Source organism: Budorcas taxicolor, chromosome 5, assembly GCF_023091745.1.
Source record: "Budorcas taxicolor isolate Tak-1 chromosome 5, Takin1.1, whole genome shotgun sequence".
In the NCBI taxonomy this organism is placed as follows: Eukaryota; Metazoa; Chordata; class Mammalia; order Artiodactyla; family Bovidae; genus Budorcas; species Budorcas taxicolor.
Genome location: NC_068914.1, coordinates 1,860,456 through 2,004,634, shown reverse-complemented (window position 1 = coordinate 2,004,634; position 144,179 = coordinate 1,860,456). Strand labels below are relative to the sequence as shown.

Genomic DNA, 144,179 nt, shown 5'->3' with positions numbered 1-144,179 from the left:
CAAGACTCCATGTCAGCAAACTAAGGTCCTGTATGGCTAGCAACATGGCCCCCCCAAAATAGGAAAAAAAAAATGTGCCTAGGCTATTAGGGGCTCAAATCCAATTCTAAATATTTCCAAAATTATATCTCCTCTCAAATCCCATCCTGATTCTCATCTGTTATATCCAAGTTCATGGAGATTCCTGTCCCTTATATTGCTTACTTATTTGTAATCGTAAACCTTTATTTTTTTTATTATTTTCTTATTGAAGTATACTTGATTTACAGTAGTATATTAGTTTCAGGTGTACAGCATAAGGATTCAGTATTTTACAGATTTGATTATACCCCATTTAAAGTTATTAAATCCTGTGGACAGAGAAGCCTGGTAGCTGCAGTCCATGGGGTCACTAGGAGTCTGACATGACTGAGTGACTTCACTTTCACTTTCCACTTTCATGCATTGGGGAAGGAAATGGCAACCCACTCCAGTGTTCTTGCCTGGAGAATCCCAGGGACAGGGGAGCCTGGTGAGCTGCCGTCTCTGGGGTTACACAGAGTCGAAGACGACTGAAGTGACTTAGCAGCATCAGCAAAGTTACTACAAGATAATGGTTACGATATACCATTACACTTATGTACTGATATTTTGCACATAACAGTTCATCTCTCTGAATTCTGTGCCCCTGTTTGCCCCTCCCCCCCTCCTCTGTGGCGACCACTAGTTTGCTTCCTGTATCCTTGAGTCTGTGTCTGTTTGCACATGCGTTTCCTTGGATTATTTCTGAGATTCACATGAATGATGTCATGGAGTGTTTGTCTCTGTCTGACTCATTTCACTAAGCACAGTATTCTCTGGACCCATTCGTGTTACTGCAAATGGGAGAGTCCCTTCTTTTTCTGGCTGAGTATTACTTCGTTATGTAGGTATATACCACATTTTCTTTATCCGTTCATCTGCTGACGGGCATTTGGGCTGCTTCCATGTGTTGGCTACTGTAAATGGTGCTGCTCGAACATTGGGGTGCATGTGTGTGGTTTTTTTTTTTCAAATTAGTGTTTTCATTTTTTTCAAATATATTCCTAGGAGTGGAATTGCCATATCATATGATAACTCTATTTTTAGTTTTTTGAGGAACCTCTATACTATTTGCCACTGTGAAAGCACCGATTTACATTTCCACCAACAATACATTTGGAAAGGGTTCCCTTTTCTCCACATCCAGGTCAACAATTTGTTGTTTGTACGCTTTATATTCTGACAGGTGGGCGGTGACAGCTTACTGTGGTTTTGATTCGCTCATACTGATTAAAGCAATGCCCAGATCTCACCACACAGAACGGAAGATGTCCTGCACTAGAATTACTAGCATTGAGCCCCCACTCCTGAGGTCTAGGGAGGACACTGAGAACTATCCATAACATTCCAGGAGAAGTGAAAGTGGTTCTAGATTCATTACATTTTATATTTATTGTACAATGAACGTACCTATGTTGAGATGAACTTTGAAGAAATGGCCTCCTTTTCTCTCCAGTTAACCTTACTCTGTTTGATCAACCCAGACACCATCATCCTTACTGCTTAGTAAGCTCCCTTTCTTTCCCTCAGGCCCAGGCACTCTGTTCTACCAAGCCCAAACTCACATCCCATCACAAGATCTAATCCTTTATTGCTTTCCTAGTCATCTTTGTTTGCCTTTATGTCCCTTCCCATTTGCTACACTACTGGAAAAGAAAAATAAAAAGTAAATAAAGATATTTCCTTATCTGGTTTGCTCAGAAGTCAGAAGAAGGAGAGACTGATGTAGATAAATAATGATAATATTTAAGGTAGGTAAACATGAAGTTGTGTGTTTATTTCTCCCAAATCAGCTGTACAATGATGGGATGGTATTGACAAATATTAGGCAATGAGACTTGCCCATATTGACAAATATTAGGCAATGAGACTTGTCCTTTCTTCCCACCCTCCTCTACTTTCTGATATCCGTCCATTGAGAGGGGGATGTTTCTTGTGGTAATTCAGAAAAAAGTGACTCAGCATTCAACTTTTACTTTCAAAACAGATTTTCACAACTCATGGCAGAGACAACAGCTTTAGGAGAAAAAGGCTTTGGGGGCATTAATACATTCAGTTCTTAGCCTGAACACTGATGCTGCTGCTGCTGCTGCTAAGTCGCGTCAGTCGTGTCCGACTCTGTGCGACCCCATAGACGGCAGCCCACCAGGCTCCCCCGTCCCTGGGGTTCTCCAGGCAAGAACCCTGGAGTGGGTTGCCATGTCCTTCTCCAATGCATAAAAGGAAAAGTGAAAGTGAAGTCGCTCAGTCGTCTCCGACTCTGAGCGACTCCATAGACTGCAGCCCACCAGGCTCCTCTGTCCATGGGATTTCCCAGGCGACAACACTGGAGTGGGGTGGCATGCCCTCCTCCAGGGGACCTTCCCCACCCAAGGAAGATTTCTTGCATCTGCTGGAATTGGCAGGTGGAGTCTTCACCACTGAGCCACTTGGGAAACCAACGGAGCCCCCAAAACAGAGACCCCCCTGGGAGGGCCCTGGGGTCGGGGAGGGAGAGCTGCACTCACTTCTCAGGGGCCCAGGGAGAGCAGAGGAGGTGTCGGAGCATCCCCATGGGATGGCGCTCGGCCAGCCCCGGGGCCCAGCACAAGTGTGCTGCCTGCTCGGCTCCGGAGCACGGGAGGCGCAAGTCGCAGAGCGCCCCGCGCCCCCCCACCAGAGGCCCCCGGGCAGGCAGAGCGCCCCGTGCCCCCCGAGAGGCCCCCGGGGCAGGCAGAGCACCCCGTGCCCCCCGAGAGGCCCCCGGGCAGGCAGAGTGCCCCGTGCCCCAAGGCTCCCGGGCAGGCAGAGCGCCCCGTGCCCCCCGAGAGGCCCCCAGGGCAGGCAGAGCGCCCCGTGCCCCCCGAGAGGCCCCCGGGCAGGCAGAGCACCCCGTCCCCCAAGGCTCCTGGGCAGGCAGAGCGCCCCGTGCCCCCCGAGAGGCCCCCAGGCAGGCAGAGCGCCCCGTCCCCCAAGGCTCCTGGGCAGGCAGAGCGCCCCGTGCCCCCCGAGAGGCCCCCGGGCAGGCAGAGCACCCCGTCCCCCAAGGCTCCTGGGCAGGCAGAGCGCCCCGTGCCCCCCGAGAGGCCCCCGGGCAGGCAGAGTGCCCCGTCCCCCAAGGCTCCTGGGCAGGCAGAGCGCCCCGTGCCCCCCGAGAGGCCCCCGGGCAGGCAGAGCGCCCCGTCTCCCCAGGCTCCTGGGCAGGCAGAGCGCCCCGTGCCCCCCGAGAGGCCCCCAGGCAGGCAGAGCGCCCCGTCCCCCAAGGCTCCTGGGCAGGCAGAGCGCCCCGTGCCCCCCGAGAGGCCCCCAGGCAGGCAGAGCGCCCCGTCCCCCAAGGCTCCTGGGCAGGCAGAGCGCCCCGTGCCCCCCGAGAGGCCACCGGTGGGGCGCGAGCCTTGTGCTGAGGACAAGCAGAACTCTGAGTGTGCAGAGAAATACTTTTGGGAACCTTTCCAGATGGGTTTTCCTGTTCCGTGAGTCCTGTTGCCTAGAGTCCTTTCACCTGCTGAGTCCGGGAAGAGGTGGGTACCACCTGGGACAAAGGGGTTGTTGTGCTGCTTTGGGCCTCAACACTGGCTTCTATTTTGGGTTCCTACCAAGACAATGATTTTGAAGACCAGGCCTGAGTCAGAAAGAGATTGAGTTTCTTAAGATTAGACTAGAATATGTCTAGCTTATGTCTAGAACATGTCTATGTCCCACATAATTAAGAAGGACTCCCTTTCGGTCTTTGTAGGGTAATGGAAACGTACATTTTTATGATGATGATGGCTGCATGACTCGGCACAGTTGTCAAAACTAACCCAATTAGAAATGCAAAATAGATAAATTTTCACTGTATACAAATTATACCCCAAAACTTATTCTAAGCAAGACACAGGATGCTGGAAATTTTCCAGCTCCCAGTGGTGAGGACGTTGTGCTTTTGGTGTCTGCAAGCTATGCAGCACTGTCCAAAAAAGGATACAATATGCTGAGACCAGTGAATGAAAGTTAATGAAGGACAGAACGTTACACCATCTCAAAATTGCTTATTAATTACAAAAGGAAAAATAGTGATTTTTCAATGCATACTAAGTAATACCTCTTAAACCGAGTTTTCAAAGTTAATTGCCAATGATGGGGTAAATAAGCTTCCTGCCACAATGCCCTAGGACATTCTTTTGTGGAATTCCTGCCAAAAATGCACAATGTAATTTAATCACAAGGAAATATGAGACAAATCTATTCTACAAAACAGCTGGCCCCTACTCCTCAAATACCAAGGCCGTGAAAGATGAAGAAAGGTCGAGGAGTTGTTTCAGATTAAAGGCAACTAAAAAAATAAGAAACAGGGTAAAATCTTTGATCCTGGGCTTGAATCGGGAATATTGAGACAAGTACTAAAGTTCAAAAATGGACTGTGGATTAGCCAACTTTTTTTGCCAATGTTAAGTTTCCTGATTTTGATAAATATACTGAAGTTATACTAAATAAAATTGCCCTTGTTCTCAGGAAATTCACACAAGCATTCATAGGTAAAGGGGCACGATAGGCAAATTACTCTCAGATTACTAAAAAACTGTGTAGAAAGAGACAGAGAGAAGAAATGATAACACAAATGGGATGAAACGCTTACAGTTAGGGTGAATACCGGTGAAGGGTAATCAAGACTTTTTTCTTTTTTTTTTACTTTACAGTATTGTATTGGTTTTGCCATACATCAACATGAATCTGCCACGGGTGCACACATGTTCCCCATCCTGAAACCCCCTCCCACCTCCCTCCCCATACCATCCCTCTGGGTCATCCCAGTGCACCAGCCCCCAGCATCCTGTATCCCGCATCTGATCAAGACTTTTTAGGGAAGCTCTTCTATAACTTTTCTGTAAATGTGAAACTATGTCAAAACAGAAAATTTTTAAAAATGTCGTCTCCATCATCAATAAGCACATGAAAAGATGCTCATCATCATTAGTCATTAGGGACTAATGACTAATCAAAACCACAGCGAGATATTTCCTATCGTGCAGGATGCGTAAATCAAAAAGACAGAAGTTAACACTTGTTGTTAAGAACGTGGAAAAGCTGGGACCCTCACACGTATCCTGTGGGAACGTAAAATGGTGTAGCTTCTTTGGAAAACAGTTTAACAGTTCCTGCAAGTCTTCAGCATAGAGTCATTACATGAGGTAGAAATACTGCTCCTAGGTATACACCCAGAATAACTGAAAATAGATACTCAAACAAATGCTTCTGCACACACGCTCACAGCAGTTTTAGTCTCAATAGTCAAAAAGCAGGAGCAATGTCCATCAGCTGTTGAATGGGTAAAAAAGATGTGGCATACCCATTCAATAACATAGAATCAGGCGATAAAAAGGGAGATAGTGCTGATGCACGTGACAAGGCTGGGTTTCAAACGCTGCCCCCTGAAAGAAACCAGTTGCAAAAGGCAGGTATCATGTAACCCCATTTATGTGAAGTGTCTAGAGCAAGCAAAAGTCACAAGACAGGAAGTAGATCAATGGTTTCTAGGGGGTGGGAGATCGGAGGACAGAGGAATGGTAGCCACGGGGCTTGTCTTCGAGTATTCTAATATTCTACATAGTTCTGAAATTGATTTTGGTAATAGTTAGACAACTCTGTGCATATACTGCTGCTGCTGCTGCTAAGTCGCTTCAGTCGTGTCTGACTGTGCAACCCTACAGGTGGCAGCCCACCAGGCTTCCCCGTCCCTGGGATTCTCTAAGCAAGAATACTGGAGTGGGTTGCCATGTCCTTCTCCAATGCATGAAAGTGAAAAGTCAACTAAAACCCAGTATATTGTACAGTTTAAAAAGGTGAATTTTGTGGGTTTTGAACTATATCTCAATAAAGTTTTTATTAAGAATTAATTCTACCAAGGAATAAAAAGACAGCTAAGACAACATGATTAAACGGAAATGCATGCTCTGTTCTTGACTAGAAACAGAGAAGATGTTAATTCTTCCTGTTGACTCGTAAATCTATTTTTAAAATATTCACAGGATATTTTTGGTACTCAGTTCAGTTCAGTTCAGTTCAGTCGCTCAGTCGTGTCCGACTCTTTGCGACCCCATGAATCACAGCACGCCAGGCCCTCTGTCCATCACCAGCTCCTGGAGTTCACTCAGACTCACGTCCATTGAGTGAGTGATGCCATCCAGCCATCTCATCCTCTGTCGTCCCCTTCTCCTCCTGCCCCCAGTCCCTCCCAGCATCAGAGTCTTTTCCAATGAGTCAACCCTTCACATGAGGTGGCCAAAGTACTGGAGTTTCAGCTTTAGCATTCTAATGTTCACTTAGGAAAAGAATCAAGCAACAGTAGTTCAAATAATTCTGAAAAAGAATAAGAATAATAATAGATTTAAATGGGATTAAAAAAAAAACTCGAAGTCTTAAACACCTGGAACCTCTTGAAACTTTCAGAAAACTAACTGGCAAGTTCTAAAAACCATGCAATGACAAGTATCTGCAAGATGAAGGAAAGAGCCAAGAAGGAAACATCATGCCCCTTTTTCTGTCTCTCTTAACAAGAGTCCCAGCTACTTATCTGTGGGATGTGGGCGGTCAGGATGCTGAAAGCCTCATGAGTAAGAGTGAGAAAGACGTTAAGACGTGGAGATATTCTAATATCACAAATGTTTGTTCCTATGACCTGCTTCTGCTTCACCATGAGGTTAGTGATCTTTATGAGGCCAGTGATACTTTCCAAGCCTTTGTGAACCTAATATTCTGATATTCTCTTAGTTACTGAAGACCTTAAAAGATGATGACTGCTAAGAAGGTATCCTAGTAAGGTAACTATCAGGGTCATGATAACTACCCTTAGCAAAGGGCCCACAATGTATTGGAATCATTCAAATACATCATGTCAACCTCACAACAGATCTATAAGCCAAATATCACTATCCTTATGTTACAGGTGAAGAAACAAATTCTCAGAAAGATTAGGTAGCTGGCTCATGGTGATATAGCTAGTGAGGCGGGAGACTTAACCACCGAGCTCTACCACCCAGAAGCAAAAATGTATGACCAGCACTGTTGTTTATTTAACCAGAATCATGTTGCAATTAGTTTGAATGTGTGGTTTTAGGGCGTAAGAGACACCTGGCAAAGCCTTTAGATCTCAATTTTGTGCAGTTAGTTCAGAGTCAGACCATAAAAGCTTGACTGTGCTTATATTCCATGCTGGTGCCTCCTGGGATCTCTGTCAGCAATGAATGCCAGAAACATTCTTGAACTGGAGATGGGTTTCCATCAACAACTGGAGAATAGTCTAATTGTCACAGAGTTTTCTGGGATACCGACCCGTCGAGCACCAGGTTTCCAGGAGAGAGTATTTCTGCGGTATTTCTAGGCAGGGTAACTCTTAATGGTTGTGTGGTTAATGCACCAGGGGACTGGCCCATGACCACTGAGGAGCAGAGAATGACCGAGTCCATGACTGGAACAAACAATGGCCAGTGGTGGAGAAGGCGACGGCGCCCACTCCAGTGCTCTTGCCTGGAGAAACCCATGGACGGAGGGGCCTGGTGGGCTGCAGTCCATGGGGTCGCTAAGAGTCCCATATGACTGAGCAACTTCACTTTCACGCATTGGAGAAGGAAATGGCAACCCACTCCAGTGTTCTTGCCTGGAGAATCCCAGGGACGGGGAAGCCTGGTGGGCTGCCGTCTATGGGGTCGCACAGTCGGACACGACTGAAATGACTTAGCAGCAGCAGCAGCAGCAGTGGTACCGGCTAACGTAGAATGTGATTTCGCCAATTGCCTGATCTTGGAGGAGACAAGTGATTGTGGGCGGGCAGGTCTTTCTGGGGAAAAGCTGCCCTTCCTTGTACTCTGAATAAAGACAGGGAGAGGCATCTGGTGGGCTTTGCTGAGAGTTCAGTTCTCCAAAAGCAGCTGCATAGATGGAGTTTGAGGTGTGTGATATTTAATAGAGTTCAACATCTATGAAGGGAAGGAGACGAAAGCAGATGGGCAGAGACTGCCAAGCCTCCGCCTACCTGGGGGTGCCACAGAGCAACTGTGCCATCAGTGTCCACTTCAAACCAGAATGGTCAGGGCTTTGGACTCTACTTCACCTCACTGCTGGATGAGGCTGCCCCAGGAAGGCAGCAGCCGGGGTGATCCAAGGGCACTCTGGAAGACCAGGGACCTCGAAACAGCTGACAGCTGGAGGCCATCGATAGACCACACTCCCTGAAGCTGGGCAGCAAGTTCTTCCTTTATGGGGGTGGGGGAGTCTGTGGTCAGTGACTTTTTCTTAAATGTCGTTGCAGCAGATGCTATCGATGCTTGTTCCACATCCCTTCAGCCCACGCTTGAGTTCATCTGTAGCCGTGGCGGATTCTTCCTGTGCAGGCTCACAGCTTCTACTTTCTGCTGTTAGGGTCAGTTAACTCTCAGCTACAGACAACACACACACACACACACACACACACACACACACACCCCACACACCACATGAAAGAAAAGTATTGTGTTTTCAGATGTCAGATTCTGAGAAATTTGGAGGCCAGAATTTGCCACAGAGCTTTGAATTCAAGGAATGGACTGGCATTGTTGAAAGAAACTGACTCATTCGAGAGAAGAATTTGGACCTGCATTTCTCGTGAACAAAATTCCATTATTTTATAGCCATAACCTATCTGGATTGTGACACGTAGGGGCTGGCATGTTCCCAGTTTTTCAGTCGCAGTATTAGCTTTGGGGCTTTTTGGGATTTCTTATCTGAGAAAGTTACTTCTTATCAAATTACCCATGAAATACATTGGGCAAACAGGATTTGATGAAAGAAGAAGGAACTTCTTTAGATGCATTGGATGTTTATATTTTAGCTTTAAATCATGGCATGTACATACTGGTTCTTCATTAAATAATCATCAGCTCACTGTTGTCAAAGTTCAGATTAACAATGGAAAGAGTTTCTTTGTAAAGAAAAACAGCTCTGCTGGTTTCCTGCTATAGGGCAAGTTATCCTGCTGCTGGTTAAGGCCCCACAGAGATCTATACCCAACTTTGACCCTCCTAGTGTCATTCTTAAGATGTTAGGCCAGGGTCTTCAACTGAAAATCAGAAAAAGCTAAGTGAAATACATGATCAGTTTCATACTTATCCCAAAAGGGATTCTAAACAAAGCTTGAATGAGAGTCATACAATTAAGCTGATTGAATAGAATTAGCAAATCAAGACAAGGAAATAAGGCCAAAGAATTCATGGGAGTAAAAGGGCCATTGTAGCAACAATTAGAACTTGGGCTGGAGGTTCTTGGTTTCTAGGAAGGCAGCAACAAGAAAAAAAGCAAGTTACATAATTCTTCTCAGAAAGAGAGAAGCATTCTCGATTCTTAACAGTTTTCATCCTGGATTTCTAACATTTTTAAATAACAAAAAATTTTTTGACGTTTTTAATTAAATTTTTATAAAATAGGGGCTTCCCTGGTGGCTCGGTGGTAAAGAATCCGTCTGCGAATACAGGAGACGAGGGTTGAGTCTCTGGTCTGGGAAGGTCACACATGCAGCTAAGCTTGTTGCCACAGCTACAGGAGTTGCGTGCCCTAGAGCTCGGGCTGCACAGCAAGAGCGGCCACTGCAGCAGAAGAGTAACACCGCAGCGAGAGAGTAGCCCCCCGCCCCCGCCACAACTAGAGAAAAGTCAGCGCATCAGCAAAGACCCAGTACAACCCAAAGTGATACAAAGGTACATGAAACGTGTTCTTTAGGGACTCCTTGAAATCCCTTAAAAAATTTATAAAATAAATTTCTCATGTGGAACTTTATGGTGGTCCATCATATCCAACTCTACAGCCTCATGGACTATAGCCTGCCGGGCACCTCTGCGCGTGGAATTTTCCAGGCGACAGTACTGCAGTGGGCCACCATGCCCTCCTCCAGGGATCTTTCCAACCCAGGGATCGAACCCTCTTCTCTTGCATGTCCTGCCTTAGCAGGTGGACTCTTGACCACTAGCGCCACCTGGGAAGGCTTTACACGGCACATACTAATTGATTTCATTTGTATAACACTTTTTGCAGCACAGAAGTGAATCCTGCATAATATCTGCAGTTCTTACAGGGGAAAGAATATGGGTTTTAGTTTTAGGAAGACCTGTGTTTAAATCCCCCCAACTCTGTTCACTATTTGGGGGATCCAGAGAAATTGTTTAATCTCTCAGAAAATAGAGATGATGGAATCTTTATCACAAGTTTGTTGTGAGGATAACATAAAATAAAATGCAAAGCTGACAGTGTCTGCATGTGAGAGAGGCTGTTTACTCTCCTTGCGTCGCATGTGCTCTTCCTCATTCCTTCTTCCCCACCCGGTGTATCAGTCAGACTTCTGCTGGGAGAAGGGCTCCGCGTACAGGTGGGGTACAGGAGGGGGTGCTCCCAGAGGCTGCCAGGAGCAGGGCGGCTTTCTAACCCCTGGGGGTGGGAACCATTACCAGAAGCTGTATCCGTGGGAGACGGACCCCAACAGAAGCCTTTTCTAAAGGAATACAGCTAAGGCAGGGAAGGAGCCTAGGTCGTAATTTAAAGTCTCTGGTCTGTTTTGAGTTAGTTTTTTCGGTCTGTCCCATGAGGCATGCAGGATCCTAGCTGCCTGACCAGGGACCGGACCCTGGCCCCTGAAGTGGAGGCACAGAGCCCTACTCACTGGACAGCCGGATGGGTTGATTTTGGTATAAAGTTCCACCTCATTCTTTGCATATGGATGTTCAGTTTTCCTAATACCAAATGGTAGTTTTCCCAATGCCACAAGACTGCTCTTTCCTCACTGAATTGCTTTGACAGTCTTGTTAAAGATCATCTGACCATATATATGAGGACTCATTTCCAGGCTCTCTGCTCTGTTGGTCTATACATTTGTCCTTATGCCAACCTCATAGTACCTTGATTACCTCATGGATTTGTAGTAAGTTATGAAATCAACAGGTGTGAATCTTCCAACTTCGTTCTTCTTTTTCAAGATTGCTTTGCCTTTGTGGGGTCCCTTGAGAGTCCATACGAATCTTAGGGTGGGTTTTTCTATTTCTAAATTGCAGATTGCAAAAAAGTCTTTGCAGTTTTCATAGGCGTTGCATTGAGTCTGTAGATTGCTTTGGGCAGCATTGTTATCTGAACAATATTAAGATAGTATTAGTCCTTCAGTCTATAACATAGGCTATATTTCCATCTATTTATGTCTTCTCTAATTTCTTTCAACAGTTTTGTGTAGTGTTTACTGTAGAAGTCTTTCGCCATTTTTTTGAGTACAAGACTTTAATTAAATTTATTTTGAAGTATTTTATTCTATTTGATATTGTTATAAATGGAATTGTTTTATTAATTTCTTTGGTATTGCTCATTGTTAGTATATAAAAATGCAATTAGTTTATGTGAGTGCATCTTCTGTCCTGACACTTTGCTGAATTTGTTTATCATCTCTGACAGATATTTTGTACAATACTTAGGGATTTCTACTATAGAGAAGGAAAACATTTTCCGTTAACTCTATTAAAGTTCGTTGCTGGGTTTGAAATAAACTAACAAAAACGGATTAATCAGAGAAAGACCTGTACAAATTCATTCAGTATAAGTTTTATGAGATACAAGACACTTTACAAGGAAATAAACGACCAAAGAAATAGGACTGAGTATATTTATACCTGGAAATAGAGGAAACAGTGGCTGACTTTATTTTGGGGGGGGGGGGGCTCCAAAATCACTGCAGATGGTGACTGCAGCCATGAAATTAAAAGACGTTTGCTCCTTGGAAGAAAAGTTAAACCAACCTAGACAGCATATTAAAAAGCAGAGACATTACTTTGCCAACAAAGGTCTGTCTAGTCAAGGCTGTGGTTTTTCCAGTAGTCATGTATGGATGTGAAAGTTGGACTGTGAAGAAAGCTGAGCACTGAAGAACTGATGCTTTTGAACTGTGGTGCTGGAGAAGACTCTTGAGAGTCCCTTGGACTGCAAGGAGATCCAACCAGCCCATCCTAAAGTATATTAGTCCTGAATATTCACTGGAAGGACTGATGCTGAAGCTGAAACTCCTGTACTTTGGTCACCTGATGTGAAGAACTGCCTCACTGAAAAAGACCCTGATGGTGGGAAAGATTGAAGGCAGGAAGAGAAGGGGATGACAGAGGATGAGATGGCTGGATGGTGTCACCGACTCAATGGACATGAGTTTGAGTAACTTCTGGGAGTTGAAGCATCACCACTGTTTGCTCCGGGAGCAAACAGCATCACCACTTTGTAACATACAATAATTCAGTTAAATAGTCCAAGAATCCATCATTGCTTAGTTGTTAAGAACCAGCCACCTGGAGCCATACGGTCTGGATTCAAGTACAGACTCTATTACTCATGAGCTGGGTGACCTTGAAACAATTATCTCCCTTTCCTGTGTCTCTGTTTCTTCACCCTAAAATGGGGAGTGGTGCAGACAGGCCTACACGCCCCAGGCCAGGACACCCCACAAAAGGGCTGGCTAATGCTCTCCAGACGAGCCAAGCCCACGGAAGGAAGCCAACGAGGGCAAGACCGAGGCACCACTCTAGACTAAGGGCGACCAAGAGGCATAACAGCTGAACGCAGTGTGAGGTGTGGGGTGGGCGCTGGGGCAGGAAAAGGCATCAGAGGGACAGGTAGTAATTGGCTGTATGAATATAACAACTCCCTCCTCCCCCTGGAGAGAGAATTCTGAGGCGTGTGTTTGAAGGATCTTCCAAAGATTCCCTGCAGGAGTAGGCTCCAGCCACTCACCGTGGTAGCTTGATGTCTAAGCTTCCCTTTGTTGGCAGCCGCCGTGCATCCTCTGTTTGCTCACTCCCTGCCTCGTGTTCACTCTGCCTTTGCGATAAACTGCCGGCTCTGAAGTCCTTCTCTCAAGGTCAGCTTCTAAGGGACCTGAAACTAGGGTACTTCTTTCCATCAAAACAGAGCACAATGATAGCTGGAATTAATCTATGCTATTAGAAGTCTGAGTGGAGCTGGATGGGGACAGAGGAGGGGCTCCTGGGGTGTCTGCAGTGGTCTGTTTATTGATCTAAGTACCGGCTCTGTGGCTTTGTTCCATTTGTGAAAGTTCGTTGAGCTCTGTAGCTACAATAGGTGTGCGTTTCTAAAGGTACATTATAATCCAAATAATTCTGTTACTTTTGGCAGAGTGTTTTTTGTTTTTACAGTAAAGAAATGATTTTAAAAGTCTTATTTACTGGCTTCGCAGTGAAAACAGGGATAATATGTTTATATCACCTAAAACAACAAATCATTTTTATAATTTTTTTTCTGGTTCACATATGGTCAGAAAAGAAGAAGCAGCAAAGACCAGAAGGATGGGAACTTGGACCCAGATGGCAAAAGAGAAGATGAGAAAAAGAAGATGAAGATGGCATAGTATCCACAGATCAAGGAAGCAAGAGATAACAATAAAAGTTATTTAAACAGATGTTTTTAATCTCCAGAGGGTCCAAATAGGTCACAAAGATTCCTCTCCAGGAAGACAAATAAAATATAATGTCACTTATGTGTGGAATAGGAAAACAAAAACAAACCCAAACAAGCAAACAAACTTCCTCCTCAAAATGAACTCGTACCTATTCAGAACACATTGGTGGTTCCCAGCGGTGGAGGGTGGAGGGGTGTGAGAGGTGGGTGAAGGAAGTCAAAGGGTACAAGCTTCCAGTTATAAAATAAAGAAGTCATGGAAGTGTAATTTACAGCATGGTGACTACAATTAATAATACTTATTTTATATTTGAAAGTTTCCAAGAGTAAATCTTATCATAAAAGTACTCATCACCAGGAAAAAAATCTGTAACTATGTTTGGTGATGCCGATTAAGTGGACCTACTGTGGTGATCATTTTTCAAAATATACAAATATAAAATCATTATGCCGTACACCCAAAACTAAATCTATGTTGATTATATCTCAAAAATTCTTTAAAAAAACACTCTTCTCCAAAGCTTAGACACACAGACATTCATAAGATGACCTTGAATTCTTAGATTCAGCAGAGAAAAGTCCCTAAAATCGTTTCCTGTTTTCAATAAAGAAAAATTTATTTGAAGAGAAGCTGCAGTCAGTCAGTCCCAGTTTATAAGGAAGCACATCTCGTTCCAAAGCATCATGTTACCACCCTGTGGCTTTTTGCCAGAGGACTCAAGATTTACAGGCAAGGCAGAGAGGATGTCTTCCACTGCACTTGCCGGGTGGTTGAAGCATTAAGCCCAAGCCTCAGAGGAGAGTCCTCAACATTGCTGCAGATTATAATGAAAGCCAAGGACAGAGCTACCTGAACCTGCTGCTCTATGAATTTTATTTTATTGGATTGAGCAACAGTATTCACAACAAAAACAAGTAGATTATATTATCATGAGATTTGGAATTATTTATCAGTTACTCCTTTAAAATATTCCTTATAGATATCAACCCTCTTATTTTTAAAAACAGGAGATTCCAGATCGACTTACATAAACTAAATTGAATTATTTAGTGTACTGACACTAAAACATCATTTCAAGTTAAAATGTCACAGCATGGGCATGCGAACACACTCACACACACACACTCACACTCACACACTCACACACACTCACACACACACACTCACACACACATTCACACACACTCACACACAGTCACACACACACTCACACACACACTCACATACACTCACTCACACACACACTCACACACACTCACACACTCACTCACACACACTCACACACACACTCACACACTCACACACACTCACATACACACTCACACTCACACACATGCGCACACACACACTCATACAGTCACACACACACTCACACACACACACACACTCTCACACATACTCACACACACACTCACACACACACACACAGTCACACACACACTCACACACACACTGTCACACACACACTCCCACACATACACTCACTCACACACACACACTCACACACACTCACACACACTCACACATACACACACACTCTCACACACTCATACACACACACACTCACACTCACACACACACTCACACACACACACTCACACATACACTCGCAAAGCCACAGACCTACTGTGAGCTGAGGTCTGCTCTCTACCTCCCTAAGTGAAAAGCAAAACTTTTGCTGAGATTTTTTAAAAAAAATGTATTAATATTTTAGGGATTTAAGATTATGCAATAAAAAGTCTGAAAATCACTCATCTGCAGGCCCTATCCTTATACACGATAAAACAGATATAAGAATTAAACCTCTGGGGTCACGCCTGAGCTTGAAATCATGAGGGAGTGCTTGCGAGTACAGACACAAACAACGAGGTCCCCCAAGAAAGAGACTGGTAGGGAGCCAGGAGAGAGGACAAGGCCTCAGGCAGCCTGAGCTTACACCCACAAAGAGATTCTGCTGAATTCTGAGTCAGGTGGGAGAATTCTAAACCAGAAAATTAGTGTGCAGTCAAGAAGTGCCAGTATCAGAGGAAGCCACTGAGCAGATGAAAGATCTTATACATGATCAATAGATTATTAAACCAAATTCACTCAGTGTCCTAGCACCATAAAGAAAAACAAACTTGTGGAACCTTGTGTTAGATAATTTGGAGTAAGTTTCCACTGTTAACTCAAGTTCAACTTATGGTTCTTTATGAGCCATAGCCTATTATTCTGCGCATTTAAGAAAGTTATGTTATTTGTCAACTATTATTTCTGTAGGCATCTTTTATTTCTCCTATTTACCCAACTGTTTTATTAAGCCAGGTGTTGAACAGGTCTGCAAAAATGTAAGCCAATGCACTCTCTGACTAAATTGTTTTTGTGAATATATAATTAATTTTTCATGAAAATCTGTAATTTATGCTGATATGCAATGGATTTACTATTGTTATAATAAATTAATAATTTAAAAAAGCAAAATAAAACCGAAGAATTATGAAAAAGAACCAATTAGAAATGTTGATAATTTAAGCCCAAATTATTGAAAAGAAAAAAGTCAAATTTTATTCTGAATAACAGAACAAACAAAGTGTAAGTTAGCCAGCTGGGGATTAAGCTGAGAGGGTCTTACCGAGTAGTACAAAGAAGAAAGGAAAATGAGGAAGCTAGGAGACATAAAGAACAGATAAGGGCATTTTAGCTTTCATTTAGGAATTCCAGAGGGAGAGAATAGAGAGAAGGAGGAGAAATTACATAATCAACGGCTAAGTGTTCCCCAGAAGTGAAGAAAGCTATGAAATTTCAGCACATCAAAATAAAGGGAAAAAAGCTAAAAGTTACCATAACAGAAAGATGGTTTGAAGAAATAAGGATCAGATTTTCATTGTCAATTTCATTAGCAGCACTATATACAAGAAGACACTGAGGCAATACTTGCAACGAGCTACTGAAAAGTCACTGTCATTTTAGAATTCTACACTCAGATAGTATCACCTAAAAGCACAGGTGAAAAGGCATATTTTAAGCATTCAGCATCTAAGAAAGTTCAGCACCAGCAGATTCTCACTGAAACAAGTACTTAAGGTGTACACCTACACAGGAGAAAGATTGAGAATCCAGAAGAAAAAGCAGGATGAAAAAAGTAATCTCAACCACTTCATCAGCTATTCCTATAGTTTAAGACTAAGTTAGTACTGATTACCAAAAATGTTTAAAAGAACAATCTAGAATTAGAATTCTGGATGATATCAATGGAGGATTTGGGGAGAAGGGAAACAGCAGAAGGAAGTGAAAATGTCCTGTTTGGGAAGAGTATATACATAGTGATTAACTTTAGCTTTTCTTAGGCAAGTATAACTTTCTGTGTGGATATAAAAAATTGAGTAAAAAATAGCAATGGAATATATAAATTTCACACCAGCAGAGGAAAAAAATGGAACAAAGAAAATTTAATCAACCCAACAGAAATCAGGAATGGGGAGAAAAAAGAAACAAAAGGAGACCACAGGAAATAGCAAACACAAAGTAAGATAACACGGTTAAATTCAAACAAATGATTGACTGTAATAAGAAAAAAACATTTAACGTGAATTAAAAAAATGGGAGATTTGTGGAAAAAACCATTTGAGGAAAATGAAAATTGCCAATAAGCTAAGGACAAGATGCTCAATCTCCCCAGTTATGAAGGAAATACAAATATATGGCACCGAGATGCCATTTTTTTACTGATCAGATTGGAAGTATTTTAATTCTGATCATAGCACACGTTAGTACAGTCACACCCTCACAGACCACCATTGGAGGTGTTGTTTGGCACAAGTTGGAGAACAATTTAGCATATCTATTAAAATCAAAATATTTGCATATGGGTGCAAGGAAACACAGCCAAGGATGTCTAGCAGCTTGCCTTGTAACAGTGAGCTATTAGAAAGAAACTAAGTGAGTGAGGCAACGACTAAATAAGCCATAGCATGTTCTTACTGCAGAATACTTCACAGTACTTAAAAAGAATAATTTAGCTTCTGATAATATGGATAGGTATATTGTGAATATTTAATAATATGCAGAATGAAAGGTACAAAATTCATGTACATATGTGCAGGCATGCATACTTAGTCACGTTTGACTTTTTGTGACCCTTTGGACTGTATTCCACCAGGCTCCTGGGATTTTCCAGGCAAGAATACTGGAGTGGTGTGCCATTTCCTCCTCCAGGGGAATCCTTTTAATCCGGGGATTGAACCCAAGTTTCCTGGGTTCCCTGAGTTGCAGGAGGATTCTTTACTACTGAGCCACCAGGGTAGCAGTTTCCATGTGTAGAACCACATAAATAAATACTGTATGTATAGATCAGATAGATATGTAGACACATATACATAGACACCTAGAAAAAGCTCTGAAAACAACAACATCAGACTCAGAGTCAAGGTCATCTCTAAGGGATGAGCTGAGATGGAGAGTGGGGTGAGTGGTACATGTTGGCTTGTAGGGAGAGTTTGGAGTGGGGTACATACGAAGGCTTTAGTCTTCTTTGTAAAGTCTGATTTTACTTTCAAAGTCTGATTATTTGCTGAGTGAGTTTGATTACAGTTCTTTTCCTTCTGGACACGCTTGCCTTTGCACAGACGGCAGATCTGCTAACCTAGACCAGCTATGCATTCAGGGAATGGGCTGTGTAGGCACAAGTGGTTTACCAACCTTTGCACAACAGGATGCATGATCTCTTTCTTCTCCCTCCCTTCTACCCCACGGTACTCACCAGACGCTGGAATCTTAAGGAAGGAGAGGCGTCCGCCATATTCAGCTGTGGACTAAGGATGGGAGCACCCACTCTTGAATATGCAGGTTACTAGCACCTTGCTAAGCGAAGCTATGTGTGTGTGTGTATGTCTGTGTTTGCATGTGTGTGTGTGTGTGTATGGGAAAGTCATCTTTTATATAAGCAGGTGGGAAAAATTATACTTCAGATAAGGTTTCAGTGACATAATGAAACCAACCCAATAGTTTCTAGACTATTAAAGCTATTCTGTGACCTCTCGAGCTATCCACTTTCCGAGCTCTAACATATAAATAATATCAAGAAAAAGGGAAATCCTCTCCACTTGAGCAGTGAGAAGCTGGAAACACACTCAGAACAACTCTTTGTGTCACTAATTAGTATCAGGCTTATGCATTTTGCTACTTTAAATTTGTCCCTTATTTCCAATCAACTGCTTATAAATCCTTCTGTTTGGCAACCTGGAAAATTTAATTAGAGCTCTTCTCAAATGATGCTGTTGTAGAAATAAAATACTTATGAGAACATTAAATTCAAATTTCATACTGCAAAGTCTAAAGTATCTCCTCTCTACCCCCACAGCCCTCAGAACTTTATCCATATTCTGAAACCCCAGTATTAAGTCATAATTTTCAGAATCTATTTGGAATTTACATTTTGAATTTTTACAGTGTTGCTAATTGTATTGTACTGATAGCTTACGGTGAATGATGTCGGATTCTTGATCTCCGAAGAAGATTTAGCTTCGGGACCGGGGACCAGGCTTGCTCACTCAAGAGCTTTAATGTAGCAGAGTTTTATTAAAGTATAACAAGGGACAGAGAAAGCTTCTGACATAGACATTAAGAAGGGGGCAGAGGCAGTGCCCCACTCACTGGCCTTGTCAAGGCCTTCGATACTTTTACCAGGCCCACTCCCACAATATACATCTTAAATTAACAAGGTCTATGGGGTCGCACAGAGTCTGAAGGGACTCAGCAGCAGCAGCAGCAGCAGCAGCAGCAGCCGCAGCAGAGCTAACAATAGAAAGGTCTTATCAGACCCACCCCCACAACACATGTCTTAAGATAAGGAGACTAGTCAGAAAACCTCAAGGAGAAACACGTCCTCAAGTAAGACACATTGTTATATGGACTAAGACAAAACAATGTGGAAGAAAATGTTTGTACTTTTCGCCTGGAGAGCCTCAGGCTCCTTTCTCCTTCTCAAGGGCTCCGGACCCCTTTCTCCTCCTTGGGGGCCCTGGACTTCTTATCAACCCACCTAGGAACTGACTCTCTCTTTCTCTCCTTTGAAGTTCCTAATGCAGTGGTTACGGGTTACTTAATTGACTAGTCTCAAAGTTCCTGGTGTATAAACATCATTAACGCCTGATTCCCTGAACTTGCATTGGCTCAGTGCCTGGGACAATGACTGGGCAGATCCCTCTCTTTCTCCCCTGTGGTCCAGTGAGCTTCAGGGAAACTGTGGGGAGTCCTGCTATGTCTGGGCCTCCCTAAAGCCAACAGTTCAAGAGAGGGCTGCTTCAGTTTCTAAGCCTAAGCAATTTTCTTCCACTACCATCCAAAGGGTTTGACCCTAATACATTGCACTCCCACCGAAGACCCTCTACATAAATTGTAGGCCCCAGTTCCTGGCTTCCATGGGAGCCTCCCAAAGCAAGACTTGGCCTCTTTCCTCCATGACAACCTTTCTTAGTGACTTTTCATATGGCACAGAGACACACTGGCTGACAGGGTTGGCCATGGAGCTGTACTGCTCACCAGGGAATTCAGCCTGGCTCTTTATTCCAACACTCTTTGGTTTGAGGAGTCTGGGCATCACCTGCGAGCTTGTCAGAAATGCAGTGTCTCAGGCCCCATCTCGTACTTGTTCATTTAGAATCCGCATTTTAGCAAGATCCCTGTGGAGACACCTCAGGACAGAAAATCAGATTAACTCAGAGAAACTCAGATTAAGGTTCTGGGTCTGAGATCTCCCCTGATACACTTGACTTCACAAATACCCCTACAGGAAACTCTTCTAGGATTTTCACTGGTTGACAGTTTTAATCATGTAAGGATAGCAAGAGGGTCACCCGCATGGTAGGTAGATTTATGTGAATTTTCACGCATGGTTATTACAGTACAAGATCTCTTTATTTATTTATTTTTTTTTTTATGATTTCAGTTTTATTTTTTATTTTTTTTTTTAATTTTTTTTTAATTTTAAAATCTTTAATTCTTACATGTGTTCCCAAACATGAACCCCCCTCCCACCTCCCTCCCCATAACATCTCTGTGGGTCATCCCCATGCACCAGCCCCAAGCATGCTGTATCCTGCGTCAGACATAGACTAGCGATTCAATTCTTACATGATAGTATACATGATAGAATGCCATTCTCCCATATCATCCCACCCTCTCCCTCTCCCTCTGAGTCCAAAAGTCCGTTATAGACAGCTGCGTCTTTTTCCTGTCTTGCATACAGGGTCGTCATTGCCATCTTTCTAAATTCCATATATATGTGTTAGTATACTGTATTGGTGTTTTTCTTTCTGGCTTACTTCACTCTGTATAATCGGCTCCAGTTTCGTCCATCTCATCAGAACTGATTCAAATGAATTCTTTTTAACGGCTGAGTAATACTCCATTGTGTATATGTACCACACCTTTCTTATCCATTCATCTGCTGATGGACATCTAGGTTGTTTCCATGTCCTGGCTATTATAAACAGTGCTGCGATGAACATTGGGGTACATGTGTCTCTTTCAATTCTGGTTTCCTCGGTGTGTATGCCCAGCAGTGGGATTGCTGGGTCATAAGGGAGTTCTATTTGCAATTTTTTAAGGAATCTCCACACTGTTCTCCATAGTGGCTGTACTAGTTTGCATTCCCACCAACAGTGTAGGAGGGTTCCCTTTTCTCCACACCCTCTCCAGCATTTATTGCTTGCAGATTTTTGGATCGCAGCCATTCTGACTGGTGTGAAGTGGTACCTCATTGTGGTTTTGATTTGCATTTCTCTGATAATGAGTGATGTTGAGCATCTTTTCATGTGTTTGTTAGCCATCCGTATGTCTTCTTTGGAGATGTGTCTATTTAGTTCTTTGGCCCATTTTTTGATTGGGTCATTTATTTTTCTGGAATTGAGCTGTATAAGTTGCTTGTATATTTTTGAGATTAGTTGTTTGTCAGTTGCTTCATTTGCTATTATTTTCTCCCATTCAGAAGGCTGTCTTTTCACCTTGCTGATATTTTCCTTTGTTGTGCAGAAGCTTTTAATTTTAATTAGATCCCATTTGTTTATTTTTGCTTTTATTTCCAGAATTCTGGGGGGTGGATCATAGAGGATCCTGCTGTGATTTATGTCGGAGAGTGTTTTGCCTATGTTCTCCTCTAGGAGTTTTATAGTTTCTGGTCTTACATTTAGATCTTTAATCCATTTTGAGTTTATTTTTGTGTGTGGTGTTAGAAAGTGATCTAGTTTCATTCTTTTACAAGTGGTTGACCAGTTTTCCCAGCACCACTTGTTAAAGAGATTGTCTTTACTCCATTGTATATTCTTGCCTCCTTTGTCAAAGATAAGGTGTCCATATGTGTGTGGATTTATCTCTGGGCTTTCTATTTTGTTCCATTGATCTATATGTCTGTCTTTGTGCCAGTACCATACTGTTTTGATGACTGTGGCTTTGTAGTAGAGCCTGAAGTCAGGCAAGTTGATTCCTCCAGTTCCATTCTTCTTTCTCAAGATTGCTTTGGCAATTCGAGGTTTTTTGTATTTCCATACAAATCTTGAAATTATTTGTTCTAGTTCTGTGAAAAATATGGCTGGTAGCTTGATAGGGATTGCATTGAATTTGTAAATTGCTTTTGGTAGTATACTCATTTTCACTATATTGATTCTTCCGATCCATGAACACGGTATATTTCTCCATCTATTAGTGTCCTCTTTGATTTCTTTCATCAGTGTTTTATAGCTGGTTCTTTGAAAGGATAAATAAAATTGACAAACCATTAGCCAGACTCATCAAGAAGCAAAGAGAGAAAAATCAAATCAATAAAATTAGAAATGAAAATGGAGAGATCACAACAGACAACACAGAAATACAAAGGATCATAAGAGACTACTATCAGCAGTTGTATACCAATAAAATGGACAACATGGAAGAAATGGACAAATTCTTAGAAAAGTACAATTTTCCAAAACTGAACCAGGAAGAAATAGAAAATCTTAACAGACCCATCACAAGCACGGAAATTGAAACTGTAATCAGAAATCTTCCAGGAAACAAAAGCCCAGGTCCAGACGGCTTCACAGCTGAATTCTACCAAAAATTTCGAGAAGAGCTAACACCTATCCTACTCAAACTCTTCCAGAAAATTGCAGAGGAAGGTAAACTTCCAAACTCATTCTATGAGGCCACCATCACTCTAATACCAAAACCTGACAAAGATGTCACAAAAAAAGAAAACTACAGGCCAATATCACTGATGAACATAGATGCAAAAATCCTCAACAAAATTCTAGCAATCAGAATCCAACAACACATTAAAAAGATCATACACCATGACCAAGTGGGCTTTATCCCAGGGATGCAAGGATTCTTCAATATCCGCAAATCAATCAATGTAATTCACCACATTAACAAACTGAAAAATAAAAACCATATGATTATCTCAATAGATGCAGAGAAGGCCTTTGACAAAATTCAACATCCATTTATGATAAAAACTCTCCAGAAAGCAGGAATAGAAGGAACATACCTCAACATAATAAAAGCTATATATGACAAACCCACAGCAAACATTATCCTCAATGGTGAAAAATTGAAAGCATTTCCCCTAAAGTCAGGAACAAGACAAGGGTGTCCACTTTCACCGCTACTATTCAACATAGTTCTGGAAGTTTTGGCCACAGCAATCAGAGCAGAAAAAGAAATAAAAGGAATCCAAATTGGAAAAGAAGAAGTAAAACTCTCACTGTTTGCAGATGACATGATCCTCTACATAGAAAACCCTAAAGACTCCACCAGAAAATTACTAGAGCTCATCAATGAATATAGTAAAGTTGCAGGATATAAAATCAACACACAGAAATCCCTTGCATTCCTATACACCAATAATGAGAAAGTAGAAAAAGCAATTAAGGAAACAATTCCATTCACCATTGCAACGAAAAGAATAAAATACTTAGGAATATATCTACCCAAAGAAACTAAAGATCTCTTTAACATGAGTAAATTCAATACAAAACACGACTCAAAAACACGTGAAGGAATACCAGTAAAGACAGTAAGACTGAACACACAGGAAGGGAGTTCAAAGCAGCACCATCCCAGGGGAAGCAGGAAAGGCTCAGTCAAGAACATAGTGGTTACTGGCCTTGGGCAAAAAGGGGTTGACTTTTCCAGAGACTGGAAACAAGGGGCTAGGCAGTTTGTAGCCTGTTTCTTTTGCTTGCCAAGCATCCCTTCTTCCCACTTTTTGCAGCATTTTTCTTACCATAGGCTTGGGTGCATGCGTGTTCACTCGTGTCTGACTCCATGCAGCTCCATGGACTGAGTGTAGCCCACCAGACTCCTCTGTCAATGGGATTTTCCAGGCAAGCATACTGGAGGGGGTTGCCATTTCCTGCTCCAGGGGATCTTTCCAACCGGGACTGAAGCAGCATCTCCTGCACTGGCAGGCAGATTCTTTGCCACTAGCGCCACCTGGGAATCCCCCGTCTTCCTGATCTTGGTAGCAGTCCCGAGTTCTCATCTGGGCACTTCTTCTCTCCATCCTGCATGATCTCGGTAGAAGAACCACTTACGGAAGTGGGAACGTGATCCAAGGGAAGCTAATGAGATTCTGTTCATCTCAGGAATGTGAAATTCAGAGGCAAAAACCAAGAAGGAAGAAGACTGGAACTGAGCTCTGATGGTGGTGACTCAGAGGAGACGGTCCCACGTTCTGATGTATGTATGGTCTTCCCAAGACCAGTGTCTGCTTGGCTTTCCTTAAGTTCAGTGAGCTCTATAATATCTTTCCCCCACCCCCAATTCTGTTTTGAGTTTGCCAGTCATATTCTGTTGTGTGCAAAGAAAAAAAAACTGTATGGGACACAGAACGTGTAGACATAGAAACATCTTAAGTTGAAATGAGAAGTGGAAGTCTGCTTTCTCTGGGAGAGGCAAATAGAGTGGACAGTTTGAACCACACGGTAAAGTTACAGAAGAGATCTAATCAAGGTTAGGTACACGGATCAAGTGAAAGAGCTGTTAACCAGTGCTGAGGGGCCAGCTAAGTTTGCAGAACATGAAATCGCAGTGACTTCCTTCAGGAACCTAGGTATCAGGAAGGAGAAAGGGCATAGTCAGACTGATTCAAAGCTAGGAGCTAGCAGGGACCATGTGTCAAAACTATGAAGTGAGCCTATTAATGGGCTGTCAACAGAAGTCGAAGGCTAATATCGTAAGCTCTAGGCAGACGAAGCAAGGAAATAAAGCTGAGAGGGTGAAATGGCGCGGTGGGGCATTGAGAGACTCAGCTTAGTTGAGAAAAGACCAGGCATTAACAGAGGGCCTTGGAAGTTTAAGTGGCAGCTCTATTACAGTCCACAGTGAGAAGCCAGCAGTTTCAGCTGAGGTCCAGGGTGTGGGTGATTCAGGGGCTCTGAGAATTGGAATGCAGATTAAGGTACATTGAGGCCAAGCTTACCCATGTGCCCACTGCAGCTGTCCATGATGATGTTAGACGAGGTGTAAGTTTGGTAATTGGCTCGGCCCAGTTTTACCAACCAAATTCTAAAGTGGTTTTATTTATTAAAAATATTTTAAATGAATGTGAAGGAATGGCCAGGAGGTTGCTAGACTGCAACTTAAAAACGAAGTTCCTTCAAGAAAGCAAGACTAGCTACAGAGCAACATAGTGGCTAACAGTGCGGGTTCCAGGCACCCTTTGTTTAGTGTTTTGTCTAACTCTAAGTTACTTAACCTCTCTGTGCCTCTTATTTCCTCAACTATAATGCAAGCATAAGAGTACCTGCTTCACAGTCATTGTGAGAATCAAATGAAATAATATGTATAAAGTAGTAAACTCCTACTACTTCAAACGTTATGTATTACTATTATACATGAGACATTATAAAACATAATGTGATACTCTATGATGAATATTTGTGAAAAGTATGACAGTGTTAGCTGCTCAGGCATGTCCGACTCTTTGGGACATGGACTATAACCCACCAGGCTCCCCTGTCATGGGATTCTCCAGGCACAAATAGTGGAGTGGGTAACCATTCCCTTCTCCAGGAAATCTTCTTAATCCAGAGATGGAACCAGGCTCTCTCGCATTATAGGCAGATTGCTTACTCTCTGAACCACCAGGAAAGCCTGGATATTTGTGCAAACATTAGAAAATAACTGAGGTGGTGGTGGTGGTTTAGTCACTAAGTTGTATCTGAGTCTTGTGATCCCCATGGACTGTAGCCTGCCAGACTCCCCTTCAATGGGATTTTCCAGGCTAGAATATTGGAGTGGGTTGCCATTTCCTTCCCCAGGGGATCTTCCCAATCAGGGATTGAACCCGGGTCTCCTGCATTGCAGGCAGATTCTTTAGGAACTGAGCTAGGAGGTAAGCCCCAAATAACTGAGGAGGGGCACTCAAAACTATCCTTGGGGTAATCAGGGAAGTCTTCACTCAAGAGAAAGAGGCAAACACGAAACACAGGGCAAGAGTTCGATAAAGAAAGGGCATAGAAAACACGGGCAGAACTATGTTTAATGCTTACAGTATGGCAGGCACCCTGGTACTTTACAAATACCACATTTAACACATTTAACACCACATTCCTGAAAGACAGGTAACTTACACGGATTAAATAACCTGCCCATGGGCACAGAGCAATGGAAAGAAATTGGAATCTTCATTTTAAAAAGTAAGTTGGTCTGGCAGAAGAAGGTCTCTGCAGATGGACCTTCGGGGAAGTGTGAGGCAGAACAGCTGAATCACTCAGCGCTCCCGGGAAGCCGGAAGCCGGGAAAGTTGAGAATGGATTCACAGGCAGGGGTCAGATTACAAATGGATTTTGGACTTGAATCTGAGGGCATTGCCTACGGAGTAAAGGATTTTAAGGAGGCCCGGCCCAGTGAGTTGAACCCGAGCATGTCCTCAAAAGCATGATGATAACGAGATAGATCCATCTCCAAGTAAATCTAGGTTTCTGTGTGCTGACCCAGTGACCGTCAGCGGAGATGTAGCAAGGAAGAGGCGCAGCAGCCGCGAGCTCTTCTGCACACATCTCCGGACGTTTAAAGCTCCTTGGATGGGTCTTCCAAGATCCTTTTGGCTCCCCTCTGAACACATCTGGTTCCCTGCATACTTCCGGACTAATTACGCGCCGGCCACTCGGGTCCTTCAGCTGAAGCTAAACTTGACTCCCGCACCCCTTAAGCGCCCCCTGGCTTCCGCAGTCTTCCTGTTTTTTTTTTTTCCCCCCTTTTCTAAAGTGAAACAGATTAAAAAAAATTATATTATAGTTGATTTACAGTGTTTTAATTTCTCCTGTACACCAAAGTGATGGTTATATACATTCTTTTTCATATTCTTTTCCATTACGATTTACCACAGGATATTGAATATCGTTTCCTAGGACTGTGTTGTTTGTCCGTTAAATATGTAACAGTTTGCATCTGCTAACCCCAAACTCCCAATCCCTTCCTCCCCTGACCCCCCACCGCTTTGACAACCAAGTTTGTTCTCTACATTCGCGAGTCTGTTTCACATACAGTTTCTGCATATAAGTGATATCATGTATTTCCTTTCTCCTTTTCACTTAGTTCCTTCAGTACGACCATCGCTAGATCCAGGCACGTGACTCATCCGCAGCCAGCGGGCCCAGCCTCCGTTCCGCGGCCCACATCCGGTCACGTGAGGGGCAGGTCACGCGGCGCTCTGGTCACGTGAGGCTGGTCACGTGCCAGGGCCGCGCTGCTAGGGGCTAGGCTTCCGGAGACTCTGGGGCTCGGCGGGTGCGGGCCTGCGGCTTCGGCGCCCCCCAAGCTGCGCAGCCGGGATGGTGAGGGCGGCGCTCTGGGTTGGGGCTGGGCCGCGTCCGCCGCCTCCCCGGAGCTCAGCCCCTCTTCCCGTCCTTCCCGCTGCAGATGAGCCGGGCCACCCCCGACCAGGAGCGAGCGCCGGCGTCCGAGCCCGTGTGGGAGCGTCCCTGGTCGGTGGAGGAGATCCGCAGGAGCAGCCAGAGCTGGTCGCTGGCGGCCGACGCGGGCGTGAGAGGCGGGACCCGGGACGGGAGCGGAGGCGGGCCGTCTGCGGGGGATGCGCGGCCTGCGAGCGGGAGGACATCAGCCCCAGCCCCTCTCCACCCAGTCGACCCCGCTCTGTCTCTCGTGGACTAAATAACACCCCTTCTTGCTCTCGAAAACTTCCTGGTGGCAGTCCTCAGGCCCTTGGGCGGATGCCGGCCGGCTGACTTCAGCTCTCTTGAGGGCTGCTCCTCGGGCTGCCGCCCATCGCAGGGCGCTCGCTTCCTTGTTCGGTTTTTTCGGCCAGGGGCCAGCTCCATCCTGAGCGGAGAGTTCGGCTTCCACCGCGCCGCAGGCTTGCAGTGGCACCTCATAGGCGACTCCTTGTTGAGATCTGGACTGAGTGGGTTGGGAGACAAACCAGTATATGAATATCGTTGAGTAAGACACCTTAGGCCTGGGACCCAGTAAGCTCAGAGCCGCGGTTCCAGAGTCCCGTTTGAGTAGGATTTTTGGATGAGCAGTGCTTTGTCATTTTGCCTTTCCTGTGTGATCCCTGTAGGATGACAATCAAACACCACTTTAAAGTTTCTCCAGAAACGAGATAGGAAGTGTCCACTGTTTTGATGAGCTTTCTTAATGTTTTTCTATGCTGCTTGGCCTTGGTACTGTCAAAAGCAGCATCCCTTTTCCGTTCCAACACACACACACACACACACACACACGCACGCACACACACACGAAAGAAAATGGCTGCTTTTCTGTTTTGATATGCAGAATAGATGCATAGTACAGACGCATATTGATACTGCTGTATATGTTTGTCTTTTAAATAGCTACTACAGTTTCTGCAGGAATTTTCACAACAGACTATCTCTAGGACTCATGAAATCAAGAAACAAGTGGACGGACTAATCCGGGAGACTAAAGCCACCGACTGCCGCCTGCACAATGTCTTCAATGACTTCCTTATGCTCTCTAATACCCAGTTCATTGAAAACGTGAGTTACTTAGTTGCATCCGAGTTTTAAAGAAGTAACACTGTTAGAGGGAGCAGTAGTCAAACTGTGATATTAACTGGCCTGTTGTTAGGTTCTCTTAAATTCTGGGGTAAGTAGTACTTCTTGGTAATTGATGTTCCCTCCCTTTTTATTAGTCAAGTTTACCTGTTTTTTCAAGCCTTTGAGAAAACCTAATGATAAAAACTTCCTCATATTCCAATGTTTTCATCCATTATTAATTCTGGAGTTGTCAGCAGTTTTGGTGAATTGCATGGCCCTCCAGCAAGCCTTGTTATCCTCTGTAAGGAAAGCCATACACCTGGTCTGACCCTCTGGGCACCAGCATGTTACTAATTGTATGCATTATGTTCTGTTAAGTTATATTAAAAGCATGTGTGTGTCTACTTGGACTATTCTGAACTAATGCCTTGTTATGCTGGCTGAACCTGTGTCATAAAATCAACTCTAAACAGATTGTTGCACTTTAACCCAAGTGCAATTTTGTCGGTTTATCAAGTTTCAAAGTTTTAGGTTCTAGGAACACATAGATAAACTAGAGCCCCTTCTTAGATAATATCACAATTTTCTGTAATAGTGTCATTCCAGAATAAAAAGGAATAAAATGTGGCTGGAGCTCCATGACTGTAGGGGAGATTATTCTAGAAGATGGAGAGAAAGCTTAGTTAAGCTGACCTGTGTTTCTCATAGGGTGACTAACTTTCTAAGTATCAGTGTTAGTTATACTGTGAAAAGAGGATTATTAAATTAGGCTATCTCCTGAGACTGTTAGATACAAAGTAATAAAAATGATTTTGAAAATTGCAAGATTATACAAAGATTTAGGATTGTTAAGAGGAGACTAAATATTGTCATGCAGATATCTTACACAGCACGTTTGTACATTTTTAGTAATTGAGGTTGAAGTGCCACTACTGGGCTTTTGGGGGAACCTGTGTGTAAAATAAAGATCTTAATAAAGGTTTTAAGTATCTTTTTGCCTGTAATCTAAGATACAGCAGATATTCTGGTTAAATCTGTAGTCATTTTCTGGCCATCTGCGCAGAATGTCGGTGCTTGGTCCTGAGCATCGTTGCTATTGGAAGAGGCGGTGTAGGACCCTCGACTCTCCTTCAGTAGTGTGTGCAGTCCCATCACTTCTTCATCTCGCTGAATTCTGTGTCCTTTTAACTACGTCTGTTGCTCTCATTCTGTGCCTTTCTTGCTGGATCGGGTGCTTAGCTCTTCTCGGCAGTCAGTCTTGCAGCCCTCGACTGGGCAAGGGACAGAACTGGGAGCCTTCTTTTGTACCTGATGTGCCTGAAGCACATTGATACTGGCTTGGTTCTGACTGATACTTCGGGGGAAATGGGCGTTATAAGCTCCTTTCTCTGAATCGTAACCTGCAGGTCTTCTCTTTCCCCAGCTCTTCTTTTCTTTCCAAGTTTTGTTAGATTCTGAGTTTCTGATCTGGTTTTTGTGGGAGGTTTTTTGTTTACTTTTGTTTTTGTTGATTATTTTTGGTTTTGGTTCATGATTTCTGTTCGCTTCTTGGATTCCCTGCGTCCATCTCTCTGTCTCCACTGTCTTGCGCTGCTTCCGCTTCCAGTCTGCGGCCAAGTTTCCCTCGAGATGTGCTGTGGCCACTGCCAACTCGAGCTGCTTCCCAGACCTCCCTGTGATGCCACGTGTTACATTCTTCCCATTCGTGGTAGCGCGTCATGCTGTTAAAAGGATGGCTGACGCTTGATAAAACTGAAGGAATCTACCTGCCGATAATACATTTGGCAGGGATTTGGCTTTTTCTTCAGACCCTGACATCAGGACTCATGTATTACAATTCTGTCTTAAACGATGGTGTCATTTGGTTTCATGGTAGTTTATTGGAAAGATACACAAAGAAATAGCTTTTTGGGTTTTAGTAACTGACCTCAGAGGCAGCTAGTAGATTGCGAACTGCATTATAGAGTTAGTGAAACTGAAGAGCAATCAAGACTTTTTAGGGCAAGAAAAATTAGTACCTTTAGTAAAGGCTCACGAGGGGATTCTGAAGGAGCAGAAATGCTGATTAACACTGTGGCCAGTGCATCAGTGTGTTATCAGTAGGGAATACAGTTCTTGCAGCTTCATTAATCTGTTCCTTTAGGAATTTTGTCCTGAAACATTGAGTGACCTAATTAACGACTTCTTTCACAGCACTTCCTATGATTGTAATTCTGCATCTATCAATACGGTTTGATGTGTTGAACTTCTCTGCTAAATCAAGCCCCACGTTTTTACTAAGTGTTATGTTCTTTGGGTTCAGCGTGAGCCTGATATATAGAGACTCAGTGGATATTTGAATGCGTTGATGAGAGATTATAAAAGTAAAGAGGACCATGGCTGGGTGTAATGTGTGAGAAATCTCCCTGTTGTCAGATTTCTCTCTTAATTCCTCACCTTCACCTCTTACCTCATCTCCCCAAATGAGGAAAAGATTCTTCAAGTAGAAATATCAAAGATATTTGACAGTTCTGTGAATGGCCACCTGATTTTAAAATGATCAGGCAACCCGTGAAGCTGTGAGTTCTGAAGGGTGAAGTAAGTTAGCGTTGCTCACCTGCTTGTGTACTGAGCACTTGGGATTCATGGTCCTGCTTGGCCACCCTTGAAAGATCCTGCGGGCTTTGTGTGTTTGTTGGCTGGTTTCTTAGATGTCCTGCTTGGCTTTCTGAAGGCTGCTGATGTCTGGTGAGGTGTTTCTAATGACAGGCAGGAGAAGAAGGAGGGTATTGATGCTGTTCAGACCTAAGCTTGAAGCTCAGTCTTTTAAGTTAAATGGTCTTGCTATTTAAAGTCTGAAGTGACCTGGGCAGCTGTCTTGTCTTAAAGTCTCAATTTTAAGATTTATTTGCCATTTTTTGTTCATGCCTTTGAAAATTACTCCCCTAATTTCTGGTCTCTATAGAATTATTATTTTTTTAATACGGCAAAAGAAGCAGCATATGAAATTTCAGATACTAAGGAAGAGCCTCTCAACGTTTTGACATGTATATTCCAAGTTCATTCTCATGCAGACATTGGACTTTTTTTCCTTTTTTGTTGTCAGAATAATGTATAAAAAGTATTAAAATGTGAAAAAATTTAAACTACAGAAGTCAACTATAATTCTACCACCCCAAATTAACCAGCCACTGAACATTTTGGCATATTTTTTTCTAATCCCATGTATGTATATAACTTTAACCTTTTTTGTATGTATGTATTTTCAGCCTGCATTTTTCTTCATGTTAGCGTATTATTTTATAAGCATTTTAACACATCTGTAAGATTTACTGAACTTAATTTCTGTTTCTATTTCATTTTATGGCTACCATTATTTAACAATCCCCCATACAGAACTTTTAAAGATACAATATTTTGTGTATCTAGGAAAGAACAGAGGAGAAGGCAATGGCACCCCACTCCAGTACTCTTGCCTGGAAAATCCTATGGATGGAGGAGCCTGGTAGGCTGCAGTCCATGGGGTCGCTAAGAGTCGGACACGACTGAGTGACTTCACTTTCACCTTTCACTTTCATGCATTGGAGAAGGAAATGGCAACTCACTCCAGTGTTCTTGCCTGGAGAATCCCAGGGATGGGGGAGCCTGGTGGGCCACCGTCTATGGGATTGCACAGAGTCGGACACGACTCAAGTGACTTAGCAGTAGTAGCAGGAAAGAGCAGATAATAACCACAAATGCTTATAATGTGCACTACCTTGTATTAACAGATTTTAATATTTTTTTTCCTTAGCTGTAAATATTTTGGGTGTGGGCTTGCTGGTTTTGCTGTCTCTTTACTCTTCTTATGTGGAGAGTGTATATATAGTCTTTGGATGTATATTGGTACATGTGTATGTAATATGAGGTAGGGATCGCATTTGTTTCTTTCCCACATAGGTAACTTTTGTTACGTAGTTCTTTTCCTCAGTGACATGGGTATGAATGTGTGTTCTTGCGAATATAAGTAGGCTTACGTGTAACTGTGAGTCTGTCTGTTACCTGTCTTTTATTACCTTTATCCGCTGTAGTAAGTATCACAATCTTAAAGACCAGAGATTTCTAAGGAGTCTTAATAGGGCAAATCTCTGTGACTTCTCTTTAGTCATAATTTTCATGGTTATCCTTGGCTTCTTCACTTCTGTGAATTTGAGGATATCTTGCTAATTTCCCCGGAAGATTCTGCTAGTATTTTGATTGGAATTGCAGAGAGTAACAGATTTGGTGTCTGTGGTTTTGAATGTAAATCTGGTGCCATGAGCATCTTACTGCTTGTGTCTGTTGTTCTTGGAACTACATTTCAAGAAGTAGAATTCTTGGGTTGGAAGATGGGAACTTTTAAAAACAACACCGTTTAATCAGATTCATCTTGGGTTAGAAGATATGAACATTTGAAAATAAGGTTGTCTAATCAGATTGACAGTTATTTTGAAAAGACGGGCAGCCTCACTCAGCTGCCGGCAAAGGTCTGGGACGTGGGCACTGAAGGTGTGTGGCGGCAGCGAGAGTTGCCCCACACAGAGGTCCGGAAGAAGCTGTGAAGAGTCAACCAGAGCTTTGACCTTGGCTTGGCAATCGTGTTTTCGAGAAGCCTGTAGAAATAAAGGGTCCCTGACCTGAGAATTCAGTATATATTTACAGCAGCTGGTTGGCACTAGCAAAAACTGGAAATGTCCTTAATGTTCTCTAATAAAGGATTCTTGAACTAACTACAGTCAACGTCGTACCATAAAATAGTATGCAGATATAAAAACAATTGAGTCAAATCTATATGCATTGACCTAGAAAGTGGTTTATGAGAATATCAAGTGAAAAAGTGGGGCAGAAGGATGTGTGTCATGTGAATGCAGTTTTGTTTCAAAGCTGGAAGGGCAGAAAGCTCTGGATGTGTGCATATGTCCGTATAAATTTGTGTAAGAGCCTTGGGAAACAGAGAGGAACACACACCAAACTTAACTTAGTTATTCTGAGGATGAGGTTGGAGGCAGGGATGGGATTATTTTTAAATATATCTCTCTGCAATTAGCTTTATATTGACATTTTAATTGTAATTGACGTGGAGTTTACATACCATAAAATAGACCCTTTTAAAAGTGTAGAAGGCAGTAGGTGTTACTGTATTCTTAAAGTTTTGTGACCATTACTAGTATCTAATTCTAGAACATTTTCATCACTGCACTATTTATAATGAGAATGTTTTACTTTGGGAGTTTAAGCAACAATAAATAGTTAAAAAAATCACAATGAGTTGCCGGAATGATGGCCCTGTATTGGAAAAAAGAAGCCACCTGCCCAAGCTGTATGGGTGAATCCCATGACTGGTCTTCTGGCCAATCAGTGGTGGGCTTGGCCTATCTGTTTTCTTATAAATGAGATAATAAAAATCAACCATTTTAAGCCACAGGATAAAAATGTCTTCATGGTTTCTACTGTATAAAATGTAAAAGCTGTTATACCCAGTGGGTAAGTTTCACCACTTGACGCGCTCAGGGCCTCGCGTGTGAGGGCCTGTATCAGAGCCCTGTCAGTGCTGTGTCAGGTTAGACTGACAGTGTGAACCCTGGTTGCTTACTGATTTTGTGACTGTGGTCAACCGTGAGATGGAAAGTTTTTTGTTTGTTTTTTCATGTTTCCTAGTCTTCTGTGTCTTTTCTTTAAACTTGATTTTGGGAAAGTTGTCTGCTCTTCTCTGCTTTGGCCTCAGCCGTTTCTTGAATAATCATTTCTTCTTGTCTTTCTCTTTTTTAAATTGTGTATTGAACGCTTACATCGTGATTGATTCCAAATGCTGTTTTGACTAAACACTGAACTTTGCTTCCATGTTTAGCGTGTATATGATGAGGAGGTGGAGGAGCCGGTGCTCAAGACTGAGGCAGAAAAACCAGAACAGGTACTTGCTTTGAATCACTCTTCTCTTGGGCTCCTTTAAAGAAGAAAAGTAGTGGTTTATGATACAGCTGCTGGAGGGAGAGTGGGGCAGGGAGATGGACTTTGGGAGGAATGGGAGAGGCTGGTTTTGACAGCTCAAGAATTGAACTTGTTTGTTTCTGAAATTTATTGTATGAAGAAATGTATAGATTAAGTTCCCGATTTCTGGCTTAAGAGTAGAGCAGAGGTGTGTAGAGATTTTCTGTAAAGGACCAGGTAAGAAATATTTTGTTTGCTGGCTGCATTGATCTCTATCCTTTGCTTCTTTTTCTTCTTTTCTTCCTCTCCTATCCCTTCCCCTTCCTTCTTTAAAAATGTAAAAACCTTTTTTACCTTGAGGGTTACTTAAAAAACAAAAACCAAAATGGGCCATACTGGGCAGTAGGTGGTGAGTTCTTTGAAGATTGTGTATCCCTGTTCTTTATGCCTGCTTTGCTGCTTATTACCACCAGTTTAAAAATAAAAGTAAGAAGAAAGCCAGACTACTTGTAACATATGAACGTGTTAGACCAAGAAAGGGTACCAGAAACCAGTTACAATTTTGCCTGAATGGCACCCCACTCCAGTACTCTTGCCTGGGAAATCCCATGGACGGAGGAGCCTGGTGGGCTGCAGTCCATGGGGTCGCTAAGAGTCGGACACGACTGAGCGACTTCAGTTTCACTTTTCACCTTCGTGCATTGGAGTAGGAAATGGCAACCCACTGCAGTGTTCTTGCCTGGAGAATCCCAGGGATGGGGGAGCCTGGTGGGCTGCCATCTGTGGGGTTGCACAAAGTCGGACACAAGTGAAGCGACTTAGCAGCAGCAGCAGCCTTTAAAAATTTATTAAAAAATTTTTTTATTTTTAATAGATTTGCTAAACTGTTTTAAGTGTAGTAATATCTGGTTATACCAAGTCAAGGTTCAGTTTAAAGTGATAGTTATTATAGTGAATTGTCTTTAAAAAATCCACAAGCATGTGTCTGCACACTTAGTACAATGTTAGCTATTTAACTTGGAATCAAACATACCGGAGTGCAAAAAAGATGCAGCCAAAACAAAAAAGGTAAGTTAGAAAGACTTCTGCACTTGAGGTAGAAGTATAAAACACTCCTCAGGTTTTCCCTTTTGGCTTTCAAAGCAGCAGTGTACGGGGACTTCCCAGGGTCCAGTGCTTAAGATACCACTGTCCCAATGTAGGGGACACAGGTTTGGTCACTGGTTGGGCAACTAAGATCCCACATGCCACACGGTGTGCCAGAAAAACAAAACAAAGGGGAAAACTGTATGGTTTGTTTGTTTCTGTAATTATACATCAACTTGCAGAATATTTGTGAGGAGAGGAAATGACACTAAATGTATTCTGCACTACTTCCTGCAACTGATGACACAGTTGAGTGTGTGAGAGCTGCTGTTATAGGAAGTGGAGATGGGTGGACTATTTTCAGCAGGTTGGTGCTGTGGACAAAGTTTTGTCGAGGTCGGGGCATTGTTCTAGGGTAACCTACAGGATAGATTAGAGATGAAACCGACTCTCTCTTGGTTTGAAACAAGTTTATAAAATGTAGTTGTCCAGTTATTTTTTTTAAACTGTAATTGAAAAATAACGTGTTTGCCTGGAGTATTTTCTTCTAAGTCTTAACCTCTGAGATTGTCCTAAGGACCATTAGCCAAGGTGAGTGGGCACAGTCGTGGCAAAGCTGAAACCCCAGGCCCTTTGTTCCTTCAGAAGCAGGGAGGGAACGTGCCCCTGATATCTTCTGATGTGCCATCATTGTTTTAGGGCGCTTTTACGTAGTCTATAGAGGCTGCACCATCACTCCATTGTGCTTTTGTTTTTGTAAATGATGAACGTGGAGCTCCAGAACCTTCTGTAGTTTGGTGCGTGTTCAATGTGTAGACACATTTGGGGCTCAGCACTCCGAAGTCTGAGATGAAGCGTTCAGCAAAATCTTTGACTTTCAGCATTTTAACATTGCAAATGATTAAGAACAACATTTTTAATTAAGTTTTTTTGATTTTGTTTGTTTTCGAGCATGAGTCTAGGCTTCAGTGAACATTCCCAGTGTTTATTAGGGTGGTATCAATATACTGGAGATCTTACTAAAAGTTACTTTTTCCTAGGAAAAGACCCGGGAACAGAAAGAAGTAGATCTGATTCCTAAAGTCCAGGAGGCTGTGAACTACGGTTTACAAGTGTTGGACAGTGCATTTGAGCAACTAGATATAAAAGCAGGAAACTCAGACTCTGAAGAGGATGATGCTAATGAGCGGATGGAATTGATCCTTGAGCCAAAGGTAAAGACACTCAGCTGTAATATTTATCGTTAGGCCTGTTGTGATTTGGGTCCTTTACTTGGGCGCAGAATTACTAAGATGTGGCCTTCACGTCTAAGAAGTGAGGATGCCACTTGGCGCTCTCATGCTGACCCCACCAGTCAGAGGGTTGCTGCACAGGAGCATTGCTTGCGTACTCACTAGGCTCCAGCGTGCCAAGCTTGGGGAGTACAGAGAGGCAGGGCTTCATTCCTACTCTCAAGATGCTTGTTACAACCATACCAGATGGTCAGAGGAAGGAGCCAGTTACAAAAGTCTCCAGCATAGATGTTTTGCCTTCTAGCTGGAGAAGTTAGGGTGAAGGTGAGATGTGAATTGGGTTTCGAAGGATGAGGAGGCTCATGAGAGGCGGGGGTTGTTGGGAAACTGACATTCTGTAGCTTGCACAAAGAGGGACCTCAGAAGTGTTAAAAGACATGTGGGTTGTTCCAGGTCTCAGCCAACGTGAATGAAAGTGCTGTGAGTGTTCATGAAGAGATTGTTGGCCTAGCAGGTGCTCTTGGCCTCACTGTGCTTTCTCTCAGGTTGGCTCAGTAGCAAACACAAGAGGTTGCCTTACTGGATTTGAGAGTCCTTTTGACACATAGTGCGTTGTGAATTGAAGCAAAAGCAGTCTCTCGTAATCATGTGTTCACTGCACGTTTCTCTTCCAGTTTGAGCTGGCCCGGCCCGGCCGGGCTGGGGCTGGTCCTTTAACCCTGATGTGCGTTCGTCATCTTGCTTTTTCACTGTAGGGATTTAGAAGTAGGCAGCTGGGTTTCCTTGGTGGCTGCCGCAGTAAAGTGTCTGCCTGCAGCGCAGGAGACCGGGGTTCAGTCCCTGGGTTGGGAAGATGCCCTGGAGAAGGGCATGGCCACCCACCCGGTCTTCTTACCTGGAGAATCCATGCACAGACCTGGTGGGCTACAGTCCATGGGGTTGCAAGGAACTGGACACGACTGCGTGACTGACTCACACAGCAGACCCTGGGAACTGTGGTGCCTGGGCCACACTCCCTCCTCGAAAGTCTCACCAGTTTTCCTGTTACAGGAGGACATGGGAACAGGCCTTCTGAGTCCGTGAACAGTCAGCCCAGTTGGCACTTTGATTTCTTTGCACTGAATTAGTTTTTGCTGTATCCTTGACCTTTACATTAACCTTCCCAAACTTTCTGTCATTTTCCAAGGACAGAGCTGTTCTCTTCTGTCCCTAGGGCCTGTTTTACAGGGAAGAGTTGTTAAAGCCGAAGGACCACGCCTCCGAGGTGGAGTGCTTCTCGGCTGTAAATTTTTGGTGTTGGCAGTGGCCTGACACGGGAGAATCTCTAACATGCTCCCGTGGACAGTCTACTTCGTTTTGTTCTGCTGTTTGACCTTCTGATCTTATTTTACCAGCTTCACTTCTCTGAATTCTGCCGTGTGAGCCTCTCAGGGGTATTATTATTTTTTTTTTTTCCTCCCTCTCCTGGATAGGTTCTTATCAGTCTGTTGGAAACATTCCTGTAGTTAATTATGTTGACTGTAGATACTTGCCCTGTGGATAGCTGATATTCGACGGTAAATACTGTTTCTTTCCGTCTAACCCACACTTCATGTCTCTGCTCCTGCCTCTTCCCCGATGCAGTGTGGAGGCGGCCTTCTCCTTTCCCTTCCTTTGTGCCTTGTGCCCTGTTTGTCCACACGTCCCACTACCCGCTTGCTGATTGTGTTATTTCCTCCGTGTGCCTCTCCAAATTTAGGACTTCGTTCTCAAGAGTCGCTGATGGGTTGGTATTTGCTCACCAAGTTGCTTTTCAGGGGAGGCAGATAGGTCACCATCATGAAAGCTTGTCAGGGTTTCCAGTTTCTTCCCTCGGTCCTCCTCCTCTGGGGAGTGTTGCTATGAAGTTGTGCCCCTTTGTTCAGTTACTGCCGGTAAACTTTTTACAAGCCTTTGCCATTTGTGTTAATACAATCAGGTACTTGAGAAGGGAAAGCCTCTATGAATCAGCTTTACTTTTCTATCTTTACCTGGGATTTAACTTTTTTTAAATCAGTGATTAAAAAAAAATCCTGCTGTGTTTCTTCTTCTCTTTTATTATGTAACTCTTTTGGGGTAGTCAGATGGAAGTGGATGTCAAGTGGAATACCTGATTTTATTTTCAACTCAAATATTTAACTGCTTATTCCTTTTCATTGTTTACAGGATCTGTACATTGACCGTCCTTTACCTTATTTAATTGGGTCAAAGCTGTTCATGGAGCAGGAAGATGTAGGTCTTGGAGAGCTTTCTAGTGAAGGTACACTTTTGCACTGCATATTTTTGTTGCTTTTAACGTTTATAGCTTAACTTTTTATTTAAAAATAATTTCAAACTTCACTTTAAAGTCTTAAAGTTACAAGACTAGGACAAGAAACTCTTACATACCGTTTGCCCAGGTTACCATTTGTGAATATTTCACCGTATTTGTGTATCATTCTCTCTCTATATGTGTAGTATTACTTTCTCCTGAGCCTCCTTAGGAGACATAGACATCCTGCCGCCTGACTCACGTATACGGTTGGCAGTTCATCTCCATGGGTTTGGCATCTGGGTATTCAACCAACATGGATAGAAAATACTTGGGAGTAAAAAATTGCAGGAAGTCTCAAAAGCAAATAGTTGCAATGCTGCATAGGCAGCTACTTACATAGGACTTAGGTTGTATTAGGTATTACAAGTAATCTGGAGACGAGTTAAGGTTGACTACAGGAGAAGGATGTGGGTTATACGTGGATGCTACGCCATCTTGGTGTCTGTGTGTGTGTCCATTGGGGAAAGGGGGTCCTGGAACCTATCCCTTGAGGGACAGCTGTATTTCTTTGTGTATTTTCTGAGAATAAGAACTTTCTCTTATTTAGTTGCACGTTCTGCATATTGATTTGCCCATCTGTCATCTTGGTTGGATGTGTGCATTGGGCTTTGATGTGAGACTTTTAATTTTTGTATCCTGCTTATTAATAGAAAAAATTAATCCAAGTGGTTGAATCCTATGAGACTTGGCAAGAATGTACAAATCAAGTATACTTGACTTTTTAACCTCTTCCCAAAGTAACTTTTATAGGAAATAAAGTCACCAATTGACAGGTCTCCAACAACAGTAGCAAAAAGTATAATTACCAAAGTTAGGAAATTTTACTGGATTTGACACTAGCTAATCCTCAGTCATACTCAGATTTTTCCAGTTGTCCCAGTAATGTCCTTTACAGTCCCTCTTTTTCTCTGGTTCAAAATCCAATCTACTCACTGCATGTAGTCGTCAAATCTCTAGTCTTTTAGTTTGATACCATTTCTCAGCCTTTTTTTGCTTTTCACAACCGTGACATCTTCAGAGAGTATAAGCCAGTTTTTCCCTTTGTAACTAATATATGTGACTAATTTATAAATATGACTATAGTCACTATTGTTATTAATAAATACCCCGTGGGGAAATACTTTGAGCCTATGTAAATATTCCATTCCTCACTATAGTGAAGATACTTTTAATTCCAATGAATGAGTATGGATGGTTTTATCAAAATCTTTTCATGTTGATGTATGGTGCTTTGTGATCTTGAGAAGAAATTAAGAATGTTTCCTTACGAATACTGGCTTTAACCTTTATCTTTCTTCTAACCAGAAGGTTCAGTGGGCAGTGATCGCGGGAGTATTGCAGACAGTGAGGAAGAGAACGAAGAAGAGGTAAGGGCTTGCTGGTGTGTCCAGGTCATAGTGGGCAGGAAACTTAGGGTGCATTTAGCAGGATCAGTAAATGACATGTTCGTGGATTACCAATTCGTTTACAACAGTCTCTTAGTAGCAATAGAAGCCATGTTCACAGGTCTTTTCCTTGGGATGGGAAGTTCCTTTTTTTCTTGTGTACAAAACCAAAGGAAACCGCTTTAACCCTTTACATCACCTGTACCATTGCCCTCCCTCCCACCGCCCCACCAAATCCTCTTCTTACCAGTGTATTTCGAGGGGGACAACTTAGATAGTTTGGTGGAATCTCTGCCTGAGATACAGTCTTTGAGTAAGTTCTATCTTTGAGTAATTCTAGGAGAACAGTCCATATTTAAAACATTCTTTACCCTAAAACCTTCTAGACCAGAAGCTTGCTGAAAGCGTCCACTTAAATGTTAGCCTGACTGCTACCTCTGGCATCTTCCCACCCGAAGAGCCTGGTCTGACTCCCTGTTCTCTAAGGCCTCAGAGTCTGTGGGCTTGGCCTTGACCCCGATTGTATCTGGCGTTGTTCCTTTAAATGGAATATTTGTTACTGCAAAGGGTAGAAACTCTCTGGAGGATCATTCCTGAATGTTGCTTTCTATAAGGCCACAGTCTTGAGCATGCTCCTTCCCGCGCCGCCTCCTCTGTTTGCACAATCGGTTTCCTTTCCTCCTGCCTGCAGCCCTCCCCTCAAAACACCTGATAGGAGGAAATGAACTTTTTAAAAACAGCCTTTCTTTCACTGATTGTCATTAGCCGCTGAAGCAACTCTTTACCTAATGGCTTGTATTAAATACTAATGTTCCCTTCTTGGGCCTGATCAAGTAATGGTTTTACTTAGAAGGAAAATAGAGAATGCAAACCAGTGCAAACTAGATCTTAATAATTTAGCTGATTCCATGTGCAACTCTTAGTCCAGAGGTTAGAAATGATGGGGCAGATTGATAAGAGTGAATTGTCAGAGAGGTTTAAAAGAATATGAAGATGACCTGTAGCTGGAATAGCCCTTGGTGACATTGCCAACTCTCCACCTCGTCTGCACCTTGGTACTGCAGGTGGTGAGTAGTCAGTTTGGAGACCAGTCAGTGGTGGCTGCCCCAGACACTTAGACATGGCATCATTTCTGTACTTCCAAGTAGAGCCAGTGTTAACAAAGCCTTTCTTTTCCCCCCGAAAAGGAGTCAGATGAAGATTTTGCCAATCACAGTGACAGTGATCAAAACCGGGTAAGATGTGTTTATCGAGGTGACTTTTAAACTGTAAGCACAGTATGTAGAATGAATCTATGGTAAAATTGCTTTTGAATGACTTACGGGAAAGTAAGGATTTATTCACATTTATAGATACTCATGTTTCCTTCAGATTTTAAGGTTTTCAGGCTAACTACTTCCTTGTTTATTTTTTCTCAATTTTACTTTATATTTTCTTCATTTTTCTTGGACAACAAGTAAAAAAACAATTGAGAGACAGAGCCTCTAAAATGTTAGCAGCCCATATTGAAATTTTCTTATGAATTCACCTTTCCTATTTTAAAATCTAAGATAATCTTGCAGCAAGGCTAAGGAACACTCAAGAAGTGGAAATCTTATCCTACGGTCTTAGCACTGCTGTCTTAATTTTTATATATCCTTCTAAGGACATGTTCTTTTCGTTAACGCGTAGTTTATTTTTTTGTCATTTCATATTAACTCATCACAAGAATTTCTTTGTTGTTTTAAATAGTCTGTGTAATTTGCTTTGTAAACTTACGTATTTGTTCACCATACATGTATGGTTCTGTTGTAGTCTCTAAATGTGTATGGGAAATAGTTAAGATTCTTACTTTTGCGATAATACTGCGGTCAGAGTTTTCAGTCATAAAAACCCTTTGCCTCTGACCTCTTTCTTAGGAATTAGGTGATCTAACACTACTTGAAACTACTGTTTAATAGACATTCCAGATTAACAGGCGCATAATGATTTTCCCAGAATCTCATCAGCACTGGAATTATGTATGAATTCTGCTACCATAGTGTATGTTCGGCAGTATATTGAGATGATTCCAGTTTGTGTTTCACTTTCCTAATTGAGAAAAAAATTTGCCGAAAAATTTCCAACTATCAGATGAAAGATTCAGCACTTTTCACTCTTGTGTTTCACAAACGTGGCTTGTCTTTATGATTTTCATAATCGGTCCTTCTGGAGAGTGTATGTATTTCTATGGAATTTACTATTAAGATTGATAAATTCAGACAGTTTTTCTAATAATATGGTGATTTAAAAGCATTGGTGCAACTATTTATGTTGTTAGAAATAGACTTTTTTGTGTGCCATTGCTAATCTCAGTGTTCAAAGGATTAAATTCGTTGAAAAAGTGCTCTTAAACGTAGTGATTGGCACAGTTTATTGATTTAAATGTTAAAAAATTTAAAAAACGGAACAGTTTTTACATACAGTGGCTACCTTTGTAAAAATCAGAACTTAACACATAAGGTTAAGTTTGAGCATCTATTCTTCATATCTTTACACTCTCTAGAGATGACGGGTGTTACCGGAAAGCACGTTTCCACGTGTTGTCCTCTGCTTTTACAAACATGCCCGTGTCTGTAGCCGTGCTGTGTGTCAGGGTGGTGAGTCCATTCTGGGTTTATCGCTCGCTGTTGTGTCCCTTGGACAGCCTCGGATGCCTCTCCAGCTGGTACAGCTTATTCTTTTTGACCATTAACGTTTTTATTGAGATAACAGCACACTTACTCAGCTGACTCGTTTCTCCCGTGGTGGGCGTGTTCAGTGTTCACTTTTTGCTGCTGCGCTGAAGGTGGGTTTTGCGCAGGATTTGCTCTTGCACGTTCACTGCTTCGGAACTTGTGGTGAGTTGTTTGCTCTTCCACTTTGAAGGAGAAGTCTGAAGTCTGAGTGGTAGTGTCTCTTTCAGCTTGATGCCCGTATCTGATGCTTATAATCTGGTGGTTTACGCTCTTAGCACACTGCACAGATGAGTGACGAAGAAGAGGACGATGGTTGCGACATTTTTGCTGACTCTGAGAAGGAGGAGGATGCCGAAGACGTTGAAGAAAACTCTAGACCCGTAAGAAGGGCTGTGACCCCCATCGCCTGGCGAGGTTTTAGAGATGATTCCTAGGACTCATTCCTTTTACTGGCATGGATGTTTGTAACTGTCTCATTTTGCGTCATAGCGTTTTTCACTTCATCACTTTGATCAGTAATTCATTTTCACTTTTGGAAATTATAATAGTTGAGCATCCCAAGTTGCCAAACAGGTACCACTTTGTTCTCCAAATATTAAGATTTTGCTAGTTAGATCATTCAATATATATTCACATTCAGAGTTTCAAGATCCTAATACTCCAACCCCCAAGGACCTTGTGGTATTTTTCTTATCTAGATCTTTGAGTATTAAAGTTGAAATATCAAAAAAAAAAAAGGCAGTAAAGAGCATCTCCCTCTGAAGGAACACTGAGGCCTCTTTCTCAGGTGGCCTGTTATAGGGTGCATGTGTTTACATTTATTTAGTTAAACGTATCTTCCCATCGGATCAGTTTCTTTGCCGTTGTTTGCGTAGTTTTGTTAGGTGTCCCAAAATAAACCATACCAGTTAGTCACAACAAATAGTACAAAAAGTGATTCTGTTGGTCTTCCCTGGCTGTAGAAAAGAAGCAGGCCTACATCCTTTGCTGATGAACTGGCAGCTCGGATCAAAGGGGACGCCTCGAGCCGGATGGAAGAGGAGCACACAAGTACGTCGCCTCCTCTGAGAGGCACTCACAGGGCGGTGGGGCCGTCGGGACCGCTCTCTGGGCTTCCCTGAGGGTGGGTTTCCTTGTTTAATTACTAAGACGCAAGAAGCATAAATTGTAGTTCTTATTAGGTTTGCTTTATAGATTCTCTGATAAGCAAACACTGGACCGCCCCCTCCCCCAAGAAAAATGCACATATACACATCTCTGTGAAGTTTCAGGGGATTAATGAATAATGCAGAGAACCATCGGCCCCGGATTAAAAATCCCTGGCTTCATATTTACTCCTGTTTTTTATTTTGACTAAATAAAAATGTAGCATGCAGTATTTTCTAGTGATTTAACAAAGTGGAAAGATTATCAGAAGAATCTTTCAGCAAGTGCAGTCCTGGTATGCACGTGACCTGCTGTGATAGCTGGACCCTTCTGCCTTAAAAAGAGGCACTCCTGAGTGTCCTCTCTGGGTAGGGCGCTGAGTAGGTGCTCAGGTGCAGCAGAGACGCAAAGTTGAATGTCTTGCTCTCATCTTAGGAATTGTGAGGGTGGCGGATGTGTGTGAAGGTTCAGTAGATAAATATTAAGAATAGACTGAGTGTTATTAAACTGTGAAATATTCTTCAAGCCTTATCCCCAGGGGAAGCAAAACCTCAGAAGACGTTGAAAGAGAAGAAGGAAAGGAAAACTCCCTCAGATGGTAAGCCTTTCCCCTCGATCCTCTTCTTTAGGAGGCTCTTGACTCAGGAAGGGGAATATTGCTTCCCTAATTCATTAAAATGCTTCTTTAAAAGCTGGCAGATGAGGTCTGTCTCCGTTCACTTTTAGAGGTGTGGGGAGAAGTGAGTGTGGGTTAAAAATGCTTTAAAGGTTTGATTCACTGGATTTTACAGGGACCATTAGCTGTCTTTCTAGACATTTATAAACTAGGGATTGCTAGCCTTTGTTTCCAGTAAGGAATATTGTGTCAGGCCCTTTCACGTTCAGCAGCAATGTCCATTGTATTTCCTTTGGGGCTGTGTCAACCTGATCTCTCCTAAGTCTGCCCTTCTGTCGCCCAAATTCTGGTGGGACAGGTCTTGATGGCAGCTGAAGCATATACTTGCTTCAGAAGAAATGAGATGAGAGGGATCACCTGCAGAGTTCACTCTGCTCCAGACACGTAAGGGACTTGAGAGTGGGAACCCGAAGAACCTTTTAAGGAATTCGATGGGTTTTTGTCTGAAGGCCCTCAGACCACCAGCATCCAAATAGTGCTTATTACATATGGTTAGACAAACCCCCTGCCAGTTTTGGAGGTATTGTAATGTGGATCCCCAGAATTGGAGTTCCAAACCCATCTTTAATTCTCCATGCAAAGCATTCCCTCTGTTTGCTAGATGAAGAAGATAACTTATTCGCACCCCCGAAGCTGACAGATGAAGACTTCTCGCCGTTTGGTTCTAGAGGCGGCCTGTTCAGTGGAGGGAAGGGACTTTTTGATGATGAGGATGAGGAGGTGAGTCCGCGGTAATCAGTGAAGCTCTCCATAGCTGTGTCATGGGTTTGCAAGGAAGAAATAACTTTCAGTTCCTTTAGTAAGGAAACAGTGGCTTCTTAGTTGGAAGTTGCTTCTACTTTTTATTTTAGGAGATTCTGAACTAAGGATCACAAAGTGAGGAAACACTGTATCTCGATGCCTTTGTTAAGCAGGGAGAGGATGTGAGAGTGTTACCAGTGGAAAACTTGCATTTACTTGCCTAAGTGGCTGTTTCTTGACCTTGTCTTTATCTTCGTCCATGTTTGTATTTAATTTCTCTGTAGACTAAATCGGGCTTCCGCGATGGGTCGGTGGTAAAGAATCTGCCTGCCAGTGCAGGAGATGGGGGTTTGATTCCTGGTCCAGGAAGATACCCTGGAGAAGGAAATGGCAACCCACTTCAGTATCTTTGCCTGGAAAGTCCCATGGACAGAGGATCCTGGAGGGGCTACATGTGGCCACAAAGAGCTGGACATGACTTAGCGGCTGAATAATAACAATAAGACCTAAGCTGTTTCGGGGTCTGATTTCATCATAGTCTTCACTTTGGAACTGATTTTCTGGCAGAACAGTAGATGTGTGTTTTTTAAACTTTATAAGACACTTTTCTTTAGAAATCTTGGAGTACAACTCCGTTTTCCTGTGCTGCTTTGACCTGTGTTCTTAATTTATTATGAGCAGAGTGACCTCTTCACAGAAGCCCCTCGGGATCGGGGAGCCCGAACCCCTGTTAAGGAAGGTGAGTGTGGATTGGGGCTGACTGCGCTGCTTCGTTAGAGATTTCCGGAACTGGCTCCTTCCCACCAGGAGATGGAGCCCCTGAAGTTATCCCCAAACTTTGTTTCTCTGTTAGGCAGGAAGCTGTATGTTCGCCTTCATCTGGTTAAAAGCGGTTCATTTGCACTAATTCGTGTCTTGCAAAAACAAAAAAGCACCATTTGTAAACCCATATCATGATTTTGTCTCTTTCATAGAGAAAACAGAAAAAAGTCAACCAGGGAAAGCACTCTGGCAGTGTTGCGGATATCTTAATGTAATCAAATTCAGTTCAAAGAAACATTTCTGAAATTCTGCATCTGCATTGGAGATCAGTAATTCCTTAGCCCAGTGTACATTAGAATAATATGTGACATTTTTAAGAAGCACACATATGCTATTAAAAAAGTTAAAAATTTTATTCTGTTAGGTCTGTGATAGTCTTGAGAATTGGGAATGAGTTATTTTCAGTGGCTTGGTCTCCCAGGCCAGAAGTCATCAGATTTTGGGCTGCTGTGACGCTGGCTGCCCTGACTGTCTTGAGGGCCCCACTCTCCAGTTTTCAGCGTCTGTGACTTGCCTGCTTTCCTGCTCTCTGTTACTGACTTCGTTCCGGGCACTAATGTCTCAGATACTTGGCTGTTCATTTTTTGCTTGCACATTTTCATTAAATGGGACGGACAGAGTCAGAACCGTTGAGCCCTGCTCGCTCTGCTCCCGCCTCCCCACCTGTGCGCTGCGTTTTCCTGGCCTCGGCAGTCAGCCCCACTGTGACTGTCTGCCCAGAGTCCGTGATCTTCCGTGGGAGTCACAGCCTAGATTGGTTTAACACCAAGAGAAAAGTCATGGTGTCGGTAGTGAAGATAATACTAAGGGATTTGTAAATGGCTTTTTGAGGAAAAATTAGTTTTTGAATGTCTCCTGTTAGCTTTCTGTTATGTTGTACATATTTCAGGAAGGTGCGTTTAGCAAGGAAAGTTGCTTTCTTTGTTGAAATGTTCTCTCTTTGTTCCTCATTTTAGCATCTTCATCCTCTAAACCTGGAAAGAAAATCCCGGCAGGAGCTGTTTCTGTATTTTTAGGTATCGTAACTCAGAGTTTGTTTTTGAGAACTATGTAGTGGTGTTTTGTAACTTTTAATACTGTCCTCTTCAAAGAGCTAACTGGGGAGGAGAATAGGAAGAGCTTCAGAGGGCATCCTCAGAGAGCTGACTTACCTGTGTTAGCTCGTATTCCCTTAGAGACCAGCGGCCTTGGGTTTTTTCCAGTCTGGGGGATAGCTGGTTTTGCCCTGTGGGACATGCATGCTGTTGGGTCCCGTTAATGTGTTTGTGGATGAACTGAAATGACTAGTTCTGGTGGTGGTACTGTTTTTTCTTCCTGTGAGTCAGGAAGCCCACCCACAGCGACTCACAGCTGCTCTGTCCTGTCCTTCCACCCCCAGGGGATACTGACATGTTCGGTGGCGCCTCTGCCCCGGCACTGAAGGAGCCCCAGAAGCACGAGCGGCCCCCTCCAGGGAAAAGCGCGCACGTCCCAGCATCTGCTGGCCTCTTCGATGACGACGACGACGACGACAACGACTTTTTCTTGGCATCCCGTAGCAAACCTCCCAAGACAGGTACTGCTCCAGCCTCTGCTTCAGGGAATGTAGCTGGGTAAAGAACGTTGACCTAAAAAGGCGTGAAGTCCCTCTGGTTCCTCACCTCCTACAGTGCTAGAATCCCTCCTCAGGCATTCGTGTCAGAGGTGTCTCATCTCTGTTTGGTTATGGTGCCTTGGCAGTCTCTGTTTTACGGACCAATCTTTTCTTCTTTAGAAACTAATTACTAGGATTGTCTTCCTCATAGGGAGAAAAATCTGCTCCCCTCTAATAGCTGATCAGGATTCTAGCTTCGACCTTCTCAGCTACCAAGAGAGTTTTGATTGTGCTTTCTTCTGGCGTCCTTAGTACACTGTATGTGAACAGAGCATCTCTGCCAGGTGTTCAGTTCCAGCAAGCCCAGGTGACCTTGGCTTTTCTCGTCTGTGACGGAGTTTTCAGCCCCTTAACCGCTTTGGCACTGTCCTTTCTTCACCCCTCGAGTTTCAGCCATTTCACTCCTGAATTCACTTCTCTGAGTCAGTTGTATAATGAGCAGATGGCTCTCCCAGGACTGTTGTAAAAATGCAGATTCCAGTTGAGTGGGTTTAGGGTGGGGCCCCTGAGCCTCTGTTTCTAACAGGCGCCCTGGTGGGCAGAGATCACTGGCCTGCTCGCTGCGCGTGGACTAGCAGAGAATTTGGTTCGCTGGTTTGTTTTCCGGAAGAGAAAGGCGGACCACTGAGGTGTACACAGCTTCCAGCAACCTGAGCAGAGAGCTCTTTCTCCTAAGGACTGTGGGCCAGGAAGCATCGAGAAGCAGGCTTTTCGACTTCAGCTTATTTTCCAGCAATAAGTGTGGAAGTAAGGATAGCAGCAGAAACGCAAGGGAAATAATGGCCTGCTTTAGGAAGGGTGCAGACTGGACGCATGATGTGCTCACATCAAGGCTCACTGGGATGACAGTGAGTAAAGGCCGCACTGCTTCTCGTGGCTTGGAAGGGGCCTCACTTGCCCCTTAACTGATTTGGAATCACAGGTAAGTGGGCGCCACTTGGCTGGACCTGTTGCTCTCCTGGGACTTTCAGGAACCAGTGCCCTCATTTCAGGGACACACACCTCACACCTCATTCAGTGATGCAGTGCTTGTGGTTGTGAACGGTTGAAAACCACCCAAATAGTCACCAGTAGGGTAAGCTATGTTCCTTCCATTCAGTGGAATTTTGTGAAGCTGTGAAAAAAATTGAAGTTTATCTGTGTTGACATGGGAAGATATGACACCCTAGGTACATGGAAGGAAAATTGCAAATCATAAGATTTTTTTAAAATGATGTTGTTTAGAGCCATGTTTGTGGATTGCTAGAGTTAACATGTTGCTTTATCTTTTGTGGAAATTAGAGGTATGTGCATCAAACTGTTCCTGCTGGCCTTCCCGTTTGGGTGGGCAGGTGGAATTATGGGGGATGTGTCAGTATTTGATTCTGTATAGTTCGGTACTTTTAAAAGATTGCTTATGTCTGGCTGTGCTGGGCCTTCCCTGCTGCTCGTGGGCTTTCTCTAGCTGTGGAGAGCGGTGTGGGGGCTTCTCATTGGGTGGCTTCTCCTGTTGGGAGCACAGGCTCAGTAGCTGTGCCGCACAGGCTTAGCTGTCCTGAAGCATGTGGGATCTTCCCAGACCAGAGGCAGAACCTCTGTCCCCTGCACTGGTAGGAGAATTCTTTACCCCTAGATCTCCAGGGAAGTCCCTGGCTTTTTTTTCCTTGGCTGTGCAGCTTGTGGGATCTTAGTTTTCTGTCCAAGGATTGAACCTGGGTAGCAGAAGGCAGCCCTCACTTCTCAGATTCCTAGAGCGATTGCCTTGTAAATGATCTTTCTGTAGGTCTCTTTTTGCCTTTTATGCCAGTCCAGACTCCTCAAAGCCTGTGCCGCTGCTTGGAGAAGGATGTAAGCCAGATAGTTAAACTGTCTGTCCTGTGTGTTTCATTGGAGCAGCTCTTACGCTCTTTGAAAAATTCCAGCTAGTCCACTTAATATTTCTTTTGTAACGAATTGAGCAATAACATGCTTGTTCTGTTTATTCTTTGAGAGAGAAGAAATTTTCATCTTCGAATTCTGTGGTGGGGTTTTTGACCTTTGTAACTTTATGCTGTGGTCTCTTTCTAAAGACAAAGTCAAACCCACTGCCAGCATCTTTGACGATGAAGAAGGAGATCTGTTCAAAGAAAAAACAGTGGCTTTGCCAGAAGCTACTGTGAATCAGACAGACGAAGATAAAGCGAGAGCAGAAACAAAGGTGAGCAGGAGGGAAGACTATACTGAGGAGTGTGTATATGGGGCGTTTTGTTAATTCATTTGGAGCCCGAAGGAAGTATTGCTTCCTTTCAAGTGTATAGTGACCTGCAGATGTGTAGAGTGTTGAAAGAATACAGCGTGCACCGGAGTAACTACTGCCGCCTAGATTAAGCAGTGTCTGGATTTTGTCTTCCTGAGTGGTTCTAATGGATGTGCTAATTGATGCTTTATCATGTGCAAAAGAATACTGTTTTACTCCTGTCCTTTCTCCTGTGTTTATTAGCTGGGATTCTTCTGAACAGAAGAGCTCGCTCTCCCCCTTCTTCCTTGCCTTTTTCGTCTCATTATAGAATCACGGATGCCCCACTCGTTATCTTATCATCCCTTAACGTTGTTATTTTGCTGATGCTCAGGTTGGCCTGTCTTTGGCGAGCGGGCTGCGTCCCCCTCAGGCTTTACGCTCTGCTTGCTCCTGTCGCTTCCCTTGCTGTCCTGCACGGCTTGGTCGGTCCTCTTTCTGAAGCTCATCATCTCTTGTCGTGTGTGCATATGAGACCCTGGCCTTCCCGCTACCGTCCGCCTGGGTGCCAGCGTTCAGAACTCGGCAGGCTCTTGCACTGGCTGCAGCCGTGCACGCCCCATTCACGCTCTGCATGCTGTGGGCAGTCCGTTCCACACCGACGCCCCCGAGGAGCCCCAAACCGTGGCCCCTGTCCAGGTCCCGTCTGTCCTGAGAAATTCAGTTTACAAGGACTGCTGCTTCCTTCTTTCCTAACACACACCAGGTTTAAACCCTTTCTCGTGGTGCTTCTCTCTTTGCGTCAGTTCTTTATATGCACTTGGTACGTGGCCAGCGTCGATGCTGTTTTCTTTCCTCTGGGGCATGGCCTGCCTTATCTAGCAGAGATTCAGGACAGCTTCTGAACAAACGAGTGAATGAACCCTTATTTCCAGGTTTCTGGTTTGTTAATTCTTTAATTTTTTTTCAACACAGGTTATGCTACCTTCCAGCAAAAATCTCAAGCTCTCATCGGAAACAAAGACTCACAAAGGTTTATTTTCAGATGAGGAGGACTCTGAGGTAAGGAATTCTTTTTCTCAGGTCTGGAAGTTATTTCAAGGATATGACATTGGGAACTATTTCTGATTCAGGATGTCTCAGAGGTGTAAGACTTACTCGGTCAGTACTTTAGTTCTTTCTTTGAAAACAGTGTTTTGAGAACACATGGTATTTGGAAAGCAATGTGTGTACAGTCCTTTCACTGTCGCGTTTAAATCTCGAGCGTCTCTTAGGAGGACAACTCAGGATGCGCCAATTCTAGGCTGTGAGTTGATGCGCAGTGTAATGAGCTGTTTCTCCCAGGACAGAAATACACACACAGCTGCTGCTTTGAGGAGGAATTGGGTATCGTATGAACAGTGGGTATCGTATGCAGTGATACACACACTCTGCGTGTCACTGGAAGTAATAGACTTCCTTCACAGAGAAAGACGTGGACATGGCAGAAATTTACATGTAATTTCAGGAAATTGTGAACTCTGGGTTAGACTCATGTTCTCTTTTTTAAAGCAACACAGCCCTTTCTTTAAGTGGACTGTTGCCAGTGTGTAACATGCAGGAGAGGCGCAGGAAGCATGGCACTCCTCCTGTGTGGCTCTTCTACCTAAACAGACCTCTGGGGCTCTTTGGGGCCCAGGTGAAAACCACTGGGCTGAGTGTAGCTCTTTTCACTTAAAGAACTCATTAACACTATACTGAGTAAACATTGATTCCATGATTAAAAAAATTTTCGAGAGAAGTCTTTGAAACTGTGTTTTTGTCCTATTTGTCTGACTCACGTATTGAAGATTTTCTTCCTGAGGGAATAGTCGTTCTATTTCATGTTTATGATTCATGTAGCTCAGTTTGCAGGGCTTACTTTGCATTGTAGGCTGATGTTTTACAGCATTTGGAAGTTTCTTCATAATCTACCAGACCTTTGCCTAGTTCGCAACATTTCCTAGCTGTCATGTCGAGAGTCCAAAAGATTTTAAAGTTAAAACTGAATATATATTTATTTAAATCACATCCTACTCTCAGGAGGCATGTCAGGTGGTCTGGCAGAGACATTACTTTGCCAACAAAGGTCCATCTAGTCAAACCTTTGGTTTTTCCAGTAGTCATGTATAAATGTGAGGGTTGGACTATAAAGCAAGCTGAGCACCAAAGAATTGATGCTTTTGAACTGTGGTGTTGGAGAAGACTCCTGAGAGTCCTTTGGACTGCAAGGAGATGCAACAAGTCAATCCTAAAGGAAACCAGTCCTGAATATTCATTGGAAGGACTGATGCTGAAGCTGAAACTCCAATACTTTGGCCACCTGATGTGAAGAACTGTCTCATTTGAAAAGACCCTGATGCTGGGAAAGATTGAAGGCAGGAGGAGATGGGGACGACAGAGGATGAGATGGTTGGATGGCATCACCGACTCAGTGGACCTGAGTTTGAGTAAGCTCCAGGAATTGGTGATGGACAGGGAAGCCTGGCATGCTGCAGTCCGTGGGATCGCAAAGAGTTGGACTGACTGACTGAACTGAACTGACTGATATCCCACTCTTATTAGAGGAAAAAGGGGTATAACTACATTAAACAGTGTCACAGGTCCCGTAATTTGGGAATCTAGCTTCTATTTCCATTGTTACATGTGTTTATCTCTCTGATTCTCTGGACAGAAAAAGGAAGTTATTTTCTCAGCATGGTAGGAAATTGATTGGCAAATGCCGGGGTCCAGCCCCCGCAGGATCCAGGGGAACCTGAAGGAAAAACTGCGTCAGCGATTGATTTAGAGAGAGATAAGGAAAGAATGTTGAAGATAAGAAAATAGAGGAGAGAAAGAGGCTGGTATTCCTTGGTTTACATAGAGGACCAATAAAACTCCGAGACAAGAAGTTTGCCCTGTTCACTGAGGCCGCAGGTGCCCTCGGTCTTCTGAGGTAATGAAGATGCAGAACGTCTTCCCGTTCAGGTCTTAGAAACCCGGGCAGATAAGTGAACGCAGGGAGCCTCTATGCTCCAAGGGATCAGCCTGAAAAAAAAAGGGAAGGAGAGGGAGAAAATGATTGATGCGGGGAGACCAAGCTACTTCGGTGAGCGAGGCCCAATAGCTTTATTTTTAAAGGTACTTTTATACGTCGTTTTAGAGGGAAATGAAAGATGCAAAGTCATACAGAGTCAGCCCAAATATTACATCTGTTTTGTCTTTATCGAAACCAGGATTTTTCTGCAAACCTTTCCCATAGACAATGTTGTGTACAGTATCTTCTGGCCTTGGAGGCCTGTGAACATTTTATGACCCTCTTTTGATAAAGGCTTCTCAACCAGAAAACTTATTTTCCCTCAAAGTGTTTTTTCTTTATATTTCTAATCTATGTCAGCCTCAGAAAGTATTAAACAAGTTACATTTCTCAGGGAGCCAAGGTGCAGTGAGTTACAAGAAAGAACCAATTAGCTCAAAAGTCTGATGTGGTTAATTTCAAGGCTACACTTGTTTTTCTTACTTTCCAACTATGTTAACTAATGCACTCCCAGGTGCACAGTGGATAAGAGATATGGGAACTTAGCAACAAGCATTGGCCCAATAATGAAATCCTACATCAGCACTAGCACTACCCTAATAACTTTTAACTCTTTGAAAGGCTCTATGTTTTAGGCTTTCCATGCTTCTCACAGTTGGGAGGATGTAAACAATCATATGTGTAGCTGCAAGAGTCTGGATATACTTGCCAAGCAAGCTATAATGCTAACAGAGGGGTTTTGATCGGAAATATTTCTCTCATGGCCAGGAGACTTATTAGCTATAGCCCTAAGTTAATTTTCTCCAGAGAAAGGTGGTCAGGGATAGCCCCCTGTTAATGTCAGAGTTGGTGAAAGTCATGAAATAGTAAAACAGACAGATTCTGGTTTTGGGGTGGATGCTCGAGAAAGCCTAGGGAGCCCGTTGAGTCCTGAAGCCTTGCCTAACAGTTCTCCTTCACACGACCTTGTCACGGGGGGATCTCCCGGGGCGGCTCCCGGCAGGCAAAGTTCTCCCTGTCCTCTGTCACCCAGGTGGGAGTTTGGCGCCTCTGGGCTCCTGTGAGGCCACCTGGAGTCAGGTGTGGGTCTCTCCCTTCTCTCCTGCACATGGCGAGGACAGAGTCTGATGTGTGTTCCTCAAGGACTGTGACAGCCCGCTTTCCTCTCTGACAAGAGAGACCTGGATGGATGGCATCTGTTGTGCCATAAACTTCAGTATTTTATATCTGATACTTTAAAACTGATACATTTTATTAACCAGGAACTTTAATCTTGACCCAACAGGATTTGTTTTCTTCTCAAAGTGTGAGTAAGCCAAAAGATGCAACTCTGCTGCCTGGCAGACCCCCCAGCTCAGTCTTGCTTTTCGATGATGAAGATGGACAGGTAAACACTGTCACTGCCACACAGGCTAACCGAGTTTTCAGTTAGTAGAAGGCCATTGCCCACGCAGCTTTGCAGCCGGAGGCTCTTACCGTAGAACAGGGCGACGGGAAAGCAGCCAAGCCACCTGAGGCATATGGAGCAAATAGCCTCGGTGTTTATTTCAGTCATTCCCTTCTTAAGTTCTGTAAGAAACGCCGCGGGAAGAAGGAACCACCCCTATGGACCGTTGAACAGGGCCTTTTATTGGGCGGTCGCTCTGGGGCATAACTCCCGGGGGCGGGTAAGCAAGGGAGCCAGCGGGGTAAAGGGAGTCTGTGGGGGAAAAGGAGTCCGCGGAGGAAAAGGAGTCTGCGGAGTCTGCGAGGTGTGAGGGGTGGGGAAGGGGTTTTATAGCCCGGCCCGGGGCTCCCATATAAGGAAGAAAACGCGGGCTCAGCGGTGATTGGTGTCCAAGGGCTCCGTGTCAGCTCCTGATTGGACGGCGAGGGCTTCGTGTCGGCTCCTGATTGGTCGGCTTGGTTGCCGGCCCGTCTCCGGGGTGTGTCTGCAGCTCCCTCTGCTGGGGCATGTCCCGACATGCCCAGGCATGCCTCAACACGCCTGACCTTTCCCTGACCGTTCATCCTGACCTCGCCCTGACCTTTCAAGTTCCCGGCTGCACGGTGGGCAGGCCCTTGGATTTCTTGACCCCGCTCTGTGCAAGACTTTGTAGATTTCACTTGTATAATCTGCCCTTAAGGAATACTTTTTAGGGGATGAAACCCAGTGATCTACAAGAGTGTTTCAGATGAAGTAGGAATAGAGGGGAGAAGACAGCCATGTCCCTGCTTTGCTTTTCTTCCCCACTCTGGATGGGAGAGAAAAGTGGGGGACAGGAATGAGAGGGAAGAAAAACCAAACCTTCGCTCTTACGCAGAATCATGGGGTGGCTGAGCTCACGGGCTCTGGCCCCCGACCCCCATGTTCGTATCCTGGGTCCACCACATGCAGGTCAGCGGCTTTGGGCAAGTGTTGGTAGCGGCCTTCCTGAATCTTCCGTGGCTTGATAGTTCATACCTCACTGTGACGGTTGCAACAGCTGGCGCACAGCCCTTGGCACCGTGCCTGGCACATAGCTCGTGCACGGCAGATGTCAGCTCTGTCTCGGGTGTCCCCAGTGAGTGCCAGTTCGTACTCATGGCCTTTCCTGCCTTTCCACGAGTTCTGTAAAGGTTCCCTCTATCTGATCTTTACACTTAGGACCATTCACCTGTTGTAGTATATTGTTAAGAGTGTTCTCCTGTCTGACCTGGGCTCAGGCCCTTTGATGGTTTTGTTCTCTCTTCCCCAGGAATGTGTCTTTCATAAATGTGAGAGAGTAGAGAAAGCTTCCCGTTTCCTTCTTTTTATTCTTTGCTACGGTCTGTGATTCACAGAAAGGCGCAGGTTGCTGGCTGCGGCAGGGGCTGTACTGTTCTCACACCGTCTGTAGGCTTTGGGCCCTCCTGGTGGGCGTAGAAGGCCCCCCAGGAGGGCCAGACGGAGCCAAGCTCCCCCGTTTCTGTGGCTTGTCTTCTTCTTGTCCCCCTTGTGCTCCCACCCGAGTGTTCTGCCTTTGAATCCTGTCCCACGTCTATGACTGAATACAGTTAGGGAAGACGGTGAGCTGTTGCTGAAGGGTTATACAGAAGAGAGAAGTGCCATTTACTAGCACTGCAGGATTTCTTCTCCCCAAAGATGTTATATATATTTTTTTCACTTGACTGGAGACTTACTCTCTCATGATTTAACGCAAGAGAATATCTAGTTTTCTGTTTCATGTGTTCAAAGTTGTCATACTCTTTTGCCCTCCCCCCTTTATTTCTAGGATAATCTTTTTGATACTCCAGCTGCTAAGAAGCAGACATCGGCTCTACTGACTCAGAGCCAAAAGAAAGCAAAGCCCTCTGAGCCTCCCAAAAAGAAAGCATCTGCCTTACTGTTCAGCAGTGATGAGGAGGTGGGTGGAAATTTATCTCCTGGTGAGGAGTAGGGGATGGTTAGATGGATTTAAGAGTTATGGCTGTCCTAAACATCTTCTCCCTAGTGTAGATCTAGTGAAGTCTGGCCACTAAAGACTATATTCACAAAACTGTCATTCTATTCTTGAAGAAAGATGTTTATTACAGTACATTAACGTAAGGGTAATCTTTTCAGAATGCTTGGGCATAAAGTGAGTATGGTCCTCAGATTTATAATACATACTTATCCAAATGAATTAGGGCTTATTCCACTTTGTTAAATGATCGCTGTGTTTCATTGATCAAGGACTGTAGCTCGGCAAGGCAGGAGTGGCTTATGCTGGTTTCGGCTCGCTCCTTTTCTGTAAGAGTCTTCACAGGATTGCCATTTGGTATCTGGATTTTACATATTGTTGGAGCCAGTGGAGAATACAGTTTAGCAGCTGTTCAGATATAGCTGTGTAGAAAAAGACTAAGTATAATCATAATAAAAACTGTGAGCATTAAGAATCTTATTTCATAATAATTACTGTTTTAACATTGTTGTTGAGTTTTGAGGGTAAGATACAGATATATAAATCATAGACATGTTCAGTTTTTTATTGAAAGAAACTTAAAATGATACAACATAATTTGCTTTTTCTACTCAAACCTGTGAACGCTGATGGATTTTCCTTTTTTTTTTTTTTATTCTTTCTAGCATTGTTAGTGGGTGGTTCTCCCGTAGTAATGGCCAACCACCATTTGAATTTTCTATCGTATTGCAGTTCAGGGAAAATAAGAATGCCAGCTAAAGTAGGGAGCAATAGTACCTGCAGAGTAAAGATGAACAGGCTTCCATTATAGAAAAGCAGCTTGACGTTGGCTGCCGTTGAGGTCATGTGGAACCTGAGAGAGGACTGGTCCCGGATTCCACCCCTGGGGTTCTGAATTAACTGGGGGATGACCCATCAGTGGAGTTTTCTGAAGCTCATTTGGGGGTTCTGGCTTGTGGTCAGTGTTGAGTCTGACTTCTTTAGGGAAGTACTTCTCAAACTGTAACTTGTGAAGAAGTCACTGGATAGACTATTAACAAAGGCAGATTCTGATTCGAAAGGTCTGGGGGTAGAACCTGAGACTCTATATAACAGCAGCTGCTGCTTTACAAAACCCACTTGGATTTGTAAAGCTCTAAACTCCAGAGACCAAAGGACCACTTCAGCACGTGCTCAGGAGATCCTTGATTTGAAGGGGTGAGCATAGCCAGGTGGGGTTTCCTTAAATGCTTTCTGAAGGCCAGATTCAGAATTTTGTGATAAGGATCACTTGCAGATTTCGTTGTGTCTTATTTACATTGTGTGAGCTTTTTTTTTTCCCCCTTTTAGTTTGGCTGAGTCAGGTCTTAGTTGAGCGTGTGGGATCTTTAGTTACAGCTTGCAGATTCTCAGTTGCGGCACGTGGGGTCTAGCTCCCTGACCAGGGATCGACCTGGGCTCTCTGTGTTGGGAGTCTGGAGTCTTAGCCACTGCCAAGGGAAATCTCAGGGAAATCCCCTGCATGAGCTTTTTATGCATTTTTTTCCCCAGCTTACTTTGGAATTTTAAAATTTTTTAATTCAAATATCATTCTCCTCTAAAGTTGAGAGTTCTTGAGTGTTTTTTAAACATTCTTGTTCCTTCTCATTTCCCTTCGTAATTAATTTTGATCTCTAAAGTAGAGAAGATCTCTTATCCTAACACAGAGAGAGAGAGTGTGGTAGGCAGTGATGGAGGGAGACGCCAGCAGGCCTGTGAGCGCAGTGGGCCTCGCTGTCTAGACTTGAGTTCAGAGAAAAGCCTCGTACGTGAACTTGCCTCAGAAGTGGCACCCTTAGTGTACATGCGGCTTGGTTTACCCAACGGGGATTTTATTCTATTTTCCTGGTTTCTTAACCTGAGTTGCCAGAGGACTTTTAACACGTATTTTATCTTTTAAGGACCAGTGGCATATTACTGACTCACAGACCACCTCGACATCTGACAAGTCTAAAGGAGAACTTAGGGACACTGAGACCACCCACCAGGAGGTAAAGGCCGTGAAAAAGACCAGCCTCTTTGAGGAGGATGACGAGGATGACCTGTTTGCTGTTGCCAAGGACAGGTGAGACAGTCCTTGTAAGAAACCATTTCGTCCGTGTCTGGTGACGGGTGAAGGTGTTTGATGAGCAAGATGTCAGTTTCTGGGGGTGACCTGCTGACCCTCCATCACCTGGTGATGGTCCCAGCGAGAAGGTCTGTGGTTTCCACTTGCACGGTGTTCCCCTTTGGCACTGTGAAGTGTTTTTCTTCATAGGTTCTTACCTGATTTCTTCTGCTTATCTCTGCATGGCTTATGGGATCTTCATTTCCCAGCCAGGGATGGAACCCACGCTCCCTGCATTGGAAGCGTGGAGTCTTAACCGCTAGGCTGCCAGGGAAGCACTCTCTCTCTTTTTTTTTTTCTTTTTTAACCTTAAAATATTGTTTTTCCTAAGTTTGTTAGGGGTTTAAGTGTAATTTGTTTTTTCCCCGGGATACCCTAAAGAATGTGAAGTTTTGTCCAAATTACTTAAGTTTGTCACTTGGATAGAAACGCACCTGTGTAAGGTCAGCGATTGACTTGGTGGTAGGTGGGTTCCTGTAGGTATGGCCTGGAAAGAATACTGTATTTGTAAAATCACATTTGCCTCCAACTGGACTCTGTTTGTACAGCCAGAAGAAGGCCCAGAGAGCGTCACTGCTGTTCGAGGACGACGGTGGCAGCGGAAGCTCTCTGCTCGGCTCTCCTCCCGCATCTGCTGCTCCTGCAGCCACGGTATCCCTAACCTCTTAGCCCAGGAAGCATCCTTGGGATGACGCTACGTGAATACTGACGGTTCCCTCAGTGAGGTCCTAAAACCGAACCTTGGAGCCTGAGTCTTGTGGAAAAACTCCTTTGCCTGACTTTAGAGATCTTCCGACGGAGAAGGCGATGGCACCCCACTCCAGTACTTTTGCCTGGAAAATCCCATGGACGGAGGAGCCTGGTGGGCTGCAGTCCATGGGGTCATGACTGAGCAACTTCACTTTCACTTTTCACTTTCATGCATTGGAGAAGGAAATGGCAGCCCACTCCAGTGTTCTTGCCTGGAGAATCCCAGGGATGGCAGAGCCTTGGGTGGGCTGCTGTCTGTGGGCTCGCACAGAGTCAGATACGACTGAAGTGATTTAGCAGCAGCAGCAGAGATCTTCTGATAATGGTATTTTACAGGTGAAGTACACGTGCAAAGCCTGGAGAAAAGCATCACACAGCCCTTCAGTGTGAGCTGTAGGCGTCTGAGTCTCAGGGGAGACCAGGGAACAGCACCGTTGCCCCCGCCGGGGGAACTGCTGGGCTTAGTCCCAGTGGCATGGAATTCTGCGAACGCTAGGCCAGGCCAGTTAATGTACAGGTTATCCCTTATAAGAGCAAGTTTCAAGTACTAACAGTTTGGTCCTGGATTATAATTATTCACTATCATTATTAATAGTAAATAAGTGAAAAAGGAAGGAAATTCTGACACAGGCTACAACATGGATGAAGCTTGAGGACACAGTGCTGAGTGAAATCAGTCACAAAAAGACAAATGCTGTATGATCGTTCTTACATGGGGTACTTAGGGTGGTCAGATCCACGGAAAGAGTAGAATGGTGGTTACCAGGGCCTGGAGCGTGGTGGAGAGGGGAATGGGGACTCGTCTAATGGGTAGAGAGTTGGTTTTGGCAGATGAAAAAATACTGGAGGTTGGTTTTACAATAATGTGGATATACTTAATAGTACTGAACTCTCCACTTAGAAATGATTAAGATGGTAAATTTTGTGTTTTTTTTCTTAAATCAACATTAAAGTTTTTTTCAAAAGTTGGTAATAGTATGTGATAAGAAAAGTCCATTAATTAGTGCCTAGCTAGTCTAAATAGCTTTCAGCAATTATGTATAAATGGCATTACTACCATGATCACTTGAGCTAAAAAATTAGCAAGTCTTCATGTTAATTATATCAAAAGGAGTATTAAAGGACGAGAGGATGGTGGCATTATGGTAGTATTTGTGCTGAGCTTGTGCCGAGCCCTTACTTGGTATAAAACACTGTGAATAGCTAGAGAAACGTAACTGCGTGATCCTTTCAAACGAATGGATAAAGATGCATGACAGCTCTCAGGGTAAGTCAGGAAAGCAGTAAAGGCTAGGTATAGATATAAATATTCTTACCAACGAAGCAACTGGTAGCTTACCAAAGAGAACGGGGAACCTGTATGGGTGACACCTGAGCTGAGCCTTGCTGGAACGATGAAGAGGATTTGCATCTCCAGACTGGGGATCAGGCGTGGAAGTTTACAGTAGGTGTCCGGAAGAGTGAGGGTTGAGGAGGTGCAGGTAGATGCGGGTCTGAAGAGGAGCCTGTTGATGGGATGTTGAGGGTTTGATTAATAGAAACCTATGCACGTTTGGGATGGGAAACGGAGTAACCTGGTAGGTGTTTTGTTTTAGCAAGTCGGCTCTGGGTGATGACACATTGCTGAAATGTGTAGGGAGGGAGGGAGGGAGGCAGAGAGGAGAGACTGATGATCGTCTGGTAGCAGAGGTTACAGTCTACTTGGTGGCGCGCGCAAGGGGTTAACAGACACAGGCGTCAGCTAGACTCTGGCGGCAGAAACTGCCTGCGGTGTGAGACCGTGGTAGGCCTGCTCCTGCCTGTCCGCGCCCCTTTACTCTCCTGTCCTATCTCTCCTGACCCCAGCGTTCAGCTAGGAACCCTGAAGAGGAGCGCACGTTTGTCGCCTTCTGTGCGTGGCCATGCTTGTCAGGCACGCGCTCTTTGTTTTCAGCCTCACCGAGAGTCATGCAGGGTCTTGGCTCCCTGGCCAGGGTTCGGAGCTGTGCCCCCTGCGTGGAGGCCCAGGGTCCTAACCGCTGGACGGCCAGGGAAGCCCCTTTCCTTTGGCTTGTTTTGAGGATATCATTTACTCCTCTTTTGACAGAAAAGAGAGACTGTCCCTGAAGTACCGCCTTTGCTGTTCAGTGATGAAGAAGAAGAGGCGGCGCAGTCTGGAGTGAAACCTGCAGCTAAGAAGGCTGAGAGTGCCAAGGGGACCTCAGAATTTGTGAGAACTCCTGTGGTCAAGGAGCCAGGAAAGGTGGACTCTTTTTCTTGTATCATCTGTTATTTTTGTCTCTCAGATGTTCTTGTAAAACCCATACATGTACGCGCTTACCCTTACATTTTCCTGCCACAGAAAATGATGACTCAGTTGTTGCAAATTCTGAGAACACTGAAAGCCCGGAGAAGGAGATGCCTGATCTCCCCGTCCCCGGAGGTCTCGGCGCCGCGCGCACCTCTGTGCTCTTTCCTAGGCACGTGTGTGCACACCGTGACGGGCGTGTCCCGATTGTGTCACTGTGTCAGTGCCGTTTGCCTTTCTCTGTCTCGGCTCTTTCTTCGTTTCGGTTTTCTCTCTGCACATTGTTCTTTTCGATTCGTTCTTATTCGGTTCTCTGTAGTCCGTTTCCCCTTGCTTTCTTTGAGTTTCCACTTGTACTTGAATTATAGTGACAGCTTTTTAAAAAAAATATTAACTAAAATCCACACTTTATTCAGATTTCTTTAGTTTTTAACCTGATACACTCCCTTTTTCTCCAGGATATCACATTTACTGTGACAACTTTTAAGAAAATTTTCATTTTCATTGACCAGTCTTTGATGCTATTGCCTGTGAGTTACAGAGTGAAGCGAATTGTTTCTTCCGCATTCGCTTTCTTCTCCTGGGATGTCTGTCCTCTCTTACGGGAGGCCTGTGAATAAGACTGCTGGCCGCATCTGGGAATCTGCAGTTCGTTAGTCTCTCCCTTTCCTCTCACTGGTAGCTTTTCTCCGCTGTGTGCAGTCAGCTCTCCTCTAGGACCTACGTGAAGAAATGTCGCGAACGCTTTTCCTGTTGCGGCTCCTTGGGGCTGCCGTGACGCGAGCGTTCTCTCTGTACCTGAGTCGTGCGGCATTCTCTCCTCCTCATCTCCATGTGGCCTTTCCTGCGGCGCTGCCGCCCACTTTCCCCTGAATTCCAGCTGCTGTCGCGGTGCTGCCTCCCCTCCTTGAAGCTAAGCGCCTGAAGGGTTGGGGCCACACTCGTTCTGCCATCCGTGGCATCTGTGAGAGTGCTTGGTGCAGTGCCTTGCACCAAGTAGCCACGTTCAAACTCACCTGCTTTATTTAAAGGAGCATGTTTTCTTCAGTTTAACCACTGTGAAATTAGGATGCACCTCACAATTGATGGCATGTTTAATTAGAAGCTGTCCCTTTTTTTTCTTGGCAGTTCATACAGGAACGGTGGTTATTCTAATCAGTGGTATCTTGCCTGAAACGTGGTGCTTGTTGAACGAATAAATGCTGCATTTTACGATTATTTTAGAGATTCTTCTAGTTGCGCAATATAGTAAAAGCTTTCTGCAATTTAAGCGTCCAGTTCCGTCAGTTAGATTCCGCCCTTGGAGTTATGTGTTCGTTATTAGGGTCCAGTTCCACCAGTTAGATTCCGCCCTTGGAGTTACGTGTTCGTTATTAGGGTCCAGTTCCACCAGTTAGATTCCGCCCTTGGAGTTGTGTGTTCGTTATTAGGGTCCAGTTCCACCAGTTAGATTCCGCCCTTGGAGTTGTGTGTTCGTTATTAGGGTCCAGTTCCACCAGTTAGATTCCGCCCTTGGAGTTGTGTGTTCGTTATTAGGGACACATGATCCTTTTGCAGTGATTGGCTTTTGTGCTCCATCTGTGACTTTGAAGTCATTTGTAGCGCATGAGCAAGCTGTGTGATTCAGGGTTATAACTGATAATGTGTCTTGGTTGGATGGAGTTACACATACAGGTTTTAAACTGTATGTATAAAAAATCATCTCTTTTTGGAAAAACAATCTTTGCTTGGAAAAATCATCCTTGATTGCGAACTATCTGTTCTAGGCTCTCCGCTAGAGTGACTCAAGAATTGGCCCGAGTGTTTTGTCACCTAGGAGTAAGTGCGATTAGGTGTCGTGCCCGGAAACAAGCAGACATGCTAGTAACTGAATTAGTGAGGAGCTGGGTAGGCCCCACCATAGTGTTTGTGTTTTCAGATGTTACTCGCTTTTTCCCTTACCTTACTATTTCCGTTTTCAGGAAGGATCTTTGAATGCACCTACTCAGGAAACAGCCAAGAACTCTGATTTGTTTTCTTCATCGTCCCCATTGGACAAAGGGCCTAAAAGTAGAACCAAAACGGTTCTTAGCTTATTTGATGAGGAGGAGGATAAACCAGAAGATCAAAGCAGCTTCCAGGCTCTGAAAAAGGAAGTAGGAAAGGTGAGCCAAGGCTCTGAAGGTCAAGCCTTCAGAAGGATGATAGTGTCTCATTTCAGTGTCAGTTCCGTGACGTGAGTTGCTGGATCATGCAGGACTCCGGTTTCTTCACATTCTCAGCCTCACCGTTGCTGACTTCTTTGATGGCCAAATGCTGGTGAGGATGTGGAGAAGCGGGTGCCCTCATTCACTGCTGATGGGAAGGTGAAATGGTGCTGCCGCTTCAGACATCAGTTTGGTGCTTCCTCAGATTCTTGAATAGCAAGAGTTACCATGTGACCTAGCAGTTCCACTCCAAGGTGTAGATCCAAGAGAAGTGAAAACATGTGTTCATGCAAAACCTTGAATGTGACGTTCCTAACAGGTATTACTCATAATGGCCAAAAGATGGAACCAGCTCAACTGTCCATCAGCTGATGAACGGATAGACACAATGTGTTACAGCTGTCCGAGAGAATGTTCTCTGGCAATAGAGTAAATTATTAACACATGCTTCAACACAGATGAGCCTTGAAAACGTGTTGAATGAAGAAGCCGGGGCGGGGGGAGGGGCAAAAACCCACATTATTATATGAATTCATTTATTTGAAATGTCCTGAATGGGCAGATCCATTGTGATGGAAAGCATTACATGAGTGGTTCCTGCATGTGGGGAAAGAAGTGGACAGAGATGGAGAGTGAGTGCTGGTAGGTTTGGAGGTTCTTTTTCGGATGGTGAGAATGTTCTAAACTTAGATTGTGGTGGTATTTGCACAACTCTGTGAATATACTATAAACCATTGAATTACACACTTTAAGTAGGTGAATTTTATCTCAGCAGAGGTGTTAAAAAAAAGAAAATCTATGGCGATGGGCCATAGATTGCCAGGACTTCTTGTAAATCAAACTGAGGATATAGCCCAACAACAAATGTTTAGTGAATTTTTCATTATACTAGTAGGATAGCCTTGTTTATAAATGAGAGCTGCACGTAGTAAATGTAATAATGTGCTGTATTTTCTTCCCCTCTCTCACTTTGTACGATTTTGTATGTAAATTCCAGATATGAAACTTTTAGTGTTAGTTGCTGTTACACTAACTTTTATGTGTAATCAGTAATCATTAGTTAATTTTAATGAGACACATTTTGTCAGAAATGAGTGTTTTTGTTTGTTTCTATCTGTTTGTGATACTAAAGAATGAAGGAAGAATTTCAGAATGTGAGGTCTGGGGCATTATAGTATCAAAACAAGTAATGTGAGTAGTAAATTTGGAAATGTCAGATACCCTAGCAAACAGAGAGAACTTGTTGGAATCTGAAGGTAATGAGGTGGAATGTGGATGGACGAAGTGGAAGGCTGGCGGGTCCACTGAGCCCGGTATTTGGCCTCAGATGCTGGTAAGCAGAAGTTAGGTGAATGTGCTTGACCACCTGTGACCTTCTGATACTAAATCACCTGCTGTCTCTTCTTCCCTTTGGGAATGAGATAGAAAGAACTTGTTTTAATTTTGTATTTTCATTCCTAAAATGTTCCTCAGTATAGAACTAAAGATTGATGGTAAATAACAATTCAGATACCACACAAAGGTTGGAAGATCATCTTCCCAGATTATGTGTGTTTCACCTGTTTTTATAAGCATACTCTCCACTGTTTCTGGTATCTCCTGAGTGTTCTGTTCTGGGGATGTGTCGTTCCCTTCGTGATGGACGCTCAGCTTGTGTCCAACCTCTGGACACTATAAACAGAGCCGCAGGGGACATCTTTTGTCTAATCTTTATATCTGTGTTATTTCTTTGGATAAATCCCTGGGAGTCTATACATGACCTTCCCTCTTTCCTAGAGTCCTGATCCTGGTACCCGCCCCAAGAGCACAGGTGTCTTTCAGGATGAAGAGCTCCTTTTTAGTCACAAGCTCCAAAAGGACAACGACCCAGATGTTGACCTTTTTTCTGGCACCAAAAAATCCAGGGTCAGTTCCAAGTGGTTCTCCACAACATAGCTTTGTTATTGTATTAAGCGTCACTTCTGCGGCTCACCTGACTCTGTAAACTGGTTTTGTTCTGGATGTTGAACTTGAGTTTTGTCTGTCCTAGTTGTTCGAGCCCAGTGTGGGGAGCCTGTTTGGAGACGACGAAGACGATGATCTTTTTGGCTCTGCCAAGTCGCAGCCTTCGGTACCAGCCTTTTGTTCTCAATACTATGGCATGTGGGGAAACTTCTGAGAAAGGAAATGAATTGTCCAATTATACAGTTAAGGAAGATACTCATAAGTAAATGAACAGCAAATAATGTGCTGATGAGGGCGTTCATGTTGCCCCCATCTCATGTTTCCTAGTTAACCAGCATTAAAGCGATAACTCACCAGGTTTTCTTACTCTATTACAAATCTTGTGTGATTTTAAAGTTGTTCGTTGAAAGACCACTGCATTTGATACGATGAGTGAATATTCATGCCTTTCAGCTGCAAAGTTTCAAATCTGAGTGTTAACCTGTGTCGCCGTTTCCCCCCGCCCCCGCTTGCGCAGTAGCTTTTCTGAGGACTCTTGTTTCCTCTTCACCATAGAGAGGGTGCCAGCAAAGTCACAGTCTTTAGGAAGCTATTTCTGAAATGCTGCCTTTGTATTTGTTTGTCCAGCCCTTATTTGAGAAATGACTTTAAAGACTCAGAAGCCTTTTTTTTTTTTTGCATTATGACTTTTCCTTAAAATGTCTCAGGATACTCGACAGACTTTGGGTGTTCTTTGTTTTTGAAGATCCCAGAAAAGAAGAAGGTAGTGAAAAAAGACAACTCTGTCTTTTCCTCTGTCAAGAACCAGAAGCATCCTGAATCCACTCAGGGTATCAAAGAAAAAGACCTATGGAAATCGGAAGCATCTCAGGTTAGAACTGACCTCTTTAAGGACTTCCCTCTCCTGTTTGCCTTATAACACAGAGTAACTCCATCATGCCGCCCCAGGGTCATTCAGAGTTCTCTTAATTAAGAAGAAATAGCGACTAGGACTGCTTCCCCAGCCCCTGCTTCTCTCTCCTCTCCTCCCTGCACGGTGTTTCCATGAGTCGATGCTTACCATTATTATTTTTGGAGCACCTGGAGACTCGATTCCAAGGTAGAGTGAAGATAGAATGAACGTTTCCTTCCCACTAGAACCTCCTTTCTCCCTTTGGGCTACCTTGGAGTAGGACTTCGTTCGAACGGAACATCGATTGCACCCAGTCTCTCGGTTCCCTCTCTGTGTGGCTCTTCTGAGCTTGCTGCTGTCCGGCCTCTCAGCAGTCCTCTCTGAGGCGCTCCGTCGAGAGCAGAGCAGGCCTGGACCGTGTGTCTCAGCCCTGGCTTACAGCCGTCCCGGGGTGCGCCACTGAGGCCTCCGCGCTCTGAGCTGTGGGGATGAAGCTGCGGGACTCGGGCGCGTCCCCAGTGACTCAAGTCTCGGCTGCTTTCGCTTCCAGTGCTTTAAGCTGTGGGTGAATCCCTGTGTGCGCTGATGTTGGCTGTGTGAGATAACCAGCGTGATAGTGTTTCCAGCTGGTGCTCTGAACACTGTAATTCTTAGGAATCGGATTCATGATCTTTCTCTCCCTTAACTCCATGTATGTATGGTCTTACAGCCTTCCACTAACACAATGGATAAGGAAGCACAAATGAAGTAATGTTAGAGAAATGTTCTGAGAGTCCAAGAAAGAGCCAAATGCCATTTCCGTTGTAGAATTACAGAAGCCGATAGCTTTGTTCCATCACAGATTTACTTTCAGAGATACATGTGATCCAAGAGACACTTCTCCCTTTCCCCAGTGGATTTTTAACTGAATGTAATCTCACGCAGGACTCACCAGGTCCCGCTCCACTTAAAACCAAAGAGCCATCCCCTCGGATCTGGAAAATACAAGTAATTATAACATGTCTGGAATCTTCATTGCCTGCCTTGTGGCATCTATACACTTTTTTGGGTTTTCCTTTTTGTCAGCTGCTGCCGGGTGTCTTCTCATCTCTTCCCCACCCTCCAGTTGTTGCTTCCTGTGTGCTGGGGCTGTAACATCTCTTCTTTGGGCCCTGTGATGGGCACAGGTGATAGCCCTCCATCTCAACTCTTACGAGTGGATCAGGAGATTTCCCTGCATTTCTCTTTCTCCTCTCATATTATACATCATGTACACCAAGTCTTTTGTCATGTGTCACAGTAACAACTGACAGTTGTGTTTAAGAAAACAATACAGAGTCAGCTTCCTTTTTTTTTTTAGGCAAATTTAGCGATCAACCCAGCAGCCTTGCTGCCTCCAGCAGCTCCCCATACCTCTGGAGTGAAGTCTGTTTTGCCAGAATCTGGTGTTCCTTCGTCTGATCCTGGGAGGATGCAGAGTCTGGAAAGTGTGCCCACTCCTTCTGGGAGTGGGGAGGCTGGTGTGAGTTTTGACCTTCCGGCTCAGGCAGATACCTTACACTGTGCAAACAAGGTAATGAAACCTCTTTTGCTTGCTTGCCTGCCTTTTTTTTTTTTTTTAAAGAAAAACAAACCAGAACAATTTGTATGTTTCTTCTGAGTTCGTCGGTTACACAGGATCTGCTGACCCCGATTGCTCATTTGAAGGAGGCGCCACTTCTTTCCTTCAGCCTCCTCGCCTCCCTTCCACGCCCCTAGTTCTGTGTCCACTCTTCCACCACCCACGTTTGTTATGTTTATGTTCTAACTCAGTGGCTAGCTCACTAGCTCCCGGCTGCCCCTGGAGACCTTGTAGATGCTGAGCGGATCATATCCTCACCATGCACTTCCTCTGCTGCCTCCTTACTGCTCAAAAGAGAATGTTCAGGCTCCGTGGTTTAGTATTAAAGCCATTTACAGTCTGTGCTAACTGAAGCTTCCAGCTCCCACTAGTCCCCTCGCACTGCCAGCCTAAATCGAGCCCCCAGGCAGCATTCCCTGAACACGCGTGCCGCTGTCCCTTCACGCCGCCTTCTGTGTCAGCAGTGCTCTTTGCTCAGTGACAGCTCTGCACAGACGGCACGGCTGCTGGCACAGTTCCCCTCCTGCTCCTCGTCCGGGGCTCCCTGCCCGAGACGCCGCATGCCACACTGTTGCACAAGACCGTGGACTCTTTGGGGTTTTGCTTTTAGTTCAGTTCTCTCTTTTTTCTATCCGGTCTTCCCTCTCTAAGATGTCTTAGCTGCGCTCTGAGGAAGCAATAGTACATAGGATGACCCTGCAAATACATGCCTTTTAAGTATTTTCAAAACTGTTTTCCTTACGAAAAAAAAGACATTCCTGGTTTTGTTATATTTCTGTGTTAGCTTTTCTGTTGTTCTTGTTAAGTTTAAATGGACTACTTCTTGAGATAGTTTATGAAATTTCCTTGAAATAGGCAAACCCCATTGAGTACTTTGCCTAAAGTAGCATGTGCCTTTTTAAAGCTACTTGACAGTGTGTTTTGGAAAAGTATTATAAATACCAGGTTATTACTAATAAGTGATGCATATTTTGAGGTTATATTGAAAGTTCTGATTCCCAGGCCACATTTTTTTTTTTCATGTGAAATATTTAAAATTGGATTTAGTATTTGTTGACTGGAAGAAAAGAGCCCCTCTCTTTCTTCATTGTCTTAGATCCCTGTTTTTGGAGCCTGATTTTTGATTAGCCCCAAGAAAGCTTATTGCCAGAATCCCCCTGATTCTTTCTTGTTTTGAAAGATATCTGCATTTAAACTAGGGCAGAGTAGGGCCCAGGGAGCTCTGTGGGACACAGAGTAGTGTGGCCTCTAGGTAAGGGAAGCCTTTATCAAATTGAACAAAAACTGTCCTTAAAAGACTCAAAAATGGGGGGTGCTAAAGGATTAAGAATGATCTAGTCTTGGAGTAGTAGGAGCTGTTAAATGCCTTTGGAAATCTTGCACAAATAACCTTGTCTGTATATTAAATAGTATCTTAATTGAAATGGACCAGACAACCTTACAGTATTTTGAGTTGTTGGCCATTTGCTAGGTTACCTTGGAGCAGCTTTTAAAAAACCATCAGGTCACCATGTGGTTCTTGCCATTGCAGACCCGGGTCAAAGTGAGAGGGAAGCGCAGACCGCAGACGCGTGCCGCCCGGCAGCTGGCTGCCCAGGAGTCCACTGAGGCCGAGGATATGGGTTCCCCCACGGGATTTGTGGCGCAGTTGGCAGATGGCACCACATCACCAGATGGTCGTCAGCCACCGCTGAGGGCAGCTGGTGGAGCACACACCTCTGAAGAAGCAGTGGCAGCTGCCACTCCAACGTGGGCAGGTGGTCCTGTGCCTGGAATGAACAGTGGCCCATTTGCGAAATCTGTGGGTCAGCCTCCTGAGGATGATCTGTTTGATTCTGTGGATATCTTTTCCAAAGGCATTGCATCTCAGTCCTCAGGAAGAAGAAATACCAAGGCGAAGGCAGCCGGCAGCCTGGCCAACCTGGGGGAGGGAAGTAAAGACAGAAGCCCCATGTTCCCTGCTCTCGGTGAGGCGGGCAGTGATGATGATCTCTTTCAGTCTGTTAAACCAAAACCAGCAAAGAAAACAAATCCTTTCCCTCTCCTGGAAGATGAGGACGATCTGTTTACAGACCAGAAAGGCAAGAAGAATGGGTCAAAATCCAACAGTCAACAGGATATCTCAAAAGCACAAGATATATTTGAGGTAATAGGACATAAAAATACATTTGTGCCTGGTTCCTTGTTAAGGAAGATATGCGATTGGCTCATTTGAACCATAGGGTACATTAAAGCTGCTTTGTTGCTGCTCAGTATCTGCTTGCTTAGTAATTATACACAGGTTCTCTTACTAGGTTACCTTATTAGGGCTTCCCTGGTGGCTTAGACAGTGAAGAGTCCACCTGCAGTGCAGGAGACCTGGGTTCGATCCCTGGGTTGGGAAGATCCCCTGGAGAAGGAAATGGCTACCCACTCCAGTATTCTGGCCTGGACTCTATAGTCCATGGGGTCACAAAGACTCCGATATGACTGAGCGACTTTCACTTTCTTTCTCTCATTAAATAACTGAAACTTATTCAGAAGTGATTTTCTGTTTTGTTCTTGGCCATTACCATTGACACAAGTCTTGATTTTTATCATTTTTATACAGATGTTATTGCAATCAGCATACATAAAGTGGTATCTCTACAGCTTGGATGTTTAATCTGTTTCCTGGGGGAAACAGGCCATGGCAGGAGGTGATGATTTAACGCAGACAACAAGGCAGGCCTTGAGTGATACTCTTCAGGAGATGTTTATTTAGCGTCTGGATACTGGATGTCGTTAGGCAGATGTTTATTGAGCATCTGGGTACTGGATGTCGTTAGGCAGATGTTTATTGAGCATCTGGGTACTGGATGTTGTTAGGCAGATGTTTATTGAGCATCTGGGTACTGGATGTCGTTAGGCAGATGTTTATTGAGCATCTGGGTACTGGATGTCGTTAGGCAGATGTTTATTGAGCATCTGGGTACTGGATGTCGTTAGGCAGATGTTTATTGAGTGTCTGGATACTAGATGTCGTTAGGCAGATATTTATTGAGCATCTAGGTACTGGATGTCTTTTGGCAGATGTTTATTGAGCGTCTGGATACTGGATGTCGTTAGGCAGATGTTTATTGAGCGTCTGGGTACTGGATGTCGTTAGGCAGATGTTTATTGGGCGTCTGGGTACTGGATGTCGTTAGGCACGTTTTTATTGAGCATCTGGGTACTGGATATCTTTTGGCAGATGTTTATTGAGCATCTGGATACTGGATGTCGTTAGGCAGATGTTTATTGAGCATCTGGGTACTGGATGTCATTAGGCAGATGTTTATTGAGCATCTGGATACTGGATGCAGAAGATGAATCAAGACCCATGCTCCGCTCCCCAGAGTGCTCAGGGAGGGGAACTGGATCAGACAGGGCAGCATACAAGTAACGTTTCCAGGTAATGTTAAGTGTCTGGAAACAACTCAGGGCAGTGGGGGGCAGAGTGGTGGATTGGTGTGGGAGGTGCTTCTCCAGGTAGCACTGGCAGAGAAGGGCTCTCGGTACAGCTTGTGTTTTAGCTGGGACCTGGAAGAATAAAAAGGACTTTGCCAGGCAGAGATTTGGAGTAGTACTCTCCAGACAGAGGAGCAGCTCACGTGGCTGTTACAGAATACCGTGGCAGTTGGCATTTGTGCAATTTGTCGAAATGAATGTATGTAATGAAAAAAAATAACCTTGATTAAAAATTGTTTTGGTTGTTTTTTGGCTTACAAGGATGATATATTTGCTACAGAAGCAATTAAACCCTCACAAAAAACAAGAGAGAAGGAAAGAACATTTGACTCCAACTTGTTTGATGATAACATTGATATCTTTGCTGACCTAACTGTAAAACCAAAAGAAAAGTCTAAAAAGAAAGTGGAAGCTAAGTCTATATTTGACGATGATACAGGTAAGTTTGGTTTTCTGTACATGACAGAGAGAGTCATCACCGTTCAGTGACTTGACGTTTCTCTTGCTATCTTCGTGTTGACCCTTTTCCTGAAAGATGTTCCCTTGTTGGTTTCCTTTGACCTGTTCTGTATTCCTGAGATAGACTGAAGGTGGATAAGTACATCGACTAGTCATTTTGGTGAAACCATCTTTTGTTATGATGGACGTCAAGAAAGTTGATATATATCATAGCGGTGAAGAGCCTAGAGCTTGACTGTGAAGTCTAATTTAACTTGAAGTCTAGTTTAACTTTTACCTTACTGTGGCCCCTGGCAGTCATCTAAAGTAGGCTAAAGACTGCATTTTTGGCATTGAGATCCTGCAAATTGGTGTATTTATTCTGAAAGACTGAGATTGGGTTTTTCCCTTTGCTTATTTTTAGTGCCTTTTCCTTTTCAAATCCAAAGGGAAAAGAATGTAGTGTAGAAATAAGTGTAATGTCACAGATGGTAAGGTCACGGGCTGGATTTGAGATTAGCTCTCCTTTTCCTCGCCTGCATGTGCACGCATGGCTTTGTAGCTGAGAAATTTATACTCAAGAGAGAAACTGTCACTTGTATGTGATCAGAGAACTTGGTTAAGTAGCAGAGTCAGGACGGGAGACTTAGAGGCTTAGCTTCCTCTTAGTGGTTTTAGGCATCCCATGCTGTTATCAGACTTGAGTCTTTGCTGGTTTGTGTAGATATGTCTTAAAAGCACTCATTTTCTTGCCTATTCTGTGACTCTTTTTTTTTTTTTCCCCCCATTTTTAAAGATGATATCTTCTCCTCTGGTATCCAGACTAAGACAACCAAATCAAAAAGTGGATCTTCACAGGCAGTGACTGAATCAAGATCCGGACAGAAGGTTTCCAACATATTTGATGACCCCTTGAATGCCTTTGGAGGCCAGTAGAGTGTCCAGGGTATCTTTCAGCTACATCCTTGAGTCAGTGATGCTGTCTTCTGTGCTCCTTAACTGAATTATAGAAAACAGATACTGAAACAGCTTGCTCACCTCTTACCCAGCATACTTAATATTTTTCTGTACTGGTTTTAAAATCATGCTTAATTCTGCAAACAAAAATAAATGTTTCACAGTGTTACTATTTTTTTAAAACCATATTTTGATTAGCCTTGGTAGGGCCATGGTTTAGGGTCTCTTAAGAGAAGAAACCTATTTGTGCCTTTCATGGGTGGGTAGAGACTCCCAGAGGAAGCAAATGCCTGACATGACCAGAAGTCTTCCCTAAATATATGGGAGCCCTAACTTAGAGCCTGGGCACTAGATAGGAGAAGAGGATGAGAGATTATATACTTCATGTGTCTTTATGCTAGGAGAGCAGGTTTCCTCTCATTCCACTGAATTTTGAAGATACCTTCCAGGTCCACTACAGTGAGTTGGCAAACTACAGTCCTCTACAGTTTACGTATTTATTTATTTTTGTAAATAGAGTTTTACTGGAAGGCAGTCATACCCATTCATTTTTCTGGGAGTTGGTGATGGACAGGGAGTCCTGGCATGCTGCAGTCCATGGGGTTGCAAAGAGCCAGACACAACGGAGCGACTGAACTGATGGCTGTTTTCACTCTTAGGAGGCAAATGCCAGAGCTGACAGTCGTATCAGAGACTGGATGGCTCACAGAGTCTAAGATGTGTCCTTTGTGGCCCTTTACAGAAACAGTTTGCTGACTCTTGTAATGCATTCCACTCTTTGGAGCTTTGCGTTATTTTTGAAAGAGGCGGAAGGAACCCAGATAGTGGTAGGGAGAAATGCTGAGGGTGGGCGTGTCAACTTCTAGAGCGCCACTGTTCCGCAGAGCTCCTCACTGATGGGAACGTTCTAGACTGCTGCCCACCGTGGATGGCTGACACTCCCAGTCTGGTTTCCTGTGCGGTGCTCTCTCGCTCATGAGCTTTCAGTCCGTAATGTGGTGCAATCTTGTAAGCAGACCCAGTTGGCTTCACCCATTCTGAAGCCACTTCTTCTTTCTTGGATACTTTAAAGTTGAATTGAGAATTGCTTATTCTCAAGAGATTTTGTATAGCTGTCACAGATCAGCTGTTTGTCCTTCTCTGCTGAGAATGACCCAGACGGTACATACTGGTTTCCTGTTCCTTTTCCCGACCCATTTAAGGCGTCTTCCTTCTGTGCCTTAGGTTATTTGCATTCAGAGTTACTTGTATGCTCTTGAGTCAGAGCCCAGTGTGTCACTCAGTAAGCATTTGTTAAACATGTGTTTCTTTTGGAATGATAAAATCTGCTGACCCACCGTTAGGACTGATTCCAGGGAATTCAAGAGACAGTAGAGTTAGAAAATATGCAAATTGCTATTTTGAGATGCTTGAAAGGGGGAGGAAACTTAACACTTCCTGGTTCAATGGTTGGCACTGTTCCCATTTTCAAGTGGTAAAGAATCAATCTACCAGTGCAGGAGATGCAAGAGATGTGGGTTTGATCCCTGGGTTGGGAAGATCCCCTGGAGGAGGAAGTAGCAACCTCTTCCAGTATTCTTGCTTGGAAAATTCCAGGTACAGAGGAGCCTGGGGGGCTACAGTCCATGGGGTTGCAAAGAGTTGGACCTGGTGAGCATGCGCACACACATTCAGTCTCCATAACTCGACCAGATAGATCCTGCCCTCGTTTCACAGATGAAGCAAAATCTGGAAGCAAAGTAGCACAGTGGAACAAGTTTGGACTTTTATATTGAGACCTATATTTAAATCTGCCACTTAGAACTGTTTTGAGTGTAGGCAATTTGTTTTACCTTAGTTATTTCCTTCTTTGTCATGTAGGGGCCTCAGTACCAACCTTGCAGGGTTGTTATGGGAGAGAATATGCAGAGATCCTCATGAACCATCTGGCACTTGAAACTTGGTAGATGATGATGATGATGATGAATGAATTGGCTTCCAGAGTTGGAACCCAAGGCTTTTTTTTTTTTTTTTTTTAATTGGAGGCTAATTACAGTATTGTGGCTATTGCTATACATTGACATCAGCTCATTTGGCCTGACTCTCTAGCTTGTTTTCTCAGTTCTCCTGACTGAGAGGGGAGGCAGGTTCGGAAGCTAAGGTTTGATTCAGTAAGATTCACTCCATCATAGGCTGTCTACAAAGATAATCTTATCTTGTTCCTCAAGGAGCTCCAATCTACTCAGTATTAGAATTTAAGAAGGAATCATTGGCGAGACAGCCTGAAGATGTGTGAAAGCCCAGTACCTCCTCATAAACTTCAGTGTATTCTCAATTTTCTGAATTGTGGAGATAAATTGGGGGGTAGGGTCTCAGAGAATGAGAAAGGATGGGTGACAAAGATTAGATACTGCAGTTCATTTCAGACTGGTTCCTCTGAGTCAAAAGACGAGGATTAGTAAAAGCTTCTGTGAGAGGGAGATTACTTTTATTGTCAGCTAACTAATCCACCTAGTAAGACAGTAGGCCAGGATAGTTGGAAAACTGTAAGGGCTGGATATAGAACATCTATGGGAAATGAGAAAAAGCAATGGAGGCCCATGTCAGGCTGAAAGGCTTGTCTGTTGTGGTGTACACTGAGCTCAGCAGCTTGAGAATTAGCAAACACAAGAGGCTGGCTGGCTGGCTGGGCATACCCAACACTGCAGTTAAACAACCCAAAGTACCCACTCAATTTCAACTCTACACAATTCTCAGTAGGTTGGATGAGGAAAAAATGGTTAAGACCTACAGAGCTTGTTTTCTTTCCCCCTTGCTTTCAACCAGCCATGGCAATGGCCCCACGTTTCTGATGAGGTAGGCAGGGCTAGAAACGTTAGGGGACAGGGAAGTGCGTGGAGAAGAGTCCACTCAAGGCATCCCTCCTGGGCCGCACTAGAAGTGCACAGCTTCTTGGAAGACCATCGACTGGGGCTCTGGCTCCAGCAAGTCAGGCACCTCTAAGAGCGCCTTAGGCTGGTCTCGGTAAAGGTGCTGTCCGCACCCTCGTCCGGCCAGAGGCCAACCCTATTGTTCCCAGAAGGCTGTGCGACTGTTCTCCGGTCGCCCGCTTTGGCCCTGGTCAGGCGGCCATTGTTAGTAATAAAGGATTAACATCCGGGCTTCTCCTAACCGACAACCACCACCGAACGCGAAAGAAGCCTGGGCTCCCGAGCAACCGCCGGCATCCGGCGGTCAGGTCCCGCCCCCGACCCCACTGATTGGAGGGCGACGCGAGCGCCGGCGGGCGATTGGTACGCAGTGTCACAAAGGGGCGGGGTCGCGGCGGCGGCGGAGCGTTTCCCCCCGGTGCCTGCAGCAGCGTCGCTCGTGGGGCCGCGCCTCCTTAAAGACCTGCGGGCGGGCGGGCGAGTGGAAGAGAGCCGGTGAGGGCGAGCGGGCCGGACGGGGGGGGCGCCGCGGGCCGCGGGCCGCTGAGTCGGGCCGCGCTGTTGCCGCTGGCCTCTTGGCTGCGCCCCCTCGCCGCCGCTGCCCCGAGACCGGCGCGGTGGGCTGCCTTGGCGGAGGAGACTCTCCACTTTCCGTCCCCCCGCGAGCGCGACGCGGGGTGCCCGGCCCGCCGGACGCCCGGCCCGCCGGACAGGTGCTGCCCTTCGAGTCGCCGACTCGGACGCGGAGCCTGACCTCTGCGGTCCTGATCGGGCCAGTGCGTATGCGTAGCCGGAGTTTATCCTGGAGGAGCACGGGCTGCGCAGGTGACTCCGTCCTCTTCAAATGTCTGAAGGCTCGAGAAGGCTTTGGCTCCGAAGAATTTCCCAATCCTGCTGGAAAACCGATTTCAGAGCTTAGGGTACAGATGCGTGACGTGGTGGATTTAATTCTGAAGCTTATATTTAAAACTTACGGATATTTCCAGACGTTACTAAAAACAGTTCATTAAAAGTTGGTATATTTAAGGGCTGCGTAATATGCTGGATCTCTTCATGTCGGGAGAAGAGTTTAAAAGAACTGCTTTTCTATGAGTAATACTCTTTAGAACAGAGAAGATAAAGCTGATTTTGAGTTACTGAAATTACTCAGCACGGGTCCTGCATTACCTCTTTCATTTCCCTTACATCTGTGGTGATTGTATTTTAAGAACTTTTTCAGAAGACGAGAGAAATATTTTGGAAATTGATTTAGAAATGTTTGCTGCCATTACTCTTAGTAGCTAAGCATTTAAAAAAAATTATTGGTGAAAATTCTGGAAGGAATTTTTTTTCCCCCTGCATTCTTCCTTTCTTTTTCCTCTTCTGCTTTTTTCTTTTTTAAGCTGTCCTTGTATCATGTTCCATCCTGTTTTTGATTCTTCATTGCCCCTCATTTTCCAACATCTTAGCGTTCCATAATAAGCTCAGTCAAGCATATTCACCCACAACTTTCAGAAAGTGTCCTGATGCAGTGATTTCTACTACTGAGGAAAGGTATAATTATTTCTTAGAGGCATACATTTCAGTTTCGAATTTATTTACCAGTCTTGCTTCTTTTTGGATGTTGGAAATTACTGCATGATTAGGACCCAAGTTTGTGGTAGTGTTGTTCTGGTACCAGTGATGCTCTTCTAAGTTGCTGGTTTTTTTTAGACCATAATTACTGTATCCATTCTCATTGTAGATGAAGGGCCTCCAAATTTGTCTTTATGTTACCTTCTCCCACCCCTTGTTTAGTATATCCAGGGTATTGCTGTGGAAGTCTACTGTGGTGAAAGAAATGCTTTTTATGTTTTGTCTCTGAATTCCTTGGGCAGGCACTAGTCACCCATGGCTTTATTTTTCTAATGCTCAGTTTAATATTCCTGACCCCTGACCTCTCTTACGAGATCTCTTACTAGGTAGATAAGAGGGCTCTTGGCTTTGAGGGTACAGACATTGATAATTCTGTAGTATGTTTTTATTTGATATAGCATGATAAGTATGTTCTTAAGAATCCACATTCTACCCAAAGTCATAATTTGAATCCAAAAGCAGTCATTTCAGTGAGATGGAAAAAGGGGTTGGGGTTCATTTTATACATTCATTATTCTGTGAATGTATGAAGGAAATGAGAAACACAGCCTGAGCAATACAGCCATTTATTTGGCTTTTACGTGAAAGTAATGATCTTTTACCACCATCGCCAGCAGTAGTATTAGCACAATACTTGCTTGGAAAATCCCATGGACGGAGGAGCCTGGTAGGCTATGGTCCATGGGGTCGCAAAGAGTCGGACACGACTGAGCCACTTCACTTTCACTCTGTGTTGTTATATTTATTACTCATTATTTTGATAGTATAACAGCATGTGAAGCAGCTGTGCTGCCCGCAAAAGCCTACCTTCCATCATATCTTCAGGACCTTTTGCAGTATATGCGCAATGCAATTCAGCTTCCCTAGTTAGTTAATTATGTTAAATATACTTCATTATATTAAATATGGGCCAGAATACTGGAGTGGGTAGCCTATCCCTTCTCCAGAGGATCTTCCCAAACCAGGGCTTGAACCAGGGTCTCTTGCATTGCAGGTGGATTCTTTACCAGCTGAGCCACAAGGGAAGCCCTGTATTATAGTTTTGTTCCAAAAATCAGTTGAGAGGGTGAAAATTTATTTACTTTCTCATTGAACAACCTTTTAATGTGCACCAATATGTACAAAATACTGTGTTAGGTGATGGGGTGGTAAATTCTTCCCTTAAGTAGCTTACAGTTAAGTAGAGTAAAAAAGCCATCTTAAAAATGAAACTGATTGTAATGGGTGCAGTGTATTATGGAGGTCAGAGTGTGAAGGGGGGTAACCACAAAAGGCTTTGTGGACCAGCTGCTATTTGAGTTGAGTCCTGAAAGGTCATAGGAGCTTGTCAAGCGGCCAGGTGTGGGGATGGCAGTGAGGAGAGGAAAGCAGGAGCAGCGATATAGAGACCATGTATTCTGAAGCTGCAGGTGCAAATGATTAGCAGAGAGAAGGCCAGAGGTATTGCAGGATGGGATGCGGTACGTGTATAAATGAAGTAGGGCTTGGCAGCCTTTCTAAGGAGTCACATCTGTAGACAGTGGGAAGCCACGGTGGGGCCTTGAGCTAAGGAATAACATGATCAGTTCTACATTATAACAAGATAGCAGTGCTCTAAATTGCATGTTATTAGTGAAATGCAAATTGAAGCAGTGAGATACCATTTGGTTCAGTTCAGCTCAGTCGCGTCCGACTCTGCGACCCCGTGAATCGCAGCACGCCAGGCTTCCCATTACACGCCTGTTGGAATGGTCAGAATCCAGACCACTGACCGTGTCAGATGCTCATGAGGGTGTAGGGCAGTAGGCGCTATTATTCATTGCTGGTGGGAAAACAGTGTAGAACAGCCGCTTTGGAAGACAGTTCGACAGTTTCTTAAGAATTAAACATATTTACCATAAGATCTAGCAGTTATACTCATTGGTATAAGTCAAAAACTTAACGTCAGTACAGAAACCTGCATGTGGATGTTTATAGCAGCTTTATTTATAATTGACAAAACTGGGAATCAACCAAGAGGTGTCCTTCAGTAGGGGAATGGATAAATAAACTTTGGTACATTCAGGCAGCAGAATATTTTTCAGTGCTCTAAAGAAATGGGCTGAATCAGCCCATGAAAAAACGTAGATGAAACTTAAATGCAAATCACTAAATGAAGGAAGCCGATCTGAAAAGGCTACATACCGTATGATTCCAACTGTGTGACATTTGAGTGAAGTTGCTCAGTCGTGTCTGACTCTTTGTGACCCCATGGACTGTAGCCCACCAGGCTCCTCCATCCATGGAATTCTCCAGGCAAGAATACTGGAGTGGGTTGCCATTTCCTTCTCCAGGGGATCTTCCTGACCCAGGGATCGAACTCAGTTCTCCCACATTGCAGGCAGAGGCTTTAACCTCTGAGCCACCAGGGAGGCTTAGGAAGAGGCAAAACTGGGGGGATGGTGAAGAGATCAGTAGATCAGTGGTTGCCAGGGATTGAAGGGAGAGAAGGATAAAGAGGCAAAGCACAAAGGATTTTTAGGGCAGTGAAGCTGTTCTGTGTGTTACTATAATGATGTTACTACAATCGATAGAATTTGCAATACCAAGAGTGAACCCTAACGTGAACTGTGGGCTTTGAGTGATGTTGCTGTGTCAATGTGTTCATTGATTGTAACAAATACACTACCCTTAGGTAAGTTGTTGGTAGTGAGAGGCTGTGCGTGTGTGTGGGCAAAGAGTGTATGGAAACTCTGTTGTTCAGTTGCTAAGTCGTGTCTGACTCTGCAGCACACCGACTCCAGCACTCCAGCCTTTCCTGTCCTCCCAGAGTTTGCTCAAATCCATGTCGATTGAGTCCGCAGTGCTCTGTAGCCATTGTGTCCTCTGCCGCCCATTTCTCCTTTTGCCTTCAGTCTTCCCAGCATCTGGGTCTTTTCCAGGGAGTTGGCTTCTTTCATCAGGTGGCAAAAGCTTCGGAGCTTCAACTTCAGCAGCAGTCCTCGCAATGAAAATTCAGGGCTGATTTGCTTTCGTATCGACTGGTTTGATCTCCTTGAAGTCCAAGGGCCTCTCAAGAGTCTTCTCCAGCACCACAATGCGAAAGCATCAGTTCTTTGGCACTCAGCTTTCTGTATGGTCCAACTCTCACACCTGTACATGACTACTGGAAAAACCATTGCTTTAACTATACAGACTTTTGTTGGTAAAGTGATGTCTCTGCTTTTTAATGTGCTGTCTAGGTTTGTCATAACTTTCCTTCCAAGGAGCAAGTGTGTTTTAATTTCATGACTGCGGTCACTGTCTGCAGTGATCTTGGAGCCCAAGAAAATAAAATCTGTCACTGTTTCTACTTTATTCCTTTCTGCTTGCCATGAAGTTATGGGACTGGATGCCATGATCTTAGTGTTTTGAATGTTGAGTTTCAAAATAGCTTTTTCACTGTCCTCTGTGCTTGGAGACTCTACTTTCTAGGAACTCTGTACTCTCTGTTTTATCTTGCTGTGAACCGAAACCTGCTCTGAAAATAGTTTATTTAAGCGGAAAACAAATTCAGGCTTTAGGCTATCTTAGGTTCATTTCCTTATTTAGTCTGAATGAGTGGTTTCACTGCAGTGCATTCTAAAGTCAAATATTAAGTAATTTTAAAATTTTGTGTGACCTTTTCCCCCTGCTTAAATATAATTAAGAATAAAATAATTTCTGAACTGTGTGATATGATACCTTAATCCAGTTTTCATTAAACTTTCCTTTTTTTAAAAAAAGATAACTGACATTCTAGAGAATGGATCAGAAGAATGAAGGGCAAGAGTCAAAGACCACAGCTAGGCTGTCAAAATGTCTCCATTAAGAGCTACTTATGGCCTTAACCACGTCCTAATCAGTGAGGTTGGAGAGGGTCATGTATTATAGAAGTGTTAAGTTGTCCTGTTAGAATTGGTCACATCTGGATACCTTGAGGATTGTGAAAAAAAATCTAGAATGATTCCTAGATTTCTGGCTTGAGTGACTAGGTTGACGGTGGCACTCTGTACCAGGACGGAGACTAGGACAAGAAGGAGGTTTGTAGAAAAAATGGTTAGTTTTGGATGTGTTGGATTTCAGGTGTCTGTCTAGTACTTGGATTTCAGATGCCTGTGGAAATCATGTCTACAGAATGGAGATATAGGTTATTAATTAAACCACACGTTTTAAAAAAATAAGTGCTCTCTCACATTGTTAATGAAAATTGCAGTGAGTTCAGTGATACATGCTTTGGCAAAAAAAAAAGTAAAACATGTATCATTCATTTTTCTTCTTGATTTTTGCACTGCTCTTGTGTTCCCATTCTGTTCGCCTAGTCTTCCGGATATTCTTCCCCCACTTCGGAGGTTTTACCCATTCAGTGTGATTCAGATGTACAGTGGCTATAACATCAGGCTTTATATGGGTTATGAATGCAACTTGTGTATTTCAGGAAAGGATGTGCATAACATTCAAGGTCTTGCAAATGTATACCTACATGTTGAAACCATTCGTTTAAGTATCATTAACAAGAAGACGTATAATTGTTCAGCATGTAGTATGCATAAGTAACTGCTGAGCTCTAGTAAGATAAAATGTAGCAAATACACCTATTCTTGATAATCTTGCATTCTAGCTGGTAGGGAGTGCTTTCAAAGACAATCGTGAATAGTTTAGGAGTAGACACAGTCAGCAGTAAAATGAATTCTGGGCTGTCTGGAAGATTGATATAGGCCAGAGTTGTTCAGAAAATCTCTGGAGGAATGAGACTTTCACAAGGGCTTGTTAAAAAAATTATTCTTGTTTTTTAGGTATAAAACTCAAAACATGAGCAACCATATATATAACCACTGTTCAAAGCTGATTTGGCTAGAACTGGAATACAGTTGCCTGCAGCATATTCCAGAGGAATTGGAAAAGTCCAAGTGATGGGTAACAGAAAAGACCCTCCATTCTTCAATGAAGATAACGTGGGACCATTTTGCTACAGACTTCCTTTTTATGATACCATGGAGCTCTTCATTGAAACACTGACTGGAACTTGTTTTGAGCTGAGAGTTTCACCCTTTGAAGCTATTATTTCGGTGAAAGCGAAAATTCAAAGATTGGAAGGTACTAGTCTTTTTTTTTTAATTTTTAGGATATGAGGATTAAATTTGTTCTTCAAGATTGTGTAATCCTTTTTTAGCTTTTCTTGTGGAGAAATGTCAACCGTACATGACTTAGAATCGGCTAATGAGTCCTTATATAGCCCCTCTTCCGCCTCAGCAGTCATGAACTGTCTTGCTTCCATTCCTGCATTTCCCCCACTCTTCCTTTCTACCAGAGTTTTTGAAGCAAGTCCCTGGCATTATGTTAATGGTGTGAAACAACATTTTAAAATGGTTTTTAGCAGGTTGTGATGATGAGCGGATTCTGCCGTAACTATATTACAGTAATAATTCAGTGGCTCTTTTTACTTTCTTACAGCGCTTGGTGAATACTATTTTTTTTTTAATGTGGAGATTTTCTGAGGAGAGTTTTTGGTGTACATTTACATAGATTTGAAGTTTCCTCAGTATAGAGGGATACTGAATGCCGTATAATATCTCTTTTTTGACTGGTGTATTTGTGAAAAGTGTTATGAGTTACTTTGTGTTAAAAATTAGTCTTTTTCTTTGGCAGATTTCTGAAAGAAGTGGTTTTTTGCCATTTACAGTTGTTGAAATACAGTAAACACTAGAAATTTGTTCCATGTAACACTAAATGGATCTTTGCATTTTGAGCCAGCTAGAACTAGCTTATAATTTAAGGCAGAAACTAGCATTGCCCTCCAGCCCCGTTTAAGTTCAGCATTAAAGAAGGATGAGGAGGATTGGAATTTTTTATCTTTGTAAAGTCAAAGATCTTGGTGCTTGAGCTTCTGAATGATAGTTCATTTTTTTACTTTGTTCTGCTTTTTTATTTATATGATGTAATGGTAACTTTTTAGGAGCAGGAAGATGAATAAAAAACAAAACCTCTTGTGTTCTAAATAATCTCTGCATTATTTTCTTGCTTTCATGCATAATCTCTGAGCAGCTAAAGCACTCTAGAGGGAATCCTGTTTAGTTGTGTTAATGTCAGAAGAGTAAATTTGGGCTTAGGGAAGATTAGGGACTCATCCAAGAGAACTGTTTACTGACAGGGTTGGACAAGAGCCAAGATGTAGGGAGACGTTGTCAGGATAAAAGCGGTGTGCTTTGTAGTTATTAGACAGTTGGATCCTAGTTTAGACATGCAAAACAAATATGCTTATTGAGAGATTAGATGAGGTAACGTAAAATCTCTGCTGTCTTTGTCTGCTAGGGCCGTCATAACAAAATACCATAGCGCAGGAGGCTTAAAGCACAGAAACTTACTTTCTTACAGTTCCAGAAGCTGAAAGTCTGAGATCAGGGCGCCAGCACGGTCAGGTTCTGGTGAGGCTTTCTTCCTGGCCTGTAGGTAGGTCTGTTTTCAGTCCTCACACGGGCACATCTTATAAGGATGCGGATTCAGCCATAAGCGCCTCCCCTTCACGACCTCGTCTGAACCTACGAACCTCCCAAAGGCCCCACCTCCAGATGCCGTCACTCTGGGGGCTTGGACTTGGGGATGTACATTTGGCGGCTGCCGCTCAGCTCGCAGCACGCTCACCAGTGGCCGTGCTCCGTGTGCTCAGCCACGCCCGCTCTGCGGCCCCGTGGACTGCAGCCCGCCAGGCTCCTCTGTCTATGGGAGCTCCCAGGCAAGAATACCGGAATGGGTTGCCGTTTCCTTCTCCGTGGATATTCCCGACCTGGGGATCGAACCCGAGTCTCTCGTGTCTTCTGCATTCCCGCGGCACCACCTGGGAGGAGAGAGAATCCTTATTACAGAATATGCCACTGTGTTCCTCACTTAGGCTGGAAATGCCTTCAAACCAGGATTAGCATGCTTAGCGATCAGAGGAGCAGCATAGAAGAAAAACTCACACCTGAGACTCACCCACTTGTGAGCAGTTCACTCAGGTACCTGGAGACCTAGGATCAACTCTCTCTGCCAAGGGTTGGACTGTCATCAAGGGAGTGGAAGGGTGGGAGGCACCTCTAGTGGTCAGTAGATCTTAATTCGTGTTCCCATTCCCCATCCTTATAGTCCTCAACCCTTCTTTCCTTCCTATTTAAGCTTTGGTAACTCCTTGTAGCATGTGGGCAGGGACAGTCACTCTTCTTCAGGAGGCTTCAAGAGGGACTCCTTCATGTAAAGTATATTTTAGTCCTTTAGTAGGGGACCTTTCTAGTTCCACCCTGGACAGCATTTGAGAGCGACATTCTGGGTCAGTCTCCCAAGATAGAGGAGGATGGAATGGGGCAGAGGTGACACTGCTCGGTCTAAGTGTTCAGGACGACGGCGTCTCTGCTGGACTGCTTTTCCTGTTGGGAGGCTTTGGGAAGTTGGGAACTAGAGCATCACAGAAGATAAGCGGGGAGATGGAGAGCACTGCAGAGGAAGGCGTGTGCCGGATAGACATGGTGAGGCTCAATGGGAAAGGAGCAGTACCGACAAGGGAATTTCAGTGGGCCTTGATGGGCCAGGAGCACTGAAGCCACACTGCCTGATTTCAGATTACCAGCTGAATAAATTACCCTCTCTTTACCTCAGTTGTGCTAATTAAAAGTGGGAATAATAATAATACGTATGTCAAAGAGTTGTTCTCAGAATCGAATGAATTGAACGAAGAGCACTTGGCAGAGCTTCTGTGCCCTGTTAGTCTGTGCAGATAGTGCGATATGTGCTGAGGAATATAAATGCTGTGTGCTCGGGAAGAGACGCGATTTAGTTCTCCTGAGTTTCCGGAGAAGGGAAATTGGAGCCTATCATTACGTAGAGCAGTGATCTGTAGAGAAGAGTACATAGTACTCAGAGGATAGGAATTTGGAAAGAAAAAGTGTGCCAAGAAATGTAAGGAATTATTGTCAGCTGGTTCTTTATCCAGTTCTTAATTCAACTGGTTCTTAATCCACTATGGGCAGTGGATTCCCTGGGCTTGCCATCAAGTCATTGGCGTTACTGCTTCCTAATAAAGATTTCTGTTCATGGGATAGGATTGTTTTCCTGGACAGTTTCATGCGTAGATGGGACCATGTTAATGGTTCTGACCAGTGAGCTATGATGGAAGTCTCCCTCAGCCTGAGTCTCTGAGTGGCGATAGTGAGCAGAGCCCTCATCGTGACATGCAGTAGGCATGTAACTTATGCAGAAAATAAGTTAAATGTCACTTAGACCAGTGACAGTTTAGGCATGGTTTGGGATAAGTTCAATTTAACCGACTTTATTTTGCCTCATACAGTATCAAGTAGGCATCCATTTTTTTTTACTTTATAAATAGCTATCCAGATGCCACTTGCTGAGTCAGTCTCGTCTCTCCTCACTGCTTCGTGCCTGTCTCTGCCACAGCTTTGTGTGTGCACGCGCCTGTCCACCACCCGGTGCGCCTCCCTGTGCCAGTGTCGGTCGGTCGGTCTGTCTGTGAGGCTTCAGGCTGCTCTAGCTGCCTTGCTTTGCCTCCTCGGTCCTCTTTGGGTTTCCCTGAGAGCCCCTCCGTGGAGAGGAGCTGTGTGCTGTATCTCTTGCTGCTGTAATCGACTGCCTTACACTAGGGTGCCGTTAGTGTGGCGGCGAGGTATCGGGGAGGGGAAACTGCTGTCTAATGATGAAATCTCAGTCTTTCAGCAGGCCCATGTGTCTGGGGCAGAGTGTTTCTTAGCTTCTTACCTTTCCCCACCAGATAATCGCTTAGGTGAAAAAGCAAGACTAGAGGAGTCTGGCATCACTGAAATATCCTTGCACCAGGTGGGATCAGCCCCTAATAAAGTGAGTTGGCCTCCATTATGGAGAATGCTCTGGAATTTTTCATAATGTTTATGTCCCCCTCCCTCTGCCTGAGCTGTAGGGGAATCTTTCTTGACTTCTGAGTAAGGACCTCATGGAGTTTCTAGAGATAAAACTCTGAAAAGTGTTACAGCTCCACGAAGACTGTGACTTCAGGGACTCCTAAGTCCCATGTCAGCCCATACTCAGCCTCTACCAGATCATGAAACTACCATTTAAACTTTCCTTCCAGCTTATGTCTCTGGAGGCTTCTGCTGCAGGTAAGCAGATCTTGGCTGTAACTCTCTGGATTTTCCTATCTGTAGATTTGGAGGTGGTGGTTTGCCATCCTGCCTCATTTCTCTGGTGGCTCCAAGAAAAGTTGTTGAATTTCAGTTTGTTCAACCTTTTTCTTATTGTAAGAATGGGAGTGGCAGCTTACATGCCCTTTACATGTTTTGCCTAAAACTGGAAGTCTAAACTTTCTTCTGAATGTAACCATTTATGATTTAAAATTTCCTTCCAAGAACTGTGTTAGCCAAATCCTACAAGTTTTCATAAGTTGAATTTTGTTGACATTAAATTCTCAGTGTTTGTTTTACCAAAAATATTTATTTTACTATTTAAAAATTATGTTAGGGGCTCTGTAACCACAGTTATATATAGAATTGGATACATTTGATCACTTTTTAAAAAAGATAATTTATTTATTTTAATGGGAGGCTAATTACTGTGCAGTATTGTGGTGGTTTTTGCCACACGTCACGTGAATCAGCCATGGGTGCACACGTGTGCCACCACCCTGAACCCCCTCCCCTCTCCCTCCCCGCCCCACCCCTCGAGGTGTCCCAGAACGCCAGCTCTGAATGCTCTGCCTCAGGCACCGACCTTGCCCTGGTCTTCTGTTTCACGTGTGGTAATACACACACTCTCACACAGCCCCACCCTCACCCTCTCCTGCAGAGTCTAAACGTCTGTCTTTACATCTGGGTCTCTTTTGCTGTCTTGCATACAGGGATATCATTACTGTCTTTCTAAATTCCATATATACGTGTTAGTATACTGTATTGGTGTTTTTCTATCTGGCTTACTTCACTCTGTATAATCGGCTCCAGTTTCATCCACCTCATTAGAGCTGACTCAAATGTATTCTTTTTAATGGCTGAGTAATACTCCATTGTGTATATGTACCACAGCTTTCTTATCCATTCATCTGCTGATGGACATCTAGGTTGCTTCCATGTCCTGGCTATTATAAACAGTGCTGCGATGAACATTGGGGTACACGTGTCTCTTTCTGTTCTGGTTTCCTCGGTGTGTATGCCCAGCAGTGGGATTGCTGGGTCATAAGGCAGTTCTAGTTCCAGTTTTTTAAGGAATCTCCACACTGTTCTCCATAGTGGCTGTACTAGTTTGCATTCCCACCAACAGTGTAAGAGGGTTCCCTCTTCTCCACACCCTCTCCAGCATTTATTGTTTGTAGACGTTTTGGATCACAGCCTTCTGACTGGCGTGAAATGGTACCTCATTGTGGTTTTGATTTGCATTTCTCTGATAATGAGTGCTTTTCAGCATCTTTTCATGTGTTTGTTAGCCATCTGTATGTCTTCTTTGGAGAAATGTCTGTTTAGTTCTTTGGTCCATTTTTTGATTGAGTTGTTTATTTTTCTGGTATTGAGCTGCAGAAGTTGCTTGTATATGATTTGATCACTTTTTATAGTTTATACTCACTCCCAATATTCTGACCAATATTATAACATGTTTTCATTTGTCTCTAAGATTTAGCAAACTCTTTTACTCCACTTTTTAATGAAGACAAAAAGATAATTTTATATATTATGATGTACAATTCTGCATATTGTAAACTTCACTATTTTTAGTATTATATCCATTTTCTAGGGCTGCCTTAACAAGGTACCACAAACCAACTGGCTTAAAGAATAGAAATTTATTGTCTCATAGTTTCAGAGGCTTAAAGTCCAAGATCAGGGTGTTGGTATTATCAATTCCTTCTGAGGGCTCTTAGAGAAAATCCGGAACATGCCTTCTGCCTGGCTCCCAGTAGCTTTCCGGCAGTCTCTTCTGCTCTGTAACTTGCAGAAGCGTCACCCCAGTCTCCTTACATCTCCCTGTGTATGTCTGTGTCTGTCTTCAGATTTCCCCTGTTTATACTGACACCAATCGTACTGAATTCAGTTCAGTTCAGTCCAGTCCCTCAGTCATGTCCGACTCTTTGCGACCCCATGAACTGCAGCACGCCAGGCCTCCCTGTCCATCACCAGCTCCCAGAGTTCACCCAAACTCATGTCCATCGAGTCGGTGATGCCATCCAGCCATCTCATCCTCTGTCGTCCCCTTCTCCTCCTGCCCCCAATCCCTCCCAGCATCAGAGTCTTTTGCAATGAGTCAACTCTTCGCATGAGGTGGCCAAAGTACTGGAGTTTCAGCTTTAGCATCATTCCTTCCAAAGAACACCCAGGGCTGATCTCCTTTAGAATGGACTGGTTGGATCTCCTTGCAGTCCAAGGGACTCTCAAGAGTCTTCTCCAACACCACAGTTCAAAAGCATCAATTCTTCAGCGCTCAGCCTTCTTCACAGTCCAACTCTCACATCCATATATGACCACTGGAAAAACCATAGCCTTGACTAGATGTACCTTAGTCGGCAAAGTAATGTCTCTGCTTTTGAATATGCTATCTAGGTTGGTCATAACTTTTCTTCCCAGGAGTAAGCGTCTTTTAATTTCATGGCTGCAGTCACCATCTGCAGTGATTGTGGAGCCCAAAATAAAGTCTGACACTGTTTCCACTGTTTCCCCATCTATTTCCCATGAAGTGATGGGACCAGATGCCATGATCTTCGTTTTCTGAATGTTGAGCTTTAGGCCAACTTTTTCGCTCTCCTCTTTCACTTCCATCAAGAGGCTCTTTAGTTCCTCTTCACTTTCTGCCATAAGGGTGGTGTCATCTGCATATCTGAGGTGATTGATATTTCTCCTGGCAATCTTGATTCCAGCTTGTGCTTCTTCCAGCCCAGTGTTTCTCATGATGTACTCTGCGTATAAGTTAAATAAGCAGGGTGACAATATACAGCCTTGACGTACTCCTTTTCCTATTTGGAACCAGTCTGTTGTTCCATGTCCAGTTCTAACTGTTGCCTCCTGACCTGCATACAGGTTTCTCAGGAGGCAGGTCAGGTGGTCTGGTATTCCCATCTCTTTCAGAATTTTCCAGAGTTTATTGTGATCCATACAGTCAAAGGCTTTGGCATAGTCAATCAAGCAGAAATAGATGTTTTTCTGGAACTCTCTTGCTTTTTCGATGATCCAGCAGATGTTGGCAAGTTGATCTCTGGTTCCTCTGCCTTTTCTAAAACCAGCTTGAACATCTGGAAGTTCACAGTTCATGTATTGCTGAAGCCTTGCTTGGAGAATTTTGAGCATTACTTTACTAGCATGTGAGATGAGTGCAATTGTGAAGTAGTTTGAGCATTCTTTGGCATTGCCTTTCTTAGGGATTGGAATGCAAACTGAGCTTTTCCAGTCCTGTGGCCACTGCTGAGTTTTCCAAATGTGCTGGCATATTGAGTGCAGCACTTTCACAGCATCATCTTTCAGGATTTGAAACAACTCAACTGGAATTCCATCACGTCCACTAGCTTTGTTCATAGTGATGCTTCTAAGGCCCACTTGACTTCACATTCCAGGATGTCTGGCTCTAGGTGAGTGATCACACCATCGTGATTATCTTGGTTGTGAAGATCTTTTTTGTACAGAATTAGGGCCCTCCATAATGACCTCATTTTAACTTGATGAATTTGTGAAGACTCTCTCTGCAAGTAAGGTCAGATGCTGAGGTTCTGAGGGTTAGGACTTAGGCATATGAACTCTTGGGAGACGCAGTTCCTCCCATAACTAGTCTGTGTTAATAGTTGTATCATATTGACAGATGCTGCTGTCACGTAACTGCCACCATGATCCAGGTATAGAACCGCTCCATCACCCACAAAATTCTTCTGTTCCTTTTTGGTCAGCTTCCCTTCAAGCCTGCTGCCTGGCATTGGCCAACGTGTTTTTGTCCTCATAATTGTACCTTTTCCAAAATTTCGTATAACTGTATACAATGGTATGTAACCTTTTGAGTCAGCTTTCTTTTGCTTACACATGATACACGTGCATTTGAGGCTTATTCATATTGTTCTGCATATCAGCAGTTCATTCTGTTTATGGCTGAGTAGTGTTCCATTGTGTGGATATACTATGCTTATTCATTCCTAAGTTGAGGGACCTTTCACTTTTTGGTGATTTTGAATAAAGCCATTTTTAAGTTTCATGACAGTTTTCTGTGGGTGCATCAGTTTTCATTTCACCTGGGTCTGTTTAGGAGTAGAATTGCTGAGTTGTGTTGTAAGTGGTTTTTATACTTAATATGAAACTGCCAAACTTTTCCAGAGTGGCTGCACCGTCTTGTATTCCTGTGATAGGGTCTCAAGTTTCTAGTTGCTCTGTATCATCAGAACATGGTACTGTCTGGGTGTTTCTGTTTCTTTTTTGCCATTTTAATAGATACTGGTGATATCTCACTGTGGTGTTAACTTGCGTCTCCCTAACTGATGATTTTGAGCATATTTCTATTTGCCTGTTGATTACATCTTCTTTGGTAAAGTTTCTATTCAACCTTTGCCCATTTTAAAAAATTGAGTTGTTTTCTTATTATTGTGTTTTTAAAGTCCTAGTGTTTTTAAATTTTTCATATGTTTCTTTGTGTCCTCTTTGACCCCTGAAGTTTTGGAAGTACCCTTTTATTTCCATACTTAGGGGAATTTAAAAGCTTCATTTTACTATTAATTGTAAATCTAATCGCAGACGGTCAGTACACAGGCTGTTTATGGTGAGCATGGTATTTATGTGCACAGCTGTCTTTGAATCTTACAGCAACGTGGGGCTCTATAAAAATTCATGTGTGGTATAGAGGAAACAGGAAGAAAAAATTTGATGAGGTAGATTATTGACGTTACGAGTTCAAGTGTATCTTAGCAGAGTTGCGGGTTGGCTCCGATGTAAACCTTTGTTCCCCAAACCACAGAACCACTCTGTTCTTTTGTTTTGTTTTCCCACCTGCTTTCTGGAATTGCAAGATGCTCTAGGATCATCTTGTATATTTTGTGCCCTATCTTAGAACTAGCCATTTCTTCAAGAAGCTCTGGTTCCTTTTTTTGGAGTATGGTATTAAAAACCAAGATCTGGGCATGACAATTGATTTTTCAGCAACACTAATAGAAACCAGAAGACAGTGGAATATTATCTCTACAGTGCTGAGAGAAACAACAGTTTCTACTTAGAATTGAATTTAACTTTCAAGGGTGAAGACAAAATAAAGACATTTCCAGACAAAAACAAAGCTTGAATTTCCTAACAACAAATTCTTGCCAAAGGGACTTCCGAAGGATATTTCTTAGAATGCAATTGATCCCTAAAGGAAGTTGATGATGCAAGATGGAATGGCATATTTGTGGGAAAATCTAAATAAACGTTTACTTAAAAAAGCAGTATATGAAGGTTTGAAAAAATTGAATTAAAATCCTAGTGACTGGCATGCAAATCAAGGTGGAATTGTTCATAACGGAAGTCACAAGGCTCTTGGCGTTGTTCATGAGGAGGATAAAGATGTGATTAGTTTGGACTTTATTTTGTTAAATATGATCAAATATTTCTAACTTCATCACTTGAGGTTAGAAATAGAATTAATTTCGAAATGGCAGAAGTGCCTCACCTTTTCCCATCATTCAGAACTAATACGTGAAGGAGGCAAGTGGATAAAGCAGAGCAATTAGAATGCACAGAATAAGACCGTAAAAATGAATAGAAACACGTCATTAATCCCCTAAGGTAAGACGGATATAACTTTCTAACTGAAATGCTATTAGCAGACTGTTTTTTAAAAAAATCATATCAAATGCTGTTTGCCAGAGACCTAATCTAAAATAAAAGGCCCTCAAAATGTTGAAAGAATTGAAAAAAGTATACCAGGAAAATACTAACCTGAAGAAAGCTGGTGTGTCTGTATTACTAAAGTAGTTTTGTAAAATACACTTCAAAGGTGAACATGTGAACCAGATTTGTGGAGGGATATTCCTGGTAGTCTTGTTGATAACGTTAGAAATCTAGCAACAAGTTGAGTGACGACGCTGGAACTCATAAGTTGTTGTGGTATCTGTAAATATTTGTGTCATACGGTGGAATCAAATTCTGTGGATTGACAACAAGGAAAACTAACGAAATAGTAGCTTTGTACACGGCATGGATAAATTAAGAACAGTGGTGAATTAAAAAAAACAAGACAGATGAACACAGTATGGTCCTACTTATGTAAAGGTCAGAAGGCGGCACAGAAACCACTATTGCTGGGAGTAGAGCATTGACGAAAAGCAGAGGCATCATCATCCCACATTCAGAACAGTGATGTCCCCTGGGTGCAGCGAAGAGGATGTAGATGTGGAGAAGCAGGAACATCTTTCCTTTATGTCCTTCACTTGGTATAGTCAATGTTTTTCGTCATTCTAGTAGGTATAGTGATATCTCATTGTGATTTTAATTTGCATTTCCCTAATGATTAGTGATATTGAGCATCTTCATGAACTTATTTGCCATCCTTATATATTCTTTGTTGAAGTATCTATTCATTTCTTTTACCCATTTAAAAAATCGTCGAGTTTGAAGTGTTCTTTCTTCCAAATACAAGTTTTTAATCAGATACACATTTTGCTGAGATTTTTCTCCCAGAATGTGGTTTGTCTCTATTCTCTTAACAGTATCTTTTGAAAAGCAAAAGTGTTAATTTTGCTGAAGTCCGATTTATGGATAGGAAAATGGATACCTTATCTAAGAATATGTCAATCTGAGATCCCCCAAATCCCCTCTCTGTGTCCCTGTAGGGCTCACTCGCGTTGGTCTCTGTTGTCTTTGCCGCAGCGCAGCAGGCAGGACTCGTTTCCCAGAGGTCAGGCCCGTGCCCCCTGCACTGGTAGCAGAGTCTCAGCCACGGGGCTGCCAGCGAAGTCCCAGTTACCCTGGTTTTTAAAATATTAGATTAGCATGTCTGGAACTCCCTTTACTTGATCATATTGTATGTCTTTTTAATGTATTGTTAAGTTTTGTTTGTTAAGACTGTGTCAGAATATTTGTATCTTTTTTTCATGAAGACTATTGATTTTATTTTATAATGTTGTGTTTGGTTTTGGTAGGGCAGTAGTGTCCTCATTGAATGAATTGGGGCTATTCTTTCCTTTGCAGTTTTTAGATAGAGGAGAATTGGTGTTACAGCCTCAAATGTGAAGCTATCTCTTTAATAAATATAGGGCTATTCAGGTTATCTTTTTCTTCTTGAGTGAGTTTGGGTAGCTTGTGTCTTTCAAGGATTTTGTTGATCTGTTGTTAAACTTTATTGGCCTAGAGTTCATGATAGTCCCTTATTCTTTCAATGTCTCTGTAGTCTGTAATGATGTTACCCTTTTCATTCCCAATACTGGTAATTTGCATATTATTTAACAAATTAGCCTTTATTAATTTTAATGAATTTCTTAAAGAATCAGATTTTGTTTAGATTTCTTCCTCCTGTTTTTCTTTTTTCTACTTCGTTGAAATCTGTTTTGATTTTTATTAATGTTTTGGCTTACTTTGGATTTAATTTACTCTTCCTATAATTTCTTGAGACCAGGGTTGTTGATGTGTGATTCATTTTTTCTTACGAAATACTGGTGTTTAGAGCTTTGCTCCCTCCTGAGCGCTACTGTCCTCTTGGTATTTCATATGTTTTGGTATGTTGTGTTTACATTTTCATTTGGTTTAAATTGTTTTCTAATTTTTCTTTTGATACCTTTTTTGATCCATGGGTTATCTTGAAATATGTTGCTTAGTTTCTAAACATTTGGGGAATTTCTGGAAATTTTTCTTAAATTGGCTTTTAATTCTGCATAATTTTGATGCTTTTAAAGTTGAGGAACTTGTTCTGTGGTCCGCAGTCTTGTCTCTCTTGGTAAAAGTTACCTGTGTGCCTGAGAAGAGTGTGCATCCTGTCAGTGACGTGTGCAGTGTTCTACAGGTGTCAGTCAGGTCAGTTTCTCTGGTCGCGTTGTACATGTTCTGTATGTTTACTTATTCTGCCAGCTTCTGGGAGAGGAGCAGTGAAATCTCCAGCTACAGTTGTGGGTTTATCTTTTTCCTTCTTCCAGTACTGTCAACCTCTGACTCATGAGTTTTGAAGCTCTGGAATCGAGTGCATACATTTTTTGGATTGTGTGTCCTCTTGAGTTTATTGACCTCTTCATTATTGTGAGATTAAATTCTTTATCCTTGGTAATAATTTTTACCCTAAAATCCACCATATCTGATGTTAATGTCGTCAGTTCAGAATTTTTTGATTAGTAGTCAGCATAAAATATGTTTTTCTGTCCTTTTAGTCTATTTATGTCTTTATATTTAAGATGTCTGTTTCTTGCAGGCAGCATATAATTGAGTTTTGTTTTTATTTCTAGTTAATCCAGTCTGTGTTTGCCTTTTAACTTTCAGCTTAATTGAGACCACTTCATCTATGACGACTGCAGTCGGGATTAGGTTTCAGTTTGTCATTTTATTGTCTTCTGTTTGTTCCATTTGTTCTTTATTCCCTTTTCCCTCTTTTCCACATTCGTTTTGAGTAAATTAAGTGTTTATTATCATTCTATTTTGTTCTCCTTTGTTGGCTTATCAGTTATAACTCTTTGCCCTAATATTTTAGCTGTTGCTTTGGTGGTCTGTAATAACATCTTTACTTATTTTCTGTCTTCAAGTGATATACCGTTTCCCATATCTTACAAGAACCTTACAGTAGGTCGCTTTCATTTCTCCCCTTGCGGCCTTTAGGCTGTTATTGTCACGCATTTTCCTTTATATGTGTTGTGAACTCCACAATGCGTTGTCTTCCTTTTTGCTTGCACCGTCAATTATCTTTTTGCTTGAACTGTCAATTATCTTTTCTGAGTTCTGTCAGCAGTCATGGTATCTCCTCTACCTTTTTGGACATTCTCTGTGCTTAATTTTTGAGTTTCTGATTCAGACTGTTGAATATTTCAGATGCTTCAGTATGCTTAGGGTGTGGCCTTACAGTTTTGCTTCATGGATATTGTCCTGGGTAAAATTTACCGTGGTTGATAGGTACGGAATTTCATTTTTTAGGTTTTACTGTTCACTTTCTGTGTATTAGTTATTGTCTCTCCTGCTGATTTCTGTGATATTCAGGTATTCTGCAGACTCTGTTTAATGGTGCTCTGCCAGTTTACCAATGTCCAGATATGTACGCAGATGTTCTGTGTCTGTTTCGTGGTGACAGTGCGGAGAGAGGAGTTTCTCCAGTTTCGTGGTTATCAGTTTACTTGCAGGACTCTTTACGTTTTTACCCGTTGTTTCTTTCCCCCCCGACACTGGAATTACTAACGGATGCTCTTCCTTTTTTGCTTCTTGCCTCCTATGGAAGTTCCCTCAAATTGTTTGGCCTTAAAAGTCCTTTACTTGTAGGCAGTTTTCTGGTGTGAGTCCTTTTTGTAGACTTTTCAGACTTCAAATGCCTTCCTCTTCCTTGTGATGGTTTTGTATTGAACTTGTATACCGCCATCAACCTTAACTTTTCCAAAGTTTTCTTGATCAGCCTTGCAGGGGCAGGAGAGGAAGACTTCCCACTCTGGGACAGGGGGCTCGCCCCTTTTTATTTCCAGTCATTTTGAAGTTTAGACATTCTCAGTCTTCAAATTATGAGGGCTGAGGGCATAGTTTCTGGGTAGATTCACTTCCCTTCTTTTTGTTCTGTACTGTTTTGGGAGAAAATATTGAAAGAGGGGAGCTATGGCCCACCACTGACTTAAATTATCCATAAGTGGTATTGATTCTGGGCTTATTTTATAAATGTAGATGTAAACATGTTCTCAAGCATACAAGTATCTGTGTGAAAATTCTAAAAAAGACATAGGAAACACGTTTGAGTCATTAATACTGTTAGATGAGGTTGTAAGTGTGGGGACACCCCCCTGCCCCACCTTAATGGGACAGTGCCCTTTTTAGAAGAGATACCTGGGAATTCTTTTTTCTGGGCATGCTCGTAAAGAAGAAAACGTGAGCACACAGAAAAATGTCAGCCACCTATAAGCTAAGAGAAGTGGTTTCAGAATGAAACTTATCCTTTGATCTTGGATTTCCCAGCCTTGAGAATTGTGAAAAAATAAATTTCTGTTGTTTAAACCACCCAGTCTGTTGTATTTTGTTATGGCAGCCTACGTAGACCAAGACACACAGACGCACACACACACACAGAGACACACACACACACACACACACATACACACAGACGCACACACACACACAGAGACGCACACACACACACACAGAGACGCACACACACACACACACAGAGACGCACACACACACAGAGACACACACACACAGAGACACACACACACAGAGACGCACACACACACACACACAGAGACACGCACACAGACACACACACACAGAGACGCACACACACACACAGAGACGCACACACACACAGAGACGCACACACACACACAGAGACACACACACACACAGAGACACACACACACACAGAGACGCACACACACACAGACGCACACACACAGAGACGCACACACAGAGACGCACAAACACACAGACGCACACACACACACAGAGACGCACACACACAGAGACACACACACAGAGACGCACACACACACACACAGAGAGACGCACACAGACACACACACAGAGACGCACGCACACACACACACAGAGACGCACACACACACAGACACACACACACACAGAGACGCACACACACACAGAGACGCACACACACACAGACGCACACACACAGAGAGACACACACACACACAGACGCACACACACACAGAGACACACACACACACACAGAGACGCACACACACACAGAGACGCACACACACACAGAGACACACACACACAGAGACGCACACACACACAGACACACACAGAGACACACACACACACAGACGCACACACACACACAGAGACACACACACACACACAGAGACGCACACACACACAGAGACGCACACACACACAAAGACACACACAGAGACACACACACACACAGACGCACACACACACGCACACACAGAGACGCACACACACACAGAGACACACACACACACAGACACACACACACACAGAGACGCACACACACACACACAGAGACGCACACACACACAGACACACACACACAGACACACACACACAGAGACGCACACACACACACAGACACACACACAGAGACGCACGCACACACACACACAGACACACACACACACAGAGACGCACACACACACAGACGCACACACACACACACAGACGCACACACACACACAGAGACACACACACAGAGACGCACACACACGCAGAGACGCACACACACACAGACACACACACACACAGAGACACACACACACAGACGCACACACACAGAGACGCACACACACACACGCACAGAGACGCACACACACACACACACAGAGACACACACACACACACAGAGACACACAGACGCACACACACAGACGCACACACACACACAGACGCACACACACACACAGAGACGCACACACACACACAGAGACGCACACACAGACACACATACACAGAGACGCACACACAGACACACAGACACACAGACGCACACACACACACAGAGACACACACACACACACAGAGACGCACACACACACACACACACAGAGACGCACACACACAGAGACGCACACACACACAGACGCACACACACAGAGAGACGCACACACACGCACAGAGACGCACACACACACACACAGACACACACACACACAGACAGAGACACACACACAGAGACGCACACACACACACACAGAGACGCACACACACACACAGAGACGCACACACACACACAGAGACACACACACACAGAGACACACACACAGAGACGCACACACACACACAGACGCACACACACACGCACACACACTAACAGATACATGTACACTTGTATATTATTACAGTTTTTTTGTAACAGTAAAAAATTTGGATGTGTGAAAATATATCTTAGTAAGTTCAGTTCATTTCAGTTCAGTCGCTCAGTCGTGTCCGACTCTTTGCGACCCCATGAATCGCAGCACGCCAGGCCTCCCTGTCCATCCCCAACTCCCGGAGTTCACTCAGACTCAATGTCCATCGAGTCGGTGAGAACACCGTATCTTAGTAAAGGGCTGGGTAAATAAAACTTACGACAGAAACATATATTGGAATATCATCTAGTCATTGTATACAATGTGTATTTTCATTTATTGATATGAAAGACATATGCAGTATATAAAGTGAAAACTTTATAAAACAGCTCAAAGTATGTTCCAGTTTTATTAAAAAGAATAAATTTTTAAAGGAAATTTACCCCAAATATTGAATATAGATTTTATTGGACTTAGGACTACATGTAGTTTAATTTTCTTTTGTATATTTCTGTGTTGTCTTTTTAATAAATTGTTGTTTTTATCATAAATATTTGAATTTGTGAAAAGTTCTAAAAACACTGAATGGAAAAATCATATATATGGAATCTGTCTTTTGAGAAGACATGTTTGTTTAATAGGAATTAATTTTTCTGAATATAGTTAAGAGTTGAGGCTTAAAGGCAAAGGGCCACCTTTAAAGAGGGATGCCATATTTGTCTTTGCTAAATCTGACAACCCTATATTAAAGGAATATGATTTACTTTGTATATTTGAGATTCTAAAACTGTTCATAGTAGAAAGAACCCAAATACTTTTCAGTGTGCAAGTGCGGAGGTTAAGGGTCGTGGAGGCTGATGACTTCCTCAAGGTCGTCCAGCAGCTCAGGTGGCCGTCAGGACCACAGCTCAGCCTTGCACAGTCCTTGCCCCTCTGTCTTGCGTGTCGACCTTCTATATTTTTAGCTTGCTAACTGAGCGCTAGATTCTGTTAACAGTGATTATAGGAGTTAATCTAAGCAGTGTTGTTACTTTGTCTTTAATCCTCTTCTAAAGTTTTTTTTTCTTTAACACAATAATGCTATACAATGTTGGTTGAATAAATAATGGTCTTACCTACCCATGGGCTTCCCTGATAGCTCAGTTGGTAAAGGATCCGGCTGCAATGCAGGAGACCTGAGTTTGATTCCTGTGTCAGAAGATCCACTGGAGAAGGGATAGGATACTCACTCCAGTATTCCTGGGCTTTCTTTGTGGCTCAGCTGGTAAAGAATCTGCGTGGAATGTGGGAAACCTTGGTTCGATCCCTGAGTTGGGAAGATCCCCTGGAGAAGGGAATGGCTACCCACTCCAGTATTCTTGCCTGGAAAATTCCTTGGGATTGCAAAAAGTCGGACACGACTGAGCTACTTCACTTCACTTCACTTCACTACCTGCCCATATTGCTTTTATCTAGCTATTCTGGCGAAATCCTATAGTTTAGGTTGTAAAGATGACCATAGCCTATTAAACACATTTTTAAAATTGTTTATCTGTTTGTTTTTGGCTTGCTGGGTCTCTGTTGCTGCTTGGCTTTGCTCTGGCTGTGCTGGGTGGGGCTGCTCTCCAGCTGAGGCACATGAGCTTCTCATTGCAGTGGCCCTGACGTGGCACATGGGCTCTGGGGCCCGAGGGCTCAGCAGTTGCAGATCCTGGGCTCTAGAGCCCAGACTCAATAGTTACGGTGTCCCAGCTTAGCTCCCCGTGGCATGTGGGATCTTTCCGGATGCGGGTCAAACCTGCCCTGTTTCCTGCATTGGCAGGCAGATTCTTTACCGCTGAGCCACCAGGGAAGCACTAACTTTTTTAAAATATGAAAGTACTTTTAGCATGAAATAATTTCTAGCTTAAAAGCCTTTCCTCAGTGGCATTCTTTTTTAACTGGAAGCAAAAAAGGTAAACTGTTCCCAGTTGGGAGATACGTGTATATCCACCTCCTGAGCCCATAGGCTGTATTTCGTGATGATCTTTTGGAACATTTGAAGAATGTTTAGTAGCCGTTCAGGTCTACTTAAGCATACACCCAGACAGCTACTTTTGCTCTGTGGAGACTGACTGTCTTCAGACTGGTCAGCATGCAGGTTGACTGCAGTCTCTGGAGTCAGCCTGTCGGGGCCTTACCTCTCTAACCCACACTCTCTGGGTGTCACCTAGTCTCTCAATGCTTCAGTTTTAGCATTTGTGAAATATATATAGTAGTGTTGCCTGCTTCACAGGATTATCACTGTTGCAGTTACATTATGATAATACAGGCCAAGCATTTATAACAGTGCCTAGCTTATAATAATAAAAACTAACACATTGCACTTACTGCTATCATTCTGGTCAACTTACTTTGTAGCATCATAAGCAAAAGTGACTTGAGAAGGCAGTATGTGAAATATTTGGAAAAGATGTTCATCAGCATATCAGCCATTAAGTGTTCTCTCGAGAATAATGCTCACTCTGGCTAGTACAGTCTTCAGGCATTCAAATGTGCGGTTTGCAGAAAAAAGAGTTTACCTGAAGTATGGAATCCGGGCTTCCCAGCTGCTGCAGTGGTAAAGTCCAGCTGCCAATGCTGGAGATGCAGGAGATGCTGGTTGGATCCCTGGGTCGGGAAGACCCCCTGGAGTAGGAAATGGCAACTCACTCCAGTATTCTTGCCTGGAAGGTGCAATGGACAGAGAAGCCTGGTGGGCTCCAGCGCATGGGTCCCAGAGGGCTGGGCACGGCCGAGTGCATGCGCACACACACTCAGACATGGACTGTGCCGTAACACTCTTTCAGCATCACGGAGCTGCGAAGACACTGTCCTGTGGACCATACTTTTCAGCACTGGAGATTGCCCATGTGCGTGCATGCTTAGTCACTCAGTCATGCCCAGCTCTTCTCAAGTGTTCTTGTCCAGGCAAGAACGCTGGAGTGGTAGTCATTCCTTCTCCAGGGTATCCTCACGACTCGGATCGAACCCGGGTCTCTTGCACTGCAGTTGGATTCTTTACCATCTGAGCCACCAGGTAAGCCTGAAAATAGTCCATGATACACTTTTTTTTTCAAGATTAAATTATTCTTTACTTAGTCTTCAGACTTGGAGAAGGCAATGGCACCCCACTCCAGTACTCTTGCCTGGAAAATCCCATGGATGAAGGAGCCTGGAAGGCTGCAATCCATGGGGTCGCTGAGGGTCGGACACGACTGAGCGACTTCACTTTCACTTTTCACTTTCATGCATTGGAGAAGGAAATGGCAACCCACTCCAGTGTTCTTGCCTGGAGAATCCCAGGGACAGAGGAGCCTGGTGGGCTGCAGTCTGTGGGGTCGCACAGAGTCAAACATGACTGAAGCGACTTAGCAGCAGCAGCAGCAGCGTTCAGACTACAAAAGGCGTGTTAATATGCGGTTATGGACTGTAATCACATTCAAGGTGGAAGGAATTTTCTAATATATTAATGTTTTATGGTAAATTATATTCTATGCCCTGTTTCAAGATTATTGACCTTTCTATTTGGAAGAGGTATGAAAGATGCCATCTGAATCGCTAAATAATCTCACATATAAACAATCATTATTCCATGTGTGTGTGTGCTGCTCTGGGAACAGACTTTCAGAATACAAATACTTAAGGCCAAGTAAACTTAATTAAATGTTGTATTTTTAAATATAGATATAATTGACATTATATTATTTCAGAGGTATACAGCATAATGATTTGATGTTTGTATATAAAGTTGGCACTTCATACCCTCTGGTTCTGCAGGAGTTAATGAACTATGGATTGAAAATATTGGGGAAAAAATTACAGAAAATTACAAAAAGCAAAACTTGAATTTGCATCATTAGCAACTATTTACATAGTGTTTATATTGTGTTAAGTATTGTAAGTAGTCTAGAGCTGACTCAAAGTATACAGGAGGATGAGTGTAAGGTTATTTACAGATAAGTGCTACATCATTTTATATATAAGGTACTTAAATATCCAGGGATTTTGGTATTTGTGGGGGACCTGGAACCAGTATCCCTCGGATACCCAGGGGCTGCTGTATTGTCAAATGATCAATTCAGTAAGTCTAGTTAGTAGTTAACATCCATCACCATACAGTTACAAAATTTTGTTTTCTTGATGATGAGAAATTTGAGGACCTACTCTTTTAGCAACTTTTAGATGGACAGCAAGCTCTTATTAACTGTAGTCTGCGTGTTGTGCATCATATTGCCATGACTTTCTTATTTTACAGCTTGGAGTTTACACATTTAACCCCTTCACCCATACTGCTCACCTTCCACTCATAATACACTCTTAATGCTTAATGTAACTAAATGGAGGCTGTACTTTGCAATATTGAGAACTGTTTTCTAGGCCTTAGATCATAAACTCTTCAGAGCTGATATCAAGATATTTTTAAAAATGACTTCTTATTCTTAAACTTTGTTTCAAGGCCAGAGAGTTACTGAAACATACCGTTCTCACTGTTCTCTAGAGTGTGGATAGAACCTTACCTACTTTTAGCCACGCCTTTTTACGTACATTTTAGCTAAGCATCTATCATTCAGTTTAGAATTGTGTTTATTATTATTTATTTAATGAAGTAGATTTGTATCATACTCTTCCAAAGATTCTATTGAATTTTTAACCAGTTTCTTTATAACCTTCTCCTAAGGTATTCCCATCTGTCAGCAGCACTTAATTTGGAATAACATGGAACTTGAAGATGATTATTGCTTGAATTATTACAAGTGAGTGTAATTGCATGTCAGATGTTTTATAGAAGCTCAGAGTTATGACTCCGTTCACCACTGTTTTTCTTCTGAACCCTTGAATCGTGTCTCGTCTCCCTCTGAACAATTCTTAGCCCTGGATTTCAGTGTAAATCCCGCACTTTAAGACGTGTTGGCTCCATGCCCACGCTACCTGATCCTTGTCCTCTGACTCTTTGTTCACCTTTTCCTTATTTACACCAAGCTATTTACCCCTGCATTTTAGACTTCCTTCTTATCTCACCTTCTTTGCGCCTTTGAATATTGGCTCATTACCACCTGGCTGCATTCCTTTTCTTTCGTTGTCGCGAGTGTGCCGGGTGAGAGTGCTGCTCTTCACGGCTTTCACTTCTCTGAAGCTCTCCTGACGTGACACTGCGTGACACTGTGTGCCTCAGGGACTGCAGACACGCCGTCTGACCTCGCGTCTTTCTCCCTTCTCTCACATAAGCCTTCCTTCTTTCCTGAAACAAAAAGGTCAGAGGCCATGTGGAATAGCTGGGAGCGCACTGGGCATGGGGAGGTTTGTAGATTTGCAGTTTTTCTATTGATTAGTTAGATCTGTTATTTCTGACACTTCGGGTCTTAACAGCTTTTTGTCTTCTTAGGGCCTAATGTGAAATGATGAGGCTAAACCACAGAAGTCCTTTTCATACTTTTTATTCATTTCATATTTAAGTCTTATGAGAACTTCATGTTTTCATTATTTATGCAAGTAAATAAGTTAACATTTTATATTTATGCACATTGCTATATCTTTTAAAAAACCTTTTAGAGTAGGCACTATGCCTGATAAACCAACACATAAGAATGTGTATATTTAACACTGAATGTATTTTGATGTTTGTGGTTTTTTTGTGTGTGTGTTAATTGTCCACAGCATTTCAGAAGGTTGTACCTTGAAGCTGGTTTTGGCTATGCGCGGTGGACCTATAAATACAAGTAGAGGTAGGCATATGTTAAAATTACGTATATTAAAGCAATTTGACAGTAGTAATCTTCAAGCCAGATGATGTTATAGCCTCAGGTTTTATTCAGGTTTTTTTCCCCAGCTATTACGTCTTAGAAGAACCACACTTGTTTCCCTCAGCATTTTTTTTTATTTTTTAAAAATGTATTTATTTTTATTGAAGTATAGTTGATTTACAGTGGTGTGTTAATTTCAAGAATCTAGCAAAGTGATTCAGCCATACATATTTATATGTGTGTTTATTTGTATATGTATGTCTCTTTTTTAGATTCTTTTCCTTTATAGGTTATTATAAAATATTAAGTATACTTCCTTGTGCCGTATAATAGGTCCTTCAGCATTGTTTTATAAAGCCTAAATGCACAGAGGCAGGAACTCATATTCCAGAAAATCTCATGATTCCTCATTCAATCCAGAAGGATTAAATATAAACCTCACCAGTATAGGAAAGGACAGTGGGATGGCATAGTATAAATATTACATTGTTATCCCTGTGTTTAGGTGCAGCTTACTGGTCTTGTTGCATTTTTCAGTCCACTGAGTTTCCAACTCATGATTGTTACAGGAAATTCCAAAGGTGGCTCTTAGCCTGGTTTGTGATGCATTTGGATTTTGTAGATACTATCATGTTGCTGTTAAAGCCTTTTTTTCAGGATGTGGGTGTCTCTGAGAGTCCATCCATCCATTCATTCAGGAAGCACATTTTGGGCATCGCCTAGATTTTCAGTGCAGTGTTTCTTGGGAGAGAGTGTCCCTGCTTCATCACAGTGCCACAGCAGATGTGAGCAGAATCGATGTCCCTTTAAGTGGCTGTCATGTAGCAGCCTGACAGTGTCTGTGGGAGTAGGGCCACGGGGCGGAAGGAGAGCCCAGGGGATGGCGGCGTGAGCAGAGGCTGGAGCAGCAAGAAAGCGCCAGGCACGGGAGAGACGGGAGTGCTCACTGTGTCCCTGGTTCAGGTTTCTCGCATGAGTGCCCGCAGAGCAGAGGCACCCATCGCTTCCTGGAGCAGGCCTGCTCTGTAGGCCTCATTTTGGGGAAGGTCTTTGTGTTTGACCCTTTACTAACCAGGAAATTGGATGGTAAGTATTGATTCCACTGATGGCTTAATGCTTCTTCCACAAGTCAGATTCCATCTCCACGCTTTCTAATTTTTATTAGAAAATAGGGTGATCACCGTCTTTTTCTTAGCTATTTCAAGAGGATTTTTTGAGATAGGTTACTGTGACTGTTGAACTCTTATGGATAAGTTAGAAAAAAGCAAAGATAGTACTGTGAGAGCTGATTAACTAGACTTGTAATATCAGGGACTTCCAGTTAATTGGACTTAAATTGTCCCATGTGACATATGACGTCTATACTACCGATTCTGAGAGTAGTACAAAAGCCCTAATGCATTCACTGAGCCGTCACGATAAGACGTGAGTTTAATGACATGTGAATTTCATTGTATTGTATTTTCAAAGTTTGTTACTTGTGTATAGTATTGTCTTTAAACATGGATGTTTTATTATTATTATTTATTACCTGCTTTTCTTACTAGGACTGCAGTTATATATGTGAGGAAGAGTATGAGCACCACAGGTTCTGAATTTAAAATATATGTGTTTTTAAATGTAAAGTATTATCACTGCCCTTTGGTAGCTGAAGTGTTGTCTTACTTTTTCCTACAATTGCCTGTGCTTTGTTTGTAACTGAAAAAATCAGGCCCTAGAACTTGTCTTATTTGATATTTTAGATGGAGTTTTTAATAAGTTTGCCTTTGTTGAATCAGCCTTTAAAATTTAACAGCTTGCTGCTGTCTGCCTTTGTTGGTTTGGTTGCTAAGTTGTATCCGACTCTGCAACTTCCTGGACTCTCTCCATTGCCTGCTCGTCTCCGTTCCCCGTGAGGTTCTCCAGGCAAAAATGCTGCAGTGGGTTCCCGTTTCCTTCTCCAGTTGTCTGCTTTACATCATTGAAAACTTTGTGAAAAGGAAAAACTCCCCAAATCTAGAACTTCTCCATACTGTATATCAGAAACCTTATTTTTAGCTACTGAGTGTTACTTGAAATTTGTGGTTTAGAGAATATCTTTATCATGTGAATGCTAGTAATACTTAGCTTTTAAAATTGTTTTTGAATTAAACATTATCAGAGCAGCCTAGAAAAGGACTTCCTTGGCCGTCCAGTGGTTTGGACTCTGGGCGTCCACTGCAGGGGGCATGATTTTGATCCCTGGTGGGAACTAAGATCCCGCGAGCTGCGTGGCACAGCCGAAAAAGGAAAATATTTCCTTTCTAAAACTAAATTTTATCCTAAACTAGATGCATAATATTTTATACTTGATGAAGTCTAAATGATTTTTCTATTATGAAAGGGATGTGTGTGTGTAGCCATTAAGTGCATACACATGGCCAATGCCAGTGACTCCTGAAGTAAGGCACGCTTGTTGGTTTAAACAAGACTTTCCTGTGGTTTTAGTAATGGCAGCCACATAGTTTTTGTTTCTTGTTACTGCAGTGTGGAAAGTGTAGCATAAATACATTTTGTATCTGTGAAAGTCTTATCAAAAACAAGGTAGACCTTACTGTGTTTCTGAAGTTTCTGTGTTTTATTAATAGTAGTGGTATTGAATTTAGGATATGGAGACATCTGTAATGGTTAATTAGCTTCAGACTTAATATTCATTATTGTTGTGAGTTTTTAGAGGGTAATTCAGCACCGTGATTCTGTTAATAAATAAGCTACTTGAATGAAAGTTATGGAGTTTGAGAAATTGTTGCCTCTTTTAAGAAAGAACAGTGTTTGTGCAACTTGACATGAAACTGTCTTTGGGAATGACCTTTTTTTTTTTTTTTGCTGAAGCCATTACTTAGACCCCTGATCTGGGGTTCAGGAGCTTTTAGAACATTCAGCCTGTGAGCTAGCCACCTCTTGCGGCTTGTTCCCACCACAAGAGCAGGATCTGTGGCTGCCGTGGGTGAGAGTGGCTTGAGATGATGCTAGCAATATCATCCAAACCTGATGACTGCTCTAGACCACTAGAGCCGTGTGCGCTGACTAGACACATGGATGTCTGCCAGAACAAGTGGGGTCCTGGGCGGATGCTTTCAAGTAGCAACATATTAATCATTACAGACATAGCAGTTTTTGTATAATAAGTGGCCCCATTGTGGTCTTGAGTTACCATGTACTGAAATGGCACCCCACTCCAGTACTCTTGGCTAGAAAACCTCATGGACAGAGGAGCCTGGTGGGCTGCAGTCCATGGGATCGCAAAGAGTTGGACACGACTGAGCGACTTCACTTTTCCTTTTTTTAAATCACCTGTCTTCACGTCAAGAAAGAACTCTGAGAAGAATCAGCCTGTATATAAAACCGGAAAGAAAAAAGGGATTCACTTCTAATTTCTAAAATATGTCTCCCGGTTGTGTGTTTTTTTTAAATGTAAAGTAAGTGGAATTTACATTAAATTTTAATTACTGATTGTTGAAACCAATATTGGAACCTATAGGGAGTGGAAGATATGAAGTGAAAATAGTTATAGATAATTCCATCATTGAATCAATGAATATTCACTGCAGTGGCACAGGAAAACCTCATGTATTTGGTTAAACCCTGTCTTTGTATGTAACAACATATTTCTTTTCTTTCATATTAATACAGCATAGAAAATGTTGTATTAACTATAAAAAGACCAAAAACTTATTTGAAGAATATAATATATATGTATTGTTGTTCAATACAATTGTTGTTCAATACAATTTGATTGTTGTTCAAATTTGACATGTTATATCCTGATGGTGTACAAAAATGCATTGAACTTGATATGAATTGAAAACTTATCTATCAGTGTTTCCATTTGTAGTTCCTGTGGAAGATCCGCTTAAGGAGATGGCTGAGTACATGGAGTCCAGCCGAGATGAGGTCTGGGAGAAGACCTCTTGCAACAAGCAAGTTACACTTTTGGTGTACCAAGAAGGAGATCAGTTGAATTTCTTCCGTGTAGTAGACAGGGGAGACGGCACTCTAACACCGTTGTCTGAGTCTTTAAGGTGAATAGGGTTTCATTTACGCGTCTCACTTAGAAAAGGAGAACATCGTGTGGTGTGCCCATAAGCTGCATGTCTGCCTTGGGTTGTCAGAATAGTCTTACTGTAGTCACAAGATTGACTAAATTTCATGCATCCTCCCCTTCTCCCCATCCCACCTCAGTTACATAATTCTGAGATTGTTCTTCCTGTGATTGATAGGAGTAATTTCTAAAACTGAAGTTTCTTTATGGAGTAGGATTTTTTTGTAAAAATATTTGTCATTAAAACTCTAAGATGCCTACTAGATTATTGAGTTTTGTTATAGTAGTGTGATGTTATATCAGTATAGCCATGGCGTAATATAAAGGATTAAGCCTAAAGTTTCTCTTTTTTCCCCCAGAATTTAGCTGTTGCTTAAAGGTGGATCCATCTTTGCCTCTCTAGTCCTGTGTTCCTACTCTGTAAAAGGGGGAGGGGGATTCCTTGGTGGTCCAGCTGTTAGGACTCAGTGTGCTCACTGACAAGGGCCCAGATTCAGCCCCTGGTTTGGGAACTAAGATCCCAGAAGCTGTGGGGCACAGCCTCAAAAAATGAAAATAAATAAAAAAACAAATTATATAATGTATAATCCTTAAAAAAAGGAAGGAGGGTTGTTTTAAAGTCAGAAGGAAACAAAGGTACTTGGGCTAGGCAGTAGAAAAGTTAGTAAATGGGTAAGGTAAGTTTTAAGTTTCTGCCTTACTAAGGCACTTACTAAGGCACTCTGCCTTACTATGATTTTTTTAACCTTATTTCACTTTAAAACATTCACTAAACATTGAACTTTTATAGTCTATTTTTATACTACACACTAAGTTATAAAAATTATATTCCTTTATGGAACATGAAATCTGCTATAAATTGTATCTATAATATAATTTTGTCAGTTGTTGTAAAAAGACATTAAAATCTCTGGAAAAGCAGATAAGAGGGCCTTCGTTTTATCTGAAAGGTAGGGAGTTAGGAATAACCTCTGAGAAAAAGTGACCTTAAAAGAGCAGTAGGACAGGCAACAAAGGAAAGGTTGCAGGTAACGAAAATTTAATTCCACGGCGTTGAAACCTAGTGGCAGTTCCACTCATGGGAAAATCAGCTTGCAGTCTGCAGTCAGTTTCCATGGCTTGGGAGTCGAGGCACAGTTCAGCCGGGCACTCTTCTCAGGTTCCCGCAGAGCTGCAGGCCCGGTGTCAGCAAAGGTGCGCCCCCCTGGGAATTTCAGGGGAAGCAATCTGCTTTCAGGCTCATTCACTTGGTGGGCCTGTTTCTTGACAGTCACATGACTGAGGGCCCTGGTTTTTTTACTGGCTTTTGGGTAGAGGCTGCCTTCAGTTCTCTTTTGATTAACTCAAAATCAGCTGATTTGGAGCCTGAGTTATATCTGAAAAATCCTTCTACTTTTGCCATATTTTGTTGAATAGAAGCAAGGCATCAGTTCAGTTCAGTTCAGTCGCTCAGTCGTGTCCGACTCTTTGCGACCCCATGAATCGCAGCACACCAGGACTCCCTGTCCATCACCAGCTCCCAGAGTTCACTCAGACTCACGTCCATCGAGTCAGTGATGCCATCCAGCCATCTCATCCTCTCTCGTCCCCTTCTCCTCCTGCCCCCAATCCCTCCCAGCATCAGAGTCTTTTCCAATGAGTCAACTCTTTGCATGAGGTGGCCAAAGTACTGGAGTTTCCGCTTTAGCATCATTCCCTCCAAAGAACACCCAGGGCTGATTTCCTTTAGGATGGACTGGTTGGATCTCCTTGCAGTCCAAGGGACTCTCAAGAGTCTTCTCCAACACCACAGTTCAAAAGCATCAATTCTTCGGCGCTCAGCCTTCTTCACAGTCCAACTCTCACATCCATACATGACCACTGGAAAAACCATAGCCTTGACTAGACGGACCTTAGTCGGCAAAGTAATGTCTCTGCTTTTGAATATGCTCTCTAGGTTGGTCATAACTTTTCTTCCCAGGAGTAAGCGTCTTTTAATTTCATGGCTGCAGTCACCATCTGCAGTGATTTTGGAGCCCAGAAAAATAAAGTCTGACACTGTTTCCACTGTTATCCCATCTATTTCCCATGAAGTGATGGGACCGGATGCCATGATCTTCGTTTTCTGAATGTTGAGCTTTAAGCCAACTTTTTCACACTCCACTTTCACTTTCATCAAGAGGCTTTTGAGTTCCTCTTCACTTTCTGCCATAAGGGTGGTGTCATCTGCATATCTGAGGTTATTCATATTTCTCCTGGCAATCTCGATTCCAGCTTGTGTTTCTTCTAGTCCAGCGTTTCTCATGATGTACTCTGCATATAAGTTAAATAAGTCATGCCAGACTCAAGGTTAGGAGAATATGCAGGGTGTGAGCACCTAGAATTGGGAATCAGGAAATTCCTTTAGGATTCTGCCTCGCCTCAGTGTGTTATGTGGAAGAAAGATTATGCTTACTGTGTTGGCAGAGAGCAGACATCAGGAATGGTGTTTTTTGTTGACTCTGTGTGTCAGAATCTGGTTGGCACTGCAGACGTGCCTTCAACAGAAGCGCAGAGCAGCGGGAGCAGTGGGCTGCAGCTCCAGTCCAGCACCTCTTGCTCTAGGCCGTGAGCAGGATTGCTTTACGCCCATCTTGCCATTTGCTACTTTGCTGCTGTTTCGGTTTTCTTGCTCAGGACATCCTCTTTTGGCTCTCCTTTCCTAGAGGAGAGAATCTAAGCTCCATAGCTTGGCGTGGAAGGCCTTTTACACCCTGTTATCATTTTTATAGCTCTTGTTGATTATGCCATGCTTTTGTACTTCTTTTTCATTTGCTTGAAACATCACTTACTCCTTTTACTAAGAGTAAACACAAAACATTTATTTGTGTTTAAGACATAATCCAAATGTTATTATGGATTTCAATTAAAATTGTATTATTATTCCTCTTAATATATTCTCTGTTTCTTTTACTTTTCCTCTCTATTCACTTACCAGAATTGGACAAGGGATAGGGTGGATGAGGAAGCAGAGCAGAAAGCTCTTTTCTTATCCCGAGAGAGGCTTTCTTAACTCTTATAATAGGAGATAGCAACCGTTTCTGTAAAGGGCCAGATAGTAACTATTTTAGGGTTTTCAGGCCAAGAGATGAAGTTAAGGATACCATGTAAAAGTACTTATATAACCAGATAAAACAAATTTTCACAAAATTTTTACAGACAATTCAAAATATAATAATTGAGTGTGTGTGTATCTAATTCAGGTCTACTAACGAGAAGAATGGAGTTCCTTTTTGTGGGAGTAATAGTTTAGTTAATTGGGGTTGAAAGCATTACCTGTCACAGTTGTGGAGTCAGTTGTGAAAATGTATTTGTTAATATTGATCTGGAATGAGATCTTATCTATTTCCTCTTTAAAACTTTGTACTTCCAAATACTGGTAGCAGTCCATGAGCATATGATTTTAATTGAGCACTTTCATCACTAGGAAGGCATTTAGAGAATACTCTCAGAGTCATTTTTTGCTATTTGCCTTTAGTATGCTACTGTGTTGTGCTTCCAGTTGAATATAGGTGGAGCGTCTCAATTGCACATTTAAACAGATTTTTGAAATATGCAGATTTCCTTTAACTTCCATTGACACTGTTGGTTCAGTAATATGTGATAGATTCAGATACTTACTGCAGAATACCTTCTGATGAATAACACAGATAAGCACAGGGTTTAAACACCTCACGTTTTCATTAGCTTTGTACAGTTGTTCAGCACAGTTGCTTCCTGCTCTCTCAGTTGTAGCGGGTTTCACTTCTTGGTGGCTCAGATGGTAAAGAGTCTGCCTACGGTGCAGAGAACCTGGGGTTCTTTCCCTGGGGTGGGAAGATCCCCTGGAGAAGGGAATGGCAACCCACTCCCAGTATTCTTGCCTGAGAAATCCAGGGAGACAGGAGCCTGGTGGGCTACAGTCCACGGGGTCTCAAAGAGCGTGCCTGGACCGAAGTGACTGACACCTTCACTTACTTCACTTCAAGGTGCCCTTGGTGTTTTAGCAATTTCTTTGAAAATGTTCTTACCTGTAGTTGTTTCATGCAGACGGTACATTGGGCCTAGTTCTTCGGTCACTTCCACTTTGGTATTGACACCCTGAATGAACAAAAGCAACTGAGTAACATGTGGCTTGTATTAACTCATCAAAAGCCAAGGAAGAAACTGACTCATTTGCTCATCTTCTAACTGACTATTGATGTTGCTTCCGTTGTTCTCAGCTCTTCTAGAAATTGTTCTTGCCAAAAAATAGTCTTTAAACAAGTTTATTTTCTGTGGCCACATTTTTTCAACTGCTGTGATCAACTGCTTAATTCACAATTGGTAAACATTTCCTTGTGGCTGGTAAATAAGCCACTTTGAAACTTCTTTTGGTTGCACTCTCATTTTCATTTTCTTACTGTGATGATGTATTCCATTTTTAATTTTCTGCTCTTTCTTATCATTGTCTTCCTGCAAGTTGGGCATGTTGTCATGATTCCTTAATCTGATAATGTCCAAATATATTGTTTTTCTTCAGCATACCTGCAGTGTCCTTGTATCATAAACACAGTCCTCTGCTGCTTAATTGATAGCAAAATGATCTCCCTTGGTGGGTCAGTGGTAAAGAATCCACCTGCCAAGCAGGAGACCTGGGTTCAGTCCCTGGGTAGGGAAGATCCCCTGAAGGAGAAAGTGGCAACCTGCTCCATTACTCTTGCCTGGGGAGTCCCATGGACAGAGGAGCCTGATGGGCTACAGTCCACGGACTCGCAGAGTCTGACCACACTGAGCGCTCTGCAGCGCTTTAAAACTGCAGCTTTTGAAATGCATTCTTCTCTTTGTTTCGACACGTTGGGTATGTACTAGTAAAAATACCATTGTGCAGGGACACGCATGGCGCTCACGATGCTGTTGAATCATGCCTGTGCCGCTGTGCTTTATAGAGCTAAGCCACAGTGGGCAGCAAGGAGAGAGCCACATGCAGTTTCTGTAGCAGCTATCAGCTCGGCCATTGTAGCGCAAGAGCAGCGTGTGTAGCGTGTGGTCGAGTGTGGCTGTACTCCCGAGAACGTGTATTGGACACAAATATGAATTTCACATGCTCCCATTATGTAATGTTATCTTGATTTTTTTCAACTATTTAAAAGTTATAAAGGCTATTCTTAGCTCATGGGTCAATAAGAAATAGGTGGTGCACTAAATTTGATCTTGGTCTCAGTTTGCCAATTCTTGCTTTAAAAAAGAAATAGAATTATTTGATTTGTTCTGATGCAACATCTAGTATCAGGTCAGTTCAGTTGCTCAGTCGTCTCCGACTCTTGGCGACCCCAGGAATCACAGCACGCCAGGCCTCCCTGTCCATCACCAACTCCCGGAGTTCACCCAAACTCAGGTCCATCGAGTCAGTGATGCCATCCAGCCATCTTATCCTCTCTCGTCCCCTTCTCCTCCTGCCCCCAATCCCTCCCAGCATCACAGTCTTTTCCAATGAGTCAACTCTTTGCATGAGGTGGCCAAAGTACTGGAGTTTCCGCTTTAGCATCATTCCTTCCAAAGAACACTCAGGGCTGATCTCTTTCAGAATGGACTGGTTGGATCTCCTTGCAGTCCAAGGGACTCTCAAGAGTCTTCTCCAACTCCACAGTTCAAAAGCATCAATTCTTCGGCGCTCAGCCTTCTTCACAGTACCACTCTCACATCCATACATGACCACTGGAAAAACCATAGCCTTGACTAGACGGACCTTAGTCGGCAAAGTAATGTCTCTGCTTTTGAATATGCTCTCTAGGTTGGTCATAACTTTTCTTCCCAGGAGTAAGCGTCTTTTAATTTCATGGCTGCAGTCACCATCTGCAGTGATTTTGGAGCCCCCCCCAAAAAAGTCTGACACTGTTTCCACTGTTTCCCCATCTATTTCCCATGAAGTGATAGGACTGGATGCCATGATCTTCGTTTTCTGAATGTTGAGCTTTAAGCCAACTTTTTCACACTCCACTTTCATTTTCATCAAGGGGCTTTTTAGTTCCTCCTCACTTTCTGCCTTAAGGGTGGTGTCATCTGCATATCTGAGGTTATTAATATTTCTCCCGGCAATTTTGACTCCAGCTTGTGTTTCTTCTAGTCCAGCGTTTCTCATGATGTACTCTGCATAGAAGTTAAATAAGCAGGGTGACAATATACAGCCTTGACGTACTCCTTTTCCTCTTTGGAACCAGTCTGTTGTTCCATGTCCAGTTCTAACTGTTGCTTCCTGACCTGCATACAGATTTCTCAAGAGGCAGGTCAGGTGGTTTGGTATTCCCATCTCTTTCAAAATTTTCCACAGTTTATTGTGATCCACACAGTCAAAGGCTTGGGCATAGTCAATAAAGCAGAAATAGATGTTTTTCTGGAACTCTCTTGCTTTTTCCATGATCCAGCAGATGTTGGCAATTTGATCTCTGGTTCCTCTGCCTTTTCTAAAACCAGCTTGAACATCTGCAAGTTCACAGTTCACGTATTGCTGAAGCCTGGCTTGGAGAATTTTTAGCATTACTTTACTAGCATGTGAGATGAGTGCATTGTGTGGTAGTTTGAGCATTCTTTGGCATTGCCCTTCTTTGGGATTAGAATGAAAACTGACCTTTTCCAGTCCTGTGGCCACTGCTGAGTTTTCCAAATGTGCTGGCATATTGAGTGCAGCACTTTCACAGCATCATCTTTCAGGATTTGAAACAACTCAACTGGAATTCCATCACCTCCTCTAGCTTTGTTCGTAGCGATGCTTTCCAAGGCCCACTTGACTTCACATTCTAGGATGTCTGGCTCTAGGTGAGTGATCACACCGTTGTGATTATCTGGGTCCTGAAGATCTTTTTGTACAGTTCTTCTGTGTATTCTTGCCACCTCTTCTTAGTATCTTCTGCTCATCTTTGCAGGAAATGTTCCCTTGGTATCTCTAATTTTCTTGAAGAGATCTCTAGTCTTTCCCATTCTGTTCTTTTCCTCTATTTCTTTGCACTGATCGCTGAAGAAGGCTTTCTTATCTCTTTTTGCTATTCTCTGGAACTCTGCATTCAGATGCTTATATCTTTCCTTTTCTCCTTTGCTTTTCACTTCTCTTCTTTTCACAGCTATTTGTAAGGCCTCCCCAGACAGCCATTTTGCTTTTTTGCATTTCTTTTCCATGGGGATGGTCTTGATCCCTGTCTCCTGTACAATGTCACGAACCTCATTCCATAGTTCATCAGGCACTCTGTCTATCAGATCTAGGCCCTTAAATGTATTTCTCACTTCCACTGTATAATCATAAGGGATTTGATTTAGGTCATACCTGAATGGTCTAGCGGTTTTCCCTACTTTCTTCAATTTAAGTCTGAATTTGGCAATAAGGAGTTCATGATCTGAGCCACAGTCAGCTCCTAGTCTTGTTTTTGCTGACTGTATAGAGTTTCTCCATGTTTGGCTGCAGAGAATATAATCAGTCTGATTTCGGTGTTGACTATCTGGTGATGTCCATGTGTAGAGTCTTCTCTTGTGTTGTTGGAAGAGGATGTTTGCTATGACCAGTGCATTTTCTTGGCAAAACTCTATTAGTCTTTGCTGTGCCTCATTCCGCATTCCAAGGCCAAATTTGCCTGTTACTCCAGGTGTTTCTTGACTTCCTACTTTTGCATTCCAGTCCCCTATAATGAAAAGGACATCTTTTTTTGGATGTTAGTTCTAAAAGGTCTTGTAGGTCTTCATAGAACCGTTCAATTTCAGCTTCTTCAGCATTACTGGTTGGGGCATACACTTGGATTACTGTCATATTGAATGGTTTGCCTTGGAGACGAACAGAGATCATTCTGTCGTTTTTGAGATTGCATCCAAGTACTGCATTTCAGACTCTTTTTTGTTGACCATGATGGTACTCCATTTCTTCTGAGGGATTCCTGCCCACAGTAGTAGATATAATGGTCATCTGAGTTAAATTCACCCATTCCAGTCCATTTTAGTTCGCTGATTCCTAGGATGTCGACGTTCACTCTTGCCATCTCTTGTCTGACCACTTCCAATTTGCCTTGATTCATGGACCTGACATTCCAGGTTCCTATGCAATATTGCTCTTTACAGCATTGGACCTTGCTTCTATCACCAGTCACATCCACAGCTGGGTATTGTTTTTGCTTTGGCTCCATCCCTTCATTCTTTCTGGAGTTATTTCTCCACTGATCTCCAGTAGCATATTGGGCACCTGCCGACCTGGGGAGTTTCTCCTTCAGTATCCTATCATTTTGCCTTTTCATACTGTTCATGGGGTTCTCGAGGCAAGAATACTGAAGTGGTTTGCCATCCCTTCTCCAGTGGGCCACATTGTCAGACCTCTCCGCCATGACCCGCCCGTCTTGGGTGGCCCCGCAGGCATGGCTTAGTTTCACTGAGTTCGACAAGGCTGTGGTCCTAGTGTGATCAGATTGTCTAGTTTTCTGTGATCATGGTTTCAGTGTGTCTGCCCTCTGATGCCTTCTTGCAACATCTACCATCTTACTTGGGTTTCTCTTAACTTGGGCGTGGGGTATCTCTTCACGGCTGCTGCAGCAAATCAGTCATCGCTATTAATCTCAATCTTTCCACCTTACTGCTTTTTTAAGTGGGAAGAAATAAAAGGAAGCATTGCAAAAGTTAATTAAATGGTAACTCAAATGGTAACTTATCTGTTAATGTCGCATGAGGACTTGGCTTCAGGATGAACAGTATTCTTGTTGAAATAAATACTGCATTTGCACATCTCTTATTCTTTAATCATATTATTAGATTTAAAGATTTAGAAAAAGTTAAATATAGCATTCAAGAAAATATTTACAGCATTTAAATATAAAGAAAGATATTCTTGGATTAAGTTGATAGATTAATGTGTTATCCTAGTTACATTTTTCCATTTAGAAAACAATTGAGTTCGGCTTCTCAGTGAATCATGAATCTACGCTTTGTGAGAGATAACACAATAATGTGATACTTTAAAAAATTACGTGAAGTTAAAAGTGTTTTTTATGTGCTAAAATGCATCCCGTGAAATATTTCTCAGGTGTGTGTGTGTGTGTATATGTGTGTATGTGTGTGTATCACACACAGAAACACAGAAACACAGAAACACACTGATCTCTGTGGGAGAACGGTAAAGGAGCAGTGTCTTATTACAGGAAGATTGAGTCAGAAACCTCTTTCAGTATTCAATATGGATAATTTAAAATGCCAGGAGATATAACGAGAAGTAGTTGAAGTTGAAGTATTATAAGATGAGCAGGAACAGAATATACTTGAGTCATTCCGTCCAACTCCAAGGGAGAACCGGCAGAAATCTGCCCTCGGCCCTCTTTCTCAAGTGTAGTTAATTAACCTCCAGACGAGCGCCTTCACGCACTAAAGTTCTGTCGCTTAATGTGGATAAGCATGGTGCAGTAAGGCCTGTTGTTGGTGCCTGGGGAAGCAACAGGAAGTCGTATAAAGAATAGGCTTTGGAACCAGAGAGACGAAGGATTTTAATCTTAGATGCCTCATTTACGAGCTCTGATTTTACTAAGTATTGAACAGAATCATTTAACTTCTCTCACCTGCAGGTTCCTCACTTATAAGAATGGGATATAATCTCACTGTGTGTAAATGTTGTGAGGATTAGAAATATTATGTGGAAAGCGTCTGGCAGGTTAGGCGTTCAGTGAACAGTAGCAGTGTTAATGTGGTCTTAAGTCATTGTGCCAGTTTTAATTTTAGACTTTGACATCTCTGGCATTTAGGTAGAAATGATAGTCGCAGGTCAAGCAGAGGAACCGAATTGCTTGTGGAGACCAATCCCCATCGTTATTCCTCCTGATGCCCGTTGTTGCTGTGTAATGTGATTACCCCATGATTCCGGAACGTCGCCAGTTTCACATTTAGTTTCCTGAATGTAAATTTTAGGGATGGACATAGCCACTCTCAGCCTCACCCTTGTGTGGTGGTAACATGTCCTTCAGAAGTGGTATGGAATATGCCTTGTTAGGGTTATCGTAGGTTGTGTCCATTTCTTAGCAATCATATAGAACAGGAAATCTTCTTAATTCTCATACTGCTTTAGCGTGTATCCTTTAGTTCTCCTGTAGGACATTGGACACGGTGACTAATGTACATTCTGCTATGCTCTATTTAACATTTCAGTCATTCTTCAAATCACTGAGATTATGTAACCATTTAAGCTTTCCCATTATTGAAAAAGTTGAATGAAATTACAGTTATTTGTGTTCTAGCAAACATTTATTAAATGTTTAATAAATCTAGCAAACATTTATTAAATTTGTGCCAGGCATTGTGCCAGGTGCTAAGACTGGGCAGATGAAAAAAGCCCAGTGTTAATACCTGCTTTCAACTTGCTCACATATGGGGGAGTAAGAGGGAAAGATAGACATAGAATAGTAGGACAGTGTGATAGTACCATTATATTATGGCATTATGCAGTCAGAAGGGATTCCAAATAATAAAATGAATAAATGTTATTGTGATTGATCAGTAATTGGAGTGTTTTACATTTGTAATAATTTGTCATGATGTGACCAAAGTGTGTCTTTTCATTGTAAAATCTATGCTGTTGTGAGTGGTTCCGTTTCCAAACAGAGTCTTCACTTATGGGATATTGAGTTTAAAGAAAAGCTCAGTTGTACTAGATTTTCGATAAAGTTAAATCATGACATTTATCCCCATCTATTTTTTCTGATAAGAAATACAGTTTTGAAGCATACTTGCCTTGGATTTCCCTTGAGAAAATGAGCCTATTTTGTCATTAGTATCATCTGTAGCTTTGTGTTGTCCTTGAACGTTTTTAGTAATTGGGGGCGTCAGGTGCATTTCAACAGCAATTATCATTTTCTTTGCAGTAGTGGTTCTGTGTATAGCTTGTATGCTGATGAAGATGAGGAAATAGAGCCTTCTCCTTCTGGGCAACAGATAATTGAAAATTCAATAACTATGAATAAGATGAAGCTGCTGAAGGCTAAGATGGAGAACATGAATCTCAGCAAAAAGGTGAAGCTTGGCCAGGCCTTTCTTCAGTTTATCCTTGCAGGGCTCGCAGCACTGAGGTCTGTTGGTAATTGTTGGGAAGAAAATTTATATAAAATATTATTCATCTCAAGTTTCTGACCTCATTTATTGAAATATTAACTGCAAAGAATTAATTTTTTTCAGCCAGCAGTGTATTTAATGTGATAATATTGCACTCAAAATAACTCACGGCTTTAAAAACTTTCATGATTCTAGAACTAAGAAGGATAATAAAAGAGAGCCTAACCTTAACTTTGCAAGTTACTTTTTAAGATGCTGTTAATATTTACTTATTATGGATAGGTCTGTCTGGGTGTTGATAGGAATGTTTAGCTATCCTAGGTATTGTCAGTTTTCCAAAATAATTGGATGACTTCTCTCCAGTAGTGAATGAGAGCTGCAGGTTTCATGGATTCTCACCAGGATTTGATCTGGTTCTTCCTTTCCATCTTTGTCATTCTCATTGCATTATAGCTCTAATTTTCATTTCTCTGATTAATAAAGTAGAGTACCTTTCATGTATTTATTGGGTGTTTGGATATCCTTTTTTGTAAAAATGTGTATTCAGTTTTTTTGCCCATTTAAAAAATTGAATTGTGTTCATTTTGCTTACTGATTTTTTTGGAGATTTTTATATATTCTGTATATTAGTTCTTTGTCATATGTATAGCACTACTCTAAAACTTTGCTTTTCACTCTGTTGGTAACTGTTTCTTTATTGAAATATACTATGTACATAAAATAAAATTCACAAGTGTTTAATATAGCTTGATGAATTTTTACATTTATATACAGTTATGTAGGTACAACTCAAATTAAACTAGGACCTGTTTTTCGCTCCAGGCTTTCTCATAGCCTTTCCCAGTTGATGCCTGCCTTTACCTACTCCCCAGATAACTACTATTAACTGTGTCGTCACAAATTAGCGTCTAATGTTCCTGAACGTGGTATAGAAGATATCATGTGTAATTTACTTTCTTTTTTTCGGTCTGGTCTCCTTTGCTCAACATAATGCTTTTGGAGTTCATCCGTTTGTTGCGTGAATCGGTCCGTTCTCTTTTTACTGCTGTGCACTAATCCATTGTGTGACTATACAGGCATACCTCGGAGGTACTGCAGATTTGGCTCCAGACCGCCACAATAAAGCGAGTATCACAATAAAGTGAGTCACACGGGTTTTTTGGTTTCCCAGTGCATATAAAATTTATATTTACACTATACTATAGTCTGTTTAGTGTACAATAGCATTCTGTCTAAAAAACAATGTACATACCTTACTTGAAAATATTTATTGCTAAAAAATGCTAGCCATCATCTGAGCCTTCAGTGAGTTGTAGTAGTAACATCAAAGATCACTGATCACAGATCACCATAAGAAATATAATAGTAATAATGAAAAAGCCTGAAATACTACAAGAATTACCAAAATGTGACCCAGAGATGCGAAGTGAGCAGATGCTGTTGGAAAGATGGCATCAATCTAGACTTGCTCCACGCGGGGCCGCAGCGAACCTTCAGCTTGTGGAAGAGCAATATCTGCCCAGTGCAGTGAGACGAGGTATGCCTGTACCCGCTGCGTCTGTCTGCTTGTGACACTTGTGGCTTTCATCACCAAAGCTGCTTTGAGCGTCCTTTGTGCACGCCTTTGGTGGACACATGCGCTCGTTTCTCTGGGGCCTGTAGCTGGGAGTGGACGTGTAGAGCACTTCTGGGCCCTTGATTCTGTGCTGTTGGCCATTATGTATGCCAGTACCACACTTTTCTGATTGCTGAGCTTTGCAATAGGTTTTGAAGTCAGGAAGTGTGAGACCTGCAACTTTGTTCTTTGTCAAGATTATTTTGACTCTTTGGAGTTCCTTGTGGTCACTTAAGAATTTTAGGATGGATGATTCTATTTTTGCAAAAAAAAAAAATCCATTGGGATTTTGATAGGAATTATATTTAATCTTTAGATCCATGAGACTCATGGTCTGAACTCCTTCGTTTACAAATATGTGGAATATTATATATCTTTTTTGTTGATTTGTAGTTTAATATCACTGTAGTCAGAGAACAGATGATTTCAGACCTTGGAAATAAGCTGAGGATTGGTTTGTGACTAAGCATACTGGTATATGCCACTTGGGAAGACTGTAGTCTAGTCACTGCGTGCGTGCGTGTGTGTGTGTGTGTGTGTGTGTGTGTGTGTGAAGACTGTAGTCTAGTCACTGCGTGCGTGCGTGTGTGTGTGTGTGTGTGTGTGTGCGTGTGCGTGCGTGCGTGCGTGTGGCCTGCATATATCAGTTAGACAACTGTTATTTGTGGTGTTCGGACTTCTGGAGACTTTCTGATTTTTGTGTGTGTCTGTTTTCCATCAGTTATTGAGAGAAGTTCATTAGAAATCTGCCCTTTGGTTGTGAATTTGTGTTTCTTCTTTTAGTATGTTTATTTTTGCTTTATATATTTTGAAACTGTCAAACTAGGTCAGATGATCTAGTACAGATTTGTATGATATCCAAGGAATTACGGTATCTTTCTTGTAGTTTGTATTATTATAAATATTGCTATTTATTATTATAAAATGTTTGTTTTGTAATGCACTTGTCTTAAAAGCTATTTTGTCTAATATTAGTATAGCTAAGCGAGCTTTCTTTTGATTTATGTTTCTGTCATATATCCTTTCCACTTTATTACTTTTTCTCCTTCTATATTTCTATATTTAAGAGTTTTTCTTATAATCAATGGGTGGTGGATTTTTTATTATTTTTTTATCCAGACTGACAAGCTTTCCGTTCTGTAACATTGAATATAATTCCCAGTACGTGTGAATTTGTATCGTCTTACTGTTTGTTTTCTGTTTAACCACTTGTCTCATGTTTCTTTTTCCTCTCTCTCTTTCCCTTTCTTTAATCTACTTTTTGTTTTTCAGTTTTTATCCTATTACTTTGTTATTGTTAGTCTTTTCAGATGGGTACTCTAGAGATTATTTGTACCTTCTTGACTATAGTATAATACAAATGATTTTTATCCCTTTTCTTTTAATGCTATAATCTTAGAACAGTAACTCCAGTTACACATGTGAACATCTTCTGTGTCGTTTTGTCATGCATTTTAATTTACGTATATTTTGAACACCTCAAGTTGTTTTATATTGCCAATACTATTTATATTTATCCACCTATTTACCTTTTCTGTTGCTCTTTATTCTTTCCTGCAATTACTTGCTTCCTTTAAAGATTATTCTCCTTCTTCTGAATCTCCTAGTGCCTTTTTTTTTTTTTTCATTTATGCCTCTTGGCAATTAAATCTCTCAGTCTTTGTCTGAATTCTTACTTTGCCTTTTTTTATTTTGAAAAATGTCCAGTCATTTAGAAATGTTGTACCTGTGAACATTCATGGAAATTTTACCTAGATTCAACAGTTAACATTGTTTCCACATTTGCTTTCTCTGTTTTTTTTAACCTGATTCGTTTGGGAGTTCAGTTCAGTTTTCCCCCTAAATATTCAGTATATAACTCCTAAGAATAGAGTCTTCTCCTATATAACTGCAATACAGTTATCATACACATAATTTGTCACTGATACACATTATATAATCTGTATTCATATGTCTTCATTTCCCAATAATGTATTTGCTAGCATTAGGTTTTATTTTGATTTTTTGTTCTCTGTTCAATTTGAGATCCAATCAAGAATCATGTGTTGTATTTAGTTGTAATGCTTTCTTGGTCTGCTTTTTTATGCAGAATTATTTCTTAGCCTTTTGCTAAACATTCATGTCAAATAGTTTTGGAGTGTTGGTTAGTTTTGTAGAATGTCCTCAGTTTGAATTTATCTTGCTGTTCCATCATGATTAGATGCAAGTCAGACATTTTTGGCTGGATATCATTACCTCATTCTCTTATATTTCTAGGTTGGGAGTCTTGGTATTTCATCAGGTATTCCATTCTTTGTCATGCTCATATCAGTCCATATCTGAAGATAAGTGCTAAGGCTTCATATTTTTAATTTTCAACTTTAACCATACATCATGAATTGTTGTGACACTTCTGTTAAAATAACCATATTGGGAACCCCTAGACCACTCCTAGATTTGATGGTTTGCTTGAAGGACTCACAGGACTAGCATATCGTTTTACTCATGGTTAAGATTTATTTCAGCAAAAGGGTACAAAGCAATATCAGCAAAGGGAAAAGGAGCATGGTGGGTGAAGTATAGAGGAAATCAGGTACACACTTTCCCAGTGAAGTCTCATAAGATGTATATAATTATTTGTCAGTGAGCTTTATCAGCACATGTGGAATGTTGTCTACTAGGGAAGCTCATTAAAGACTTTGTGCCCAGGGATGTCATTAGGAGCTCTTAATGAAGGCACCCTCTGCCTATCATGTGCCAAAATTCCAGACTCCCAGAAGAAAAGTCGATGTTCAGCATAAACCGTATTGCTTGCACAAACAAGTAAGGCACAATGAGTGTCTCTTACAAGTTAGGGTAGCAGGAACCTTCTTGAAATACAAGTTTCTAGAAGCCAGCCAAGGGCCAGACTTGCAAGCAGGCGTTTTCAAGGAGAGCAGTTTAGGTCATCTATTAACTCTGTTCTGCAGTAGCTACCTATCCAAACACTTGACTCATCTTACTAGGAAAAGTTGTTGGGGATCTGAAATAGGTCAGCTATGCCATATCTAATATACTCAATTTTCTTCTCAACAAAACTGACAAATAATCAATAGTGATGAAAAACAAAATTGGTTTTCTTTTAACATTGTTGGAAATTATACTCAATGAGGAAAGATAGCAAAATTCTTCTCAATCGTAAGCTTAAGATTTTAATCTTTTTAAATATTTTAGATTGAGGTAATCCAAATGCCAATATGTAAGTACCCTTTTCTTACTCCGATAATCTTTGTTATTGGGTGGAGAAAATGACTGTGTAAAGAATTATGTATGCATTCCTTTCTTTTAGCCTAAGAAAGCTGTCAAGGTAAAACCTCGGCCACCCATAGCTCCTCGACCTTCTAGTAGTTCCACAGCAGCTGCTCGCCATAGATTGTTAAGAGTTCTTCCCCACATTGGGCAGTCTTGTTTACCTTCTCCTGGGAACACATGTCTGCCTGCCTCAGCCAGCAGAGCAGCTTCAAGTTCGGCAGCTCCGCCCCCTGCTGATAGACCCGTATCATCTATCACTGGTGATTTTCTTAAGGAAGGTGGTAACTGGGAGAGTTACACACTGCCGCATTCCAGTAGTGGCCTCAAACTACCATCTCAGATGCCTCATACGGAGTTTGAAACTGACAAAGAGCTTGCTGATACTGTTCGCCATCTCGGATCGTCCCTGCCTAGGCGGACAAAGCACTTTTCGGGAAAGCTGTCATCTAACAATGAGGATGACACTGGTTTATTTCCAACCTCAGAAGGGTGTGTCACTGAAGAGCCACTTCCACCTGAAGCGGGTTCGTCTGCTTCCCTTACAGAAGGGAATGCTGGTGAACAGAGCAGTGGCGTGGGAGGCACACGGAAGGGAAACCTGGAATCCTCTCTCCTTAATGGGGATAGAGGCTCGAAAGCTAAAGAGCAGCATCTTAAGCACGCTGCAAAAGTGTTGAATGGTGAGTCAGAGGCTTCAGTTCTCAGCCACCGTGAATTAAGTCCTCACAAGAACAGACTCTTATCACCTCTTCGCTGTTCTGCACCAACGTCACTCCATAATTCTCTGGCGAAACCACAGAGACAGTCCAAATGTTTTGAGTCTGGGAGCCTCCAGTCTTCTGCTTCACAAAACGTGCTTCGGTCATTGGATGTTCGAAATATAACTGATTCTTCTTTCTCTAGGACTACTCGCTTTCGAGCCGTTAAAGTTGATTCAACTGGTAAAAGATCTGATATTATTTCTAAAGTTGAGGCTCGGGATATCACAGAAATGGCTAACAGGGCATCCAAAGAGCCTGTGGGTTTTGTAAATAATATAGGTTTTCTTGCTTCGCTGGCCCGGAGTGCAAGCAGAGACAGCTTACAGAGTGCACGTGGGGCAGGCAGGCTGCGGACCTCTGGAATTGGGCTGTCTACAAACCTCCAGCATTTTCAGGAAGAGAGCCTTAGGAGAAGTTCTCCTCAGTTAGAAACTACAGAATTTTTTTTAGTAAGTATTTGCCTTTCAATGTGTTCTGCTAGTTATCCTTGTAGTGATTCAGGGTACTTTGTTTTTTGTTTACATGTTAAATAAAGAGGTCTAAGGTTGAATTCTTTTCATAACTTCCTCTTCAAATGTCTTTCTAGTTTATAGAAAATTTTTTGACAGTTGAATTTTAAATAATGTTTTAGTTCTAAATTTAGAACTATAATTTGAAAGTAGTTTTTATTTTAATTTTAAACAATTTATCATATATTTAAAAATGCTAAATATTTTAATTAATGTTTTTCCCTAATAAGAAATTTTATTTGAGCCATCAGATTTTACTCTCTTCCATCCAAGTTCTAACCAGACCTGACCTTGCTTAGCTTCCAAGGTCAGACAGGATCAGGCACATTCAGAGTCGTGTGGCCATAGACAACCTTTAGTCTCTTGAAGGTAAAGAATAAGCACAATATTGATGGATGTGACAGCCAGGTCACAGGTTAATTTACTTAAAAAGAGATTAAATAATTTAAAATGAAAGTTCATCACCATTTTTGTCATAAAATATTATTATTTCATGTTAGGTGATCTCTGCTCTGTTTTCCGTTAACTCACCTCTATAGATGTTTTGTGTTTTAATTGTAGTCTGCCCGTGGTATTGGAATGAATGGAAATAATACAACATCAGGGAAAAGAGTAGGTAAGCTACAGATAATTTTGAAAACAATATAAGGCTAATAATCATAGCATTATGCATACTGTGAATTAGAATTTTCAAAGAGTAATGGGAAGAACATTCTCTGTGGTATATGCAGAGTAAACTTCCTTAGACTTTGTTCTACTGAAGAAAATGATTAAGAGAACTGACTGTAGGGTATATTTGAAGAATAAAACAAAAATTGAAATTGAGGCCTCTATTGTCTGGAAAAGAATATGGTCTATGTGAAAAGATAAGATGAATGAAAAATTACCATGTGTTCACAATGTATCTAGTCCCTGGCTACTCCGCAGCCATGCTGGGTGCAGGATGAGTTTTGAGAAAATGCCCTAGAAAGGCGTTTCTTAAACTCATGGTCCGATGTCAAGGATGGTAAGAGCTCCATTTGATGAACTGGTTATTTCTGGATAAAAGAAAGGGACGGTCTCTTTGACTAGCCCTTTCCAAGGCATGCTAGCAGAAATGACTATATTATTAGCATCACTTCTGCCAGTAGTATCTTAGAGGTATACAGGCCAAACACTTCTGAAGAAGCCATCACTATCACCTCTTGTGTTCCAGTACCCAGTCTAGAGATGGAAACTCTAGCAAATGAGTACCACGTTTGTAGCCCCAACGTTCTGAAGGGCACATGATGTATTATGATTGTCATGTGAGTTTCATGTCATTAAAGAGATAACTGAGGTTTGTTTCCACTACTGTATAAAGCCCAAGGTTCTAAAGTTGTAACATATCTACTTTTTTTTCAATTGTTTTATTGTAAGAAAGTTACTGTCTAACCATTTTTAAGTGTACAGTTGAATGGTGTTAAGTACATTCACATTTTTAGCCAACCAGTATCACCATGTATCTCCAGAACTCATTTCATCAAAATGGAAACTCTGTACCCATTAAACTTTAGCTCCTCATTACTCTCTCTCCCCAGACCCTGGCAACCACCGTTCTGTTTTCTGTCTATAATTTTAACTACTCCCGGTGCCTCACATAAGTGAAATCACTCAGAATTTGTCTTTTTGTGCCTGGCTTACTTTATGCAGCATAAGCTCCCAGGGTTCGTTTGTGCTGTAGTAGTAGTCAGAGTCACTCAGTCGCATCCGACTCTTGCGACCCCATGGACTGCAGCCCACAAGGTTCCTCTGTCCATAGGATTCTCCAGGCTGGCATGTGTCAAAATCCCCATACTTCTCCAGCCGAGTAGCATTGCATTGTATGTGTGTACAGCATCTCGCTTGCCTGAGCATCTGTGGCTGGACACTTGGTCGCTTCCACATTTTAGCTGCTGTGAATAATGTCACTACAAACACAAGTGTACGAGTATCTCTTTGAGGCTCTGATTGCAGTTCTTTTGAGTGCATACCCAGAAGTGGCATCACTGGGCCATATGGCAGTTCTGGTCTAACTTTTTAGGAATTACGGTCTTCTTTTCCATGGCAGCTGTGCTCTGTCACATTCCCAGCAGCAGTGTGCCAGGTTTCCAACTTCTCTACTTTCTCACCATGCTCGTTATCTTCTGTTTTGTTTGATGGGCATCGTAACAGATACGAGGTGGCATCTTACTGTGATTTAGATTGGCACCTCCCTGATGATTAGTTATGTTGAGTATCTCTTGATGTGCTATTTAGAGATCTTTGGAGAAATGTGTGTTCAAATTCCTTGCCCTGGAGGCGGGATATAAAAAAAATACCTTGCCCATTCTTGAATTTGTTTCTTGGTTTTCTTGTTGCCATATATTCTGGATATTAATCCCTTACGTATGATTTGCAAATATTTCTCCCATCTGTAGGTCACCTTTTTACTCTATTGGTCATGTCTTGATGCTCAACAGTTCTTAATTTTCATCAAGTTCAGTTTGTGTATTTTGTTTCTTTGTGGCCTGTGCGGGGTATTGTGTTCAATAAATTGTTTCCAAATCCACCCTTAATGAAGCTTTTCCTTTATTTTTTTCTTCTAGAAGTTGTGTAGTTGTAGGTCTTACATTAGGTCTTTAATACATTTGAATTAATTTTTATATACATGGTGTAATGTAAGGGTCCAACTTCATTCTTTTCCATGTGGATGTCCAGTTTTCGGGGCCTCCCTGATAGCTCAGCTGGTGAAGAACCTGCCTGCAATGCAGGAGAGCCCAGTTCGATTCCTGGGTCAGGGAGATCCGCTGGAGAAGGGACAGGCTTCCCACCCCGGCACTCTTGGGATTCCCTGGTGGCTCAGCTGGTGACGAATCAGCCTGCAGTGCGGGAGACCTGGGTTTGATCCCTGGGTTGGGAAGATTCCCTGGAGAAGGGAAAGGCTACCCACTCCAGTATTCTGGCCTGGAGAATTCCATGGACTGTATAGTCCACGGGGTCGCAACTTTTTCATCCAGTTTTTGAGGCTATATTCGTAAAAAAAAAAAAAAACAAAAAACAAACAAACAAAAAAACTGTCCTTTTCCCCATCAAATGTTCTTCTTAGTACCTTGTCAAAAATCGTGTGATTATGTTTGTGAGGGTTTATTGCAGAGTTCTCTGTTATGTTCCACTGATCCATATGTCTGTGTTTATGCCAGTGCCATACTGTTTCTGATTAATGTATCTACTTTTAATATTATAATTATTTTCCTTTGTGTGTGTGTGCTAAATTGCTTCAGTTGTGTCCAACTCTTTGTGACCCCATGGACTGTTGCCCGCCAGGCTCCTCTGTCTATGGGATCCTCCAGGCAAAAATACTGGCGTGGGTTGCCATCCCCTTCTCCAGGGGATCTTCCTGACCCAGGGATCGAACCTGCATCTCTTACAGATCCTGCATTGGCAGAAGGGCCCTTTGCCGCTAGTGCCACCGGGAAAGCCCCAAGTAGATGGCAGTTTCCTTTTGACATCTATTTAAACCTGTCTTGCACTAATCCGCAGCTCAGCCTCTTGGAAGTTTGAGTTGTACTTGGTCTATCTCCCTAAACTCTAATTCAAGCTACAGTACTTTCTTCTGAAACTGCTGTTGCTGGAAAGATCTTCAGAATTTTCAATCCAGTGGATGATTCTTTCTGCTTATCTTGATGGTTGTGGCCCTTCTTCTTAAAAGAGTTTTTCTCTTTCCTTTCTTTTTTTATTCTGGGCTGTTACATTTTTGTAGATTTTTGGTTTTGTGTTTTTTTAAACTTCAGTTTTCTTCTGAACGTGTTTTACCAGCCCCTCTGCTTGTCCCCAGATATATACTCTTGATTGATTTCATTTAGGTCAAGTCATCAACTGCTACCTGCAGTTTATGATTCTCCGAACTAGAGCTCTGTATCTTGCTGCCATTTCCTTCCTGCCATGCAGTAATAACAGTATCATTCGCAATTACTTAGAAGAGTTTGTGAAAATTCTGGCGTAAGTTTTGTTTAAGTTTTTCCATTGGTTCTCTTTGCTTTTCACTGCAGGGTCTTCCTTGGAAATCGTACCCATCTTCATCATTTTAGTTATCATTTTTAGGCAGATGACTACCAAACTTGTATCACAAACACTGCCTTACTACTTAATTGCCTGACTTTTCTTTTGGGTGAATTTTTATAGATCATTGTGTTAGACCAAATATTAAAGTAGGAAGTGCCAAACAAGTGCCTTAATCCAAATATCTTTATTCTCATTCTGAAAAGCAACTTTTCACGTCGGCATTATTTTATTGACTTTCTTTTTTCATATATGTTTATTACATATTTGAGAGAAGGCTTCAGAGAAGAGTTAATGATTGGTGACATCTTCCTACTGGACAAGTAGAATTCTACTAAGTTGACAAAGTTCCTGACCAGTTCAGAAGAGGGGAGGGCATGTGTAAATGCACCTGGTGCGTCATTCAGGGTGGGAATGATGTGGCGCATGACAGAAAATGACCCTGCAAAGCATAACGGCATATTGGACACACGAGTCCTTGAATGTCAGCCCATGGAGTTTGAGTTTTCCCTCTTTGTAGGAGGGAGCTTACCTATTTGGGCAGGTTCCCGGCACAGAGCGTGTGACTGCTGATTTGTTCTGTGGTGGGAAGGATGAACGAAGCCACTGTCATGGGGAGACTGCAGCTGCGCTTCTGTGCCGCCTCCTGCTGGCCACCACTGTGCTCTGTGCCCGCACATTCACAAGAGCTTCTGCATGAACAAAGGGTTGGGACACTTAAGTACCCCAAGGAAAGAAAAACATGAAAATACGACTACGCTGAACTAAATTTTTGTCAACAGATTGTTTTTTTAACTTTTGTTTAAGGAACAATACCCTAAGCCTGAATCCCAAAGATAATTGCAGTTGGATGCACTTCAGAGGGTATCGGGCAGTGCATGCCTTTCCTCTATGTCCCGTGCAAATGCCTGTCTTATTTTCATTATTCAAGAAGAGGAAAGTATCCCATCACCTCTGTGAAATGTTCTTGATAACTCTTAAGTGCCCTTGAAGAAGAAAATGCTTATTAGCTTAAGTTGGTACCTGACCACCATTACGAGTCATAAGTTAGTTTCCAGTTTGGGGCATTATTTTTTTTTTTTTTTTCAGTTTTGGGCAAGATCTGGGAGTGTATTTTAGACTAGTCATAAAGCATTAATTTTATTCTGCTTGTATATACAGAACCCAATCTGGCTTGTGGCAAAAGGCATACTGCCAACTAAATGTAATTCCAACTTTTTGAACCCTTGAAGGATTACTTTTAGCTGCTACATAGAGTTAAGCCCAGGCCTCCCAAACCTTTCTTGGTGGTAGGGAATGGGCGCCATTCCCACTGACACTCTGCACTGCTTTCCTTCTCACCCCTGCCCTTTGTTTGGCTTCGTCTGCTTTCTCCTTCTGGCCTTTGGGCGCCACCAAGCACTGTGTCCTTGTGCTTCTGTGTAACAGCTGTGGGTGATGACATTGAGCCTCTCTGCCCATGAGTGGGGTCTGTTGGAGTTTTGCTCTGTAGTATTAAACTGATTTAATTCTTTCTCATATAATAGCAGATGTGCTCTTATATGTAAGATTAAAAATCAACCTGGTGCTATAGCCCAGAGTCTAGTAAATAGTTTTGGAATGGTTGTGGTATTGTGAAATTGAACAGTGCACCCTACAAGTCACTATTGATGATACCGTATTTTATATAATTATATTATTTTAAAAATTCAGAATGCTTTTTATTGTGAGAACTGAGTTGACCTTTGAACACTTAGAAACTTAGGGAGAAAAATACATGTCCTGTTATCTTAAAAATGGATGAATTGAAGCTTTAAATAATTTGCTGATGGCTCGGTGCATTTAGTTTCTGTGGTATAATCAGCACCAAGAGCTCAGTTTCATGATGTCCTCATGCTCTTTCTTGGTGTGAAAGAACAGGGTGATTTTAATACCTATGTTGTTCCTCAGAAGCTTCATAAATACGATTTTGAGCCAGACATTTTTCTTGATTCTCTGTCAAAGTTTAGTGTACTTTAAATATACATATTGCCTTCAGAAATAATCAGAAAGGTGTTGATATCTATAAAAATGTAAAAAAAAGTCTTAGTAGAAATTAGCATGTCTTAAGAGAAGTAACAGTTCTAGTTCATCTCCATTACAGACTCTGTAAATAATTTTAGATATAAAAAAGCACGAATTAATATTTATGGCTGAGAGGTTTGCCGTGACAGGAATGTGTTTAATGTTTTGTTTTATAGTATTTCACATTTAGAATTTTATTTCTGTAGTAATCAAGGTGTCCTTTCTCTGAACAGGAGAATGTACTCATCACCTCCCACCTGTGAAAGCCCCTGTTCAAACAAAGAAGACAACAAAGCATTGTTTCCTTTGTGGAAAGAAAACTGGACTGGCTACTAGCTACGAGTGCAGGCAGGTTGGCTAGCTGAAAAGCGGAGATGCTTGCTTTGTGGTGACCCAGCTTAGGGACGCAGTAGAAAATGCTCTTTAAATTGCCTCTTCATAAGACTGTTTAGATGATGTTCAAATAGCAGTCCTCGGCTGAACTCCTTATTGGCTGAAGTAAAGAGCAAATAGATAGGCTATGCATTTCCAAACTCCTGAGACCCTCTCCTGCCCTCTAAAGTAGGATGCATAAACCAATGGAAGAGTGTGTTCTCTTTGTCTTACGATAGACAGACTTGGTTTTTCTTTGAATGTAGCTTGGGAGAATGCCTCTTCCAAGATTCTATTTTAAATTGAATAAAAAGGACTAAGTTTAATGTTAATGTACTGTTAATTCTATGGTACACTTTTGTTTCAAAAGAGATGAATAATATGTTAACAAAAATAATGAGTTTTTTCTACCAATAACTATTTAGTAGTATTGATTAATATGCTCCCAGGATGGTGCCTGCCCTTAGGTTGAGGCCAGGCATTAAGTAAAGCTGCGGCTTTTTAGAGTGTATTCTGTTCAAATGGAAACAGCTCACCTTGTTGCTGACATACTTTAAAATCCTTTCATGGCATAGTTAGGCTTCACATAATTTGATTTTCTTAGTAGACTGAATTTCTCAGAAATCCAGTCTGCCCAGGCTTCCTAGATACGCAAGGAGGCGGCACATGCATGCACTGGCTTTCGCAGTTTTACTGCTTCATAAAGGCCTACAGACTCTTTCACTTCAGAGGAGGTTCTCTATTTGACACTTGCACATTCATGGACAATTGACTTGTTCTTTTTTGGGGGGGAGGTGCCTGTGCTTGTTTATAAGTATAAGGGAAATGTCAATTCTGAATTGCTAAAGAGAACCAAAAGGCTCCTGTTGGACTACCCGAAGTCAAGCCTTGATCTCCCAAAGAGAGGAGGCTCTTATAGAAATGTGGCTGTTCACATAAACTTTTTTTGTGCTTTAGATGTGGAAGCAACTTCTGTGCATCTCATCGGTATGCAGAGACTCACAGCTGCACCTATGATTACAAGAGTGCAGGGAGGAGATACTTACAGGAGGCAAATCCTGCGGTCAACACACCGAAGCTTCCGAAAATCTAACTCTTGCTCTGCGCCTCACTGTTTTGCACAAGGAGCCGCATTACAGTGACAGAGGGGATGTTGTTTAGACGACTCCCAAAGACTTGCCAAATAACAAAAGCTTATTATGTACCCTGTTGGAGAGTGAGAAAACTACTGTATTTGACACCTTTATTCTTTGGTGAATCAAAAGTTTAAAAAGTGGTTTCAAACCGTTCGAATGATGTAGCTCTGTCGTTACAGGTCTTGTGTTCAGTGTTGTGTACCCGATATTGCAGTCTCACTAGAGAAGTCTTCAAGAGATGCACTTTAGGAAGCTAGCATTGACTGTGTAGCCAGCTTCCATGTTGCACAGAAATGAGCTGTCATGTAATGGCTCTACTCAAATCTACAGTTTTTTTGTGGGGGTGGTGTGGGTGCGACTTAAAAAAAACCTATACGTGAAAGTTCATTGAGTTTACTGGCAAGTTCCTTTTTATGTCAAGCTTTTTATAAAGAAGAACATTTGGTTTTCCAGTGTGGTTTTAACACATGTATTTCTTCTATATTCAGACTGGCGTTTGGATATGTCTCCATTCTACAGTACAAAACACATCATGTTAATCATAGTATATCTCTCTTAAAATACTGCTTTTTGAATGGTAGTCCCATTTGTTGCCATTAAATAGAGAACCCAACTTTTCACTTTTTGAAAAATGAGTATATTGAAAACAAAATCTCACAGCTTGGTTTGTTTTTCTTATGTTGAGTGCTATTACCAGGAAAAATTCAAATAAATATTCAATTTCATTATGATTTTGATTTGATTATTTACAATAATTTTCTCTTATAAATACTTAAAAAATAAAACCATTTAAATAAATCAGTAATTTATCCTGCTTGGAAAAAATGACTATCAGTATAAAAGAATTCTTTTACAGTATAAGAATCCTGCTCCTCAGATGTAACTAATACAGCATTCAAGGTTTGAGGAGGCTGCTTGCTTTATGGAAGCTTAGTTGAATCTGATGCTGAACCCTGGCAAATAGCTAACAGGTAACCCAAGTGGACTCTGCAACTCTGGTCCAACCCGGGTGGGATGTGCATGGGTTCAGTTCAGTCGCTCAGTTGTGTCCGACTCTTTGCAACCCCATGAATTGCAGCACGCCAGGCCTCCCTGTCCATCACCAACTCCTGGAGTTCACTCAGACTCACGTCCATCAAGTCAGTGATGCCATCCAGCCATCTCATCCTCGGTTGTCCCCTCTCCTCCTGCTCCCAATCCCTCCCAGCATCAGGGTCTTAGGGGCTAATACAGAAGTGAACAAAACGGAGATTTCTGTTACCCTTCCTCTATTTCTTGTGCTCTGTCATGTCCAACTCTTTGCAACCACGTGGACTGCAGTCCACCAGGCTCCTCAGTGTGTGAGATTTTTCCAGGCAGAAACACTAGACTGGGTCGCCATTCCCTGCTCCAGGGGGTCTTCCTGACCCAGGGATCGAACCCACATCTCTTCTGTCTCCTGCATTGGCAGGAAGATATTTTACCACTGTGCCAGCTGGGAAGCCCTCTACTCCCCTCTGCTGTTAAGGGTTAATAGCATACTTTCTAAGGGGGGCTATCTGTACAGGCTAGTGAAGAATATTTCTGTGTCACGCAGTTCACTTTTTCTTCCCTTTATCAAGACCACCTGTGCTTTAGATATTTAAAATCTTAAGAACTCTATGTTATGTGGATAGGCTGCTGAAAAATGGGCCAAAGCATTTTATTCTATAGATGAAAATGAATGCTTAGGACACATTTGATATAAGCTTAGTGCATTGTGCTTTTTAAACCAAGACCATGCATTGTGGAAATCACTCTTGCTTTAAGTTTACCGAAGATTTTGGTCAAAGTTGAGTCTTTTTACTAATTTCTAAGTCACTGAGAAATAAACCAATTTAATTCAAGGTATTATATAATTATTGGGAGGCATTTCTTAATGTCTTAAATTCTTATGAGGAAGTGATCGTAATTTTTAGAGACCTCAGATCTATCCTTGCATTGCTAGTAAAACCATGATAAAAATAAATGCATTTATACTGTTTTATATAACATAAAATCTAGCTTCTGGATTTTTAAAAACAGTAAGCATTTGGTTTTAGCAGCACTAAAAATGTCTGAAAATTTTTAACTTTTAACTTGCAAATATTTCACATAGTTGCTGCTGCTGCTAAGTTGCTTCAGTCGTGTCCGACTCTGTGTGACCCCATAGACGGCAGCCCACCAGGCTCCCCCATCCCTGAGATTCTCCAGGCAAGAACACTGGAGTGGGTTGCCATTTCTTTCTCCAGTGCGTGAAAGTGAAGTCGCTCAGTCGTGTCCGACTCTGTGTGACCCCATAGACGGCAGTCCACCAGGCTCCCCCGTCCCTGGGATTCTCCAGGCAAGAGCACTGGAGTGGGGTGCCATTTCTTTCTCCAGTGCGTGAAAGTGAAAAGTGAAAGTGAAGTCGTTCAGTCGCGTCCGACTCTGTGTGACCCCACAGATGGCAGCCCACCAGGCTCCCCCATCCATGGGATTTTCCAGGCAAGAGCACTGGAGTGGGGTGCCCCTGCCTTCTCCTTCACATAGTTAAGTTCAGTGAATTTTAGTCATTCTGATATGGGAATTTTACACACTAGGATGTTTAAAAATGTTATAAGTGTTGTGACTTATGGAGGTATTTAGTTATGAAAAAGACAGGAATTAATTTTGTGATACATGTTTAATTCTATGGTTTTATACCATTATGACAGATAATTCAGTCTTGCATTTAGCAGTGTTTTCCAAATTGTGACCCCTGTACCACTCCTGGAACATGAGACGATTTTAAGTGGTACACAGCTGAACATTTTAAGAATAATTATATATTTTTAATGTGTATCAGAAGAAAAATGTAACTCTAACAAGTAGAAACTAAATTTATACAGGTTAAGAAAGCTGATTGAAAACTGACAAGGTTACATACAACAAAAACTGTGAAAGTAGATGTGAGTGGCTGGATTGCAGGGAAAAAGTGTGAGGCGTTCACTTGTCTGTGAAAATTGTGTTGACCTTTCAAAGTGGTGAAAGTAAATTACATAGTTTCAGGAAAGCTATAAAAGGATGAAAAATGAAAGTAAAGATTTCACCAAATACCTCCCCAATCTCGTAATGATTTCTAATTTTATTTTTTTGGTGGTTACCAGCATGACAGTAGCCAAGGTAAGCAGACATTATTTTCGACACCACATTGTTACAGGTAAGGAGTTTAGCGTGATAACACATTTTAGACTTTTACTCCCCAGTTTCTGGTGCGCTAGTCCAGTGCTCATACTGCCATATCACAAAATACCACAGACTGTGTGGCTTAAGCCACAGAAGTTAATTTTCTCACAGTTCCGGAGGCTAGAAGTCCCAGGTCAAGGTCCAGTAGGCTGGGCTTCTGGTGAGCCCTCCTCTCTCTCTCTCTGCCTTGCGGAGAGCTGCTTTCAGACATGGCCTTTCCTTAGTGTGTGCACGTGGAACTCTGACGTCTCTTCTCATGAAGATATACATTAATAGCGTGATGTCCCTGGTGGGCCAGTGGTTAAGAATCTGCCTTGCAGTGCAGGGGACACTGGTTTGATCCCTCTTCAGGGAACTGAGATCCCACATCTCTGGAGCAGCTAAGCCTCTGAGCCACAATTAAGAGAGTCAGTCTGCGTGCCACGACTAAGACCCATCGAGGGCAAATCAATAAAGATTAAAGAAAAGACATTAATACCATGGGATCAGAGTTTCACTCTTACGACCTCATTTAATCTTAATTACTTCCTTACTCCAAATACATCCTCACTGGGTTTAGGGCTTCAACGTAGGAATTTGGCGGAGACACGTATTTAGCCCACAGTCGTCAGCTGGGTTACATTGAAAAAAGGGAAAATGTTAGTCCCTCAGTCTTGTCTGACTCTCTGTGACCCCATGGACTATAGCCTGCCAGTTTCTTCTGTCCACGGAATTGCCCAGGCAAGAATGCTGGAGTGGGTAGCCATTTCCTCCTCCAGGGATCTTCCTGACCCAGGGATAGAACCCAGATCTTCTACACTGCAGGCAGATTCTTTACCATCTGAGCCACCAGGGAAGGTTTCAAATTCACCGACTCCTCTGCAGTTAACCGTAGTCCATGTTGCCATAGCTTTCACCCGAGCCATCGCAGTAGCTTCCTCACCAAGCTCCTTGAATTTAGCGCTGTGCCCTTCATGACCCATTTTATATTCTTAAACGTACTGTTCTTAGAGAACCAAGAAATCAAGCACATCAGCGTCAAAATGTATCAGTGACTTCTTGTGTTCTTATTCAAAGACTCGACTCCCAACCCTCCTTCCTAGTGAGGCCCCTGTATTCCACTCCCGTCTGCTTCTCCGGCCTCATGCCGCACTGTCTTACCCACGCTTCCTGGGATTTGCCCACACTAACGTTTAGTTTCCTAGCTTGTTTGCCCATTAACACCTATTCTATTTTGTCAGATGCCAGCTCCATCATTACTTTCTGAAGGAAGGCTTCCCTGATCTCTCTCTAAGTCAGTACCCTCTCTCTTACATTAATACTTTTGCTTCACAGAATATACCATGGTATCATTTTGACACTTGTGCTATCCTTTGAATTGCATGAGATGGCGAGTCCGTGAAGGCAGGAATTGCCTTCCTGTCCGTCCGTCCATCCTTGCTCTCAAGCATTGCATATAAACCCTCGTTAAACCAACTGTAAGTGATTATATAGTCTTTTCTGCTGTGCTCTCAGGTTGATTTTACATTAAAAGGCAACAAATAAGTTAAAATATTAAATTTATAGAAATATTATTGAAGAAATAGTATGATAGTATGATATTTTCTTTTCCATAATTCAGGGATGCTAGAATGGGCTTTCCCTTAATTCCTTTCTTTTGCTCAAAAATATACATATTTTTGTCATTTTTATTCCTTTTTTGTACAGCTCATGGGGTTTTGTTTTGTTTCCAGTTGCTTTTTCTCTTAATGTGATAAAGAAAATGCACTTACTTTTTATCAGATTAAGAATGTTCATGTTCTCAATCATATTTGTTTGTTATGAATTCTTCATTTTTTAAAATAATTTAATTTTATTAATTAATTCATTCACTTTGGTCATGCCACACATGGCTTATGGGGTGTTAGTTCCTCAACCAGGGAATGAACCCTGGCCCTCAGCTTTGACAGTGAAAGCGCAGAGTCCATTGGATTGCTAGAGAATTCCCTATGAATTAGTCTTGAAGACATTCTTCACATAATCATTTGCCTTCTGTCTTAATTTAGCCTGTTTTATTTTGAAATTCTTTTTAAATTTACAGAAAAGTTATAAGCAAAGGGGAAAAAATGCCCACAGTCCTTTCACTGCTTCCTTAGCTGTTGATTTTTCATATTTGTACTCTCTTTGAGTGTATATGACCATTTTCATTAAGTCTTTTTCTGAACCATTTAAGAGTAACATGCAGACATGATGCCCATCCAGCAATAAAGATTCCAGAGTTTATTTCCTCTAAGGACACTCCTATACAACTTCCATCCAACTCTCTGAAAAAGGAAATCAGTATTGACTTTTATATTACCATCCAGTCTTAACACACCCCCTTCAAACTTCACCAACTTAGACAAGTGTTTCTTTTCATCTCTTGTTCAGGATCCTTGAGGAAAATCTCAGAGGGCCTAGGAAATAGCAGCTTTGAGGCCTTCCTGACGGGTATAAGTGTCTTTCATATGCCCTCACACTTGACTGGTGGTTGGCCTGGGTCTAGAAGTCTTCCCTCAAAAGTCTGAAGACAGCTGGCCACTGACTTATGTACGCAGTGTTGCTGACAGGACCCTAGTGCTAGCCTAATACTTAGGGCTTGATAGTAAGGTGGTTTGTTTTTAATTTGGTTGTTTCTGGAGACTTTACAGATTCTTGTCTTAGTTTTTAGATGTCTGAGATTTCACTTGCATGAGTTTTTCTTGATGTCGGGTGTGTCTACTTGTTTTGAAGTCTCAACATTTTCTGTAGCTCAGGGATTTAATTTAAAAAATAAATCTCTGCATTGCCTCTATTCTCTTATCATGATAATTCTGTTGGATGGTTGGTCCCCTAGACAAAGCCTGCATTTTGATTTTTTTTTCATTTTTAACCATTTAAAAACACAGAAAAGTGAATATATACAAAATACATTACACAGAGCAAATCACTGTGTACACTGTTGCCCATGTTAAGAAACACGAGCCCAGAGCTCAGTCCTGCTTCCTGCCCTTCCCCAGTCATTACCCCTCTTCTCTGAAGGGAGCCAAAAAGTTCATTCAGATTTTTTTGTACCATGTTACAGAAAAACCCGAACGGTGTGGCCAACCCGGTCTATGCCTCTGCGACAATTCTTCCCTCCACTGTCGGCGGACGTCTGGGTTGTTTCTGAGCATTACACACAGCCCTGCTGTGGACGTTGGCACGTGCGTCTCTTGGAGCACATGTGCACACGTTTCTTTGGAGTCTGTGTCTAAGAGCGGAGTTGCTGGATCACAGACCTATTAGATGAGAGTAATGAGTTTTCCAAAGTAGGTTTTACCAGTTTATCTCTACTCATAACAGTTTAAGGGTTCCCCTCAGTCTAAACTCCATTTAAATACAGGGTTCATTCATTCGACATTTACTGGGCCTCTGTGCGGTTAGGTGTCAGATGCTGCTCTAAAGGCTGTGGACGTAGCGCGCTTTCCTGGTGTGCTTATATTCTAGAGAAGGGAAACGGCAGAAGGAAACATGCCAGGTAGAGCACTGGTGTTAGGGTGTGTGCGTTCACGCGGGCCGTCGTGACAACGCACCGTAGAGACTGGCTGGCTGAAACAGTGCTCTCTGCCAGGTGGAAGCCGGAAGTCTGAGGTCAAGGAGCTGGCGGGGCTGGTCGCCTGTGAGGCCTCTCTCCGCGGTGCCCAGATAGGGGCCTGCTCCCTGAGTCTTCACGCTGTCCCCCCTCTGTGGGCCTCTGTCCTCCTCTTACGAGGACGCCCACACATAACGGAAGAGAGGCCACCTGAATGACCGTACTGTAACTTAGGCACCTTTTTAAAGGGCCTTTCTTTAATACAGTCACATTCAGAGGTACTGGGACTTAGGGCTTAAACATGTGAATTTTAAAGAGACATGATTCAGACCATAATAAATAGACGCTGTTATGATGTGGTAACCCCCCCCAAAGCTCAGTGGCTTAACACAACAACGTTTGCTCCTCACGCCTGCAGCTCCTCAGGCAGCTGCCTGCCTGGTGGGGTGACTCGGTGATTCAGGCTGTTTCTGTTGTACGGCCTGCTGGTGCAACACGTGATCTCTGAGATCGCTGCAGCAGCAGAAGAGAGCTGGAGGCGTGCACGGTGGCTCCAGTATGCTTTTGCGTAGAAGCATAGAAGCATCCTTCTGCTCACAGCCCGTTGGTCGGAGCTAGGCGTATGGCCCTACCTAATTGTAAGAATTGTGGGGGTGGGGAATGGATAGTTCATGAGCTGGAAATGTCTCAGCCACAGATGGTAGTAAGTGCTAAGACAGAAACCAGTCCGAGAAGGGTGACAGATATGAGTGCTGTTTTAAAAAGGGTGGTCACGTACAGTCACTATGAGAAAGTTAACATTTAACGAGAGTCACCAAGTGAAGAAATGGGGAGAAAGTGTTCCTTGCCTGAGGTAATGAAGAAAGGAGGGCAGACAGAATGGAAACCACAATTACAGAGAACTAACCAAACTGATCCCTTGGATCACAGCCTTGTCTAACTCATGAACCTATGAGCTGTGCCCTGTGGGGCCACCCAACGCGCGCGGGTCGCGGTGGAGAGGTGTGGCAAAACGTGGTCCACTGGAGGAGGGGATGGCGAACCACTCCAGTATTCTTGCCTTGAGAACCCCATGAACAGTATGAGAAGGCAAAAAGACAGGACGCTGAAACGTCGGTAGGTGCCCAGTATGCTGCTCGAGAAGAGTGGAGAAAGAGCGCCAGTGTTGGAAAAGACCTTGATTCTGGGAAAGACTGAAGGCAGGAGGAGAAGGGGACAGCAGAGAATGAGAGGCCTGGATGGCATCACCAGCTCGACGGACATGAGTTTGAGCAAGCTCCTGGGGTTGGTGATGGACAGGGAAGCCTGGTGTGCTGCAGTCCATGGGGTCGCAAAGAGTCGGACACGACTGAGCGACTGAACTGAATGAAGAAATGCCAGAGAGGCCTGGGGGCTGGAGCAAAGCAAGTGAGGCAGATGACAGGAGGTAAAGGGCTGTTTCCTGGAGTGGTCTACAGGCAAGAACTTTGGGCTTTATTCTGCATCGAGAAAACTGGGTTTAAGTTTCGAAAACTCATACTGGGGATGGTGTAGAAACAGAATGTAGGATGGAAGTCAGGAAAGGGAAAGGTATAGCACTCCATGGGAGGAACCATGGGGCTGCGCTGGGTGGGGCTGCAGCATATTCTCCTGGGCGATCTGCACCCTCTCCCGAAACCAAGAGCAGCATCTCTCCCCCTCAGCTTTTTTTTTTTTTTTAATTAGGCTATGAATCACTGGAGAAGAAATTCCACATGCTTCAAACAAGTCTACCGAGCTAACCATATCTGTCTGCTCACCAGCCCTTGTTTACCTATCCACAGATGACTGACCCCTTCTTTCACTCTCCTGCACCACTTTCCTTATCACTGGGCCCTTTCTATTAACATATAAATATTTAAACAGAAAACCTTAACGCCCACATCTTTTGCCTGCTGTTGTGCCATTCCCCTGCTTCTCTTTACAACAAAAAACCTGCTACTTGCTGTCACCATTTACTACCTCGAAACTCAAACTTGAAAAACACCAAGCTTGTATCCCTAGAATTGTCTTTTTAAAAAATTTTTATTTTAATTGGAGGCTACTTACTTTACAATACTGTGCTGGTTTTTGCCATATGTTGACATGAATCAGCCACGGGCATACACGTGTCCCCCATCCTGAACCCCCCTCCCACCTGCCTCCCCACCCCATCCCTCAGGGTTGTCCCAGCCTAGCACTGTCTTAAATGCTCTGTTCTCAAGCTCTCAACAGCCTGTAGTACCGCCAAACCCAAAGGTCAGCTTTCACTGTACTCAGCCTCTCAGGACCAGTGGCACACCCGCAGCACTCTCCTCCTTCAGGCTTTAGGATTCCCCTCTTTTGTTTCCCCTCTTACCTCTGGCTGCTCCTAAGTTTCCTTTGCTGATCTTCTCCTTTCTAAAGTGCCACATGACTAGCCTTTGGATTTCTCTTTTGCCAGAAATTATGTAGTTAATGTCCTTAGTCAGCAACTTTCAGTGATTTTCAAACTGTAGGACACAACCAGGACTCAGTTAAAAAATCAACTGAGTTGCGAGCAGAAGTTTAAAAAAAAAAAACAAAAAAACCCAACAAAATAAAAGGAGGGTAAATTTGCTTCTTGAAACTTTTAAGTTATACACATGTATTTGGTCAGTATGGAAAATATACTTTGTATTCTGGATTGAGGTCAGAAGTTATCAAAGTCAGTGCTCTGTGTGATCTCATTCAATCCTGTGTCTTTAATACACTGGCCAATCAATTTTTATCTCTGTGTGTCTCCCCAGAATTCCACTATCTTATAATCTGTTGCTAACTGTACTTCTCCATTTCAATGTCTATTAGGCATGTAGAGTTTAACTGTTCAGAATCAAATTATTGATTTCCCTCCAAAACTGCAGATATTCCTTCTTCTCTATCTAAATGACAGTTCTCCTCCTTTGGTTGTACAGGTCTGGAACCTTCCCATCATCCTTCACTCTGTTCTTTCACGTCCACCTCTAATCAGTCTGAAAATCCCATTTACTCTCTATTTGAAATATACCAAACAACGTGTGAAATAAACTTATCACCAGTGTACTACAGGAAGTTCAAAATCAAGAAGGAATAGGCAAATAGTATGATGAACTTTGTAATTATTAATAAAAAGACACTTAGAATCAGGAAACATAAAGCTTCAGAGCTTTGTGGCACCTTCGCAGGTTACTGTGTCCCCTCTCTGAAAGTCCCCATTATTCCTTTATAGTCGCCATTCTGCTGCTTGCATAGCCACTGTACTAGATGAAATGCTGCTGTAGAGTTATACACAATTGCAGTCTATCTTGTTTGCAGTGAAACATTAAAAAACTAGAAATGGTTACACGTGTTTAACCATTTGGTGGATGGTCAGGTTTGACTGGCTCTTGGGGTAACACTGGTCATCTGGCTCAGGATTGACCCTTTGCCCACAACTCTAGCAGAGTAGGCGATGCCTCTCTGTGGGTTTAGGCAATGGAAAGCTAGTATATTAGGAGTCCCCATCACTACAGACAGACTTGGAATTGTACTCCCTTTGGAGTGAGCACCTGGTCACCCATACTTTCCTTACCAGCAAAATCCCATTCTAGGTGCAAGGACTTCTTTCTGGATGTACTTATAATTTCCTTGCTGGTACTCTTGTCCTCAACCCCAGTCCCTGCATGCTGAGTGCTTCAGTCTCGTCTGCCTCTGTTACCCCATAGACTATAGCACGCCAGGCTCTTCGGTCCATGGGATTACCCTGGCAATAAGACTGGAGTGGGTTGCCATTTCCTCCTCCAGGGTTATCTCACCGATCCAGAGATCAAATCCACATCTCTGCATTGACAGGAGGATGCTTTACCACTGAGCCACCGGGGAAGCCCCCAGCTCCAGTCCATGTGGCGAGAATCCAGACCTAGGATCTGGATAAGTTGTCAGCTCCCATTCCCTTGGGACTCTGATCTGTCCTACTAGCCTCCTGCCAAAGGCCTATAAAATGATTGCCATTTAATGGGCACTGTATGTGCCGGGCACTTTAAAGTGGTGTGCCAACATTATTTTATTTCATCTTTATT

The 144,179-nt window shown here is 42.8% G+C and overlaps 2 protein-coding genes across 8 annotated transcripts; both read left to right on the top strand.

Moving 5' to 3' along the window:
* Positions 1-27,163: 27,163 nt before the first annotated feature.
* WASHC2A (WASH complex subunit 2A) lies at positions 27,164-73,576 on the top strand. Of its 7 annotated transcripts, none has more exons than XM_052640795.1 (31): positions 27,164-27,279; positions 27,365-27,487; positions 28,300-28,464; positions 34,310-34,372; positions 36,516-36,689; positions 38,892-38,985; positions 40,345-40,406; positions 41,612-41,659; positions 43,396-43,500; positions 44,083-44,170; positions 44,793-44,864; positions 45,544-45,662; positions 46,365-46,422; positions 47,462-47,521; positions 47,884-48,060; positions 50,187-50,314; positions 51,308-51,394; positions 54,652-54,753; positions 56,600-56,731; positions 58,687-58,850; positions 59,441-59,543; positions 61,729-61,884; positions 63,891-64,073; positions 65,892-66,020; positions 66,145-66,225; positions 66,805-66,930; positions 67,876-67,938; positions 68,291-68,503; positions 70,083-70,697; positions 72,281-72,458; positions 73,254-73,576. In XM_052640795.1, exons 1-31 carry the CDS (start codon positions 27,277-27,279, stop codon positions 73,391-73,393), a joined length of 4,011 nt encoding a protein of 1,336 aa, XP_052496755.1. In that variant the 5' UTR covers positions 27,164-27,276; the 3' UTR covers positions 73,394-73,576. The 7 variants fall into 7 exon arrangements, with proteins under 7 accessions (XP_052496755.1, XP_052496754.1, XP_052496756.1 ...); XM_052640794.1 differs by having other exon boundaries at positions 70,056-70,697; XM_052640796.1 differs by lacking the exon at positions 41,612-41,659 and having other exon boundaries at positions 70,056-70,697.
* Positions 73,577-76,971: 3,395 nt separating this feature from the next.
* ZFAND4 (zinc finger AN1-type containing 4) lies at positions 76,972-134,026 on the top strand. Its single transcript, XM_052640032.1, has 12 exons — positions 76,972-77,243; positions 82,710-83,010; positions 86,669-86,733; positions 87,005-87,032; positions 103,470-103,545; positions 104,447-104,514; positions 108,371-108,572; positions 119,443-119,590; positions 124,552-125,724; positions 126,346-126,400; positions 132,099-132,213; positions 133,195-134,026. The coding sequence occupies exons 2-12, from the start codon at positions 82,827-82,829 to the stop codon at positions 133,328-133,330; spliced, it is 2,250 nt and encodes a 749-aa protein (XP_052495992.1). The 5' UTR covers positions 76,972-77,243; positions 82,710-82,826; the 3' UTR covers positions 133,331-134,026.
* Positions 134,027-144,179: the final 10,153 nt, after the last annotated feature.

What these genes read in the sequence shown, in the direction of transcription:
- ZFAND4 (XM_052640032.1), top strand. Translation starts at nt 82,827, where the DNA reads ATGGGTAACAGAAAAGACCCTCCATTCTTCAATGAAGATAACGTGGGA. An exon ending in CTGAAATATCCTTGCACCAG is followed by an intron (nt 86,734 to 87,004) that starts GTGGGATCAGCC and finishes CTTTCCTTCCAG; the next exon opens with CTTATGTCTCTGGAGGCTTC. An exon ending in ACATGAATCTCAGCAAAAAG is followed by an intron (nt 119,591 to 124,551) that starts GTGAAGCTTGGC and finishes CCTTTCTTTTAG; the next exon opens with CCTAAGAAAGCTGTCAAGGT.
- WASHC2A (XM_052640794.1), top strand. An exon ending in TGAAAAAGGAAGTAGGAAAG is followed by an intron (nt 64,074 to 65,891) that starts GTGAGCCAAGGC and finishes CCTCTTTCCTAG; the next exon opens with AGTCCTGATCCTGGTACCCG. An exon ending in AAGCACAAGATATATTTGAG is followed by an intron (nt 70,698 to 72,280) that starts GTAATAGGACAT and finishes TTGGCTTACAAG; the next exon opens with GATGATATATTTGCTACAGA.